Here is a 144,179-nt window from a genome sequence, read left to right on the forward strand (position 1 = left end):
TGCAGAAAAGGGCCTTGAAGATGAAGTATCGGAAGGTATTATTAAACTGTCCCCACAAAACAGCAAAGATCAAGTAATATTGGAATTGTTTTCTTTTGTTTTGAAATTTGGTGTATTAAAGCTATTGTTTAATGATGGTGAGAATATGGTTTCCAGTTGCAACAAGAGTAAAATTTATAGCACTTGCCCACAGGGCCGGATTAAAGGAAAGGAGGCCCCTGGGCTAAGGGGCCCTCCATTCCCCCGTGAGGCCCCCAATGTGAGCCGCCCTCCGCCCCCCGTGAGCCCCCCCCACAAGCACTTACCTGTCAGTACAGTCCTTCTTCCGCAGCGCGCTGTAAGCTTCTTACTGAGGAGATCTCGCGAGAGTTCACAAACTCTCGCGAGATCTCCTCAGTAAGCAGATTACTGAGCGGCGCCGGGGACGGATGACTGCCCTCACAGTGCTCAGCAGCATTGATCGGGCCGGGGGCGCCCCCGCCCCCGGTCCGATCAATAATGCTGCTGAGGACTTTGAAGGGCCCACTGGATGCCCGAGGCCCCTGGGCTATAGCCCAGTTAGACCTCGGGTTAATCCGGCCCTGCTTGCCCATCGTGTGTACTTAAAATTTTGGCACCCAACAGACTTCATGACAAGGCATAAGACAACCTTTATGAACTTTATAAAGTCATCTGTACACTATCAGTTACTAAAGTCCAATGTGAGAGGACATTTTCAAAGCTAAAGATCATAAAGACAAGACTAAGAAATTCACTATCTGAGGAGAACTTGGAAAAATACATGTTGCTATCCACTGAAATGGATTTGTTAGATGAATTGGATTCAGAAGCAATTATTGACAGATTTGCATAATCATCTAGTGAATTCAAACAATTGCTCTTAATATAGTGGATTGCAAACTGCATAGTAAATTGCAGCTTACCTCGTTCCCCTCCCCTTTCACCCCGTTGTGGCATCACCCAGACTTCCCGGCTGGGAATCTCAAGGCATACGCACGTCCTTGGCAGGAAGCGGGTATTACCCAGTTTACTCATATACTAGGATAATATGCTCCCCGGACTTTCCCAGACTTGAAGGAGAAGGCGGGTCTCCCTTCGTCCTTGCACTTTGCGTATTTACAAATAAGAGGTTTCATACAATCACTTTGTAGGACAGCCAAGTTACGTTCGCCCACGCCATTTGAGAGGAGTTGTATGTACCATGTTGGAGCCCCCGGACTGATATCTTTGATTTACCATGTCTTCCTGAACCCAGGATCTGATCTCAACGAACCGTTTGAGACTGCCTGGGATCGGGACACTGGCAAAACCTTGGGACAGGAGGGATGGTCCAAGCTCAGACTCAGGATTTCCAAGATCCCTATCAACACCTCAATAAGAGAAAACACATTCAAAGTGTATACAAGATGGTACCTCGTTCCTAAGAGACTACACATAATTTATCCAGGCTCTACAGATCTCGGTTGGAGAGGATGCGGGGAGGTGTGGTCATTCTACCACATTTGGTGGGCGTGCCCTAGTATCTCTAATTTGTGGTCCTAGGTTGCTGACCTTATCACAAAAATTCTAGAGATTGAGGTGTTGCCGGACTCTCTGGTTATGTTATTGTGTTCTCGGGTCAGATCCCTTAACAAACATGCAGATAAACTTGTGCAACATATCTGTGCCGCAACTCGTCTGCAGATAGCGAGGGATTGGAAGTCCTCCTCCGCTCCAAGTCTTCACAGTATAGTCTCTCGGGTCTGGTACATGGCCTCGATGGAATACATTACTAGTCTGCTTCACGACAAAATACCACACTTTCATAAGATGTGGGACTTCTGGTATTCTTTCCATGAAGCATCAATGCCCGCCACTCAGTAAACTGGATTTCTTATACATCTTTCAGTAAGGGCTCTGTACCCTCCCTGGGGGCTCGACGTGCCTGTTTCATCCCCCCCGAAAGGCTTATGCCGAGGCCCCCCCCCCTCTTCTCCTCTTACCTCTTAATGCTTCCCTCTCTTTTATTTTCTTCCCCTCTATCACCCCCCCTTCTCCCTTTTCCTTTCAACAAAAACTTGGAAAAACACAACAACATGGGTTCTCCCAATAAGGGGATTCTCGAAGGCATAAAGTTGGACTACACTAGTTATACTTATTTAGTTATTTTTTGGGTCTATTGTAAGTGAATATTAAAACAAACCGTAATATTATTAAGGAGAGTTCCCTTCCATTCCCCCCCCCCCCCCCCCCAAAAAAAAGCGTGGGGGTCGACTCTCGAACCTATTACATTCTCATGGGGAAGGCTTATCGGTTTGTGGTGTTAGTCTACTAATTGTGTTTTTTCTATGTGTATCTTTATTGAGCTGTCTTCTTAAATGTACCCCATTACTGTCGTTACAAATTGTATGTAACTCATGTTGTTGCTGAAAATAAAGAGTTTAAAAGAAAAATATATAGTGGATTGCATGAAATATGATTTTGAACTATCTGTTAAAGTGTAAAATGTTCAGTACAATCAAACTATTAAAAAATATCCATTTATTTAAAATAAAAAATAAAAAAAAAATTATTATAACAATCTGTATTTACATTTAGGGGTATATTTACTAAACTGCGGGTTTGAAAAAGTGGAGATGTTGCCTATAGCAACCAATCAGGTTCTAGCTGTCATTTAGTAGAATGTACTGTCTGCTATAGGCAACATCTCCACTTTTTCAAACCTGCAGGGATTAGATATTTTCTGTAAAATGCTGTGTAATATTGGTGCTATGTAAATAACTATTAATAATAAATAGTTTGGGTCTTACATTCTTAAAATTACCAGTGCACCACATGCATTACACACAATACAGAAGCATCATCATCATCATCATCATCATTTATTTATATAGCGCTACTAATTCCACAGCGCTGTACAGAGAACTCACTCATATCAGTCCCTGCCCTATTGTGGCTTACAGTCTAAGTTGCCTAACACACACACACACACACACACACACACACAGACAGACACACAGACTAGGGTCAATTTGTTAGCAGCCAATTAACTTACCAGTGTGGGAGGAAACCGTAGCACCTGGAGGAAACCCGCGCAAACACAGGGAGAACATACAAACTCCTCACAGATAAGGCCATGGTCAGGAATTGAACTCATGACCTCAGTGCTGTGAGGCAGAAGTGCTAACCACTTAGCCACCATGCTGCCCAATATGCAATTAACTATTGCTTAGTGCAGAACAGAAGACCAAGTCCAGTTCAGCTTCTCAGCCTCTTCCTGCTCTGTGTTTCTGGTAAGCTACATATGTTCCACCTGAGCACAGCGCATTGTATTGAAACGAGTAGTCCTAGCTTGGATTTTATTCTGACACACCACAGCTGAAGTACCTTAACAAATACACTACAGCTTTCCAAAACGAAAGCAGCTCCGACCATAAAGACTAGCACTAAGACAGTAGGGAGCAAGATGCTAATGTGAAACAAGCATACAATTTAATGACCAACAAAATATGACTAGTAGGGAACAATAAGGCAGAAAACAAAGCAAACAGAGAAATGGTAAATAACAGGTAGGACTGAAGATTCTGGGTGGACACTGCAACAAGCAGGTTGACAGGATCTTCAAAAGAATGGAAATAACAGAACCTGGAATTGGAGCAGGCACAGTTCAGAGAGAATCCCAGTGATGAAGATACAATAGAATTACAGGCATACAAAAGAGAAAAAGACAAGCTAGAAATACAGCACAGACCAAGGATTGTCTGAACTGAATAAAAACAAAATCTAGGCAAGGCATGTCAGAAAAACAGGTAATAAATAAGAAGAAAAAATAGAAACTGGTGCAAATGAAGACCAGGTGACTGAGTAATCAGCCTGCCTTCCTGATAAATGCCACTTTCTGCAAAGAGTACAAAATCCTGATCCAAACAACTGCCCCACCTCCTGGAGAGATGGAAAACTGCAGGATTTCTGTCTAGCTACTGCCTTATGCTACGAGGTGTCATAGTTACAAAAGAGAGATTTTATTTCAAGACTCCTGAAATTTTAAAAGCGCTGGTTACTGCATGGAGACAAAATGGTTGCTAGGCAATTTGAGCTAATGTGTTACATGTGACAAAGTGTTTCTCCATTTTGTTCCTTTGTTTACATGTGTAAAGATTAAGTAATGCTGTAAATGTTAATAAGGTGTAAACTGACCACAGATGTGTTTTTCTTACCCAAGTTTGTCTATCTGTCCCCATTAACAAAGAACCTGAACTTACAGATCAGCATTCTAAGATGTTATAGGCCCAATTCACTGCATTATTGTAATCAGACACTACATTTTTAGAGAGACAGAAATAAATTGTTCACATGGTAAAAGGGCTGTCAGTTTTGAGTTTAAAGTCTGCACAGTAAAACTGAGCAAGGGAAATTACCAGCTATGAAAGCTCAAAGTGGAAATGCTTCTGTGTAAAGATGAAGCAGGGGAAGTACTCAGCACATAGACTAAGGGCTAGATTTACTAAGCTGCGGGTTTGAAAAAGTGGAGATGTTGCCTATAGCAACCAATCAGATTCTAGCTGTCATTTTGTAGATGGTACTAAATAAATTAAAGCTAGAATCTGATTGGTTGCTATAGGCAACATCCCCACTTTTTCAAACCCGCAGCTTAGTAAATCTAGCCCTAAGAGTGGAATAACACAAAGACTAAAGCACTAAATAGTTTGTTATTGGAAGATGGTGAACTAATTTACACCAAGAAATAAACCGCAGTGAGAGATATGTGAAAGCACTACCGATACCACATGACAAATCACATTTAAAAAAATATATAGTAAAAATGTAACCACCGATGCTATTGGTATAGAAATCAGCTAATTACGTGTAAGCTGCTGCTAATCATGGAGATTGTGTGACCTCTATCAGTAAAAAAATAGACTGTAACACCAAATATATTATCCATTTACTTCAATGCCCTTATGGCCATCAATATATAAGGCAAACAGCTCGAACATTAAAAATTTGTTTCTTGGAACATCGTCAAAATATTATTAGCAATAGGAGAAATCATGGTGTCCCAAATCCCAAGAATCCCTCAGAGAATTACACACATACGTATAGAAGGTATATTACAGACAGCAAAAGGAGGAGATAGATTCAACAGACTCCTCCTTCGAGAATCCTATTAGATACACTGCAAAAGAACATTGCATCATGAATCTCATTGTGTCAGTTAACTACTTTCACAATATATTAACATTTTCTCTATGACTTCCCTTAGGTCAAATTTGACATACTAAATCTACATACTTTAGTGAAAATATCAATCAATGAAATATGAAAAATAAAATATAACAGTTGAAAATTAATTAAAATTAAGAGATTCATTATGCCCTTTCCTCTGTATAGTAATTACTGATATTGAATAATCCTGTTAAAATTATCAATTACAGTTATATATTAGGCTGTTTGCTTTATTTTTTCTGTTTCTGTCTGTTTCTGTTTCTGTATATATATATATATATATATATATATATATATATATATATATTAAACATATTAGGGAATTTTTCAAAGTTTTAATAGTATACAGGCTAGGTTGCAAAGCACATTTTGTCAATAAAAAATTATTGAGAGCATCGTTATGATAAAAAAAGCAATGAAGATATAGGTAAAGAGAAGAACCGGACAAGAAAGGGAGAAGGAGGAATCTTAATATGATAAGAGAGGAAGGGGAAAGGTGCAGGGGGAAGGAGAAAAGAAGAGGGTGTTAGCGAGGAAAGAAGAGGATGGGGAAGGGTGAATGATATGTAGTTTGCAATTGATTCAGTAGCGTCAATTTCAGCATTGAGAGTATTAAAGTTATTTTATCGTTTTCCAATAATCATTGTCTATGTGATTTGTGTGGTTCCAAAGCACAAGCAATTTATTTAGCAAAAGCAAAAGAATAACAGCTCAATAAATAAGTAAAGCTGGTACATACACTGCGCTGAGCTGCACACTGCTGGATCCAGCTATGCAGTCATTCAGCACTGAAGTCTGTGGTCAAAGTGACTGAATGCTGGTCCCAGAGCCCCAACTTATGTACAGTCAGTGACACAGTGAAAACAATACAGATGATTTGGCATGTTTCCATAGGTCAAATGTTTCCATAGGCTTCAGGAAGGTCCAGTGTAATGCAGGTCATTGGCCAATTCAAACGATGCCATCCAAGGGTGGGGGGTTAGCTCTCCAGAAGATGCATACTTAATCTTCCCGCCAAGAACTAGTTCAAACTGGTCTATTAGCATTACACAGACAATACCATTCTAATCATTTATTCCCTATGATCCATAACTAGCATACGCAAGGTGCGATCCCTTCGGCGATTGAACTGGACGTCTGCGGATAAATAGGGGATTAGAATGATACCAGATAAGTTATGTTTCCTGTGACCTGAACCTTAGATCTCACTAACTTGTACATATAACCTTATAGTGTGTAACTATAAACTAAATAACATCTGTCCATATACGACTGTGGATTGGAACTACTATAAAAATGAACTATATACAAGTGAATGTGTAAGTGTATGTGTGCGTTATTTATCGTGCAATTGCACCATGACACGTGGCATACTGATCGCAATCGCACAGTAAAACAATATTAATCAATAGACTTTCATCCAATTATTCGAATTTGACAAGAGGGTCCTGGTCGGTCTGCTCCATAAGAGGTAAGTCAGGGGTGCCAGATGTTTAGAAATTTGTTGAAGCGGTCGTTAATGATGCTTATGATATGTTCACAGCGTTAGAATTTGTCAGACCTATTAATCACTTCAGGCAACGCAAGGGGTTTGGGTTGTTTCCAGTTCACTGCTATTGCACATTTGCCGGCATTAAGTATATGGCCTTCAAGCGCTATTGTATATTTATCAATATCAGGTACAGGTCTGTATAGGAGAGAATAGGAAGGACAGGGGGGAAGTTGTAGTGAGGTAGCTCTATAATTTAGATTGTGAACCCTCTGCCATAATCTCACAATCTTGGGGCAGGACCACCAAATATGATGAAATGAGCCCTCATGCCCACAGGACCTCCAACATAGACTAGAGGAATCTGGATATATAGCCGTCACGTCTTTCACTAGAAATATCACTGACTGGTATTGGCGCTACTAAGCTGGGAGGCGCTGAGTTTGACGCACCACCGGTGTTCACCAGGGGCCCCCGCAAGGAGGTATGGGTTTTGCTGCGTGTGATGCGCAGGTCGCGGTTCTCCCAGATAGTCACAAGTGCAATGAATGGAGCGTAGTCAGACAGGCCGAGTTGAAACCAGAGAAGCGCAGTACCACGGAGAGAAGACAAAGAGTAATCAGGAACGGTCCAAGGGTCAGTATCAGTACAGGCAGCAATGTACAAAGGAAGATCTGGAAGAGTAGTCAGACAAGGTAATCAGAACACAGGAGACAATCAGGAACAAGGATATGCTGGACCAGGGTAGAACCAATACTCTGGCACCCTAATAGGGTGGAGGAAGATTTCCGGCGATCAGACTCAGACTGGGTAGTGTTTCCGTTGCCCAGTAACAAGGTGGCGCATCGCGCATATGCCGCAATCACGTGACCGTGTCCCATTGCTAGCAACGGGACGTGAGCTGCGGGCAGAGGGCGTCCGTCCCTGGCACCCATAGGTGTGGAGACGGCGCCTGACAATAGCTTTTAGGTGGGTAAGGACCAAATACCATCTATATAGCAGTTTATTTGAGTTCTCCTTAGGTCTTACACAGATAGAGCTCTTGGCAACCCATGTCTTGATCTTGGACCACTCATCCACTTCTAGTACCCCACCGAGGTCTTCTTCCCACTTTAGTTTATGACAGTCTTAAATGCCACCAAAAGATTGTAAAAGATGGAGATTAAGCCAGTGGCGAGGGATTTACTTCTACAAAAGGATTCTAAAGGAGTAAAGTTGATAAGTAATCTTAAATGCTGGGATTGAGTGATAAAGGTGTCTTAGTTAGTGGTATTGGTAGAAGCGGTCACAATAAATGTCATAGCATGGTTGGACCTCCGCAAATTTGAGGAATATACGCATAGGTGCTATGTCCATCAGAAATCTGTACCCTCGTTGGGACCAGTGTTGGAAGGAGGATTGTTGCTGTCCAGGGGGAAAAGCTGGGTTGTTCCACAGTGGGAGCATGATTTCAGGATTTTTCAGTAAATGGAATGTGCGGGTACTGTAGTCCCATATCTGGAGAGAAAAGCGAGTGGTGCGTGGGAGTAGGGAGAGTGGCGGGCGGTGCTTGATTGATATCCACAATAGGGTGTAGGGTGAGAATAGTTGTAAGAGATTCCCTCAATATCGACCCATAACCTCGCAGAGGATTGGGAGTGAAATAGGACTAGTTGGGTCAGGTGTGTGGCAATGTAGTATTTAGAGATATTTGAAAGACCTAATCCTCCCTCTGAGGTTTGTCGATGAAGCCTACAAGCTTGTACTCGGGGTCGTCTGCCTGCCCAAACCGGGCGTTTTTTGTTTCTGAAGGGTCTGAAGTGCGAGTGAGGGTACACGAATAGGTAGTGTCTGAAACAAATAGAGAATCAGTGGTAACAGATTAATTTTTATTGCTGTTATGCAGCCAAGCCAGGAGATGTACAGTCTATCCCACTTCTCCAGGTCGCGCTTAAGTGACTCCAAGAGTCAGGGAAAGTTAGCAGTATATAGTTGGTTATAGTGACCTGTTAAGTAGATCCCCAGGTATTTGAACTTACAATAGGAACTTTGATTGACATCTCAGGGTGTCCAGGAGGTGGGCAGGTAAATTGAGAGGGAGGATTTCAGATTTGTCCACATTCATTTTAAGATTAGATACTGCACCATATTCACTAAGTTCACTCTATAGGGAAGGGAGGGAGTTGGTAATTGTGAGTAAAATATCATCCGCATACAGAGATCTTATAGTCAGTCATGCCCCCTAGGAGCCCTGTGATCGTCAAGTTGTTTTGAACACGAGATGCCAGTGGCTCCATCGTTAAGAGCGAATAGCAAAGGGGAGAGTGGGCAGCCTTGTCGGGTTCTGTTATATATTATTTGTAGTTTATTTGGAGTACTACTGATTAAATTTACATAACTATAAATATGCAGTGATATGCAGCAAGAGTCTATATATTGCTAGTTATATCATTACATAATAAAAGATACATAAAATAGCAGCTTTTTTTTTTTTTTTTTAAATTCTTTATTTTGGTTGGTCAGTCAATAAAGGGTTTACACAGTATGAAGACAAACGTTTAGAGAGTATACATAGGACATTAACATTGTAATAGAGTCCAGCGAAGGTGCCCTTTGACAACTTGAAACATAAATTTACCATATTTTTATTTTTTGCTTTTGTTTAGGTATATGAGCCATTAATACAAAAGGTAGAATGGGGGGGGGGGGAAAGGGTGAAGGAGAATTAGAAGGGGAGGAAAGGGGGGACCACAAAGGCTGATGCAGGAGTGTGGTCGAAAAGAAGGTAAAATGTAAATCTTAGAGATTCAGAAAATGGCAGAACAGGAGCAGAGTCCTGATCGCCACACATGGGTCATGACGAGATCGTTAAGGGTCAGAGGGGAACGAACGTTCTGGGAACTGCCAAGGAGCCCACACTTGGTTGAAAGTGTAACCTCTATCTTGTAAGTAGTAAGTAATCTCTTCCATAGCCGCCACTTGCCATACTTGCTTTTTAAGAGTAGATAGAGATGGAGGGGAGCTACGTTTCCAATTATAAGGGATTTGGCGGCTGTAAGGATGTGCGCAGTCAATTTTCTAGAAAATTTATCAAGTTCTGGGGGAGGATAACAAAGGAGAAAAATCCAAGGGTCCTTTGCCACGGGAGCCTCACATAGAGTGTTGATAAAGCCATGGATCACGTCCCAGAAGGGAGTAATAACTGGACAAGTCCACCGAATGTGTAGCATTGATCCCCTGTGGCCACAACCCCGCCAACAGTCAGACGACGAGGAAGGGAACATTGTATGAAGTCGGGTGGGGGTATAGTACGAACGATAATACATTTTATAGGATGTTTCTTTTAGTTTGGTCGATATGGAGCTTTTGGATATCCCCAGTCTCATGTCCTCCCAGGCCTCCTCATCTGGGAGGGGGGGCAAGATCCCTCTCCCAGTCATCTTCATGTGGTAGTTGCGGGTGGATAAATAACAGCTTTTTAATTGGACTTAATTGCACTTAATTGCAGGTGAAAGCTAATTTGTAACCATTTTTGGTTGACATGCCTATCTACACCAGCTGGTTATTGTGGTTACATACATGTTGATTTTTATTTATGTTTTATAATAAATGTTTTTAATTTTCCAATTCCGTGATAAGAATTGTTTTTACCTTTAAGTGTAAAGCAGTCAGATCTGCTTTGTCTAAATAATATATTGTACCGGTTACACAAATTATACAGTATGAAATGGCAAAAGCAGCAGGAAATGCTTTAACATGTAAATGCAGTTCTAAACATTGCACAGCAGTTGTAAGGAAGGTATCAGAGATGAAATTACAGATAGCCATACAGCCATCCAAAATCATATGTAGTATTTAATGAATGCCATTTAATCTAGACCAGTATCGAAAATCACTTTGGAATTTGTCAAAGGCAAATTAATTGATGAATACAACTGCAGGAAGAAACTCCGAGAAGGAAGAGAGGCTGTGAGAGCAGAAACAGCTCTTAAAGCAACACAGAATAATGGCAGTCACAGCAAAACAGTCTGCAAATGCTGCTGGCATTAAAACACCAAGCAGCATAGAAATTGGAAGGTGTTTTAAACTTACTCAAAAGAGTGATTCATAAAACTAGCATTTCAACTTGGAATGACATATCACATGACAAGTGACAATTTTAGAGGTAGGATTCCAATAAAGTGTTGGGATTCAGACAAAACGTGAATTGTAAATGAGTAGGCCTGTTGTGTGTGTTGGTAGCATCCACAACCCTGCAATATCTGGTGGTGTCAATATTTAAATTATTATTATTGCCAACATATTACATAGCACGGTACATTGAGGGGGCACAGTGGTTAGCATTGTTGTTCACAGCGCTGGCTTCATGTGTTTTTGATTATGACCAGGGCCCTATCTGTGTGGAGTTTGCATTTTTTTCACACGTTTGTGAATAATTTCAATTCTATCATTGTAAAACAATGATTCAGGTCCACCTTTGAGACGCAATACTTTACCATGAAGTGTTCTGTGCATTGTCAGATTCTAAGTGACGATCGATCCATCATAGAATTTTAAGTGCAATTCTAAATTTTACCTCATTGTCCAATAAACGGGTTCATCTATTTTCGGTTTTCTATCATTTACAGAGCTAGCCAGATTTACTTTCAATTGCTCACAATGATATTAAACAGAAGTTAAAAATTGCCATTCCAAAATGAGTTTACAATCTAAAAGGCAGAAGAATAACAATTGTAGCCGCTTCTGGGTAAAGTGTGTGCAGTTAAGTAGAATAGAAAATCAAACCCAGTATTATATAGACCAGTAAGACGAACTTCAATTGTGGGGAAAATATTTTGAAATTCTAAGAGAATATTCAAAATCATAGCAAATCAATGGAGATTCAGCAAAGCTTTATTAAGGACCAGACTTGCCTATCAAATCATTTGGCTCATTGTAATACAGTTAATGTGGATTTTATTGTTTTTGCAAATGTTTTTAGGACTGTTCAACAAAATAATTAAATCTATGAATAACCATAACTTTAATCACTAGGGATTATTGTCCTCCGACACTAAACTCTGAACAATTACTAACACAAACTAGTACATCACCATGGACTCACTAAGTTGGGCAAAACAAATTCAGATGTGTTTCCAGATAGAATGTAAAGTAAAGCATATAAGCGGTGTGAGTTTTATATATAGAGGTGTATCTAAACTTCTAAATTAAATGGTAACAACCTCACTGGTGGGGAATTTGCACTGGTTGAACACACCTAGAATTTAAAAAAAAAAAAAAAGTTCAACTTGATGGTCATTTTTTAAAACTTGTAAACTATATAAATATTTTAACCCCTAGATCTATTACAGCAACCAGTGGATGCTCCTTCAGCAGCAATGACTCAAACCAAATATTAGCTGTACTTGTTAAACAATGCAGCACATGGACTTCGAACGGTTTGAAATCGTTGATATTTTTTTTGAAGTGCCTTGCATGAATAGTAGAACATTATACAATATCTTCATTGTGTTAAGGTCAGAAACCTAACACATTTGTCTGCTTCAGTCCTTCTGTTTCAGATATACCTGTCCATTTATTTTGACTCACATTCTGTTAAATTGCAGCTCACAGAAAGATACCCCGAGTTTTTCCAGTAGAATTTGATGATATATCCAGAAATCATTATTTTCAATGATTATAATCTTTTCCGGTTTTGCGCCCGAGGACTTCCACACCATCTAATGCCTCATGGTTCAGTTTCAATAGTCTTCTTGATAATATAGGAGGTTCAGAGGGTAAGCAGCAATTATCTCATTAGAGTTAAGCGATTTCCACCATGCCATGCAAATAATTTGTGGTCACATTTTTTTTTAAAGGTGAAGTCATGAAATTTTACATTAGACTTAAGAGGCTTGCAGACTTCCCATGGGTTCTTTGTAACAACCTTGAATACTGTTGGATAATTAATACTGTAAATTTCAACAATGGCACTTAATGTGTCCACTCCCTGAATATAAAGCTCTATTGAAGAGCTATGGACAGCTAGCTGGGTGTGCTCATTTTCACAACCAGTGACTAGCACAAAGTCAGCTCTCCAAATCAGGTAACAGGGAGTTTGGTGCCCTCCTCCCCAATTGCTATATGTACAGGGCAGGATTCATTAAGAAGGGGGTTGTACACTTATGACAAACATCAGGGCAACACTTCAAAATCCAATAAATAAAATGGAAGACAGTTAAGTACACCACTTACACTTTCCATCCAAATATAGTATCAAACTTTGAATTATTCTGGACACAGTGTTTTAGCAAGTATCCTATCTAAGTTCATATTGTGTTTTCTAGACCAGTGGTTTTTAACTTATACATTAATGGCCAATGGGTAAAAGTATCTAAACTTTATATACCCACTCCATTAACCAGTTTCCCATTTTTTAAAAGTAGATTTGTTTGTCTTTATCCATGTTGGCTTTTAATGATGGCATTTTCTATAACATATTCTTAAATGTGGTGTTTTACAAGACCTCAAACATTTTCCCCACTATATATATTAAACTTACTAGTTTATATTACGAAACAGAGACCATAAGCCCTTAAATTTGAAATCATCATCATTTAGGTTGTAAATCGTATTAAAGGGCTGATTTAGAGTTGGGTGCAAATTTTGCCAGGTTCAGAAGTTGCTGAAAGGGAATCAATATAACTATCTACCATCTCATTTAACCAAATGACCAATGGCACTTAAGTGTCTTTTTTAACCCCTTATTTGACAAGCATTGAAAGTGTCAAGGAAAACATTTATCCAGCCCTGAATATATCATATACCATATAGGGACCAATAATGGAACTTCTGAAACAACTGACTACTGCAAAATTACATTCAGATGTTGCTTGAGAGCACTTCTGCCAAGAAAAGGATAAAAATGTAAACGTAATTACATAAAAGCAATGCACAAATCATGTTGCTTGAAAGCAACTTGCAAAATAAATGGGTAAAAACAGTGAATGTGCGTTCCCACCATCACTGGACTTTACAGGCTAATGAATGCTTTAGCATCCACTCAGGAGGCCAGGAACCAACTATTTAGATACCTGAACCCATTCACTGGGACAAAGTGTTGGGAGTAAATGTTGGGTCAAGTAAATAGGAGAATGTAGGGGGAGATACATGCTGACCACTAGCAAGGTGAAGTGAGAAGTAAACTGTGGCTTTAGTGAGCATCATCAGTAATTAGATAATCTGGATCTTATATCTGCTGATACCAGTTACTGATAGATCCAGATTGCAGTGGATCTAATAGAGCCAATGTGTCTTGGAGATCCATATCAATCCTATGGGTCTATTTTAAAATACAAATATTATTGCAACCTATATTAGACTATCAGGAACAATCTATTAACAAGTTTCCCAATTTTGTGCATTACAAAAAAATGAAACTGAAATAATCCTTCAATGAATTACTTTATTTACCCAAACATATAAATAACACACAAAGCATTAGTTTGTTCAGTGCACTTTTGCTCAATTCCAAAATGTATACATTTAAAAATATAATTTAAAAGTAATATTGTAGCATTCAAGCTGGTAAAGATTGCTTATTTGTGGACAAATGATAAATACAACACCTATGCATGTGTATATATAAATCTCCAAGTTATAAACACAAAGGGTGTGAGAGAGATACTATGAGAGTGTGTGTGTGTGTGTGTGTGTGTGTGTGTGTGTGTGTGTGAAAGAGCGTGTGTGTGTGTGTGTGTGTGTGTGAAAGAGCGTGTGTGTGTGAAAGAGCGTGTGTGTGTGTGTGTGAAAGAGCGTGTGTGTGTGAATTGTGAAAGAGCGTGTGTGTGTGAATTGTGAAAGAGCGTGTGTGTGTGAATTGTGAAAGAGCGTGTGTGTGTGAATTGTGAAAGAGCGTGTGTGTGTGAGTGAAAGAGCGTGTGTGTGTGTGTGTGAAAGAGCGTGTGTGTGTGAAAGAGCGTGTGTGTGTGTGTGTGTGTGAAAGAGCGTGTGTGTGTGTGTGTGTGAAATAGCGTGTGTGTGTGTGTGAAATAGCGTGTGTGTGTGTGAAAGAGCGTGTGTGTGCGTGAAAGAGCGTGTGTGTGAAAGAGCGTTTGTGTGTGAAAGAGTGATAGACATAATATATCCATGATTTAAATATAGAAGTTAAAAAAAATTCAACCAGATTGCAAGAATATAGGCCATAAAATATAAGTGAAAGGAAATAAAAACAAGAAAGAGAGTGGTGCAGAATGTAGTCAGAGCAACCTCACGTGTCTATAGCACATGCTAGACCATACCAACAGTAAAAAATATTACAATGACTTATGAACAATGAATATATTTTTTTTTACTGCCGACTCATTAGATAAGCTGTCCACTAAAGTAACTAAAGCAATATATATTCAAGAGCATATACTACTGTATTCCTATTTCCACAAATTTTATTATATATAATGTAAGCGGCCATATAAAATTGTGAAAATCTTTTACTTATTGTTTGCAGAAAAAAAAGCAGCTGTTGGTCATATGTAATAATTTAATGTAATATAACTTCTAATCATAACACCTGACAAAATAACATACCAGACCTCTAGGTCCACCACCAGATATGTTTGGGCTCCCTGTTGTACGACTGTCAAATTAATGTGTTGTACAGGAATTTCTCTTTCCCATGTGTGGTTTCAAAACACAGGCATAGAGAGTGAGATATGGTATCAGTTGCAATAGTCATGATAAACGACAGATGTTGTAGTGTGCAGTTCTCTCAGAGGTATTCAAATAAGTTGTCAGTGCATAGCTAAAATATAGATTTATACATGTATCCATCTGTAAAATGTGCAAAGTGCCAATTTGATTTAAAACACAGCACCTTGCACTCCCCACTTAATGCCTTCTCTTTGCACCAGACCAAAAATTATGTAGTAAAGTAAAGTTAGTAAATAAAAAAAAAAAAAGAAGAAAAACCCACTTGGCATTTCAGAAATCAGGAAATAAGTCAATGCTCACTTTGGATACAGTGTGCATTTGTTTATTTTATAAGTGAGCTTTGTACCAATGGACATACTAACTATACCAGCAATAACAAAACAACAAATCTAGTAAAAATAAATCACCTACAATAAATTCTCACTGTACTATTAATGACTTACTTCAGTTTAATTGAACTTACAATTAAGACATGTGCAGATTTAGTTGATCTTTTCTGACCAAGTTGTTAGACCTATTACCTATGTAACCCAATTGTGCCTGATCAAAAATCAATCTAGTAAAATTGGATTTGATGTGCAAAAAAGGCAACAACAGAATGGACAAATATTTCCATCTGTATATATGTAAGGCCATCAGCAATCCCAGAAGTGTAGGGGACTGCAGTGTAGACAGATGCACATTTTGATCTAGTGGCTTCATTTGGCACATGAATGGGAGTTCTGTACAGTGGGGTCAGGGTGACCAGTTGTACTGTTAGTTTTATCTGCAATTTAATCATAGGTGACATAATATTACTTCGATACACACTATTGTTAGGCACCAAAATATAATTAGAATAAAGGAATGTTTCTTGTTCAGGGAAACTGGATACACAATATAGCAAGGCATGATTCACATTAAAAACAAAAGGACAACAGTTTTAGTGTTTACATAGGCAGCATTTTTATCTAGGAAAAACTGTACTATATGTCATACAGTGCAACCAGTAGTCAATCAAATAGAAGCAGATATTGGCACTAATCTTACTGAAAGTTTAGTGCTGTGTTCATACATACTGAAAATAAACAAAGATGTCTACCCAAATTGGATTTAACATTCACAAGTCATTTGTAATGTACTGTATTTATTTTTCTTTACACATTTGTCTCTCATTCCAACCTGCTAAACATTAACAAAATTAGCCTAAGTAGTTCTATTATAGTAATTCAAGCCAATAATAGGGAAATATTTTCAATATATTATAAATCATTGTTATTTATTAAAAATGTTATATTTAATTTGGGTAGCTTTCATCACTTTAAGGTCCCCAAAAATGGAAGGAAAAAAAACATGGTTTTGAGTAAATATGCAGTGAAATCTGGATTACAGGGGCACCAATTTATAAAGTCATAAAAAAACACAGCATTTAAATATTTATTAGCTAAAATAGTTAAAACAATTTTTTTTCTTGAAAAGCAGAATAATTTCTTTTAATTTCCTTGCACAATATCCATGTCTGCAGAAGGCCAAGGCACATGGATGTCAAGATAAGCGACTGAAGGTGCCCGTTACATGGGCCGATCCTGTCACTTGGTATGAGAGGACAGCAAGATGGCCATAGCTCAGTGTGCCCCCCTTTAGTCCCACAAAGTAAAATATATGTCAGTAAGTGCATTACTAAGATCCCACAGGAACACTGTCAATAATGAAGACACATTTTTTCAGGTGAATGAACCAACTTTCAAAACTTTGCAATATACTCATTCATTCATTGATCCCTTATTGGAATATCACTGGTCCTTATTACTCAGATGTATTTATTAAAGTATCACTTTCTGCCCCAAATGTCAGAATCATCTCCTCAATGACAGAAGTACTTTCTTTATCCTGTTCCAAACGAGAAAAAAAGTTTATGGGAAATTAGTAAAGTTATCATAATGTAATGGAAAAGTTAAAGAATGTAAGAAGAATCCCTTACACATTGGCGGACTGTTTGTAAAATAGTTAATTGCAAGTGAGAATTAAATCTGTAGCTCCAAGTCCCAATATTCCAATGCTGTGGCATTCTTCATCTCCTATTGGTAGTGCTGATTTGTAGAAAACTATGTTCAAATCTATGTGCTTCAGCATGTATTGTATTGTAATATAATAGAAAATAAAACATGTGATACGTACATCCTTTGTGAGTTCAGGAAGCTCAGCAGCCAATTTCAACCAGTGGACAGCAGTGCTAAAGTTCCCCAGGTCCCTGTAACACTAAAATTGAACAGGTTAAGTTTACATTTCATTTAACATAAGATTAAAACCATTTAACTTGCCTATATTTTAAAACTGCGCTTATATTTCAATTTATTTCCAAACTGTACACTGTTTCATCAAGTTGTTTTTACTATGTGCACACCTTGGAATCAACAACCATACCATTTTGACTCTCAGCCAGTTTTCCCACTAAGGACTAATTTTCTCATTGGGGGTGGAAAACCACTAAAGTAAGATAATGAGGAAAGGAATACATTTCAACAAATTAATATAATTTGTGTCAATCCCATTAATTCATGTGTGCTATCTGCTTACTATTGTCTTATTAGCTGTTTATGCATTGAGGGGACAAGGTTTTACAAATTATCAGATAGTAATGTTTTAGATATGTAATCTTCACACAGAATATGAGCTCATAAATAATATACATGAGGGACCCATCCTAAAAAGTAGTGTAACATTATAAATAACAACAAAGCATTACCTGCATATATGTCCTGTATCCAGTTTCACAGTTGTATTTTATGTCACTTCAACAATTTAATAAAATGTATATTGGTCTCTGTGTCAGGCTGATATAGCAGTATTTGGATACTATGATATAGCACTTGTTAACAGAATCACCCTCAATGCACCTTTCACTGGTGCTCATCCAATTTCTCAATTACTTCCCTTTATGATATACACAAACTTGGTAACAGCACTCAGGAAGAGTCTTCAACCAGTTAAAAGCAGTAATACATTTCAGCTGCAAGCATGCTACTCTAAATGAAAAGACACTAGAGCAAATATTTCATCTGTAATTGCATAGCAATGTTGCCAAATGAACATGTTTAAGCAGAAAGCATTTATAAGGCAACATAAACTTCTACTCTAATAGATAAGCATACAACAAATCACCAGGAGGTCTCTGATCATATTAAAGCACAAAGCTCCTAGTCACTCAAAAAGTCAAAACCAAAAGCTGCTGATACAGTAGTTAGTGCGGCATATAATTACATTTGGTGGTAAATACCTGCCTGGGAAGAAGGCAGTCCAATTTTCCCACCTAGATACAATAATAAGGACCCCACACCAACGGGATGGCTCCACGACATTAACTAAGTTACAAAACTTAACTTGATTCAATTCCATTTAAAAATGAAACAATGACCTTACATATGAAATAAAGCTGTAACACACTAAGAATATATATTAAAAAGCCTCTTCCATTCTGTCAATCACCTGATCACTAGTAGTGAAAAGGGAAACACAAAAAACAATTTATGACAGTGGTAGCATAAAAAATCTTTACTGTTTCAATCAAAACATAGTTACAGCAAAATACAGCATAAATAGAAATTAGTTACAACAGGAGCGTATGGTTGTATTATTCAAAAAAAAAATGTACCCCCAACCGTATTTAAACCAATTGGTTTCTAAATCCCTAATTCAAAAAATATCACAGCTAAAATCAGATAAGATCATGGAAAGATTGTGAGAGCATAAGCTTACCTATTCCTTGAAAAGAAAAGCTTGTAACACTAGCAGCATGTTGCCCAATAAAATGTTAAGATGCATTAGATAGTTCAATCATACTAGATTTAACTGCATGTGGATGGTCAACAATCATTACACACAACCACCAACCAGTACAAAAACATATTGGAATGGAAGCTAGTGCAGGTAATCACACAGACCATATTATAAATATCGCAATGTATTTATACCTTAATAGGAATATCCTTCTCCAGTGCACAGAGAATAATTTGATCTGTGAATCTATGATAATGACAACACTTAAAAACACTTTTGACCTGCACTTAAAGGACCACTAAATAATGAGATTTTATACTTCCGTTAAATCCTTTTCTCTTAGTCCATGGGGGACACTGGACCATGGGGTATAGAGCCTCCTTCAGGATATGGGCACTTTAAATAATTTTAACAATTAAATGATATCCCCTCCCCATCCTGCAGGGAAGTCAGTTATTTTACTAACCAAGCCCCACAGGACAGAACCAGAAGCAAACATTAAGAGAGAGAAACAACTTCATCCCTGAAAAAGAAACATTTAACTTTGGTAAACTTCTTCCCAGGATAACTAGAGCGTAATTGGGTGGGCGCTCAGTGTCCCCCATGAACTAAGAGAAAATAATTTAACCCAAGTATAAAATCTAAATTTTCTCTATCATCCATCGAGGGACAATGGACCATGGTCCCGTAGCAAAGCTAATCCCTTCGGGTGGACACGCTTACAAAGTTGTAGTGCGCAGCACCCTATATCCAAACCTAACATTCCTAGACTTGTAAAGGTATGTACAGAGCCCAACGTGGCTGCCTGACCAAACTGCTCGGCCGAAGCCCCATGCTGCACCATCCACAAGATGGTCGCCCATTAGCTGTGGGCTGTGCTAGTCTCTGCCATGACTGGCTTCGCCAGTCTGGTACCACAACTGCACCTGGACTCCTTCCTGTTTTACCCTTTTAGGGTGCAGGAAGCATTGCCATTAGAGGGAACCAGTAATAATTCTAGAAGCCTATAACAATAGAGTAATTTGTATATCCCTGATGATTATATATGCCACTGCAGTGGCATTGTCTTATTGAATCTGTATGGGATATCCCCATGACAAAAGGTAACCCTGAGCTAGAGCCTTTAGCATTGCTCTTAATTCTAGAATACTTATCGGAAGCTTTGCAAGAACAGACAGTGAAAGAAGACAGTACTAGGGGCAAGCATCTGTTGCCCCAACTGTCCAATCTTATATAGCCAGGGGACAGGCCCTGTTAATACTGCCATATCAACCTCCCGAGGAGCAGCGTCCGTCTGAGAGCCAATAGACACCCTATTAATCGGAGTATGTCCACCTGAATATGAGTGCTGAGTGTCCATAGGATCATTCTGCCAAACTAATCCGTCTGATACCTTAACACAAACAGCTTTTGGGACAATAAACCCTCCCACTGTGTTATACTAACACCGGAAGAAAATCACACCTGCTGTAAGTAATGTGGGATTGGCTAACTGTATGGCAATTATGGATGGTCCTCAAGGAGACAGGTAGTGAGAAGGTAGGAAATCAATTTATCCCCTCACACAGGAATCTGAAGTAAACCTGGACCACTGACCTCTATAAATCAGCAGACAGACACACACAACTGCCTCTGCAGGTGGGCAGAATGTACATCCAGCAGCCTGTTATTTCTAAGACCTGGCTGATGGCATCTTAGTGTAACACACCTGCTGTTCTACACGAGGATCCGGGAACTGCCTAAGCAATTTCTGAACCCTGTACCATTACCACTACGCTAAAAGGCCCGAACCCAAGAGTCCTGCACTCTTGGCAGATATACCAGTAGGAACTCTTTCAACTGTCGTTGTCACGGGCACTAGGAGTCTTTACCCAGGGATCACCAGGTGATAGGCTTACCAGAGCAGTATAGATGGTAATATGGTACTCTGGTAGCAGGGTGATCACGGAACAGGAAATAGCAGATGATGGAGATGCTCAGGAAAGTCTATGACTAGCAGCACTGGTAATATGGATGTAGAAATACACGAGGAACTGTATGGACAAAGGACACGTGAAGGTAGTCAGTGGTCTGCGGTAGCAAGTTGTACCACTGCTATAGTGAGGAGGAATGTCCAACAGAAACGAGGAGGTGATGAGAGTCAGCGGTCTGCGGATAGCAAGTTGTACCGCTGTCTGAGTGAAGGAATGGAATCCACGTGGAGGTATCCGGGAGTCAGTGGTCTGCGTTAGCAAGTTGTACCACTGCTATGTGAGAGGATACTGGAACAGGTGACACAGGAAACAGGGATCAGTGGTCTGCCTCTAGCAAGTTGTACCACTGAATATATATGTGAGGAGGAGCACGGGGAGAGACTGCAATACAGGGGATACACGGGCACCTTAAACTTGATCCACAATAACATGCACAATATATTAATGACTGAACAGCACTGCAATAATAGAAAGTCACTTGAGGTAATCCGGCACAAGATAACACAGTCAATGATGGCAATAGTCTCAGCGGATAGTAAACTCCAGAGGAGAACAAACTCAGTCCAGCAAGATATGCAATACACCAGCACAGTCAATGAGAAGTATGCATACCGTGGTTCAGAAGCAGGCTGTCAGACAGGAGTGCAGAGATACCTGAACGGCTGGAGGCCGGCAGGATGCGAAGTCCCTGGAGGGGTGAAGCGGTAATCAAGTAGGTGCAGCGCACAGGTAGGTAGACCAGCAGGGGAACAAATACTCAGGAAGCAGTAGTATGTAGGACTGGACTCCTGGAGAACCCTGAAGAGTAGCGATGATCTAGATGAGATGAAAACAGTGAGGCGCAGATCCGATGCAGACTGGCGAGTAGAGACCAGCGGGAACACGGAGAAGCACGGAGAGCGGGTCAGCTGTTGTAGGACGAGTAGAACTGAGAAGTAGCAGCAGCAGGACTCTGCAGATACACGGAGGTAGCGGATGGCAACCAGCAGGTGCAGCAACGATGAAACACGGGAGAGCAGAGCTGAGCTGGAACTGTTGAGCACGGAGAGTAGCGGATAGGAATCAGCCAAACAGTCACGATGAAACACAGGCGAGTTGAAGTAGATTGAAGACTGTAGTGCACGGAGGCAGCGGATAGGAATCAGCTAACAGTCATGATGGCACACAGGTGAGTTGAAGTAGATTGAAGACTGTAGTGCACGGAGGCAGCGGATAGGAATCAGCTAACAGTCACGATGATACATAGCAGAGTTGAAGTGGCTAGAAGACTGTAGTGCACGGAGGCAGCGGATAGGAATCAGCTAACAGTCACGATGATACACAGGAGGGTTGAAGTGGCTTGAAGACTGTAGTGCACGGAGGCAGCGGATAGGAATCAGCTAACAGTCACGATGATACACAGGAGGGTTGAAGTGGTTAGGAAACCACAGGAGTAGAAGTGGTCTGGAAACCACAGGGGTAGAAGTGGTTTGGAAACCACAGGAATCAGCAGCGCTGAATACACGAGGAAACACCTTCAGAGGCTCATGGGAATGAGACTCCAAGATCAGGCCACGTGGTATTGACCACAGGTGCTTAATATAGGGAGTGTTGCCTGATCTGCCAATTAAGTTAAAGGAACAGGTACTGAAGGGTTTGAAAGGGCTGCGCATGCGCAGACCCTCAGGATGGAGGACGGCCACGGTTCCTAAATATACGGGAAGAAGCACTCACAGTCCGGTGAGTGACAGTCGTCTGGCTAATAGTCTTATCCAAGTCAACCCCGAATAGACATCACCGTAAAAAACAAGGACTCCAGAGTCTTTTTGACTCTGCATCAGCCTCCCAAGCACTGAGCCAACTGGCTCGACAGGCTGAGACCATCGAGAAAATTCTGGTCCCCGGTTTGACCAGCATCCAGAGCTGTTTTCCCAGATATAGATATTCCTTCCAGATGTGTACAGACAAGGTCGCCATTACAGACCTATGCCACCCAGACTGCAAGTCTGCAAAGAGTTCCTCTGGGCACTTTTCCGTTGTCTAGTTGACCCAATCTGAAGCTAAAAGTTTGTCTTAGTAGAGCACCAGCCACTAACTGGTTTAAGAATGGTCTCAACTATCTGACTGTATCATACTTATGTGCAGTGATATCAGTTGATAAGAATAGACGTGGCATTAGACAATCACGCTATAGAGGCAAACCCCTAGGTGGAATTTCCTTGTAACCTACTCTGGTAAGTTATAAAGGGTCCGATATCTGCATATAACCTAAACCTATGCACAGGTTAGGTCTGCGACATGTACAGCAATTTTTTCGCAGAGAATAAGGATGGAAAGCACCTGCTTTTTCTTTCTTTTAAACAGTGTCCTTCAGACTCTGCGGACTACCCGTTGTCCTAGATGTATAGTACCTGGGAACTGTCCACACTAAATCATCCACACCATGCCGTCTTTTAGAGTCCTTGTCAAAAACAAGGAATTCTCTTTGTTGGATTGCTCTGCTACCTCACCCTCTTCTTGGGAAGGGCACTCAGAAACTAACACTCACCAGGACCGGACTAAGACAGGACTGGCTTTTCTGCAACTTAGTCAGTGAAGAGTTCTCTAGAATTTTCTCTAAGGAGAACGAAATGCTTACAAGACCCTGTACAGTTTTAATAAGGCATATCACCCAAACAGGCTCATCTTTTGACATTGCTAAGAGAAGGGTGGGGTAATCGGCTGAATATTCAGTGAAATCGTTGGAAGGACAGGTCCTTTCTCCTGCAACCAGTGGATATGAAGCAGATATAGAACACACAATCCCCAAAGCAAACCCGCCCCCAGGTATTAGTAAATACCTGCTGCTGGCGAGACAGAGGAGAGTTGAACTGCAGTGTCTGATCTAGACTGATATTCAGTACACACCTGAAAGTAGTCAGGGGGGGGGGGGGAGGGGGTGTGAAAATTATGCTATCTGTACCTTCACCTCCCCAAGGGTCATGTACTCAGAAACCTCTCTTTATCCAACCTGATGAGAAAAAGAGCAGGAAAGGGCAGCATATACAGTGTACATAATATGATCTGATCTTGACTGATATTCTGTACATACCTGAAATCAGTCAGTGGGGAGTGCAAATTATGTTGCCTGGATCTATACCTCACCCCAGGACTTAGTAGTCATATATCTCTCTTTATCCACCTTGAAAGGAAAAAGAGCTGGAAAAAAGGTTGATGCAAAGAACACAATTTTGAAAAGTGAACTAGGTATTAATAGACAATAAAACTCAGCAGAATCTAAGTAGAAATAGATTACATATTTCCAATGCAATCCCACTCTAGCTAGAAGTATTTACCTGCTGATGTAGAGACAGAAGAGAGTAAATCACTCAGGGGGAGTGTATAGCTCATGGCAGTGCCTGATCTTCAGTACACACATGAAATCAGTCAGGGAGGGGAGAGCATTGATACTTCTTGGGCCTGCACCTCCCCCTCCCCCAGGACTCAGTCATATACATCTCTTTATCCCCATGATCAGGAAAAGAGCAGGTAAAGAGGAAGCAGGGTTTCTGGCAAAGTGAGTGGTTTAGACTGAACTTCAGAACACAGCTCAGGGAGAACACAGTCAGGGAGAAGGCGAATGATATGGTGCAGGGGTCTTTTTTTTACACCTCCCCTAAGGGCCCAGCACGTCAGTAGCCGGAGTCTTAGAGGACAGCTCCCCTGTGCTGCATCTTTGCCTAGTGCGGGCCTACCTTTGATGAGGTGGCCCCACCTGACCCTGCTTCCCAAGTGGAGCCGTGGCTCTGCAGCGGCCTTGCTTAGCAGGCTCCAGGTCCCACCAGACAGAAGCTGAACGTCTTTTTAACATCTCCTTCCCGATCTCGGGAAGGAGGACTTACCTTTCCACTGATGCGGTCTGGTGTTGCTCTACCTACCCGATGGCGCCATGGCAGCATCGAGCCCACAGATACAACATGCGGCACAAGAGGTGCAAGGCCTCGGGAGACATCCCACGTCAGGGAGTAGGGTTGCAGAAGACTGTACCTACACAACACTTTTTCCCTGCTCCCGTTTGCAGACAGCCCCGTAGCACTCCCCTGTGCTTTTGGGATGTCCCCCATAATTGTGCATACATATTTCTGGCTGTCAAAGACTTCTTATTTCAAGACTGTCTGCACTTAAAAATTCAAGTAAAAATAAATAAAATTATTTAAAGTGACCATGTCCTGAAGGAGGCTCTATACCCCATGGTCCAGTGTCCCCTAGTGGATGATAGAGAAATGGTAATACTCTACTACGGACAGTTGACGATCCTCCCACATATTTTAGATAGTAACTTTATGGAATCTCAGCAGGTCAAAATTCTGATTCTGTAGGCATTTGCGCCATTGTGATATTGCTGGTCATGCCCCTTTAAACATATCAACTGAACCACACAGTGGATTTCTGCAAAGTCAATCTGTTTATTTAGAGAAGGACTTGTCTCCGAACATGGCAGGAGTGTGAATATATATATATATATATATATATATATATATATATATATATATATATATATATATAATTAGCTCAGTAATACACAGCCCTTGCTCAATATTAATGTCACATAATATCCTTAATTGCACTTCAAATGTTCAAATGACCCATTATAGTTTCATCACGTCACGCCCCTTCTAGTATATTAATAAAGTTCAATACTTTTCCTCTTGCAGAGGCTTACTCATAATCATGACTGTTAATCAGGTGGCTAAAAAAATCTAATGTAAGATTTAAGAGTTACCTTTGCAATGTTAACTCTTGCGGCTTTGGAAAATCCTGGTGACAGTTCCTCAGCCTGTATCAAGACACAAGTAGTACATGATGCAAAATGTACTCAAACTGCGGAAGTACCAAAAGAAGAAATGCATATGCATTTACCTTCAGAAACTTTTCCAAAGCCTCATGCACAGTAGCACTAGGTGGGGTTTCATACAAGGCAGAAGCTGTTTTTTTCTCCAGCCATCCAAGATTAGACACCTATACAAACAGAGATTTCTGATCAGATCAGCAATTTCAATATGTTTTCTATCTGAGATAAAGGGGGGAGGAGGCAAAGTAATAGATAGAGTAGCTTACATTTAGGAAAGACCGTGTCTAGATATGCTTAGTTACATAATAATAATCCAAACATATGTTTCAGTTGACTTAGCAGAAGCATTTTGTTTGTGGTTGCTTATACAGGTTTGTAAATATGTGCAATGTAGACCTCTGCCGTTAATATTTTCCGAACTGTAGGTTTTACATGTTAAATTTGTAACCGTCTGATGAAAGCAGCAGAAACCTATTACTTTTGCCATTTTATTACATAGTCCCACCACTGAGCTGCACCATTTTCTGATTATGAATGAACTTTTTTACTTTTTTGTGCTCCAAGTTTCCCATAACTAGTCAAACAGTATCCCATAAGTAGTCAAATATTAATGTTTACAAATCTCTAACAAAAACTGCAATACCAAACAGAAGAGAGACCTACTTCATGGCATTATGATTAAACCCAAACTCAATAATAAAAAGACACTGGTGTAGCTGAAGCTGGTTCATAGTTGGTGGTGCTACTACCATAGGCTCTCTAGAGCCTCACAAGATACCACAGGCCCCTTGGACCCAGCTTTCTGGCCAGTATCTAAAAGTTAGAGATTCGGAGCTGTATCTATAATCCTTTAGCAGCAAAGTTAGATTTACATTTTCAACGTGCTACAAAGTGAAATCACTACACAGCACTCTGGCAAGAATTTGCAATATAAAAGCCTTTAATAACAAATACCTGGGGCTATATGTTGGTATTTTATCATGTGCCATTTTCTTTCGTATTTAGCAGCTAACAACCTTCTTTGTGGTTGTGACAATTATTTATTATTGTTATTTTTCCAAAATATTCATGTGTGACAATGAGTATATTGTATTTAACGGCTCAAAGTGTGCTTTGCTGACTGACCTAAGTGACCTATGCAATTGACAAAGAGTCTTTTGAAATTAGCCAGGCCCAGGGACAGATAAGCATCTCTGAGAAGTTTTTTGTATACAGAGGATGTGGACCTAACCAGCCGGGCAGAAGAAGCAGAGGTGAAAATCATGGCCTCCGAGATGCCAGACATTTATCTCAGGGATAGATAACTCACTTGTAAAGCCCTGTGTCATTCTGGGAATCAATCTGTCCTGACTGAAAGCTAACCTCCAAAGGTGGGGGGTGACACCTAGGTGAGAAAGGTTTAAATCAGCTGCCTTACCTAGTAAAATTATGCATTTCTAAAGAGGAGACCTACAGTATCTAGGTTGAAGTGTGCCATCCTTCTCAAAGTGTACTCCTTTCACGCCAAGTTTTAGACTAGTAAGTAAGACTCTGGTTTTATTTCCTATTTTATTTCTGAAACTTATTTATGCAACTTATTTTGTATGTCTTGTTATTAAGAGTTTTGTAATTAAGCCTTGAAAACATTTTTCAGATTAAATACATTTAATCTAGCATATTCTCAATGATTCTTTGTGAACTTACAAAGCAAAGTGAGGCTCATGCTACATGTATATGTGACTTAAGTGTGTAATATTAATAAGTGGTTTAGTGAACTTAAGGACTCCTTAGTAAATCCTTTTGGTGGCAGAAAAGGTGTATTCATTGGTAAGTGACCAAGGTAACTCCAGTCACATTTAGCTGTTTCAGATTGCTGTATCTGTGACAGGCTGGGTGTTTGTGACAATGGTATTCTGAATTAGTGCGTAATGTACTGGGGTGCAAAGTGACGATGTGGTAATGTGGTGTTGTGGGTAAGAGTTATTGGGCAGTATCCACTCCAAGAGAGGTGGTCGTCAGGAGATGTTCTTCTCGTTTGGTATGATGTTCTTTGTTCTGTGAATTCCTCCTGGATTTGCTTTGTGCCATGGAAGAAGCAGATGGGAGAAGAGTACCAGAATGTGGATAATATTTTGGATCCCAAGTGAGATGATGATGATGGTGAAAATGTGATGATGTTGCATTTCTTTTTTTGGTTCTGGCTTTTAGCATTTATAACTCTTCTGCGTCTTACAGCTCTTGGAGCGGACACTGTGTAAGTAACTATTAACCACAGCATCACACACCTCACGTGGCCACAGCCGATTGCTTCCCATTACCTCACTCGCTTCCATCTCAGGGCTGGGACTTCTCTGTAAGGCAGTAACTGAACACACAACCTATCTAGCACTTTCACATCACAGACAGTTCAAATCCAGTATCTCTATTCTGAATTAGTACTCTCCCTTAACGGCCCACAATTATTTGACCTTTTTGCTTGTACGGACTAATTTTTAAGTTTTGATCACCGATTTAAAACTATGTAAGACAAGTGTTTGTGTTGTACCAAAACTTAGCAATGGCTGCATCCAGTATTTAATGAATCAATAAATTTCTTTTCTTCCAATATGGTTGTTTATCTGTTACATTGAGTGAAAAATAGCTATTAAGTTTAACCTTTTATTCTACACATTACCTAATTTTTAATATAAATATGTGTAATATATTCAATACAAATATATTCTTACTACACAAAATGCTCAAAAGTCAAATTAAAAAAACCAAGGCTATGAGGGAGATTTACTAATGGGCAGTTCTGTGTGCGGTTTTCAGATCGCTACACATCAGATGCATTTTCCAGATCCATACAGCAGGATTTACTATCCTGAGGTTTGGACGGTGAAAACTCACAAGACGTGTTGTTGTTTGCAAATCCCTAAAACGCATACAGTTCAGGACAAACTGTATGGAGGTAAAACAGCTGATTTTACCCCCTTCTAATTTCTAAAACCCCAGTGCCACATAGTATTGGCCCAATGCTGAGAAGCAATAGGCCACTCCAGGTATCCCTGGCAGGTGGGTACCAGGATAATACGCTGAACATAGAGTGCACTCTCTTGTGGCACTACTTGCATACGTACACTTGCAGTGCCACAAGTGAATGCACTACGTCCCGCTAATAAATAAAAAATAACTGCGCCAATATAAGTTAAATAGCACTGCCCCCAATTCTATGCAATGTCACCAATTCTATATAATTAATTAATGCCCGACTGTCATTTAATAAATAATGCCCCTGAATGTTTTATTACTTAATGCCCCGATTGTTTTATTAATGTCACCAGTTGACTTTTAATTAATGATGCCACCACAAGTATGAATATTTTTTTTGCAACCACTTTGTGTTGCAGTTTTACTGCATTGATTCTCGCAACATGTTCAAATTTGACAAGATTGTGCAGTGCTGCTAAATATGTTGATGCCATATACAAAATATTAGCAAAACTTGGGTTAATAAAAAAAAAAAGTAGACAGTTTAGACACACATACCTCATAGCACCACCTGCCAAGCAGATAGTAGCATTTGGAGTCATGGGGCTGTAAAGAAATTGCCATTTCGATATGTTCCTAAAAATGACAAACATTACTTGTTTATAATAACATAAAAAGGAAAAAAAAACTGTGTCATTGGGCCATTCAAAGATGGTAAAAGCAGTTTCAAGTGACAACTCCTAAAATATGAATCAACATAGAGAGAGAGAAAAAAAATAAGCAGTAGTGCTAAAGTTTTACAAGAAAAAAAAGTGACATAATATAAACAAAAATCTAAACACTTTAACAAATGAACAAGTGTTTATTAGCACAATCTCTATTAATAAACTAGATATTTTATAAATAATAATCAAAAGTATTTGAATTTCACCCATCAAAGTTTTTGGATATCACTCTCTCTTTATAGAAATATATAGAAATATTATATTATATATATTTATTTTTTCTCAAATAACTATATTAAATAGAGGAGTCAACATTATAAGTCCTAGATAAAAAATATAAGGGATGGTTAAGAGGAATTGTTCCTTAGATGTTATGTTTTTAAAACAAGCTTCTGATATGTTGACAGCTTTTCAAAACAGAGGATATCCACAGTGGATGCTAAAATCTGTTCTTGAAAATGTTCCAACTAGGAAAAATATTCTCTTTTAGAGGAAAATACACAAGACAACTCAGGATATATCTGTTGCTTTCAATTCTAAATGTAATCAATTTGACCTTGGTATATAAAATAAAAAAAAAAAAACCAAACATTTAGGAAGCATTTCCTTATTATTAAAAAGGATTCCATCTAAAAATTAGCAATTCCCCAATCAATCTATAGTCATTTTTAAAAGGCCAAACATTTTAGAAATGTATTGGCCCCCAGCTCTTTAGGGGTGTTAAGAGGTCTACAAATAGATTTCAAGTTAAAAGTAGCACGGTGGGGCATGGTGGCTCAGTGGTTAGCACTTCTGCCTCACAGCACTGGGGTCATGAGTTCAATTCCCAACCATGGCCTTATCTGTGAGGAGTTTGTATGTTCTCCCCATGTTTGCGTGGGTTTCCTCCAGGTGCTCCGGTTTCCTCCCACACTCCAAAAACATACTGGTAGGTTAATTGGCTGCTATCAAAATTGACCCTAGTGTGTGTGTGTGTGTGTGTGTGTGTGTGTCTATATTAGGGAATTTAGACTGTAAGCTCCATTGGGGCAGGGACTGATGTGAATGAGTTCTCTGTACAGCGCTGTGGAATCAGTGGCGCTATATAAATAAATGGTGATGATGATGAAAAGTAATCTTAATTGGTTACGCTCTAAACCTTTAGACTGTTATAAATAATAAAAATGTGTGTTTGACATTTAACCATAGTACAGATAAAACAATATCATTCTATTCAAATGTCACCAATATGAAATGCAGAATTAACATCTTTATTACCTGTGACTATGTTATTTATGTCCTTGATGACAAGTGTCTTATATTTTCTTATTTGGTTTATAAGTTTCTATATATTAATTCCTTTATAATTGATTTAAATTTTATATATATATATATATATATATATATATATATATATATATATATATATATATATGTGTGTGTACTTGCTTTTTATATAAACAGCTGTTAACTAATTGAAACTGTTTAGGGATTGTTTTGCTGAGCTTTAAATACCACATGGAGTCAACATTATTCCTCTAAAAAAAAATCAAAAAAAAAAAATCACAGTCCGTAAAGAAAAGTTCCAGGTGTACTTACTAAAGTAATTTTACTATTGGTATTTTATTAGTGGACTTTGGTAACTACCACCAGTCTTCAACATTGATATACCTAGATTTTATTTTGCCAGTTCATTAATATCTTATATAAAGATAATATGGGAAATAGGCACAATAGGGAAGGATAGGGGACAGGGGCAGGTGAAGGGAGTATCTGTAAAAGAATAAATAAATAAATTTGCTTGAATAAGTGAGGTTGCACACTAAAAATAAGGACAATACGATCAGTGTTGTCACTATCTTAGAGAAAAGCTTGCTTCTCTAATGAATGAATTGAGAGCCTAAGTATTAAAACAGTTCCGTGTATTCAAAATAAAATAAAACATACACTTAAAAAGCTGTCAAAATCAAGTCCCAATTCCCAGTGCAGAGTAAGAACACAGTCATTATTTTGTAATGTCACTGAAGAAAATAGTGTCCACATATCCACTTAAATACAATAATTGTAATGTTCAATCAGTCCTATTAGTGGTGTGTGCAGCTTCAGACCATAGAAAAATAAGATACTCTTATTCAGAAGAAGCTTTACCTAGGGCACCTACAGACCTTGCACCGGCCCTATGCCCAGCTCATTCCTGCATATATGGTGAAAATGTCCTAGGTTACAGGCGTTTTGGTCTGAAATTAGGGACCTTGTCTGATGCTTGTGCAAGAAGATATTCCTTTTATTACCTTGTTGCTTTCTCCAATTGGCGCGGCTTCACTTCATCAAAATAAATTAATAAGACATAATGCTTCCATTGCCACCTAGTGGCCAACTGGAAACACGCTATACCCCCCATCCTGTCAAGTGGTTGTGAGCAGACTGTGGCACATATATATCAGATTGAATATATTACATGTATTATTGAAAACATGGGAGGCCTATACTTCTTGCCACAACTTGAGATTACCTTTTAATGGAGGGGAAAGATATAGAAATAAACTGACCCATAGTTTACGCTTTCGCCAGCTCTTTTCCCGAGGATCGACCACTCCTGGATTAAATCATCCCCCCACCACCGATGCAGGTAGACTTTAGTGTCACCCAACTCTATCCCCTTTGTCCTCCCTACCCCTCTGTCAGAGAAGCAATACAAGTTGTGAAGAGCACCAGCTCTAGCTCTACTGTTCAGTGATAGTTAATTATATTGCAATTACTGTGGTTAGCTGTAACATCATGTAAAGTTGTTGTATCTATATAAGTTTTATTCAATATTACTGTAATGCTCTGTTGATCCTCCAATAACCTCTTTATTGAAGAAAAATAACAACATTTAAGAACTACTTCAAACAAAATTCAGCAGCCACCATTTCCTTAAAAGTAAACATAAATAGTGAATACATTCTGACAATAATATGCAATTCACATGTGATACATCATGCTTCTTGTACATTTTCATGGAATCTTTTACGTAGCTTGTAGGTCAAAGATTCAGGCCATTCAACCTATAGTAAATGCAGTCTTTGTAGGGGTAAAAAACCATTCCAAAGGGTGCTTAACGGTGACTTTTATTAAGAAAAAAATATTTTTAATCCTTTAATCTCTTAATAAATATTGTTTCATTTGAATTTACTCTATTTGTGATATTATTGGGGCACATTACCATCGAAGTATCTGAAAAAAGAGGACATACTTTTCACTTAAACCATTTTCTTTTACCTTAAAAAGGTATCCAATCTGAATGCGCTTCTGAATGCCTTCATGCTCTGCAAGTTGGCCGCAAAGGATGGCAAACCTACAAATAGAGCAAAGTAGGTATAATGGATGCAGATGTGCAGCACAAGTGTTGTACTGTCAATGTCCTCACAGGTTTGTGATTTGTGCATGGAAATTCAGATTCCAAACTTCACCAACAGGGAAACATATAGTTAATCAATTAATGTTATCTTGCTACTGCTCATTACTGAGAATCTGACACACCATTTTTAAATAGTAAAGCTAAAGGAGTTGCTATTCAAAAAAAAAATACGGTATAAAATAAGGGAAAATACACTCCCTACTGTAAACTAAATGGATATGAATAGTCCCAGAGGAGTTCGGTCACCATATAAAAGCATGAGGCTGTTGCTTGAGTAATTTTATACAGGTCACAGAAATCCAAGGTAGCTTTTAATGTTTGCAATGTTTTTCAGTAGGGGGTCATTACTCCTTACAATAGTTTATACTTCTAATAACACCACTCCCACAAATTGGTATGTAAATGTCAGTGTAATACAAATATAAGATGATTAATCTATCCTATGTGGAAATTATTACAATATTTGAGCTTGCAGAGTTGTCATTTCTCATTTACACTTTTTAAATGCACAAAACAGTTATCTGGTGAATGAACAAGAGACTTGTATTAAAGATTTGACAGTTTTGTTCAATTTCGTCCTGCCTCTGGTGAGATGCTAATATTACATATGGTAAGCTATAAAGAATGGTTTTGGCAAGAGATTGTTTTGAGGAGTCCCTAGGGAACACTATAAATTATGCAGACACCTACTAATTCCAAGAGTGTATCCCTAAATTCCCCTTATTTTTGCTTAACCTCGTTTAACACACAACTACGAAGAGGGGAATTCAATTGGTCGCGTTACTGTAAAAAGTAACGCGGCCTGTGCACTATTACCGTTATTACGGTAATACCATTATTATGATCATTTCAACGCCGGCTCTTTGCTCGCAGCTCCCTGAGCTGCAAGCAGAAAGCCGGGTTGAATTTACTGTAATAATGGTAATAGGGGGGAATTGATTAGCGCCGCAATAACTCTTAGGGGCATATTCAATTCCGATCCGTGTTACCGCGGAAAATGCGCAGTACTGCCGGTAATACGGTACCGCAATAACGCAGATTTTCGTACGCAGCCCCATGGCGCCGTTCCGGCGCGATCCCGCGGATCGGAATTGAATATGCCCCTAAGAGTGCTAAATCACATTCTATAGTTTGCTCTACCGGAAATCAGGTTGCTTCTATGTAATTGGTTCTATGTTACTGTTCTGCTAGGGACACTGTACTTCTGTTTAGTTACAAGGTTAAATAAATGAAAGTAGCACATGTGGCTTTGATAATGACAATATACCGTTAGTGCCACTGGCAATAACATCTCTGTTAGGAAAAGAAAGATGGCAGGCCACAGACCTGCACATTTCCTGAGAAAAGTATCACTCAAAGACCGGAAATAAATGGGAGACCTCATAGGAGACTTATGAAATAATATATTTAACAGGGAGAGAACCTAACAAACACAAGAAAAAGTCCAAATTCACCTGCGCACTACACACTATCATCATCAGCTATTTATATAGCGCCACTAATTCCACAGCGCTATACAGAGAACTCGCTCACATCAGTCCCTGTCCCACTGGAGCTTAGAGTCTAAATTCCTTAACATACACACAGAGACTAAGGTCAATTTGATAGCAGCCAATTAACCTACTAATATGTTTTTGAAGTGTGGGAGGAAACTGGAGCACCCAGAGGAAACCCACACAAACACAGGGAGAACATACAAACTCCACACAGATAAGGCCATAGTCACATAGTCACAATCATGAGCTAAATACTGTGAGGCAGAAGTGCTAACCACTAAGCCACAACGCTGCCCTATATAAATGTCATTCTGTAACATTAAAGGGAAAGTTAAAAAAACAAAACAAAAAAAAACCATAGTGCAAATCTGTGCTGAAGTTAAACATAAAATCTTAGACTATCAATTGAAAAATAAGATTGTATGTTGAACACCAGCACAGATTAGCACTATTGTTTTGCTTTTTGTTTAATAGGGAGATAATGCCTATGTCTCCTTTAGTAAACCAAAAGTGATACACTAATTGAATGATTAACAAACATCAGTCTAAGGATTAATAGTATATTGACCAGATTTAGTAGTAATAAGAATATACTATAAACATTCATCATAACAATCTACTATATAAATGCCTAGTGGCGTGTGTGGGAAAAAAAACCCACCAAGCTGCAGCGCCACCTGCTGGGCAGAGTTATACACTGACCTATATATTTCTTGAAGGAGAAGTGACAGTTGGGAGTGGTTGGTGGTTGCCGGGGGTGACAGTGGGGAGTTTTTAACACCTTAAGTAGCTTGATGAAGGATGTGGCGATGAAGATGAAGGATGAGGTGATGGAGAAAAATGATGAGGTGGTGACATGTGGACAAAACCACGCTAAAAAAGGGCGCTTGCGTCGGTAAGTAATGCTCTTCCCCTGAGGAGGCCTGGGCTAGGCCCAAATGCATGACAAGAACCTTTTTAACACCTTAAGTAGCTTGATTTGACTAGAATGCATGAGTATCATGCACGGGTTAACTTGTGAGAATATATCCAGTAAATAGACAATAGTGACTGATAAATATTATCCCCTTATGATTAAAAGCATACTTATCTGATAATCATATACTTCGGAAGTAGGGGGAAGATATATGGTTGACAAATTACAATATATTAGGTGAATGTCATAAAAGTGTCTCCTGGGAATTGTGTAGGGGGTAATATCTAAAACCTGTACTAATTGAGCTACACAGCATGAAAATAAATAAAAGAATAAATATTGAATTCCTCTTTATTAAGAATAAGAACTACAGAAGGTGCAGACAAATATATACGTTATGTAAATGAGAATGAGAATGACATCAAGTGAAAGAAGCATGATTATGAACAATACAAATTGAGAATACAAGAGATTTATAGGAATAAGCCTGGGTACACACTACAGAAAATTTCTCCAGATGCAACTTCTTTAACAATTTTACTAACGACTGGGAAATAAAAAGTCCCGATCAGCATGCCGATTACACACTATTAAAGTTTTACACGATTTACCGTCAGATCTGTGCTCTTTATCAGTCATAACCATCGGCTGAAAAGATTGTGACTCTGCCCACTCCATAGAGATCTATGGACACTGCCGGTCGTGAGTACGTACGCACTGCAGAATTGGAACGTCATTATTATTCCATTGTTGAACGAGATTTTTAGTGTGGTTTAAAAATCAAATAAAAAGATACAATGTGCTTTGGAACGATAATAGTTCATCGTTGGAGGGCACACACTAATGCAATATCGGGCCGAATGGTCGTTTATTGTTTGACTGGCCCAATAATCGGCTGAAAACCCTGTAGTGTGTACCCAGGCTAAACATATAACACCCACAACTGAATTGGTGAGGAGGATTGGTAATATTTCTCACTTTTCCCTTTTAAAGAATAACATATTTTGAAAATATAAGTTAAATATAAGATCAATATATTTATTGCTAATTGGGATATATCCTCCCACAAGAACATTAATAAGATTCATGAAATAGAGGTGGTATTTAATCCTTTTCTCTTTCCACTAGTCCAGTTTCTACATAAGGGTTTATTTATTTTAGATGACCCCAATATTTTTCTTTATTTCTCACTTTAGATTTTTTTCTTATTTTTAATACTTCGCCATAAATATACCTGGAGTAAGCAAATAATTTTTAATAACGATGAATTAAACAATACATTTTTAAGTATAAAGAATATGAATTCGTGGACTGACGTGCCTTTTCCTTTTCTTAGTCCAACTTCAGTCTTTGAATAAAGTTAGTTGTATTTGTTGGAAGAGCACCCACCTCAAGAGAAAAAATAGAAATATACCCGAAATAAAAAGAACAATTTCTTTCCTTGGGCGAATTCAATCCCTTTCCATATGTAAATGTAGCACTCCTCAAGGTGTACAAAAGGTATTAGGGCAGTGAGAAACATCTGAGGTGAGAGAACATACATGCACCCCCAACATAGATCAGGGTGGAAGAAAAGACAAAGGAGCCATACAATCATCATCCAAGAGAGGTGTGCGGGGGGTTGGTGCAGTCTAAACTTGGGGTTGTATTACAGTAATGTATCTCATTTGAGAAAAAGACTCCAGACAATCTTTGCTTTTTGGGTATAAGCTGTATGTTTATTTGCTTTACAAAACGAAGTTCTGGCTTTCAGCAAAGCACAATTCTATAGCACCACTTGTTAAATCAAAATGATACAACAAACTGTAATCATAACTAAAACACCTGACCCCTGCTCAGTTCCTGGCAATTAGTTATTCAATAAATTATTTCTCTGAGATCATAGTGAGAATCAGGATACAGAAAACTGAACGCCTGAGAACAAACAAAGAAATGTTTGACGCATTCCATGTTTATTGGATCAAAATGTTTTGCATTCCTATAGCACCAACTGAAAGCCTTTCACTGTATATACTTTCCGAGTAGGCCCAACACGTTTTACTATCCTGGACATAATCGTCAGCTGTTTATATAGCGCCACTAATTCCGCAGCGCACAGAAAACTCACTCACATCAGTCCCAGTCGAGCTTACAGTTGAGAGAGAGGGACACACACACACACTATGGTCTATTTGACAGCAGCCAGTTAACCTACTAGTATGTTTTTGGATTGTGGGAGAAAACCGGAGTTCCCTGAGGAAACCCATGCAAACACGGTGAGAACATACAAACTCCACACAGATAAGCTGTCCCCATATTTTAAATTTACCTCCCCTCCAATGCAACATGGTTTTGCCAAGGTGCAAAGTTACTCCTTTTTTATTTGCTTTACTTTTCTTAATGAATCAGGCCCATAAAATCTAATATAGAAGCAAGACTTGCCTTAAGATGGCAACATTACAAGCTTAAATACATGGGAACCTCTGTTGCCACCAGATACGTTCCCTCTACTCCCACTTTAGAGTGATCTGGATCCCTAGTATGTTTTTTGAGTGTGGGAGTAAACCATAGCACCCAGAGGACACCCATGCAAACACGGAGAGAACATACAAACTCCACACATGGTAGGCAATCGAACATATGACCCCAGTGCTACGAGGCAGAAGTGCTAACCACTACGCCACTGTGCTGTCCAATATAAATGTCGCCCTATAACATTAAAGGGAAAGTTAAACAAAAAACAAAACAATACTGCAAATCTGCGCTGGTGTCAAGCATATAATCTTAGACTATCAATTGAAATAGTCAACATTTAATGATAGAAAAAGAGCCTTTCCAATATATATAGAGAATATCTTCCAGTTAAAAGCATGTGGGGTTTTTTCTTCTTTGTTGTTCCGGTTCAACATGTGAAAGAAAACAAAACACAAAACATCGTGTGACCCTTACCAAAAATACACACTTTTCAAAAATAACTGTTCCTACTATTAATAAATCCAAAAAGATGTATGTGAATCTGTTGTTTACCTAAACATGTAAGGATTGTGGTCTTGTACTTATATTGCATAAAATATTGCTGTTTGACTTATATAAACAATGCCTAAGATGTTTCTATATTTTAACCACCCAAAAGTGTACTATATTAGCTTTCTTGAAATGCCATCAGTTAGAACATTCCACACCTTTTTGAGTGATATAAATGTCCAATACAATTTATTATAAAAATATATTCTTTATTACCAGACTTCTGCTGTAATTTCAGCATTTCAAAGTTAAAACATAGCATTTGAATCTCTCTGTGTGATATGAGATACCAATAGCGTTGTGCGCTTACCCCATACAAGTGAAAATCAAGCATGTAGAAACTAGAAAGTCTCCGCAGAGAAAGATGTTAAGTAGCTGGCAAAACAGTCTCTTCAATACTTGGATTGAATAGCGCACCTGGTCACAGATCCCCATTACCACCAATACGCTTCAAACTAACTCTTTATCAAGGTTTGGGGGGTTTCAATGTCGGTTCCGGTTTTAAATAGCCTGGGACCAATCCTATCCATTCAATCACATTATAGAATGACAACAAAAGTACAATATAAAAGTCTTACAATTATACATAAAACATCCATTTTCTAAATTCAAAAACACACTATAGACATCTTAATTGTAATATAAAACCGATCTAGATCACCAGTGTCACAGCTAGGATTGATCTATGAATCGGCATTTTCGTTTGCTGATACAAAGATTGCATATGATCACATGAATAAACTATAAGCATGTCCAGCCAAGATACATATATTAAAGATATTATAATAGTATAAAAAAGGGAAATGTTAATCATTTTAATAAATGAAAAACAAATACAAAATTGTAAAAGCTAAAAATTAATCTTCTTTATTCCGGATTTGAACCCTGGCCTTCTCCTACCATAGCCAATTACTAACCTGTTGAGCCACAGGCTCTATCTTATCCTATGTGTGTTGACTGGACATACTAGCACAATATAAAACTCTAAGAATTATACATAATTGCTGTGAGGCAGAAGTGCTAACCACTAAGCCACTGTGCTGCCTCCAGTCCATCATTATGCATATGTACCATTATGCAAATTTGTTTTAATAAAAACATTTAATCCACAAGTGTAAATATCCTGAGATCTTATTTGTCACCTTTAAATAAAATGTTTGTGTGCTTTAACTGCATCAGCCTTAAAACATTATTTATTGGTAAAATTATTAGATGCAGCAATAGTTTCCCTCTAGTGAAGTCTGAGCGAATATGCCAAGATCTGCAGATGTGTGTACTCTACACAGCCCACTTGGGATTACCAAACACTCAGAATGTGAAGAAATAGGAGGCTGAAGAAAGGGAAATATAATGCAACCACTCATTTAGCGGAATAAAGATGTATTCTTCTTATCAACCCCAGACTCCAGCACAGCTCAAAATATTTATCTTGCCTTTTATTGACACTGAAAACCTGTTGTGTGGGGATGGCTGCTCCTCTGCTCTATACAGAATGTGGTTCTTCTGCAGACACTGGAAGGATGCACAAGAACCACAAGCAAAGATAATATGGATATTTCCCACGGCCTCAGGCAGCTGAACAAATAAGTTATATCCTTACCATGTGGGGACTAAAGAACTTCAGAAACAGATAACCTAGCATATTTATTTCCCTTCTCTATGGGGTATGAGGATAAACTAGCAAAGGCAGATCTGTGTAACAGAAATGACTTCCTCAACTCCCAGAAATGCAAGATTTACAGAAATAAGCATAAGTCATCCGGATCAATACAAATACATAGCCTGAGAAACAAAGCTAATTGCAGTTATATTTATTCTCACAACAGAAAGTCAGACATTTAATATTGCTGTACCTTACATGACAGACAACAGAAGGTTATAATGTAATCAGCCACATGCTACAGTGCGTAAAGCATAGAAATTAAATTTATAAAATGTTTGTTGTGAAAGACATTTCAGTATGTCCAAATAAAATTAAACAAACACTACTGGATTAGGCTAATTTACCAAGGGCAGCAGAGGGCAAAAAAAGCAGAACTGTATACTACACAGCAGCAGCTTTAACCTTGTGCACTCACCTACAACACACATTGTGACTGCATGTGGGCCCAGAGGAAACTATCAGCCCTTGATGACAATTCACTCTGAGCTTTGACCAAGCATATTTATCCACTACATTACACTTAGTAGCCTAGCCCTTATATTCAATTACTACTACCCTAGTACAAAGTTACCCAGCTCATTTCACCCGTTGTTAAATATTAAAAATTTGTGGAAACAAGGGAATAAGGCTTTATTTCAAGAGTTGTTAATAAACAGACAAGTATTTTGATGTGGTTAATGAGCAACAGTAAATCAATTTTAAGGCCTATTCAACAAACTGCGGTAGTTCAAAAGTCCAGAGAAACCGCTTGTGTAGGAGGGGGTACGTTGCTGGGGCTCCCTGAGTAGCCCTGGCATAGTAAATAGCAGCGACACATAATGAGTGGCACCGCTGCACAATAATAAATAGACCCTTTTTTCATAGAACACATATTACTGACATCTCCAAGCATGTTGGAAAAAGCATGTGAAAGTTCTGCAGCATACAAAGACAAACACAACTTTGCCCTTTTATTTCATTTGAAGGGGATAGCTACCTAAGGACAAATAATAGTAATAAAGTATTAGCCATCTCAGCAAACTTTTGAAAGGTTGGCATCTCTCTCATTGCATTTCTGCTGCCCTTTCACTGCATTTTGCTGTGCACAATTAGGCCATGTCACCTGAACTTACAAGTTGAACCAGTTTTGAAGAATGAATACAAATAGAGAGATTGTTTCAGGCTGTTTTCAGGTTTTCTACGACTCCATGTATGCTCTCACCATGTTTGCGTGGCTTACACCCCACACTCCAAAGACTACTGACATAACTAATCAGCTCTGTGCTTGGCTGGTGGAAAACTCCAATAGGACTGCCTCATGCCTCCCAACATTTGGGTATAGGACAGGAGGTGTGGCCACACAATGATGGGGGCATGGCCAAATACCCAGGGGCGTGCCTAGTGCTTTTGAAGTGCATTTAAAATTAATAAGTACTATACATTTTGCATGAATCAACTTAGAAAAGATGGTAAACACCTGACAAAGTAGACTTTATGATTATATGAAACACATGGTGGACTCCTGATCACTTTTTACTTTTCCAACGGTTTCTATGCTATCTTCAATAACACATTATCGTTACAAATCAGGGATTTGGGCTATATTAATAGAGGAAAAGGAAGAGGAATGATGTCATAGCTAGGAGCAGTGAGAGTAAAGGGAGCAAATGCACAAGTGCTATGAACCTCTGCGCTACTTCATGACAGCTAGCTATAACTTCTCTGCCCTGACCGTTGCTAGGCAGCTAAGATGCTTTCCTTTCTATATGGCCGTATGCCATGCTTCTTCCGTCCTGGCTGGTTGCCTAACGACTGGGACACGGTGTTCGGCTTGTCGGTCTCATGACCATGTTTACCCTGTCAATGCGGAGCGGGAAGCTTGTTCCTGATGGAGTAATCTAATTGGCCCTCACTAATTTAAATGGCAGGGAGGGTTTAGCCTCCCTGTCAGTTATAACATTTATGTCCTGCATTTTTTGTGAAGCCTGCTGTGTTATTGAAATCTGATATTCTGTTTAATTACCTGACCCAGTTTGTTCCTGGAAATTCCTTGTCTGCTGCCTGTCAAGAACCTTGGCTTTGTTAATGGACCTACCTTGCTCCCTGCCAGCTCTGACCTTTTGGCTTGACCTTGGTTTTACTGTTTGCTGCCTGACCTCGACCATTTGTATCGGTACTGGATATCTTCTGTATACCGCCTGGTGTATTATTCTCCCAGTCTCTTTACCTCATCGCTACCTGGTACCGGAGAAAAATTTTGACTACTCTGCGTTTAAGTCCTGGGAGCATCCGAGTACCTGTGAGAATATGGTTCTCTACGAGAAAGGCGGTTTGCTGTAGGTGAAGACCTCTCTTACATCCTGTTCTGAAAGTCTATCTAGGTTTTCAGTGGGAGCAGCTACAACAAGAGAACATATGTAGCCTTTGCCTTCCTGTGGTTGCAACTGTCACTTAGTTAGGTGCTACAAGCTGGCCCTGAGGGATCAGATAACATTGTTTATGTCAGCATTAACAGTCATAAGACTTTACCAATAAAACCTTGGCAGATGCAGACCCTTGAGGAGCATGTCCAAATCTAGTACGGTTCTCCCCTAGTATTTTCCAATCTAGTAAAGATCTCAATTTAATCCAAGTGATAATGGTAAGTAAATAAAAGAGCAATAAAATATCTGTATGCTCCCATCAAGTACATGTAAAAAGATTTGCAAAGTATAGCACAGCTGATCAGTATGCATTAATGTCAAATTATAGGCAATAGAGGGGGTGACTGATGGTCTTTACAGTAGAAAGGATGAAATCTACTATCTGAGCAGAAGAGAATATTGAATGAAATAGCTCGGAATGTCCCCCATACACGTATAGGGTAGGAAATACTTTGATTCATGTCATTTTAGTTTTTTTTAGGTACAGACACATTTATTTCTATTTATTCAAATACTTTAAAGTGAACAAAAATATGTGCATAAAATGTTCTGCTGTATAACAGCTTGGTTGGTAGGTAAAAACAGGATGCGACAGCTAAGTGACTTTTAAAGTTAAATGACCTCAGAGGCTTCGACACAGAACCTTATTAAGATGGTTTAATACAAGCGCTTAGCTCTGTCATTTAGAATGAGCAAATACTATAATCTAACATTTACACAAATAATTCTATAAATGAAGATTTTACAAAGTTTTTGTTATTACAGACTGTACCAGAGGTTTTAAGTTATGGCAGTCGGGAAGAAAATACTGGGTTTCTAAAAACGCAAGGAAGGCAAAATATCAGTGGCTAAGAACAATAGCTTTATGCACAAGAATGGTACTAAACTTACTAAAAATGGTGGTGCACAGAACATTGAGGAACTATATACCATATCATATATCTATCTCATGAAGAAGACCAAGCAGAACTCCGGGTTTAATTTTACCTTTGTCCAGCCTGTTTCATTGAACTTATATTTACTTCCCAGAAGTTCAGATGACAACTTTAAGTTTGTCCCAATTACTGTTTAATTGTTGTGTGGATTTTAATTGAGCTTTCACAGTGGTACAGATGAATCAAGGTCACTGGATCTTGAATCATGACATTTACCCTTATCTAAGCATACATGTATAGTAACTGGAAACATAATAATAATAATTATTTTGATCTATATTGTGCCTTTCTCCCATTAGGACGCAAAGCACTTTACATTGTTGCATTGTTATGTATTTACTTTATAAGTAGTTTGCTCTTTATTCCTGTACTACAAGAAAGTTCAATATCCTGACGTACTTTTTGTACTATTACTTGCAAAAAATTCTATTTGAATTAGCTAAAGTATAAATAATGTTTGTAAAAGCACTACCAACATTATAGTCTGATATACCTTAATCTCAATGTAAAAACAATTCAAGACATTCTTAAATATGACTACATTATTAATTATAGTTAAATTATTATTTGTTTTATTATATGCAAATAATAATTCCCTTAAAGCACTAGTGGTGATGGTGTCACATTCACTCCAAAAATAATCCCCTAGAAAGCAGAACAAAGATAGGAAGTAATTTAAGTAGCAACCTGACAGAGCATTTATTCTTCTCATAACCTACACGGAATTCCTGAGGGAGGATCCAGTCTCGTGCTGACATGCAACTATATACTGTTCACAAAACACTCACGCTATGAAAGTCTCAGCAGGGAGCAAATATTTACAATTGTGCAGAATCAGTTCAAAATTAAGGCAGGAAATTTTACTCCTCAAAATTTAATTGTACACGGGGGCCTGCTCAGGAAATGGAACTTGAGCAGTCACAAAATTGGTTGCATAAAATAAATAAAAATCTATGAAGGATAAGGAGAAAACCTTACAACCAGTTCTATGGGATTAGAGACTCATCAATGTACATGGAAGCCAGCTGCAGACTTGATATTTTAACAGCACAATCAGGGCCTGATCAACCAATATAGCAAGAATATATAATAAAAATTCCCAGGCGCAGAAGCAGAATATGTCAACGTGAATGAGCAGAGAAAATGTACTAACATTTATTCAAATACTGCCATATAGGACTTATTAAAAAAATATCACATGGTCCAGACCTGTAAGCAGGGCTGCCGAGAGTGGGAGGGGGGGGAGGGGGTACATTTTACCCGGGCCCGGCCATGCCAGGGGTCCCGGGCCTGAATTCCTCTTGGCAGCCCTGCCTGTAAGCATATATAAAGAAACTTCAAAACCACACATCAGCCACTGAAATATTACCGTAGCCTATGACTACAAAATCACATGAATGAAATAAACAATCTTGCATATCTCTCAAGCAAGATATCTCGGGCCAAGCCCATCATAATATCAACAGGGAATATTATGATGGGCTTGGCCCAACATTAAACCAAGAATCGCCAGTTCCAAAGGCAGTGCCTGATGGTAAACAATAGTCCACGATCCAGTCATAAAGAGGAGGTACCAGGTAAAATGTCGGAATAGTACCGCACATAAAGTGCCAAATTACTGCCTTGGAATGATGTTGCACTCACAGTTAGTAGATACATTTTGGCATCGCTGTGGGGTCCTCCATCAATCTTAGCGAGTGTGTCAAAATAATCCTAATTTCTACTGGAACGTGTGGGGGGGGGGGGGTGGGGGGCTGTTCAGATTAGAGGCTGTGTAATTCCAGTTCCCCCGTGCCCCATACGATGTCCGCGCATGCTCAGTAAGTTTCAAGGACTCTGACAGCTGTTTTGGCTGTTCTGTTAACCCGACAAGTGGGCACACTCGTGGAGAGTGTAGAAAATAGTTCCTGCTCAAGAGAGCTGTGAACCCTACGCATTTCACCCAACAGGGCGTCTTCGGGGATAATCAAATAATGCAGTAAGAGTGAATCAGAAGACCATCGTGAAGTTTATTATAAAGGGGATGTATTCCCATGAATGGTTCCATTAGAAGACTACCCTCAATCCAATTAGTAAACCCAGCACAATAAGTAGAGGGAGGGTCCATAATAAAGTTATGTCCTTCATCATTGGTAGCCATAATTCCGTAGCCAACACACTGGTTAGATAATAGAATTCACATTTTCATAGGTAGATATACCGCATTATATAGATGTCTGTAATTTATGCATAAACATAGAATGAACATATAGAGTAAGTAAAAAGTGTATCTAAAATAATAAAAGTCACACAACTGATATAGTGTAAAGGGATAAACTGAAATGTATTAAAGAAAAGTTTTGAGATCTAAATCAATATTAAGGCCTTTAGGCGAAAGGGTCTTCAGGTTAAAAATCCATTTAGTTTCTTCTTGTTATATTTTCTTTATAAAATCTTCCCCCCGCCAAGACTTGTTCACTTTACAGATCCCCGTGAACTTCAACTTAGACGGATCATGATTGTGAAATTCAAGGAAATGTTCGGAGACACTGAATTTCTAATTGGTTACTGATGTTCCTTGATGTTTTGCTACTCTCACACCAAGTTTTCTAATTGTCCTACCTACATATTGTTTTCCACAGGGGCACTCAAAAAGATAAATGACCCCTGTGGTATTACAAGTGATTTTATCCTTAATAACGTAGGTGGCATCGGTAGTATTAGATTTAAATTGTTTTGTAGGTTTACTATCCTTGCATCTACTGGTCTTACAGGCAATGCATATATTGCAATAATAAAAGCCTTCTTCATTCTCCTTTAACCAGGTAGTTATCCTCATTGTTTCATGTGGGGGTATTGTACTTTTGACTAGTTGTTTTTTATTTTCTTGCTAAATACTTTACTGGAGGAAGGGGACCCGCCTCTATTTTAACTTTGTAAATTCGCAACTAGGCTGCACTTACACATCTACACACTTAAGGAAGCGCTGTAATCTCATTTCTTTCCCTAATCAAAAAATAGGCTGATTAGGCTGCAGCCTAGGGCGCTGGAGGCTGGGGGGCGCAGTGTCGCCGGATTTTCCTTCCCCCCCCCTTTGTTTTCTATCTTCTAATTATAGCAGCGGGGCTGGTCTCGTCTGGATCGCCCTAGGGCTAAAGGGGGGCGGCCCAACTGTTGCTGTTACATGAGAGGCAGTCTGGCTGCGATTGCTGCTAGCTGCCTGTCAGTGTGGCTGCGGGCGCTTCTTACTCTGGTCATGTGACCAGAGTAAGAAGCGCCCGCAGCCACACTGCCAGGCAGCTAGCAGCAACCGCTGAGAACGCTGAAGGGGACATGTGGTAACGCTAAGGAGGCAGGTTAAAACGCTAAGGGGGCAGGTTAAAACGCTAAGGGGGCAGGTTAAAACGCTAAGGGGAGCAAAAGAAGGGGGCTGACGAAACTGCTGAGGGGGTTGGCTGATGGTGGCAGCTGAAATGACTAAAGGGATTGGATGAAATGGCTGAGGGGGGTATTTAAAAAATAAAGAGCAACTTTGGGAGGGCATGACCTTTTTATTGTGTGGCGATTATGAGGATGCTCTCTGTGGTCTCTAGGGTCACTACAATGTTAAATATTAGTTAGGTGGTGCTGATAGAGGTATGTATTGGATTATAGCTCTTTGACAACAATTTTCATATATTTTATTGCCTACATATGCCTGTGCTATGGGGTAGTTTTATCTGGCCATAATTGACTATTATGTTTGGACTAAAGAGCCAAATCATTCAGGGTTTCTTAAAATTTTGCATTATAATACAATTGCTGCATATTTTCAAAACAGAATCCCAACTTTCCACAAGCCAGCTAGACAACAACAAAGCTGCAAGAACTGGTAAATCTGTCTAAATTTGAATGCTGGAGAATACTCCTGAACATTCATATTCAGGAACAAAATGACGCGATCTTTGGAGCTCCGCTCCCCGCACGCCCACCTCCCCCCGGCAGCTCCCGGACGGCAACTAGAAGAAGTTGACAAGTATGAATTTCCTGTGTTTCATTGTGTGTTATGGAGCCAGATACATGAGAGTCACTGTAGGAGGCAGATTCAAGAAGTGGTCCACCTGTCCAAACAAGTAACAACCCTTAAAGTACTTGGATACATAAGAAGGGAGGGTTGTTGGTTGATTTACTGCTCACAACAAAAGACTACAGTGTCCTTAGTTGCCAAATTATCAGAACAAAAAAGTGCTTTAATGTGACACTACCATAAAATTGTGCATAATTTATAAATAAGTTGCAGCTAGTCTATGCACAGTGGAGGCAGATATTTTGTTAGCTGAACCCATATACATAAACATGCAGCCAATCAATTCACTAGAAAACCGTCTGCATCCACTGTGTGCAGATGATGGGTAACCTATAAATGGTATCTCACACAACTTTAATTTCCCAACACCATAATTCATGAGCTGAATAAATAGTGATGGCGTGCACACAAAAATGTGCTGTGGCCATGCTGTGTTAGGAATTTGTTACCTTTCCTGGGGGAGTATTTAGCGCTTCAAAATTGCTAGGTCGCCCACTACCCCCTCCCCTCAAATCCACCTTGAATTGCTGTTTGCACTTGTGGCAGATGCGCATATCATACACTAACCATGGTGGGCGAGGCCACACCTACCCCAACTTCCCAGGATTGCCGCTTTAAATACAGAAAACTGCAAGTCGCTTTGGTAAGTGATGTAAATACAAACTGACGGCATTGCCAGCCTTCGGTATATAGCGGAAGCATGTTGGTGATGTACACTGTCATTATTATGGTAAGTCTGCATTTTGTTTTTATAGGCATTCTTCAAATCTGATTTTTTTTATAGTCGTTGTCATCAGAGTCATAAATTGGTACCCAACCCTGTTTTATTACTGTTTGTTCCAAATTGTAAAGCGCTACAGAAATTTCCAGCGCTATATAAATAGATGTTGATGACGATGAGTAAGAAAAATCATGAAGATCAAACTGCTGTGCTCTACTCAATAATAAAAGTGGGAAAATCATTAACTTGATTTATTTCTTGAAACATAGGTAGTAGGACATCAAAATATGGATGTTTGATAAAATAAAATTAAATATTATATATAGATATATATTCAGGTTATATATTTTAAATGCATACATGGTAATAAGATTAATCATTACTATGTGATGTGTACGCTGTGCTTTACACTACTCCATACGCCAAAATCCTAGGTGGCAGAGGAAAGCTCTGCAATGTCTCTTAGTAGAGCTGTCTTGTATGTTACAACTAAATTTCACATACGGAGCTACTCTGCTCCAAAAACAGAATGCTCTGACTCCTTGTACATCAACAACACCAAACCCAAATGTTTTACAATAAATGTGTTGGCCCAATATTCTTCTAATGTTATAAATGAAGAGATCATACTAAACGTGGTAGTTTTATTTAATTGAATATTCATTATAACTATTGTCTTAATCCGCTTTTTTCCACATCTTCTGCAGGGCACTAGCTGATTCTACCCTAATGATTATTTTTCTTTTTTATTGTATGAGCAAATCATGTTATTTTTGGAATTTCATCTATTTTTAAATGCCTAAATTATATTGCAACTAGAGATGAGCGCACTCGGATTTATGAAATCCGAGCCCACCCGAACGTTGCCGATCCGAGTCGGATCCGAGACAGATCCGGGTATTGGCGCCAAATTCAAATCTGAAACTGGGGCTCTGACTCATAATCCCGTTGTCGGATCTCGCGATACTCTGATCCTATAAATTCCCCGCTAATCGCCGCCATCTTCACTCGGGCATTGATCAGGGTAGAGGTAGGGTGTGTTAGGTGGTCCTCTGTCCTGCTATATCTCGTGCTGTTCAGTTCAGTTCAGTGCTGTGCTGTGCTGTGCTCAGTCCAGTGGTGCTGTGTCCTGTGCTCTGTCCTTCTGAGGTCAGTGGTGCTGCTGGGTCCTGTGCTGTGTCCTGTTCAGTCCAGTGGTGCTGTGTCCTGTGCTTCTAAGGGCATAGTTATTTCCCCAATATTCCCCTGTGTTTAAAAAAATAAAAAAAAGTTATTTAAAAAAATACCAAAAACTAATTTAATTTTTTTTTAATTACCACAAAATTTGCACAACCAATCCTGCAGTATAAGCCCATTGGTACTGCAATATTACCAAGTTCACACATTCAGCAGTAAAAGTCCAGTGGTACTGCAATATTACAAAGTTCACACATTCTGCAGTATCAGTCCAGTGGTGCTGTGTCCTGTGCTCTGTCCTGCTGAGTTCCGTAGTGCTGCTGGGTCCTGTGCTGTGTCCTGTTCAGTCCAGTGGTGCTGTGTCCTGTGCTCTGTGCTTCTAAGGGCATAGTTATTTCCCCATTATTCCCAAGTTTTTAAAAAATAAAAAAAAAGTAAAAAAAAAAATAAAAATAAAAAATGTAAAAAAAAAATATAATTATAACCAAATTTGCAAAACCAATCCAGCAGTATAAGCCCATTGGTACTGCAATATTACCAAGTTCACACATTCAGCAGTAAAAGTCCAGTGGTACTGCAATATTACAAAGTTCACACATTCTGCAGTATCAGTCCAGTGGTGCTGTGTCCTGTGCTCTGTCCTGCTGAGTTCCGTAGTGCTGCTGGGTCCTGTGCTGTGTCCTGTGCACTGTGCTTCTAAGGGCATAGTTATTTCCCCATTATTCCCAAGTTTTTAAAAAATAAAAAAAAAGTTATAAAAAAAATTAAAATAAAAAATAAAATAAAAAAGTAATTATAACCAAATTTGCAAAACCAATCCAGCAGTATAAGTCCATTGGTACTGCAATATTAACAAGTTCACACATTCTGCAGTATCTTGTGCTACATATAATGGAGACCAAAAATTTGGAGGATAAAGTAGGGAAAGATCAAGACCCACTTCCTCCTAATGCTGAAGCTGCTGCCACTAGTCATGACATAGATGATGAAATGCCATCAACGTCGTCTTCCAAGCCTGATGCCCAATCTCGTAGTACCGGGCATGTAAAATCTAAAAAGCCCAAGTTAAGAAAAAGTAGCAAAAAGAGAAACTTAAAATCATCTGAGGAGAAACGTAAAGTTGCCAATATGCCATTTACGACACGGAGTGGCAAGGAACGGCTTAGGCCCTGGCCCGTGTTCATGACTAGTGGTTCAGCTTCACCCACGGATCTTATCCCTCCTCCTCCTCCCTCCCCTCCCAAAAATTGAAGAGAGTTATGCTGTCAGCAACAAAACAGCAAACAACTCTGCCTTCTAAAGAGAAATTATCACAAATCCTCAAGGCGAGTCCAAGGGTGTTGGTGGTTGTCAAGCCTGACCTTCCCATCACTGTACGGGAAGAGGTGGCTCGGGAGGAGCCTATTGATGATGTAGCTGGCGCTGTGGAGGAACTTGATGATGAGGATGGTGATGTGGTTATTGTAAATGAGGCACCAGGGGGGGAAACAGCTGATGTCCATGGGATGAAAAAGCCCATCGTCATGCCTGGTCAGAAGACCAAAAAATGCACCTCTTCGGTCTGGAGTTATTTTTATCCAAATCCAGACAACCAATGTATGGCCATATGTAGCTTATGTAAAGCTCAAATAAGCAAGGGTAAGGATCTTGCCCACCTAGGAACATCCTCCCTTATACGTCACCTGAATAACCTTCATAGTTCAGTGGTTAGTTCAGGAACTGGGGCTAGGACCCTCATCGGTACAGGGACACCTAAATCCCGTAGTCCAGTTGGATACACACCAGCAACACCCTCCTCGTCAACTTCCTCCACAATCTCCATCAGATTCAGTCCTGCAGCCCAAGTCAGCAGCCAGACTGAGTCCTCCTCAATACGGGATTCATCAGAGGAATCCTGCAGCGGTACGCCTACTACTGCCACTGCTGCTGTTAGTCGGTCATCTTCCCAGAGGGGAAGTCGTAAGACCGCTAAGTCTTTCACAAAACAATTGGACGTCCAACAGTCGTTTGCCATGACCACAAAATACGATAGTAGTCACCCTATTGCAAAGCGTATAACTGCGGCTGTAACTGCAATGTTGGTGTTAGACGTGCGCCCGGTGTCCGCCATCAGTGGAGTGGGATTTAGAGGGTTGATGGAGGTATTGTGTCCCCGGTACCAAATCCCGTCGAGATTCCACTTCACTAGGCAGGCGATACCACAAATGTACAAAGAAGTACAATCAAGTGTCCTCAGTGCTCTAAAAAATGCGGTTGTACCCACTGTCCACTTAACCACGGACATGTGGACAAGTGGTTCTGGGCAAACGAAGGACTATATGACTGTGACAGCCCACTGGGTAGATGCATCCCCTTCCGCAGCAACAGCAACAGCTGCATCAGTAGCAGCATCTACAAAATGGCTGCTCGTGCAAAGGCAGGCAACATTGTGTATTACAGGCTTTAATAAGAGGCACAACGCTGACAACATATTAGAGAAACTGAGGGAAATTATCTCCCAGTGGCTTACCCCACTTAGACTCTCATGGGGATTTGTGGTGTCAGACAATGCCAGTAACATTGTGCGGGCATTAAATATGGGCAATTTCCAGCACGTCCCATGTTTTGCCCACACCATTAATTTGGTGGTGCAGCATTACCTCAAGAGTGATAGGGGTGTGCAGGAGATGCTTGCGGTGGCGCGCAAAATTGCTGGACACTTTCGGCATTCAGCCAGTGCCTACCGCAGACTAGAGGCACATCAAAAAAGCATGAACCTGCCCTGCCATCACCTCAAACAAGAGGTTGTGACGCGCTGGAACTCCACCCTCTATATGCTGCAGAGGATGGAGGAACAGCAAAAGGCCATTCAGGCCTACACAGCCACCTACGACATAGGCAAAGGAGTGGGGATGCGCCTCAGTCAAGCGCAGTGGAGACTGATTTCCGTGTTGTGCAAGGTTCTGCAGCCATTTGAACTTGCCACACGAGAAGTCAGTTCCGACACTGCCAGCTTGAGTCAGGTAATTCCCCTGATCAGGCTGTTGCAGAAGCAGCTGGAGAAAGTGAGGGAGGAGCTGTTAAGCCATTGCGATTACACCAAGCATGTAGCTCTTGTGGATGTAGCCCTTCATACGCTTTGCCAGGATCAGAGGGTGGTCACTCTTTTAAAGTCAGAGGAATACATTCTGGCCACCGTGCTCGATCCTCGGTTTAAAGCGTATGTTGTGTCTCTGTTTCCGGCGGACACAAGTCTACAGCGGTGCAAAGACCTGCTGGTCAGGAGATTGTCCTCTGAAGAGGACCGTGACATGCCAACAGCTCCACCCTCATTTTCTTCCACATCTATGGCTGCGAGGAAAAAGCTCAGTTTTCCCAAAAGAGGCGCTGGCGGGGATGCTGATAACATCTGGTCCGGACTGAAGGACCAGCCAACCATTGCAGACATGTCTACTCTCGCTGCATTGGATGCTGTCACAATAGAAAAAATTGTGGATGATTACTTTGCTGACACCATCCAAGTAGACATGTCAGTCAGTCCATATTGTTACTGGCAGGAAAAAAAGGCAGTTTGGAAGCCCCTGTACAAACTGGCTCTATTTTACCTGAGTTGTCCCCCCTCCAGTGTGTACTCCGAAAGAGTTTTTAGTGCAGCAGGGAACCTGGTCAGTGAGCGGCGAAGGAGGTTGCTTCCTCATAACGTTGAAAAAATGATGTTTATAAAAATGAATAATCAATTCCTCAATGAAGTACAGCACTGCCCTCCAGATAGTACAGAGGGACCTGTGGTTGTGGAGTCCAGCGGGGACGAATTGATAATGTGTGATGAGGAGGAAGTACACACTGTAGGGGGAGAGGAATCAGAGGTTGAGGACGACATCTTGCCTCAGTAGAGCCTGTTTAGTCTGTACAAGGAGAGATGAATAGCTTTTTTGGTGTGGGGGCCCAAACAAACCAATCATTTCAGCCGAAGTTGTTTGGTAGGCCCTGTCGCTGAAATGATTGGTTTGTTAAAGTGTGCATGTCCTATTTCAACAACATAAGGGTGGGTGTGAGGGCCCAAGGACAATTCCATCTTGGAACTTTTTTTTTTGCATTATATGACCAATCAACAGTCGTTTGCCATGTTCAAAAAGTAAAACCAAATTTAAACAAATTCAAGAAATTAAACCAAAAGTAAAATGCCCTGTCATAATTTAAAACGAGGTATTGACGTGCTCTAAAACTACTGTATTGTTGTTTATATTTTATAAACACTACACTTGAAAGCTTGAGTCTTGCAATGAAAAAGTAACTGTCCATTACACGAATATTTGCAACAGGGACAATTTTAGGGTTAAGAAAGTCAACTAATAACACTTCGACGCTGTCTGTCTTTATAAACACTACACTTGGAAGTTGGAGGAGGTATTGTGGCCCCGGCACCAAATTTACTACCGGGGCCACTCCACTGTGCAGTCCATATTTAGGTGTATCAGATATTAAACAACGGTGACAGTTGATGCCCAATTTTTTAATTATATTGTTGGCGCTGTAAAAAATTGTGTTCCGGGCACACCACACTACGCAGTCCATACCCATTTTTGGTGGAATTCTGACCCGTGGAGGGTTTTTTAATTATATTGTGGCCTCGGTACCAAATTGTGTACCGGGGCCACCACACTACGCAGTCAAGATAGATAGATGCGTATCATAGATAAAGTACATTCAGTGGTGTGGGGCAAATTGAAAAATATTCAAAATGCACTGACATTATCAAAAACAAGAGGTTTTCACATGCTGAAACTCCAACATGTATATGATGGAGAGGATGGAGGAGCAGCCGTATGTGCAGTGTAATGCAGACCTGTTGAAGGTTTTTTTATATATTTTATTGTGGTGCCCAGTGCCCACTACTCTACGCAGTCCAGATACTATTTTTGGGTGTAATTCTGACCTGTTGAAGGTTTTCTATATATTATATTGTGGTGGCCAGTGGCCAGTCCTCTATGCAGTCCAGATACTATTTTTGGGTTTAATTCAGACCTATGGAAGGTTTTCTATATATTTTTTTATTGTGGTGCCCAGTGCCCACTACTCTACGCAGTCCAGATATTATTTTTGGGTGTAATTCTGACCTGTTGAAGGTTTTCTATATATTATATTGTGGTGGCCAGTGGCCAGTCCTCTATGCAGTCCAGATACTTGTTTGGTGGAATTCAGACCAGTTGAGGGTGTATTTATTTTATTGTGGCCCCGGTATCAAATTGGGTACCGGGGCCACCCCACTACGCAGTCCAGATACTTGTTTGGTGGAATTCAGACCAGTTGAGGGTTTTATTATTATATTGTGGGGACCACTCTATACCACTCTATTTAATACTTTAATTCTATTTAATACTTTAATTCTATTACAAATTCCCATAAAGAGGAACTGCCGCTTCTATTTAATACTTTAATTCTATTTAATACTTTAATTCTATTACTAATTCCCATAAAGAGGAACTGCCGCTTCTATTTAATACTTTAATTCTATTAGTAGTTACCATAAAGAGGAACAAAATAAACCAATTTTACCAAAAGTATAATATGACTTACAAACACTACACTTGAAAGATGGTGCCTTTAAATGAAAAAGTCAGTCTTCATTGCACGACTATGTGCAACAGGGACAGTTTTTTGGTTTACAAAGTCAACCAATAACACTTCGACCCTGTCTGTCTTTAACATACTTGATGGGATCTCAATGACGAATGGTCTGTACCATGTTTGGAGGAGGTATTGTGGCCCCGGTACCAAATTCTCCACTATGCAGTCCAGATAGAGGTGTATCAGATATTAAGATATCAGATATTAAACAACGTTGACTGTTGCTGCAAAAAATTTAAATAATATTCTGGGGAACACTACACTACGCAGTCCATAAACTTTTTGGGTGGAATTCAGACCTGTGTAGGGTTTTTTAATGATATTGTGGTGACCCACTCCTCTACGCAGTCCAGGTACATTATTGGTGCTAATCATACAAGTTCAGGGTTTTTAATTTATATTGTGGTGACCCACTCCTCTACGCAGTCCAGGTACATTATTGGTGCGAATCATACAAGTTCAGGGTTTTTAATTTATATTGTGGTGACCCACTCCTCTACGCAGTCCAGGTACATTATTGGAGCGAATCATACAAGTTCAGGGTTTTTAATTTATATTGTGGTGACCCACTCCTCTACGCAGTCCAGGTACATTATTGGTGCGAATCATACAAGTTCAGGGTTTTTAATTTATATTGTGGTGACCCACTCCTCAACGCAGTCCAGGTACATTATTGGAGCGAATCATACAAGTTCAGGGTTTTTAATTTATATTGTGGTGACCCACTCCTCTACGCAGTCCAGGTACATTATTCGGTGCGATTCATACCAGTTGATGGTTTTCTTATTATATATATTGTGGTGACCCACTCCTCTACGCAGTCCAGGTACATTATTGGTGCGAATCATACAAGTTCAGGGTTTTTAATTTATATTGTGGTGACCCACTCCTCTACGCAGTCCAGGTACATTATTCGGTGCGATTCATACCAGTTGATGGTTTTCTTATTATATATATTGTGGTGACCCACTCCTCTACGCAGTCCAGGTACATTATTGGTGCGAATCATACAAGTTCAGGGTTTTTAATTTATATTGTGGTGACCCACTCCTCTACGCAGTCCAGGTACATTATTGGTGCGAATCATACAAGTTCAGAGTTTTTAATTTATATTGTGGTGACCCACTCCTCTACGCAGTCCAGGTACATTATTGGTGCGAATCATACAAGTTCAGGGTTTTTAATTTATATTGTGGTGACCCACTCCTCTACGCAGTCCAGGTACATTATTGGAGCGAATCATACAAGTTCAGAGTTTTTAATTTATATTGTGGTGACCCACTCCTCTACGCAGTCCAGGTACATTATTGGTGCGAATCATACAAGTTCAGGGTTTTTAATTTATATTGTGGTGACCCACTCCTCTACGCAGTCCAGGTACATTATTCGGTGCGATTCATACCAGTTGATGGTTTTCTTATTATATATATTGTGGTGACCCACTCCTCTACGCAGTCCAGGTACATTATTGGTGCGAATCATACAAGTTCAGGGTTTTAAATTTATATCGTGGTGACCCACTCCTCTACGCAGTCCAGGTACATGTTTTGGTGCGATTAAGACCAGTTGATGGTTTTCTTATTATATTGTGGGGACCACTCCACTACGCAGTCCAGAAAGATAGCTCGTTGCAACGTTTTGGACTAAGAACTATATTGTGAGGTGTTCAGAATACATGGTAAATTAGTGGAAATGCTTGTTATTGAATGTTATTGAGGTCAATAATAGCGTAGGGGTGAAAATAAGCCCAAAAAATTGATTTTTTTAACTTTTTATGCTTTTTTCAAAAAAAATCCGAATCCAAAACCTTAAATCCGAACCAAAACCTTTCGGCAGGTGTTTTGCGAAACAAATCCGAACCCAAAACATCGAGAAAATCCGGATCCAAAACACAAAACACGAGACCTCAAAAGTCGCCCGTGCACATCCCTAATTGCAACACCCAATAAAACAGATGAATAATGGTATAAAACAGCTAGTTAAAATGAAAAAACAAAACAAAAAAAAAAACCACTCTGTAGTGTATATGATTGGAGGGTTACTAAAACATAACTTTCAGCTACTATGTGGAAACATTAAGTTGAGTACACACTACAGGTTTTTCACCCGATTATCGTGCCGATAGACGACCAATAGGTCCAAAATTGCATTAGTGTGTACACTCCCATGATCATGTTTTATCCGACCAAAGCACATCACATTGTTTCATTTGAAGAGCACAGATCTGAAGTTAAATATTGTAAAACGTGTATAGTGTGTACACATGAATCGGCATGCTGATCAGAACTTTCAGTCGTTGGTAAAATCGTTAATGATATCGCATGGAGAGAAATTTTCTGTAGTGTGTACCCAGCCTTACTGTAAGTTTTACACAATACATTTTGCATCACTTTATATTAATACATGATGCAGACCTTGAGGGATTCGGACTATGAAATACTGCTGAGAGACTAGCAATAAAGTGTGTTGTTACCAAACTCCTGGGGAGGTAGGAGTAACTGAATTATTTGGGATTCCAAAAATACTCAAAACAACATCTGTTTGGAAGTGAAATACGATAAATGGCTGACGTTTTAACTAGGACACGGGAGGATTTTGTTTAACCTGTTACAGTTTAAAGGCAGCGGGGCTTATTTTTAGTATGCTTGTTCTCTTCAGACAATGAAACTTCAGTCCAAGGATTAATCCTCACAACATGGAAGCTGCCTCTATCGATCACAATATGACTATCAATATGTCAATATTCCCTTTGCAAGCTATTATGGGAAATGGTTAAATTGTACTGCTTGTATAGTAGTAAATAGCCATTTTCTGCTCACTTCACTGCTTGATTTCCAAACTCCATTCAAGAAACATACCAGAGATTTCTAAATCAGACTGAAATTAGACAGACTGAGAAGCCTAATATTACAATGTCTTGTACTTCTCTGTTAAATAGTTCATATAAAGACAAGTACGTGGAGAACCAACGCATGTGTAATACATTGTGACGCAGGAAAACAGATACAAATATAGAAATTTACATCAATATGCAAACAACTGAAATTAAAGTAGTTAGCTATTAAAAGCTTCATTACCACCTATGAAAATATTTTCTTAATATGGCCCCTCCCCCTAGCCAGAGCCCCAAGGACTGTTGATTTAGCAATGCAGGCAAATTAAAATGTTTAGCTAATATTAAATGACCACAGAGGGGGAAGTGTGAGCAGGAGGAGCAATTATAAGCTGCAATCTCTTGACTGGTCCTCTCGTTCACAAATCCCCTTCCCGGTATTTGGCTGAGGCTGAGAGAGTAATGGAGGGGCCACCTTAGAAAAATATTTTCCTAGGTGCTAATGCAGTTTTAAGCAGGCATAAAATCCTGTTTGATTTGAACACACTTCACCCTGTGTATTGACAGTACATTATTTATAAGCTGCAAGTGCAACTAATATATAAAACATATATGTCAGGCAGGTTTCACTAAAAGTAAACAAAAGAACTGCGATTTATAGGTGTGCAGAGAAAGCTTTAAGGCAGAACATGTTTTTCTTATTATGTGGTAGCAGTCACTGAAAGTACAGCTGTAGAACTAACATAATAAGCAATGGACAGAAGTTATTAAATACTTGGCAGTAAAAAAGGGAGGATTGTGTTTTAAATTTCATATATTTCAGTCATCAGCACCACTCAAATAATGATCATGTTTTTTATATACTGTATGCAATTGTTTGATTCCAAATAAAAATGAAGCAAAATTCAAATACCTACCAGGTAGGTAGTTCTACAAGTTCATTGGTAAGTGACATCTAACTTATGTACAGTATAAGGTGCTGTAAACCGAAGAACCAGCCATTTGCTTTAAGTTTCTAACCTGAATTAGCAAATGACAGACCGATTGCTTTTTATGCGTTGTAGCACCCTTTTCCTTCGCACTGGTTTTCAGAACTGTAACTAATAATATATTAGGAAAAAAGTGAGAAAACACATATGTGTGATGACACACCGCATTCAAAACACCAAAACCAATCTCCATTCATAAATGTTTCTGGTGTCCTGAAAGTGATTTGCCACAAACACAACAAACTGTCCAGCTTTTTTCAAATTTTATTTAAAAAACGACCAGTGCTGGTTCTCCTTTTCTTAAATATACATATTAGGGGACGTTTATGAAATTACACCACAAAGAAAGGGTCTGCAAGTGACGTTATAAAACTGTATTAGACGGCTGGGCACCAATTTTTATGTAACCAAGGATGTATTTGTACAGTACAATAAGCAAGAGAGTGAGCATCTATGCACTTACTGACAGACAGATGGGGGGAGGAGCAGAGGGGTTTAATCACTGCTAGGGCGCAATGATGTTCCCCATCTGCAAACACTAGATATTCAAGTGATCAAGGGGTGGATATTGGACATATTTGTTTTGTCTTGCTGCTGTTAATAGTTATATGATTCCTCTATGAGATTTTTTTTTTTTCTGAAATGAAGTATATTGGGAGCAATACTGAAAAGTATAAAATAACAGAATGGAAAAACTGTTGCAGATGTTCTCACACTGAATATTAAACAATGAAACTAATTCCCAGAAGGAAAGGAACATATTATTATTTTATTTATTAATCTTTAATAAAATTACAACGTGTAATGAAAAGTCTGCAAATTATGATGAAGGACTAAAATAAAGGGATTTCGATCAGCCCTAAAATCCTTTATATGTATAAATGAACAAATCAATCCATCCAATATACACTTAGTGGTCACTTTACTAGGTACAGCTTTATAGTACTGGGTAGGACCAGCACATCCTGAATTCTTTATGGCATGGATTCAACAAGGTGCTGGAAACATTCCCTATGGATTCTGCTCCATATTGATATGATAACATTACGCAGTTGCTGTAGATTGGTTGGCTGCAAATTCAAGCTGTTCCACCACATCTCAAAGTTGCGCTTATGGATTGAGATGTGGTGGAGGCAATGGTAGTACACTGAACTCATTGTCATGCTCATGGAATCAGCTCGAGATCACGTGTGCTTTGTGGCATGGCCATGTAGACTATGGACATACTGGGATCCACAGGGTCAGCAACAATAAATCAGTTAGGCAGTGGCATTTAAACATGCTCAATTGGTATTAAGTGGCCAAGTATACATTACCCACACCATTGAACCACCACCACCAGCCTGCACCATTGATACAAGGCAGGATAGATCCATGGATTCATGTTGCTTACCCAAATTTGCATCAGAAGTCAAGATTCGACAGACCAGACAACGTTTTTCCAATCTTCAACTGTCCAGTTTTGTCAAATTGCTCAGATCCTTACGCTTGTCCATTTTTCCTGCTTTCAATACATCTTCAAGAAATGACTGTTCACTTGCTGCCCAATATATCCCACCCCTTGACAGGTGCCATTGTAACAATATAATCAGTGTTATTCAAAAACTTGTACAAGTTTATGCTCTAATGAGACCATAACAGGTCATCAAAATCACTGAAGCAATTTCAGCAGCAGTTTTGACACATCACATGGCTCTTTTGGGTGGTAAATTGTGTAATCTACATATTTTAGTGATTCCCAACACTTGAGGTGTCGTGACAAATCTGTCACAATTTTTTTGTGAATAATGTAATAAAACATGACTCCTGATTAAATATCTGTATGTTGGGAAATCACAGCTGTATTACAGCTAATTTATGTAATTTCATGCGACATATTCCAGCCTACCATTGCAGTTGAGAATCATTGCCATATGCAGAACAAAAGCTTTAATAAACTTTATTAAACTAAAAGCAAAGCGAAAATTGTACAGAAAGCTCATAGATGTAGAGAAATGCACAAATATATCATTATTTGAGAAAACAATCTCTGGATCCAGATACTTAATATTTATTATGAGCAAGAAAAATTTCCCAGGGTGCACAGTGCATGTGTTGCGGATAATGATGGTGTCTAGGGGTGTTAATGACTTGAGTGATTGTGTGGTTGATGTGTGTTGTCAAGAGAGACTCCACATAGTGAACTAGAAATTTTTTTGCAAGTACTTTATTTATAATCACTATGCTAGGCTATGCTCATTTTCAAGTTAATTTTGTTCACTGCAATATCATTGTTCACTAGAACACCTAAGAAGTTGTAAGTGTTCACACTTACATCTCTATGCATTGTGAATACTCTTTTGACGGACACCCATGGATACTAAACACTCAAATCAGCCCAATTATGTTCATAACTGTGGCATATTTAATTGTTCTAAGCTTGTGATACACTATAGATAAATTTATGCCTTTAATTAAGCGGAATAAAATTTAATTGATGTACTTTGCTGTTTAAATTATTCACCGCATGAATAGAACTCAACGCCTTATCTCCTCGAATCAACATCCGTGGATTGATTATCCCCATCAACCTAACTACAAACCACTCTGGTGTGCCCGCTAACGATAAATAGATGCGAAACGCATTGATCATTTACTTCCAATTTCTACAATATCCTCTATCCAAGCTCCAATACAGACACTGCTTTCTCGCCTCCTCCCCCTTCTTCGAGACATTAACACCCCTAGACACCATCTTTATTCACACAACACGCACTGTATGCCTTGGGATTTTTTTCTTGCTCATTCTCACTCCCACCTTCACTCCTTAATTTACTGGCAGCCAATCATACATACAGGATCTAACATCCAGGAAGTGCAGAATACCCACCTCTCCTAGTAACTTAATGTTTATTACACTGGTGAGGACACAGCCTTTGTTCTGTAAACCTCAATGATTTTGGCACCATATACGTACACTAGATTACTTACTTTTAGCCATATGGTTTTATGTAAAAGCTTTAGTTTGTCAGGATATGTTTATATTACGTATTCTGCTGCCAACTTTCATATGACTAGCATTATATACATATACAGTTGCTTCATACTGTGCATTCACAGTTTCTCTTACAATTGTAATGTCTTTTGTCTATATTTATACAGTTACTACAAAAGAAAACCTTTGCAGCGAGATTTGCTGGTACGAAAACATAAGCAGATTTGCTGATTTAGGGATAACTCACAGCTGCAATGTTTTCATTCTTGTAAAAGACCCACAAAACAGGAGAATACTAATATAAGACAGATGTGCGCTCCCAACTACTGCATACAGAATGGGCCATCATCCGATCAGTGCCAAATGTGTATAATGCAATGCAGAAGTAGTGTTATTTTGGCTAGTAGATGTGATACTATGGAATTGAAAGGAACTTATATTAAGTATCTCATAATATGTTATTTAAAAAAAGCTGCTTTACAAGTGTTGGTCAAGACATCGGCAGGAAAACACATCAGATAAAATACTATATATATATATATATATATATATATATATATATATATATACATACACACACACACACACTAAAGTAACTGTGTCAAACTAACTTTTTTGCTTTTAATTACAAAGTGAGTGATCTAAGCTTGAACATAAAAGGCACCTATGTATGTATATATGTATGCGGAAATATGCATCTACACACTTCTGTTTCCACTTTTGTATTTTAAGTTACACACATCTGAAGACACATGCAACCTTAGATCTAGCATATATATGTGTACAGAGCATCTATACAGCAAGAATCAAAGCAGAAACTGCAATAGCCTTTCAAAGATGGGTACCCCAAAATAAGTCATATCTCAAAGGGGGTTGGGTACGATTTTCCGACGGTGAACATGTCGACACTTGTGTACTATCCACATCAAAATGGTGACAGTTTAAATGTTGACATAATTATTCTGTCCACATGTGTAAAAGTGACACTGTGACTGTAGAGAGTAGTAATGTTGAAAGTCACAAAGTCGACGTTAAAAGAGCAATACTGACGGACCTGGTGGCCAGCACAAACCAGTTATAAAAAACAAATGCAAACACTAATAAAATTTGCTCCAAATGACCGGAGTTTGTTCTGGAACCTCGATGTACAAAATTTCCTTGCATGCAGATAATGTTCTTTTGTTGAATAGAAAACAACAATATGGACATCTGGTGCTTACACTTAAGACAGTATACAAACAGAAAATCTCCCAAATGACAATTTTTTTTTCTAAATAGATAATCCATAGGTTCCAAATATCATTTCTGTTTGTATAGAGGTGGAATCTTTCTTAACAAGCTCAGCAGATAGAAAAAAAAAGAAGAGAAAAACAGATAATACAAATATAGTGTAGTATGTATACAACATTATGAAAGGTCCTTCACCAGGAAATGGAAAATGGCACTGGATGATACTAAAATCGTATACAGTAAGTAGATCTCTTAATAGCTGTGATGATACCAGGCTTAGTGTATCGCTCTGTGCCGCAGAGCTAGCCTACCACCCGGTACCTATCAAAGGTTCAAAATCACCCAGGCAAATATTTAAAATAAAATAAATAGGTTTATTTAATAAAATGGCAGCACCAAACAGCAATAAACATATTTAATACCATGCAACAAATAACACTTCAGTCTGGCACAGACAACATACAGGGTATAATGAAAACACCTCACCAGTATCCTAGTCACTCTCAGGTACTGCTGTCTATCCACCTAAGCTTCTCCCCCTCTCTCCTTTGAGGCTACCAGCAAGGCAGTGGTCCTGAGTCACTGTCACTCCGCTTTTGGTGGACACACAGCTCCCCAAGACCTAGAGAGGTAGATCAGGATAAAAGCAGTACACTCCAGGGACTGTTTGTCCCTTTCATGTCAGGGGCAGAGACCTAGATCTCAACGCCAGCCTGACACCAGCTATCACTGGGTAGTAAATGCCTTCTTGCTGCTCTCTAGAGCTCTCTTTTAAAGCCATAAATGACCTTCTCAGGAGTTCAGGACCTGCCTAATTGGTCCTTTTTTGTGTTTACCTGTGTACAGGTAAACATGCAGACAAAGGGATAGCAGCCACTCTTGATATAATTAGGGACAGGTATTGTTTTGTGGCTATACAGCAGAAGTTGTTTTAACAAGTAAGGTTACAATCCAGAGACATTCCATTTAAATACACAATTAGTACTCTGTAATTAAACAAAGAGCTCTATCTGTGGACCTTTTCCCTATCTTAACACACGAGACTCCTTGGTGTGATTAACATTCATACAGGAATAGTGGACAATAATCCTTTTGCTTAGACCGGCGGTTCGCAAACTGTGCGCCGCGGCTCCCAGGGGTGCCGCGGCGCTGTCACTGGGGTCCCGCGGGCCAGACCTATAAAGAAGAAAGAAAACAGGAACTTACCAATCCGCCGGGCGCCGGGACCCAGCAACCTCCTCTCTCCCACAGCTGTCACTGAATATCAACGTCAGTGACAGCTGCGGGAGAGAGGAGGCTGCTGGGTCCCGGCGCCCGGCGGATTGGTAAGTTCCTGCTTTCTTTCTCCTTTCTGTGGCTGGCGCCTGGCGCGGGGAAGGGCAGAGGAGGGGGACAGAATGATGGCAGAGGAGGAGGACAGAATGATGGCAGAGGAGGGGGACAGAATGATGGCAGAGGAGGAGGGGGACAGAATGATGGCAGAGGAGGGGGACAGAATGATGGCAGAGGAGGGGGACAGAATGATGGCAGAGGAGGGGGACAGAATGATGGCAGAGGAGGGGGACAGAATGATGGCAGAGGAGGGGGACAGAATGATGGCAGAGGAGGAGGGGGACAGAATGATGGCAGAGGAGGAGGGGGACAGAATGATGGCAGAGGAGGGGGACAGAATGATGGCAGAGGAGGGGGACAGAATGATGGCAGAGGAGGGGGACAGATGGCAGAGGAGGAGGGGGACAGAATGATGGCAGAGGAGGAGGGGGACAGAATGATGGCAGAGGAGGAGGGGGACAGAATGATGGCAGAGGAGGAGGGGGACAGAATGATGGCAGAGGAGGAGGGGGACAGAATGATGGCAGAGGAGGAGGGGGACAGAATGATGGCAGAGGAGGAGGGGGACAGAATGATGGCAGAGGAGGAGGGGGACAGAATGATGGCAGAGGAGGAGGGGGACAGAATGATGGCAGAGGAGGAGGGGGACAGAATGATGGCAGAGGAGGAGGGGGACAGAATGATGGCAGAGGAGGAGGGGGACAGAATGATGGCAGAGGAGGAGGGGGACAGAATGATGGCAGAGGAGGAGGGGGACAGAATGATGGCAGAGGAGGAGGGGGACAGAATGATGGCAGAGGAGGAGGGGGACAGAATGATGGCAGAGGAGGAGGGGGACAGAATGATGGCAGAAGAGGGGGACAGAATGATGGCAGAGGAGGGGGACAGAATGATGGCAGAGGAGGGGGACAGAATGATGGCAGATGAGGGGGACAGAATGATGGCAGATGAGGGGGACAGAATGATGGCAGAGGAGGGGGACAGAATGATGGCAGAGGAGGAGGGGGACAGAATGATGGCAGAGGAGGAGGGGGACAGAATGATGGCAGAGGAGGAGGGGGACAGAATGATGGCAGAGGAGGAGGGGGACAGAATGATGGCAGAGGAGGAGGGGGACAGAATGATGGCAGAGGAGGAGGGGGACAGAATGATGGCAGAGGAGGAGGGGGACAGAATGATGGCAGAGTAGGGTGACAGAATTATGGCAGAGGAGGAGGGGGACAGAATGATGGCAGAGGAGGAGGGGGACAGATGGCAGAGGAGGGGGACAGAATGATGGCAGAGGAGGGGGACAGAATGATGGCAGAGGAGGAGGACAGAATGATGGCAGAGGAGGAGGGGGACAGAATGATGGCAGAGGAGGAGGGGGACAGAATGATGGCAGAGGAGGGGGACAGAATGATGGCAGAGGAGGGGGACAATATGATGGCAGAGGAGGGGGACAGAATGATGGCAGAGAAGGGGGACAGAATGATGGCAGAAGAGGGTGACAGAATGATGGCAGAGGAGGGGGACAGAATGATGGCAGAGGAGGAGGGGGACAGAATGATGGCAGAGGAGGAGGGGGACAGAATGATGGCAGAGGAGGAGGGGGACAGAATGATGGCAGAGGAGGAGGGGGACAGAATGATGGCAGAGGAGGAGGGGGACAGAATGATGGCAGAGAAGGAGGGGGACAGATGGCAGAGCTGGGGGACAGAATGATGGCAGAGCAGGGGGACAGAATGATGGCAGAGCAGGGGAACAGAATGATGGCAGAGCAGGGGGACAGAATGATGGCAGAGCAGGGGGACAGAATGATGGCAGAGCAGGGGGACAGAATGATGGCAGAGCAGGGGGACAGAATGATGGCAGAGCAGGGGGACAGAATGATGGCAGAGGAGGGGGGCAGAGAGCAGAGGAGGGGGACAGAGAGCAGAGGAGGGGGACAGAGAGCAGAGGAGGGGGACAGAGAGCAGAGGAGGGGGGCAGAGGGCAGAGGAGGGGGACAGCGTGAGAGAGGGCAGAGGAGGGGGACAGCGTGAGAGAGGGCAGAGGAGGGGGACAGCGTGAGAGAGGGCAGAGGAGGGGGACAGCGTGAGAGAGGGCAGAGGAGGGGGACAGCGTGAGAGAGGGCAGAGGAGGGGGACAGCGTGAGAGAGGGCAGAGGAGGGGGACAGCGTGAGAGAGGGCAGAGGAGGGGGACAGCGTGAGAGAGGGCAGAGGAGGGGGACAGCGTGAGAGAGGGCAGAGGAGGGGGACAGCGTGAGAGAGGGCAGAGGAGGGGCCAGCGTGACAGAGGGCAGAGGAGGGGCCAGCGTGACAGAGGGCAGAGGAGGGGGCCAGCGTGACAGAGGACAGAGGAGGGGACAGCGTGACAGAGGACAGAGGAGGGGACAGCGTGACAGAGGGCAGTGGGGGCAACGAGAGAGAGGGCAGTGTACCTGGATGCAGAGGGGGCAGTGTGCCTGGATGCAGAGGGGGCAGTGTGCCTGGATGCAGAGGGGGCAGAGTGTCTGCATGCAGAGGGGACATTTTTGCATATAACTAAATAAGTATTTCTGTCGTGACCTAAATACTTATTACATTTTTTTGACCCAACTACTTCTAAAACAGGACTGCTCAGTAATTATTTTGGAGGGGTGCCTTGAAAAAATTTGGAGACTCTAAGGGTGCCGCGAACTGAAAAAATTTGGGAACCACTGGCTTAGACTGAAACAATGGACTAGTCTGCAGTTATACAAAAGATAGGAAAGCCATGCTGCCAGACATATTACCACTTAAAAATACAATATATATAATTGACAAATATGGGGAACCCAGAGGGCTAGAAAAAGTATATATTTTTGAAGTCCACAGGTGATAATAATATAATAATAAATAATAAATAGTTTCATCACAATAACTAAAACCAGTTAATAAGGGTACAGATAACAGTCCAAACAAGATGACCCACACGATAGGGAAAAAAAACAATTTTGTTGATCACTGAGTTGCAAACGTCCCTCTCAAACCTATTGCAAAAAATAGATGCTTGCGGCTAACTCTCAGGGTACAAAATTAATATTGAAATGGCAGAAATCCTAGATTTTTACATCCCTGCCCACATATGGCCTGATTCATTAAGGAAAGTAAGGAAAAAAAAAGGAGTAAATTTGATCCTAGACAAATCATGTTACAATGCAAGGGGTGCAAATTAGTTTATTATTTTATTTGTAAGGAAAACACTGGCTGTTTTTTCATGTAGCACACAAATACTTTATAGCTTTATTTTTAAATTGAAATTCAAAGTTGATCTAGGATATGCCCTACCCCAACTAAAAATCATCCTCATTTATATAGCGTCGCAGCACTCATATCGGTCCTTGCCCCAAGTAGAGCTTACAGTCTAAATTCCCAAACACACACAGACAGACAGACTAGGGCAGGCTTGGCTAACCTGTGGCACTCCAGGTGTTGTGAAACTACAAGTCCCAGCATACCCTTCAAGTAATAAGCTGCTATATATTGGCAAAGCATGCTGGGGCTTGTAGTTTCACAATACCTGGAGTGCCACAGGTTAGCCAAGCCTGGAGTAGGGTCAACTTGATAGCAGCCAATTAACTTACAAGTATGTTTTTGGATTGTGGGAGGAAACCCATGCAAACACGAGGAGAACATACAAACTCCATTCAGATAAGGTGTCCCACATTTTAAATTTACCTCTCCCTCCAATGCAACATAGTTTTACCAAGGTGCATAGTTACTCCTTTTTTTTTGCTTTAGCTTCCTTAATGAATCAGGCCCATAAAATCTAACATGGAAGCAAGACTTGCCTTAAGATGGCAACATTGCAAGCCTAAATACCTGTATATCTCCATTGCAACCAGATATGTTCCCTCTAGTCCCACTTTAGAGTGATCTGGATCCCCCCCACCACTGGATGCAAATTCCTTTGTTATCTGGCTGGCACATAGTATCGGACTTCTAAATGACTTTGGACCCTTATCTACTTTCCCTCCCTTCTCAGAGATGTAGGAAAAGATTGTTGTTTCAATACCTTCAGATTAGACACTTCCAACAATGTTATACAGGGAATTAACTGTGCTGAGCTCTGAAGCAAGGGACCCTACGAGCGAAAATGGGAGGCAGATCTGGCAGAGACCTTGGATGATGAAGCGTTGGCGCACATAATGGACAATACAGCCAGAAGTTTAATATGTGTCACAATAAAATATAACGCATTCAAACTTATATACGGATGGTGCAATGTTCTCACTTGGTTATACGAGCTTTATGAGAATGCTTCAGACCTATTTTGGAGTGGATATGAGAAGGCCCAACTCCTTCATCTACATATGTTGAAAATGTCCAAAATTGCTGGCATTCCGTTCTGCAGTTAGAGACCTTATTCATTCACTCACACAAATTGACGTTCCCTTTCCTCTGAAATACTTTCTATTGGTGGCCTATTGCCACCAACATAAGCTAATTCGGCATATTGCCCAAGCTGTCACCTGCTAGTTGACAGCTGACTGTAAACACTCTGCGCCACCATTCTTCCAAGCAGTTCTGAAAAGCCTCTGGCACATATAAAAGATGGAACAGATGACAAGCATTATTACAAATAATTTCGGAAAGTTTCTGAGCCATGGGCGCCTTCTTTTGAGAAGTTTTCACTCCTAGAACATACCCCCGCCTTGTAAATTACTGTCACTTTTGTATAAATTAAAAGGACTGCAAAATGAAAATTAAATACAGGGGTAAAGTCCCTAGTCATAAGTCTCCTGAAGGATGGTTAAGTAATATGTGGAAGATTCCAATTTAAATCCAACATTTGTGTGCCTCCAGTCAGCACAGGGTTATTACCCAGCATCTGAACAGGCACCAGGGCTGTAGGAGAATTTATTCTAACACTTTCTCACAACTCAACTAGCTTGGCAAACAAGAAAACTGTTTTCTGGTCATTATATTGACACACTTGAAAAAACGAGAGACTCAGATGGGGGGAGTTTTGTTTCCTCACAGAACAACTCCCCCCTGTGTTCCCATCTTTGCTTTTCTCATAGATCTTATCCCTCTTAATCTACACTCTACTTCTGTGAGTCTAGTCCATCTTGTGTGTGAAATTGGTTCCTTCTCTAGTATTGTTTTAATATTGTCAATGAAAGTCTTCTAAAAATTTACTTGGCAGGTTCACAATGCGGTCTTGCATAACTCATGCATAGGTTAGTCCTATTATCAAGGAGTACAAAATACAATCCTATTTTTACAACGCCTTGTTCTTTATTTGTTTCTAGTCATCTTGTTCTAACTGGACACTATCTTACAAGTATCCTTAATAAAAAGACACTTCTGAAACTTTGCAGGTTATAAATTCCAGAGAGCCCAGATCCAAATAGGAGACATCTGGATCAGAAAAATATACATAATTATAGGTGGCATATAGCATATTTAAGTGTATGTCTTTTCATACATTTAATTATTGTCACAGATTTAGGGTATTTGCGTACTGATTTTTGCACTACTCACCCAAGAGGTGCGGAGTCTAACGTGTTCCTGGTTTTCACCAGGGACCCCCGCAAGGAAGTGTGGTCTTAGCTGCGGGAACACGCAGGTCGCGGTCCTCTAAGGGAGTAATCAGTGAAGCAGTAGATGAAAGCGGTGTCGTACAGGCCCAGTCCAAACCGTGAATTCAGGAGATGTCCAAAGGATAGTTCAAAGCCGTAGTCAGGGAAGCCGGGTCGAGGTCAGAAGCACAGGAGGAAGAGTCAAATATCAAGCCGAGGTCAAGTTCACAGGGAGCACAGAACAGGGGTAGTCAGTAACAAGCCGGGTAATACTCAGGAAGCGCTGGAAACGGTACACAGGAACGCTGGAGCTAGGATGAGACCTAATACTCTGGCACTCTCCATGTGCCAGAGTGAGGCTTTTATACAGGTGCAGACCAATCACTGGCGGTGGTGACGCTAAACACCACCGCCGGAGTTACTAGGAAGCGTTCCGTTGCCTAGCAACGGAACGCGCGACCGCTGACCCGGAAGTACGCTCGGTTGCCTGGCAACCGAGCGCTCAGTCACAGAAGCAGACGTCCGTCTCTGTGCGGCAGGCATAGCACGGAGACGGCGTCTGACAGTACCTCCTCCCCTACTTTGTTGGATAGATCTTTGTTTGAAGAACTGTTTCAACAACCGTGGGGCATGGAGATCTTCTTTTTGTACCCAGGATCTCTCTTCTAGCCCAAAGCCTTTCCAATGTACTAAGAATTGGTGTCGTCCATGAAGGATACGGAAATCCAGGATACGGCTAACTTCAAATTCTTCACCTTCCGTAGTACGTACAGGAGCTGGACGATGAGGTGACTGATGAAATTTATTGAGTACAAGGGGTTTGAGAAGAGAGATATGAAAGACATTGTGGATCTTCAGAGAAGAGGGTAACCGGAGTCTGTAGGTTACAGCATTGATCACATGTGTTATGGAAAAGGGACCAATATAACGGGGAGCCAATTTTTGAGAAGGTACTCTTAACTTAAGGTTACGTGTGGATAACCATACTTTGTCGTGAACCTGTAAAAGAGGAACCAGTCTCCGATGGCGGTCTGCTGCTTGCTTATAGCGTAGGGAAGTCTCTTGGAGTCTAGCTTTTGTGTTAGACCAAATCTGAGAAAGGTTCCGCATGACATCCTCCACTGCGGGGACTGACAAGGAACTTTGGCTGGAAAAATCTGGGAGGGTGGGTTGGGAACCATAAACAATAAAAAATGGAGAGGCACCAGTAGACTCGTGATGATGGATATTGTGAGAAAACTCCGCCCAGGGTAAGAGATTAGCCCATTCTGCTTGATTATCTGAAGAAAAACATCGTAAGAAGACTTCGAGATCTTGGTTAACCCGCTCAGTTTGACCATTGGTTTGTGGATGATAACCTGATGAAAACTTGAGGTCAGACCCAAGTATTTTACAAAAGGCCCTCCAGAATTTGGAAACGAATTGCACTCCACGGTCAGAGATGATCTCACGAGGACATCCATGAAGTCTAAATATTTCTTTAATGAAGATAGAAGCTAACTGAGAAGCAGATGGTAGAGCAGACAAAGGTACAAAGTGGGCCATTTTAGAAAATCTGTCCACAACAACCCAAATAGTGGTGTATCCATTGCTGGGGGGAAGGTCTGTGATGAAATCCATGGATATGCTTTGCCAAGGGGAATCTGGAATGGGAAGTGGTTGAAGGAGTCCCGAAGGGGCCATTCTGGGGTTCTTACAACGGGCACATGTATCACAAGAAGCCACAAAACTTCGTACATCTGAATGTAGTGTCGGCCACCAATATCTCTGACGAAGAAATTCAAGAGTTTTCTTAACACCAGCGTGCCCTGCCAATTTAGAGGAATGCGCCCAGCGGAGGGCTTTAATTCGCAAATTAGGCTCTAAGAAGGAACAACCCCTTGTGGGTGTCTTGGCCGTGGTTTTGGTAAGGGCGATAACCCTGGTAGGATTTAGAATGGGTAGAGGTTCCGAGGAAGTACAGAGATCCGTGTTGTCAAAAGATCGAGATAGAGCATCAGCTCGGATATTCTTGGATCCTGGGTGGTAGGTCAGGATGATATCAAAACGTGCGAAGAACGATGCCCATCGAGCTTGGCGTGGATTAAGGCATCGAGCCTCGCTAACATAAAGCAGGTTTTTATGATCGGTAAGAACCGTTACTGGATGACGTGAACCTTCAAGTAAGTGTCGCCACTCCTCTAGGGCAGCTTTGATAGCTAGTAACTCTTTGTCACCAATTCCATAATTCTTCTCGTGGGATAAAAAAATTTTGGAAAAGAACCCGCAAGGTAAATGAGAACCGTTTTTGGATTTTTGGAAGAGTACTGCCCCCACACCTATAGCAGAGGCGTCCACCTCTAGAAAAAAGGGTTCAGATTGATCCGGTTGAGACAGGGCTGGAGCGGATGAAAAGGCCTGTTTCAGGAGATTAAATGCCTTTAGGGCTTCTGGAGACCAATTCCTGGGGTTGGCTGATTTTCGTGTCAGCGCTGTTATAGGTGCAATAATGGAGGAGAACCCTTTAACAAATTGTCTGTAATAATTGGCGAATCCAATAAACCTTTGGATGGCCTTGGTGCCCTGGGGAAGAGGCCAGTTGGTAATGGCAGACACCTTTAGTGGGTCCATGCTTAATCCTGCTCCGGAAACAATGTACCCAAGGAAAGAGATTTGTTCCACTTCAAAGATACATTTTTCTAATTTGCAGAAGAGTTGATTAGCTCGTAATCGGAGTAAGACTTCCTTCACATGGTGTCGATGGGAGGCAATGTCTTGGGAAAAGATTAGAATGTCGTCCAAATAGACAACGACGAAGTGATATAAACAATCTTGGAAGATTTCATTAACGAAGGATTGAAATACTGCGGGGGCGTTACTAAGCCCGAATGGCATGACTAGATATTCGAAATGTCCGTCCCGCGTGTTAAACGCTGTCTTCCACTCGTCTCCTTGACGTATCCGTACTAAATTGTATGCCCCTCTGAGATCTAGTTTGGTAAAGATGCGGGCTCCACTAATCTTGTCGAAAAGGTCCATAATAAGGGGTAATGGATAACGGTTCTTGATAGTAATTTTATTTAGATGCCGATAATCAATACACGGGCGTAAGGATCCGTCTTTCTTCTTAACAAAGAAAAATCCTGCTCCGGCTGGAGAAGATGATTTTCTAATGAACCCTCGGGCTAGGTTTTCAGATATGTATTGTGACATAGCTTGGGTCTCCGGTAAGGACAGGAGATACGTCCTACCGCGAGGAATTTGTTTTCCCGGGATTAATTCAATCGGACAGTCCCACGGGCGATGGGGTGGAAGAATCTCTGATCTTTGTTTGGAGAAGACGTCCTTAAAGGCTAAATAGACCGAAGGTAATGTACAGGTTTTAGAATTCGTCTGAGTATGACAGACTTGAAAGCGGTGTGAGGGAATACATTGCTTATGACACTGCGGGCCCCAGGAAATTACCTCCGCACGAATCCAGTCAAATTGAGGAGAATGGTTCCGGAGCCAAGGAAGGCCTAGTATCAGTGGATTAATAGACTGTGGTAATACTAGGAATTGGATCCACTCTTGATGTAAGGCTCCTACCAACAATTGAACCGCACTCGTAATGCTGGAGATGACACCGTTGCTGACACGGTTACCATCCACGGCAGTGAGGGTAAGCGGTTGGGGCAGATCTTGAATGGTTAACTGGAGCTCTGAAGCAAGAGAGGCCGAAATAAAATTTCCTGCGGCACCGGAGTCCACGAAGGCAGAGATTAGTTGGGGTCCTTTAGTAGTCAAGAGCTGGACAGGCATGAGAAACTCGAGATTGGAGGTGGAGTAGGGAGTGGAAACGGTGACTCCTAAGGCGGCCTCCCTCTTACCGTCTAGGAGGAGGCATTTCCCGGTCTCTTGGGACAGAGACTTAGAACATGACCAGACTCCCCACAATATAGACATAATCTCTGCTTGAACCGTCTCTCGCGTTCTTCAGACGTTAGTTTAGAGCGGCCAAGCTGCATAGGTTCTTCAGTGGAAGATATTGGGTTTTGAAATTGGGGAGCCAAACGGGGAGTCCGTCTTGTAGAGGACCTTTCTGAACTTCTCTCTCTGAAACGCAGATCGATCCTGATACATAATGAAACGAGGGCGTCCAACTCCGAGGGGAGTTCTCTGGTAGCCAATTCGTCCTTAATTCGATCGGTAAGACCCTGCCAGAAGGAAGCAATGAGGGCTTCATTGTTCCATCGAAGCTCAGAGGAGAGAGTCCGAAATTGTACGGCATACTGCCCGACAGACATAGAACCTTGTCGCAGGTTCAATAGGCTAGATGCGGCAGAAGAGACTCTGCCCGGTTCGTCGAAGACCTTCCTGAACATGTCAATAAAGGCTGCGGAGTTCTCCAGCAAAGGGTCATTGTGCTCCCATAACGGGGATGCCCAGGCCAGGGCTTGCCCACTAAGTAGCGAAATTATGAAGGCTACCTTGGTACGTTCCGAGGAGAATGCTGTAGAGTTACACTCGAAGTGAATGGCACACTGGTTAAGGAACCCTCTACATCTTTTTGGATCCCCGTCAAACTTATCGGGGGAAGGTATTCTTAGTCCAGTAGTGGCGGCTGGAGGGGCAGCAGGAGCCGCAGGGGACACTGCAGAGCGAGAAGGAGCCGCAGATGGTTCCGTAGGAGGGGTTTGTCCTGTCCGTAGAGAGTCCAGGCGAGATAGGATTCCCTGCACACACTGGAGTAAACGAGCCTGGTCCGCCTCCTGTTGTTCCACTCGGCGGCCCAGGTGGATAATGAGGTCCCGAGTTGTAGGTTCACCTTTTCCATCTGACGTCATGGCCAGAGTATACTGTCACAGATTTAGGGTATTTGCTTACTGATTTTTGCACTACTCACCCAAGAGGTGCGGAGTCTAACGTGTTCCTGGTTTTCACCAGGGACCCCCGCAAGGAAGTGTGGTCTTAGCTGCGGGAACACGCAGGTCGCGGTCCTCTAAGGGAGTAATCAGTGAAGCAGTAGATGAAAGCGGTGTCGTACAGGCCCAGTCCAAACCGTGAATTCAGGAGATGTCCAAAGGATAGTTCAAAGCCGTAGTCAGGGAAGCCGGGTCGAGGTCAGAAGCACAGGAGGAAGAGTCAAATATCAAGCCGAGGTCAAGTTCACAGGGAGCACAGAACAGGGGTAGTCAGTAACAAGCCGGGTAATACTCAGGAAGCGCTGGAAACGGTACACAGGAACGCTGGAGCTAGGATGAGACCTAATACTCTGGCACTCTCCATGTGCCAGAGTGAGGCTTTTATACAGGTGCAGACCAATCACTGGCGGTGGTGACGCTAAACACCACCGCCGGAGTTACTAGGAAGCGTTCCGTTGCCTAGCAACGGAACGCGCGACCGCTGACCCGGAAGTACGCTCGGTTGCCTGGCAACCGAGCGCTCAGTCACAGAAGCAGACGTCCGTCTCTGTGCGGCAGGCATAGCACGGAGACGGCGTCTGACAATTATAAGCACTGCACCCTTCAACTAAAGGGATTTTTCAGCTTTAGATTATATATTTACTGTACATTTTCTCCTACAACTTTTACTAATAGATTGATTTTACTTTCTAGCCTCCTTCTGAAGTCTGAAGATATATGAGAGAAGACAGAGTTGATTATTCCTGTTGACACAGGATATAATAAACAGCTACTATCTGCATACAACTGTATACAGCAACTGATTTCAGGTGTCTTACACTAGAGAAACACAAATAAACAACTTTACCATATGATATAAATATATGGCTGATAAGTACAAAAGGAAGCAAGAAAGATGAACTAAAGTATATGCTAAAAGTTTAAGGAGAGCATTTACAAACCAATCACTTAGAAGACAAGTCCGCTTTTGGAAAACACCCCCTATTATGTCACAGATGGGGGAGTGTCAGTTACCAGAAGCCGATGAACACAAGAGCCAATCATGCGAGTTTGCAGAATTCCATCTATGCCCGTCTCATAAATCTTAACAGAAGCACTGTAATGAGCACCCAGGGAGAGGCATCCTCCAGCACAGAGAGCCCACACTGCAATTGGCTCTTCACTTTAGTTGTAGGGGGTGGATTCAGGGGGAAACACACCCGCACTCACTATATGTTTGTAACATAGCTGGTTGTTGCTGAAAGTGGACTTGCCCTATAGGCCTTGTTTACACCTATCAGTTGTTAATGTGCTTTTACCTGCTAACTAATTCCTGAAAACTGCATTAAAAATAGGATAAATGTTTTCTTATGGCCTCAATCAAATTTTAACGCCACATTTCAATGTTCAGAATGCAGCACAATCTATTTGTCAAGTGCGCTACCAACACAGTTAATTGAAAGCGTACGAAAAGCACACGGGAAACCTCTTTAAAATCCATGACTAATGTCTAAAGCACGCATTCATTTTCATGCATTTTATCCTTTTCCCAGCATTAAAAAACATATAATGACCTATTACAATCTCAGCATGTTCAATAGTTTGCTTTTTAAGACCTGAATATGTAATAAATAATGAAAAAAATACAAACAAAACATACATATAGAGAGAATACTGTGTTTTTGTCTTGGGCGCACAGCCTACATTTCAAGAATATATAATTATTTGGCCCACTGAAGTAAATAACACTTATCTGGATGAGCGGTCTGCTAAATAGCTAGTAAAGCCTAGCAAAACAAAACAATTAAATCATTTGAGAAAAGATTGAACAGTTCAACTTTAACATTAGTGTGGGCAGAACATGGCAAGTAGAGTGTGCTGTGTTATGTCTGGGGTGAGCTGGAGGTTGGATGTGACCATGAATCAATCCTCTCCCACAGTAAAGATACATACCATTTGTGGCACTCCGCACATTGACCTCCTTTTTGAAGAGCAAATTCAGCTTGTTCCTTCCCTAAAGACAGACAGATAATTTCTCATCAGATACTGACACATGACATATGCAGACACATTTTATCTAGTTAGTTATACTCCCACACTCAAAGGAATTGTTAAAAGAAATTGGTTACCAAAACACATTTTGGAGTGTAAACATAGTCATTCATGTGGGCTGCAATGAATACTGCAATTCTTGGGCATCTACTTGCAGTAGTGCAATAAATAACCTATAAGTTGATGAGGAACCAGCTAATCAAAAAAAAAGGGGGAAAAAATTAATTAAAGTTGCACTTTAACTAGAAAAATACACTAGCCGGGACCCAGTGACTAATGAATTCAAACCAATAAAGCTTCTCTACTTAAAGTGTTGGTGGTAGTGGTCCCCCCATTCACAACCCATGATCAATCCCTATGCAGTGGTTTTCGTCCAGGAGAATTGAGAGAAACGGGAGCAACAGCAGCTCTGGCTTGGTGGCAGTGCAGCTTTAATAGGTATGTCCAGTCAAGCGCTTAACATTCAATTGACAAGGTAATTTGCAAACATTTTTATTTACTTTCTATCCCTTAAGGCTGGACGCAAGATTTAAATGGCCAGTGCCTTGCAACACTAAGGATCAAGGCTAGTGTGACACCTATGTTTTAGAGAGCAAATAGAAATTTGCAATATTATTTAAAGTGGAATGATTTTGAAAATAAATATACTTTTTGTTAATGTAAATGGGTACAAATTAAATACTATGCAAGGTGGGCTGGCCTGACTTTCCACGCCTTTGGCACTGAGATTCAATAAAACCAAATAATATTTTTATAACAATAAAGTACACAATACAATTACTAACTGACAATACAAAACGATAAAACGATACTAAGCTTTGGAACGCACCATCGATGGCATACGATTTCTTCTCCAGAATGTCTTCAGTAATCTCATACATATCACTGTAGGACCTTGCTATTCTCCACAGAAAGTCTTGATGGTCCCCATACTAATAAAAGAAAAACATATGCTTTCTATTAGAGGTCTCAAATGATTTGACAAGTTTGCAAAATATAATTTACAAGTATTCAAAGCAAGGCTTCTGACAAAAGTGTAGTTTCAGTGAACTAAAACTTGCTGCACACACCACTGATTGATACCAATAGGTTACCTGTTGTGCAAAGGATCTGTTTTGTGCTTCTAAGCATTACCACCTCTGACACCATAAAGCACTTGTGCATTATGGATTATTGTTTTGTAAAACAAGTTGCAGCAGCTCTGGCAAAATGCACAACAATTCACTGACTAGGGGATCTCTGCAACCATTTAAAGTTTATCTATAGGGAACACAATAAGATGTGATCAAGAAGCATTGAAATGTGTTTCCACGTGTGTTTGGAATCAAAAAGTTTCTGTTTTGTTACAGGTTTAAAAACACAGATTGAACAAACTTGTAAATGAACTTTAGATCATACTTAAATGCAATGTAATTTATATGCATTTTTTACTTCCGTTTTAACAAATGTTAATACATTGCAAATGCTAGTTTGTAAATATTCTAAATATGTATTAAGAAAATAATTGACAAATATACCAATGTAACAAAATAGTGACTAAAGGTTAAGATGTAAATAATCTTGCATTTGGGAAAACATGGGCTGAAAAATGAGAAAAAAAAGTGTCTCAAATAAAGATTATATGAGATAGTGGTTACATTTGGGATATTATACAAAAAAATGTGCAGTATATTCATTTTTCTCAAACGTATTCCGCCAAATGCATATGGATACGGAGCGTCCAGCAGAAACTTATCTGAAACTGTCACTTGGGGAAAATCGCAATGCATGAACTTTTGTCAGAAAAGTGCAATATCATAGGCTATATATAGGGGTCCATTATAGCATATGTCTAAGCGGAAAAGATTAGAAAAGCACATAAAAATATTCTAACATTAGTTCTCACTTTGCTGTTTTTTTGTTTCTATCAGCTTCTGTTTACACCAGTGAATTAATAAATTGCTGTACTTTCCTGTTCATAGTATGCATCTTATAATCACTTAAAGTGAAATGTCACCTACAGATATATGTTCACTCATATCAATAAACACACACAGATTGCACAGTTTATTAGGTACACTTGCCATTCGAATGAAAATGTCTGGTCAATCAGTAATAGCATATATGTGTAGATGATATTATTAAAAGCAGATAAGCAGGTACCAATGGTTCACATGTGTGTGAGAGCAAATAACAGCACAAATGGGTAATATGAAATATTTAAGTGACTTCGAAAGCAGTATGGCACATGTACACAATGCGCTACAAACCGTAACTATGTCCAGGTAATGGCAGTCCTGCCATTAAATTTAGATTTATGGATACTGCCATGACTTGCAAAGTAACAGTTGCGCTAGACAGTCAACTTCCAGCTCTGTACAACGGTGGTGCGAACAGCTCCACCAAGTTCCAATGGCACAGTGAAAGACAAGAAAAACACCAGACAATTGTAAATACTAATACAAGGCTGCACATCTGTGGGATGGAATCATAAATAAGTGGCCGGTTCATGTGTTTGGGGAAAAAAAAAAACCAGAGAGGACCAGTAACCTCTACAAAGATCTGGATCAGTCACTAAATAAATGTAAATGTGCAGATACCCTTTAGCACCAATTAGCTGTGATTAACTTAACGTGTTAGGCTGGGTACACACTACAAAAACTTTCAACCAATTTGTTATCTCTAATGAATTTACGAATGACTGATGTTCCCATCAGTCTGTCGATTCATTTATACACAAATATACATGTTGTAAACGATTACCTTTATTCTGTGCTCTTCAATTGTCGTAACCCTCCTTCTTAAACTGTCACAATACCAGGGTAATCCTCTGCTATTTACCCTTTGCTGACCAGTGAAGAAGGTCTCTGGTAACTATTAGGATATGCTGCAGCCTATTATAACTTCACCTGTTGATCTGCAATTTCTAGTATGCTACGCCTGGCACCATAACTTGCTGGTTAACATGAGAGGCAACCCCCTCTCCTCCATGCAAAACTTTTCCCTATACATCCACATTATCAGTACATCTGTCCAATCATTATGGGTGCACCTTGTGTTATCAGCCCTCGGACCATCCTCCTACATGTTGTGGTGACTTACTGCTCCTCAGCCTCCAGCTCGTCCACTTAATACTGTTCTAACCAGCGGAGCATATTCTCTGAGTATCAGTGCGGCCGTCCATACAAGTCCCCCATGGATGTAATTTCCAGCGTGATTCTGTAACAGTCTCTCTCCCCCAGGGTGCAAGGCATACCCTTTTGAGTAGCTATATCTCCACCTATGAAGGACTCACTCCACTTCTGGCGGGACACTAAGTATCGGGCAACACTTGAGAGTAATCGTGTGTCTACAGCAGTGGCAGGCAGACCAGTGGGTAATCAAAAGGTGTCAGTGACCAGACCAGTTTCCCTCACCCATGCATATATTAGTGACTTACCGGTACAAAAATTGTCTCTCTGCATTCCTGGGTAGACAGAGTTACTATACTTCCAGTCGCAATCTCACAGGGAAAGTGCTGTTCACAAACTAATTTTCCCAAGATTTGCAGGACTCAGACAGGAGAATGGAGCTCAACAAAGAGACCAGGACATTCTGACAGGTACAAACATACCTCTGTTGCTAAATTGTGGCTACAATTCTGCAGAGTGCATACACACTGCAGAATTGGAACGACATTGTTCCATCGGTGAATTAAATTTTCAGTTCCAGTTTGAAAATCTCGATCAACGATTTTGTGTGCTTTGGAACGAGAATTGTTCATCATTCCAGGTCACACACTATTGTGATATCGAGCCAATCAGTGATTTATTGTCTGATTGGCCCGATAATCGTCTGAAAACACAGTAGTGTGTACCCAGCTTTAGACAATGAAAGGAAACTGTGTGACTGGCTGCTATGGGTTACTGCACATTTGCACTTAGATAGGTAATAATCTCCCAGTGACTGACATTTAAATAGTTTGCAAGCTTAGAATTTTTAGTTCTGTTTATGAATGGTAAATATATGCAGATTATAACAAAACCAAATAAACGGTTTTTAAGGTCTGGAAATACTCCCAAATGACAAATGTAGGAAGTAAAAATTTTATATTAGTGTAAATGAGTCCATCTCTGCTTTACTAGGTTTTTGTGAATATGACGAAACAATATGTACCAGTAATTTATCACTGCACAATAGTTGAAATCCTTCTCTTTTCTGCTCAGCATCACCGTTGTGCAACTGGTCAGACTTCTGCAACAAAAGAGTCAACTCCTCCTCTGAAGAGTCAGTGGCCAACATTGTCGCTTCATCATCTGTGACCAGATCCACTGAGTCCCTCCGCATCGTTCTCACAGTTTCACAGCTTACTTCATCCTCCTCCTCTTCCTCACTCCCTTTGCTACTTGCACGGTCATAATCAGATTCAGCATTTGCTGTAGTGTAACTAGAGGTCAAAAACATATTTATATATAATCAGTTTGGACAATGTGTTCTGAAAATATCTAGCATGTATGACAAGATGCAGACTACAGTGATTACAACATTTGATAAAAGAAACAAACAGGAATCATTCATAGGTTAGAATAAATCACAATTGTACATAAAAGGACATATCATCTGCCAAGAATGAGAGCGTTTAAACAAATATTCAATATTGCAGCACAGCAACTAATTGCATTATGGCATCAGAGTTGCTGTTGACATGGTACATTTGAACACTGAATATAAAAACAACTGATACAAAAGACTATGCTAGGGCAAGGTATGTGGATGTATGCTGTGTAATTTACAAGGTACCCAAATGTATTTAATGCCTTTACGCACTTGCCTATTTTGTATATATGTCTATGAGCGGTGGTCAAAGTGGGGGTGTATAGGGTGGTATGTCATAACACTACTTCGCCTACTGTTTTGATTGCAAATATATCATATCTATTACATTCTCCATACTGCCACTTCTAAATTTGCACTTTAACTACTGTCTATATAAGAGTTTGTATAGAAGAGAATCATTTCTCGCTATTACAGTGCCAAGTTGCTATATATTTCCACACACATCTTCACCCCACTGCCTTCCTGCCAAACAAGCAATAACCAAATAAAAATTACCATAAGCGGATTGCTACTTTTCAATTCTAACACCTTTTTATATTTTTTTGCTAATAAGAACTGATCACAAGGGTCATATGCAAAAAAATTAGAATCAACAGAGAAAACGCTATTTTGTAACATCATTTAAATATTTTTGCAGACCGATTTTATGTGTAAGTATGACTGAAGCTGGGTATACACTACAGGTTTTTCAACCAATTATCGCATTAGTGTGCACACTGCCACGCTCATGTTTTATTGTACCAAAGCACATTGTATCGTTTGATTTGATTTTATATAACCGGACTAAAAATCTCTAAAACGATGTCGTGCCAATTATGCAGTGTGTATGTACTCACGACCATCTGTGACAATTCTGCCCATATTTCCTCCAACAGCGACACCTTTCTAGGCATGCATATTTAAATTTATGATGCTGTCTCTTATGTCTCCCAAGTGTGGTGTTGTCTAAATATGAAGTACTTTGAAATAGTGTTCTTTTCATAGCGAAGCAATAAAAAACATTTAACATGCTCTATATATCTGTGTGTTCCTGTATGCAAGTTGTGACAGGGTGAACCTTCTATAAACACCCTGTCTATGTGCTGGGGCCAGGCTGGACTTGCCTCGCCACCGCTCCCTTTCTTTATCCCAATTGTGCCCCTTTAAATGCAGTGGGAGGGGCCTCTGCTGCCACCACTAGGCTTCTTCAACGGCTCCTAGAACCGCTTCCTTCTGAGTAACTCTCGCTGCTAGTATACCCCCTTACTGGGCACCTGGGCTGCAACATCGGACCACTTCCTATAGATCAGGGTTGCTGTGGATGGTTCCCCCTGGCCTATCACACTAGCCAGAGCTGCAGGGTAGCAAGCAGAGCGCTGGTACTAGATGCTGGGCCCCAAACTTAGAACAGCTGGATAATGGAATAGATTGGTCTAATCTGTAAATCACAGGAAGTACAGCAGGTAAAAAGGCATCAAAACAGGGTCTTGAAACAGTGATGATTTATTAGCTCAAGTGGTCCTTACAAAGACAGTTACGCACTAGTTTGAGGTACTAGTGACCTCCAGAAGTTACAGATGGAATAATACATTTCATGGTAAAAGAGGGCTTTTTTTTTTTTATAGTTTTAGACACGTAGCGCCCATAACTCCCCCCCCCCCCCCCGCCCCCATTCCACGAGCTGCCAGGAAAAGAAGGGCTCAGCCTCCTCCTCTCCTCTGGTGCCAGAATGTCAGGAGATTTAAATTTTAAATCTCCTGCCTACAATACTTTCCTGAACTCTGCCCCGGTGTCTGTCTCTCCACCCTGGCCGAAAACAGTACCTGAGGGAGAGGGACCAGATCCCTGGTCTGCCGCTCCTGGAGCTCTCTGAGCACCAGAGGGAGTTCAGCCTCCTGGATTACTTTGAATCCAGGAGGCTGATGTACAAGTCCCTCCAGCAACCACTACAAGCTGGCTGCCAGGGGGTGAAGGCTCCAGGACCACCAGGGACAGCAAGTTCTTTTTAGAGTTTGGAGTTAACCCTATCAGCGCTGCGCGCTAGTTGGCTAGTAGTGCCACAGCACTCATCCACATTTCATTTAAATTACGTAAATATACATTAACACTCGATTAACCCATTCAATGCTGCGGTGCTGGGTATTACTTCCCCAATACACACCAAAAACACATTTTATTTCATTAAATATACTTTAAATAACCACTTAAATCACTGGCGCTAAGCGCTGCATAAATAAACTCCTCCAGAGCCAGGTATTAACCCTCCCGGCTTCAGAGCTTTATTTAAAGATGACCACGTCGCACAAGTGTATACAACATGAATTGTAAACACATGTGAACATACATCTTCTCAATAATGTCTAATTTACTGATGTGACGTGTCCATTTCTTCAATTATGTATTATCTACCTGTAATTTTGCCTGCTATTATACTGTAACATTATATATATATATATATATATATATATATATATATATATATATATATATATATATTTCTATCTGCACAGTATAGATTTTGAAGCTAAATTTTATGACATATCATGGCCTTTGGCCAACATATGGACAAGTCCATAGGTTCAGTACACCCTTCATGTACCACAGCACGTGAAGTGGAAAAAAGTGTATTATTTATTCATCATGAAATGTAAGTACAAGTATAAAATATCTATAAAGTCTCATTTATTTGCTGGTGTTATGTGCACATTCATTTTATGTTGTTTCATATACCTCTATTTATGTGAATTTAATATTTATGTGCTATAGATATATATATATATATATATATATATATATATATATATATATATTTTATTCTTGCACCTATTATGACCATTATCAAATATATGGAAAAGTCCATATTTCAGTTCACCAAAGAAACCAGAATGTTGTTTACAAAATCCTTTATTTTCAAAACATCATAGAGATTTCTAACAAGTGGGTGTGAGACAAGATATCCTCACACTACAGAATTGTGGAATTTCTTCTTCAAATTATTTATATTTGCCCTCAATCCGTTAAAATAATCTTTCAGCTTTGCCAGCTTCTCGGCCACACCTGTTGCATCACCGGAAGCCAAAGAACTATTGATGCTCGGTTCCTTCTTCTCTCCTTTCGAATTTTCATCTGAAATGGTGATGGTATCTTAATGAAGAACGGAAACCGTAATTTCCTTTCTTGTTTTAAAAGACGACATGGGACACACATCGTTTTTTAACACTCTCCTGGACAACTAGCATTTGCTGACCTTGGACACTGCTTGAAATCACTTTGTGCTGATGTCCCTCTTGCGTTTGTCCAGGCATGCTACCCTGATGGTCCATACCAACTGAAATCTAGATGGTCCATACCAACTGAAATATAGATGCCAATTTTCAATATATAGACACAGGGTACACCTAGTAACATAGTAACATAGTTGAGGAGGTTAAAAAAAAGACACCAGTCCATCAAGTTCAACCTATTTTGGATCTCCTGCAATCCTGCACTTATATTTGAAATTAATCCAGAGTAAGCAACCGCCAATCTGTTTCAATTGTGAAAATCCCCCCAGACTCAATATTGCAGTCCTATTTTTACCCTATATCCACTACTATCCTTCATTTTAAATTAACGGTCGTATCCCTGGATACACCTTTCCGCTAAAAATTTGTCTAACCCTTTCTTGAACATATCTATTGAATCTGCCATCACAACCTTCCCTGGCAATGAATTCCATATCTTGACTGCCCTTACTGTAAAGAACCCCTTCCTTTGCTGGTTGTGAAATTTCCTCTCCTCTAACCTTAGGGGATGACCACGTGTCCTGTGTATGGTCCTTGTGGTAAAAAGTTCCCATGAAAGCTCTCTGTATTGACCCCTAATGTATTTGTACATAGTAATCATATCTCCCCTTAGATGCCTCTTTTCTAAAGTAAACATGCCTAAACTGGCTAACCTTTCCTCATAACTTAATGACTCCATACCCTTTATCAATTTTGTCGCCCTTCTCTGAACCCTTTCTAGTTCCAAATTATCTTTTTTATAGAGTGGTGCTCATAACTGTACTGCATATTCAAGATGAGGTCTTACCAACGATTTATACAGTGGCAAAATTACACTGTCTTCCCTTGCATGTATGCCCCTTTTTATGCATGCCAATACTTTGTTTGCCCTTGCAGCTGCTGTTTGACATTGAGCACTATTGCTAAGTCTACTGTCTACGAGCACTCCCAAATCCTTTTCCAATATAGATTCTCTTAAATTAATTCCATTTAATTTATAGATTGCGTTCTTGTTTTTGATCCCTGAATGCATAACCTTACATTTATCTGTGTTAAACCTCATATTCCATTTGGCCGCCCAATCCTCCAGTTTATTTAAGTCCCTCTGTAGAAAAGCTACATCTTGCTCTGATTTTATTACCTTACAGAGTTTAGTGTCATCTGCAAAAATAGAAACTTTACTCTCTAAACCATCACCAAGGTCATTAATAAATATATTAAAAAGGAGTGGTCCCAGAACGGAACCTTGAGGTACTCCCCTTAAGACTTTTGACCAATTAGAAAATGTTCCATTTATCACAACTCTCTGTTCCCTATTCTCTAACCAGTTTTCGATCAAAGTACAAATTTTGATTCCTAGACCCAGTTCCCTTATTTTGTAAACCAACCTCTTGTGTGGTACTGTATCAAAGGCCTTTGCAAAATCTAAGTAGACCACATCTACTGTCCTGCCCTGGTCTAAGTTCCCACTAACTTTCTCGTAGAAACGAATTAGATTAGTTTGACATGACCTATCCCTCACAAATCCATGTTGATTCCCACTAATAATTTTATTGCGTACCAAGTAATCCTGAATACTGTCCCTAAAATAACTTCCAGTAGTTTCCCCACTATTGATGTCAGGCTTACAGGTCTATAATTCTCTGGTTGTGATCTTGTCCCCTTTTTAAACAGCGGCACCACACCTTCTATTCGCCAATCCCTTGGTACTGAGCCTGATGAGATTGAATCTCTGAAAATTAAGAATAGCGGTCTAGCTATTTACGAGTTTAACTCCATAAGGACCCTTGGGTGTATGCCATCTGGACCTGGAGCTTTATTTATCTTAATATTCTTCAGTCGCCTTTGGACTTCTTCCTCTGACAACCAAGTATTAACTAATGGCATGGTTTCATTTCCATTTTTATGTATTACTCCTGCCATTTGTTCCTCTCTGGTAAATACTGAAGAAAAGAACGTGTTTAATATCTCTGCTTTTTCCTTAGTATCATTTATCAATTCACCCATCTCACTTCTTAGGGGTCCTATATTATCTTTTTTAATCCTTTTGCCATTTATATACTTAAAAAACTTTTTGGGGTTTGTCTTACTTTCTTTTGCAACGTGCCTTTCATTTTCTAATTTAGCCAATCTAATTTCCTTTTTGCATGTTTTATTACATTCCTTGTACCTACAGAAGGACTCCTCTAACCCTTCAGACTTAAACAATTTAAATGCACGCTTCTTCCTTTGCATTTATTCCCTTACCTTTTTATTTAGCCACATTGGTTCCGACTTAATTCTTTTACATTTATTTCCCATAGGAATGAACTTATACGTGTATGTATCCAACAACATTTTAGACAGCCCACATTTCTTCCTCACGCTTTTTAACTTTTTAATGATTTTTAATTACCTTCTTTCAGTTTCGCTTTTATTTCCCAATTTCTATGTCTGTGTTTTCTTTTTTATGTCCACATTGGCTAAGGCCCCCCCTCTTTACTTTTATGCTGTGCACACTTCATCACGTATTTTTCTTTCTGTAAATAGATATAACTGTTTTACTAATCATATGAATTGTTATTGTTAATTACTAACACCATTTACTAACAAGTTTACCAAAGTTTTAATAATCACATTTAATGCTCACTTTTTCAAAATGTTTATTCGTAATCTCTTCAACTTTCGTTGCTCCTTGTTGTTCAAATCTGACTACCGATTCTGTATCTGGAACTTGCTTCTTTTTCCCCCCAAGTTTGTCATATTAATCAGCTCCAGCATTATTATTTTCTTTCTGTAATTAACTTTTCAGTATTTTTTTGTGACAATTGCAGTCACGTTGGTCCAGCACCATGACCATCATCTGTATCTCCCTGGGACTCATTGGTTTGGTCCTTTTAACCTCTTCCAATGGCATCTCTTCTTCTGCTTCCCCCTCCACTCCTCCCCCTCTTTTATCTTTCCCTTGCTCATCTGCCATGTTCTCACATACCGCTGGCGACTGCACAAAGCAGCGCTTCCACTGTATGTATGTGTATTTTATATATATATATATATATATATATATATATATATATATATATATATATATACATATACACACACACACACACACACACACACACACACACACACACACACACATATACACACACATATACACACGTGTTCGAATTAGTTTCATCTTTTAAATTGTGAATATATATATATTTTTTTTTTTTTTTCTTGTGTCTTTAAATACGTTAAAATGTTCAGTTTCTATTTTAATTAAAAAAAATTGTTTCAAAGTCAGGCTATTTTTTTCACTTGCCTTCATATATTGTCCCTGGAGAACCTGTATGGTCGCCTCACAGCTCTCAGGTGTGATTAAACCCAGAGCTGTGCTGTACTTGAGATCAGCCAGTGTCCTCCCTGTGGCCAAAAATCGTAGAGTAGCAACTAGTCTCTGTTCTGCAGATATGGGTCTCCTTAAATGGGTGGGGGGAAGGTGACGAGCTGCAGCAGCTCCTGGAATGTATGATTATTCATCCGCAGAGAATTCCTGAAGTCATCAGGATTGTTGTCTCGTGTCTCCTGTAGCAGTGGCATATGTGAAAAGGAGTCTGTCCTCTGGAACAACTCCTTGGTCCAACAAGTCCGATTCTTTCTTCTTCTTTCCCTACGGTTGAGTGCTTGCAGCGTTCGTGCAAGGCGAGAAGCAACAAGACACGAGTGCTTCATTTATTTGAAGGGGTGATCATTATATTTCAATAAATCATAACAAGTGTACAGTTGTGAACGGAGTTGTCGAATGTACACTATACACAAAACTTAACAATGGAATGAATGGCCATAATAGTACATCCTGTTTCTGTGTGTATTTTTGTGGGTGTTGTGTGCGCCGAGTTCTAGCTCTTTATTTAAATTAATGTAGCATATTGCTGTTAGGATGGTATATAACTGTACAGTGTGTACAGAGTCACAATTTTTGAGCTGATGGTTATAACAGACGAAGATCACAAGTCTGGCGGTGAATTGTGTGAAACGTGTATATTGTGTACGTATGAATCGGCACACTACACACTGTAAAATCATTAACAATATCATCGGGAGAAATGTTTTGAAATGTGTACCAAGCTTTAGCTTGACATGATGATAGCAGCTGCAGGGAGCAAAGTTATGTTCTTCTGATGGCAAAAGCCGAGTTGCTGAATGCAATCTAAGCACATCAAGCATCTTTGCACATACATACAAAAATATTCCAGGCTTGGAGGGTGACCACAGAGACTCTTTCTTCCCAGAAGAAAAACAATCAGATATTTACACGTGTTCAGAGATGGCAGAGATCGAGCGTGCGCTTATTATTCAATGGGAAACCTTTGTGCCAACTAGGTGCATCTTATACGAGGATGGTCATTTCTATGCACCAAATACCAATGCAATAAAAACATTACATTCTACAACTGTGACAAATGTAATAAAGACAGCATGATGTCCCTCTATTCCTATGACTAAGGCATAAATGTCATAAAACCAGTATTTTAGGGCAAAAAGTAAAAAATGTAAATGTAAAGGAATCATCCTAAAGTGATATTAGGCAAAACTTTAAAGTGAAGCATCTACTTTTTTCCTCTATTGGACCACAATCTTCCAAATGGTCATGCAGAGCATTTGCACAGTGAGTCATCCCAAACTAGGAAGTTGGCGGTCGCCTATGCATGTGCCAGGCCAAGTATGCATATTTGAACATAATTAAATGCACTTTGTGTAATATTCTGAAATTAGTGAGTGACCCATAACATATTCAAATGATGGTGTGTAAACCATACTTACTTAAGGAAACTATCCTGAAGTTATTTTATTTATTTTCAAAAGTAGATTGGTGGTGTACAAAAATTTACCTCTACAAGGTACTTACTTTACACCATGCTGGAAAAAGAGGATTTATACTTACGATAAATCGGTTTCTCTGATTCCATCTGGGGGACACTGCTAACCATGGGGGTAGAGTAGGGTAGGGAGGAGTCTGGCACCCAAATAGTTAATCTTTTGCTGCCGACAGGCATATCCCCCCGCCCCTTTCCCACAGAACTCAGTTTGATTAACAAAGCCCTAGGAAGATAGGCCAATCAACCAACACAAAACAAAGAAAAGAGGGGGGGGGGAACGTAGTGTCCCCCAGATGGAATCAGAGAAACCGATTTATCCTAAGTATAAATCCTCTTTTCTCTTTCATCCATCTGGGGGACACTGCTAACCATGGGGACTTACTAAAGCAGTCCCTCTGATGGGTGGGACCGCTCTGATCACCCCGCACGTAGAGCACTACGGCCAAATAAGGCGTCCTCAGACGCAAAAACATTAAATTGGTAGAATTTTGTGAAAGTATGGACCGAGGACCAGGTAGCTGCCCTGCATAGCTGGTCCGCTGAGGCCCCGTTTCGCGCTGCCCAAGACGCCCCAACCGAACGGGTAGAATGGGCAACAATACGCTTTGGCACAGGATGTTAGTACGGACATAAGCCTCCCTAATTGTTAGGGTAAGCCACCCAGCAATTGATTGCTTAGACGCAGGCCATCCTTGCCTAGCGAAATCAAAGAACACAAATAGAGAATCTGTCTTACGTATCTTTGCAGTTCTCTTAACATATATCCGCAACGCCCTAACGACATCTAAATATTTACTTCCTTTTGTTCCAGTAACCTGAGGATCCTCTCTGAATACCGGAACTACTATTTCCTGATTAATATGGAAACCAGACACCACCTTAGGGAGGAAGGATGGAATAGTCCTTAAAACTGCCCTATCCTCATGAAAGTTCAAATAAGGTTCTTTATAAGATAAGGCCCCCAGCTCGGAGACCCTCCCTAGCTGAGGCAATAGCCAGCAGGAAAACTGCCTTCCAAGTCAAGAACCGCAATTCCGCTGAGCGAAGTGGTTCGAATGGAGGCTCCTGCAACATGTCCAGGACCAAATTAAGATCCCAAGGATCCATAGGATGCACGTAGGGTGGCTGGATGTGAAGAACTCTCTGCAAGAAAGTTCTAACATCCGGAATCTCCGCCAGCCGTCTGTGAAAATACACTGACAATGCTGACACCTGAACCTTTAAGGTTCCCAACCGGAGACCCGCATTCAAGCCACCCTGCAAAAAAGCTAGAAATCTAGCCAGACAAAAGGATTTTGAATTGTAAGATTTCATTTTACACCACGTTATATACACATGCCAGATGCGGTGATAAATCCTAGCCGAAACTGGCTTCCTGGCTCTTAGGAGAGTGTCTACTACACTCACAGAGAACCCTCTGGCTCTCCACAGACTGGATTCAAAAGCCATGCCATTAAATTCAGCCGGTCTAGACCCTGATGTAAGAACGGTCCCTGGGTCAGCAGATCTCTTCGAAGTGGCAACCGAACCCCTTGACCTACTGCTACCAGAAAAATCTCTGGGAACCATACCCTTCGTGGCCAGGCTGGAGCTACCAGAATGACTGGTCGATCTTCCTGCCTGACCCTTCGGAGGACCCTGGGAATCATTGATATGGGGGACGACGACGACAGGTATCCTAACCTGAAGTCCCAAGGCATTGTTAGGACATCCACTGCCACAGCCAGTGGGTCCCTTGTTCTTGCGCAAAACCCTGGGACTTTCCTGTTGACTCTTGACGCCATCAGGTCTCGATCCGGAAGTCCCCATTTGTCCACCAGCAACTGGAAAATTTCCGGATGCAGAGCCCACTCCCCTGGTAGAATTTCGTGCCGACTTAGATAGTCTGCTTGTACGTTCTGTTTCCCTGGGATAAACACCGCTCATAGCGCAGGCACGTTTCTTTCTGCCCAGGCAAAAATCTGAAACGTGACCCTCATCGCTCTTGCACTCCTGGTGCCCCCTTGTCTGTTTATGTATGACACTGCCGTGGCATTGTCGGACTGGATGCGAACCGCCCTTCCCTGTAACACACCCTGAGCCCTCTGCAGTGCTTTCAGGATGGCCATAAGTTCCAGCACATTTATGGGAAGAACCGACTGTCTCTCTGACCACAGACCCTGCATCCTTAGGTGAAGGACCACTGCCCCCCAACCACTCAGACTGGCGTCTGTGGATACTAAGATCCAGGCCCACGGGGCAAAGGATCTGCCCTTTATTAGGTTGTCCTTTAACAACCACCAGCTGAGGGATTTTCTCTTCTCTAGAGATAACCTCATCCACTGGTGATCCAAACAGAGGAAGGACCCCGACCACTTCCTCAGAATGTCCCATTAAAGACATCTGGAGTGGATCCTTCCGTATGGCAGCGTCTCGAAAGATGCCACCATCTTTCCTAGCAGCTTCATACACAGGAGTACTGACAGCCTCCTGTGTGACAGAACCCTGACTGTCCACTCCATCAAGGACCTTATCTTGTCCTATGGAACAAAAGCTCTGCTGTCTGCAGTGTCCATTATTAGTCCCAAAAATGTCATTCTCTGACAAGGGATCATTTGTGACTTTGTTACATTCAGGAGCCAACCGTGCTGTTCCAGCACCCTCACTGTAAGGCGAAGATGTTGTTCCAACAATTGAACCGTTGACGCCTTGATTAGAAGATCGTCCAAATAAGGTACAATCTGCACCCCTTTGGAGTGAAGGAGTGCTGCCATAATCACCATCATCTTTGTGAATACTCTTGGGGCTGTGGCAAGCCCGAACAGAAGAGCTCTGAACTGATAGTGAGCTGAGCCTACCGTGAATCTGAGAAGCGGCTGATGCCCCTCCCAGATCGCACATGAAGATAGGCATCCCTGATGTCTATTGATGCCATGAACTGGCCTGCCTCCAGGCCATCTATGACAGATCTTAGGGATTCCATCCTGAAAGAATCTACTCTCAGATGCAGATTTAGCTGCTTGAGGTTCAGCGCTGGTCTGAATGAACCATCCGGTTTCTGTACCAAAAATAGGTTTGAGTAAAACCCCTCCCTTCTTTGGTACTCCAGAACCTGTACAATAACCTTCTTTAAAAGAAGCAAAAATCGACAGAAGAGAGCATTGCCTGTCTTTTTTGAGGACAGCGGGGTAAACTGGTTACAAAAAACCTGTGTGGAGCAGGCTCCACCAACTCTATCAAGTATCCGCTGAACCCACCTGTCCGCTGAGGACTCTGTCAACTGCTGGGCAAACCCCAGCAGCGTCCTCCCACTCCCCCCTCCGTTATCAGAGGAGGGTGGTAGTCATGCAGTCGGTCTATCCGGCAGCTTGGCGGAAGAGGACCTTGCTGCCGTGGAGAAAAAGGATGACCTTCCTCTAAGCGACTGTCTCCTACCTCCAGCAGCCCTTGACCTGACTGACTGGCCTCTGCCAGACGCGCCACCGCGAAAAGGCTACCTAAAAGAACTAAACCTTGGAACTCTGGGTCTAGGAGCGTTCACAGGCAAGGACGTACTCCTACCCACCGCGGCCTGTGAGATCCAGGAGTCCAACTCTGGACCAAATAGCATCCCACTAGTATACGGAATGGATTCTAATGATCTTTTTGACTCCAAATCCGCATCCCAGGCTCTTAACCATAATGTTCTTCTTGCTGCTACTACTGTAGCAGAAATAGAAGATGATATGGAGGCTGAATTCTGAGCCGCCTCATATATATATCCTACCGCCTCCTTAAGGTGCATGGCCAGGGGGAGCAGTTCCGAATACTGTAATGCAGACTAACTGCCCAGCCCAGGCTTCCATAGCCCTTGCTACCCAGGCTGAAGATAATGCCGGTCTGAAGCTTGTACCAGCAGCCGTAAAGACCGATTTCAAAAAAGTTTCCAACTTACGATCGGTCGAATCCTGTAGGGCTGCCGTTCCTGGTACGGGTAGCATGGTCTGGTGAACCAGTCTCGCCACAGGCGCATCTACTCTCGCCACCTGTTCCCATCTGGTCATGTCCTCCTCTTGTAATGGATATAATGAACCAAATTTTCTAGGCACAGTGAACCTCTTGTCCGGATGCTTCCAAGAGGCCTCTGCAATCTCTCTCAGCTCTGCTGAGGTCGGGAACCTGACCACCTGTTTAGAAGCCTTCTTAAAGAGAGACCGGTCCAAGGACCTCGTCTCCTCTATTTCAATAAACCCCAAGGTCGGACGTACTGCTTTTACCAGATCGTCCATACCCTGGTGCCTGGAGCTTCCTTCTGATTCTATTAATGGAAAGATCAGAATCCTCTAACAATTCACCTTCCTCCACCGAGGATCCCTCTGAATCAGACAGAGACAACAGCTTATTAGCTGATCTGTGTCTATTATAACTACGATATCTACAGTAGAAATAGCAGATCTGTTGCTGGCTATAGCAGTGTGCTGGGGGAATTTGTCTGTGTTTTTTCCTTTTAGGATAACCCCACCCTTTCATGCACCTGTTATAGCCTATAAATTGATTTGAGCAACTTCCAGTTCTTTATAACTACGAATATGTCTGGGATTTTCCAGCAATTGGTTTAGGTCGGTCAAGACCTCTAGCCACTGCCGACCCCACTGTGGGGTGGCTCTTGCAGTGCCGGGGAAGGAAATTGTACAACCTCTGGAGGTAATGAACTACTCATTTCCCCTCCTAACTTCACTGGGGGTTGTATCTCAGAGATAGATGGAAGTCTCATAGCCACCACTGGGATCTCTGCTGGTTTAGATAACAGGTTCACAAGGGTATTAACCCCCTGTGAAGAGGTTGCCATCCACTCTGGAGGCTCTGTCCCCTGAATAGGGCTGTCTTTAGGCTGCAATATTTCAGGTGTCACAGCCCAACCAGCACAAAGCCCCTGATCCAGACGTTCACTGGTTAATTTAACATTACACTTTGAACAGATCATATGTTTGGCACGTGTTGCTTTACTTTTATCAGCCATTATTGGGAGAAAGAACAAATCCACAAACAACCAGACAAGCACAAACAGTTAGTATTTCTGATAACTAATGATTCTTAACACATTACAGCATCTCTGAATCAACACAGGAGAGCCAAATTTTGTTGTTTTATACAGGCTCTACTTTATATATATGCCCATAACAATTATACTTCTCTATCCATGCAATATAGAGAAAATAAATTATACTTAGCAGGGAGATGTTTGCCAGCAGCTGTGCCGCCTCCAAATGGCTGCTGTGTCCTTCCTTCCTTTATAATTTGGCGCCAAAAGGAATCTTCCACCTGCTCACTCAGCGGGGGAGGGGGGAGGTTTTCTAACTTTCCCCTCCCTGGCTCTCTCTGTTTCACCTGTGCAGACTGACAGCACTTTCCACACACTTCCTGTGAGTGGAATCGCTGCTATCCGCTCTTCTGTTCCCCTTTGCAAAGCGCTGAATAGCGCGACCATTAGCTCAAGTTACCCCTCCTCTTTCCTTGAGGAGGGGACTTGGTATATTCCATGGCCCCGGGGACGGCAAGAGCACCGACGCTTACTGCCTGTGGCAGCGCCTCACTCTGCTAGCAGTGTTAGAGTGCATCTCACACTGCGAGAAGTCTCACTGTTTCCAACCTGTCAGCGGGTGCCGCGGCTCCCCCCGCTGTACAGTCCTTCTATGCTCATTAGTGCACTCTGTCTCACAGAGCCACTCGTGCACTATGTCAACAGCTAAAAACAAAAAAAGCCTAAACCCAGTGAACTCAGTTGACTGTGCAGCTCTCCAAACTTCCGCCCATACCCCTAGGGCCCCTACTTCTAACGGAGTTCTGTGGGGAAGGGGCGGGGGGATATGCCTGTCAGCAGCAAAAGATTAACTATTTGGGTGCCATACTCCTCCCTACCCTACTCTACCCCCATGGTTAGCAGTGTCCCCCAGATGGATGAAAGAGAAACAATAAATATCAAATATCTTTGGCGAGTCGTCTAAAAGGGGTGTTCCATTTGGACATCGCCTTTTTAATCAACCCTCCCCCACCCACACAGTTAGCAAATGGGGGGGTCCCATTCTCCTCGAGAATGCACGTTATATGGACTGAGCGGTAGCAAATGCATGATTTCTAGAGGGGGGTTTCCAAATACATGCTTCCAAAGAAAAAACTTAACATGCAACACTAAATATATATTTATATATAAACCCTTTTATGGCCAACCTATTTACTAATCTTTTTACCACACTCTTTGCCCTCTTTTATGCGTATTATTACCAACCTTATTGCCCTGTCATGCCTCTCACTGCCCTGTTTCATAATGGGATTCCCATAGGCTATAAAAAGTAGTGATCTGCTGGGGCATTGAAAGCCTATGGAGACTGAGCAGGGGACTAAAAATTTGCTGAGGTTGGGCTTATATTTTTTTGAATGGTAGAATATTGTATTTTATTGAAGGGATTTTGATTGTTGCTGATCATGCACTACTGTCAGACATCACACACACTAACACCAAAACCATATTCTACTGCCAACTACACTAGAAATACCATCACTATACTATACTATTGCTACACACAGTAACACAACCACACACTAACAATGAAATGCTACTGCTAAATATATTATCTGCACATGCTGCAAACCATCTCCCAACTCATCAAATGCTATCATTGAGAATTCCATGCACTCCACCATACCAGGGGAGGGCTGGAAAATTTTAGCCCAGGGGGCAAAACTTGACTCAGCAGCCTATTTTAAAGGGAAAAAAAATGCAGGTGGCCCAGTGACCCAGCCTAATTTAACACACTATGGGACCAGTCCGGGGGGCAGATGCCTCCCTGCCCCCCAAGTCCAGCCTGCCCCTGCACCATACCCACATGATATTGTCACATACAGCACCACTCAGTGCTTCAAATACACAAAAAAAAATATATACAGTTATTCAACAATGAACCTGTACCCTTCATGTTTTATTCCAAGCTAAAACATACAGCAGAGAAGTATCTTACCTGCAGAGCAGTGTAAGGATGGAATTTGTGGTGTCACAGGACAGCCCATTAGGATGCATACCAACAAATGAGTTTAGGACTTACCGTATTTCCCCATGTATAAGACGCATCCATGTATAAGACGCACCTTAATTTTGGGGCCCAAAATGAAAAAAAAAGATGTATTACATAAAGTGGATGGAGTGATGGTTATGTTAAGGATGTTTAACTACTAATCAGCCCAACTATGGTAACATGCCTAATACTAACAGCCCATCTTGCATAGTGACATATATACGGTACATACCATACTACAAACGTGACTGACAGCTCCGAGACATCAGAGAATGTGGGAGGCGCATGAAGGTCCTTTTACCTGAAACTTGGAAGCACATATCTGTTCAGCGGGGACTCCTCTCTCTTATCCTCACAACAGGAATCATCTTCTTCATTCTTCTTTTTCATTCGGTAAATAGCGCTGGCAGTGTATAAGACGCACCCTTTTTTTAAACCCAAAATTTGGAGGAAAAAGGTGCGTCTTATACATGGGGAAATACGGTAGCTCATTCTTCTAACAGCAGCCCCCAGGGAGCAGGCATGAAACTCAAACGGATTCTACAGGGTGATTCAAAAGTCGCAGTACACCCTTTTATTTCAAAAACTCTACAGGAATTGGGCCGATTGGCCGATTTCAAGATGGCGCCCATGTTTGGTACATACCGTAAAAGATAGACCACGTCACCTATACCTTACTGGAGTATTCAGGTTTCCTAATTTCCTGTAGAGTTTTTGAAATAAAAGGGTGTACTGCGACTTTTGAATCACCCTGTACTTATGGACGAAGTCACAGGCAGTCATTGTTTTTCAAGAGCAGCTCATCCCTATTCCGAACACATACACACTCAGGGCATTGAAAGAAAGTAGCTTCTACAAGAAGCTTGGGAGGTAGGGAAGTTTCTCAGCAACAATAAACCCCCACTAAGTGCATTTGGCGTATTCACTTAAAGACTGTTATGGTTACGATTCATAATACATTTTACTTGTAATACTTTAGTTTCAGCTAAATTAGCAACTCAGAGTAAGATTTTTTTTTCCCATAGGAAAGAATAGCTCCCATTGATCCTCTTAGTTGATTTGATGTTATTTGTGATTATGATTTTATTTCTTTATAGCTGCACCTACTGTCACCATTTTCAATAACTATTTCATTCATTCTATTTGCATACTCGGGGCAGTGCCACTTTTAAGTTACTATAAATTGTTTTTCTCCGCATCATTTTTTCATTATGAAGCGCACACTATTAATGAGTAAGCCCCGATTTATTAAATTCATATTCACCTTTAGTCTTATTAATTTGTAGGTTGTATATTATTTATATTATTATTATTATTTTTTTAAATACTTTCCCTTACTGACTTGTTTGGGAACCTGTAGCTATGTAAACCATTTGGGGAGTGATTACATTAGATGGAGGAGGTGTCATTTTCCACAGCACATGAACTCATTTTATTCTTGTTGCACCATGGAAATATCGGAGTTGTTGAATTTATTGGCTGACTGCATTCCTTAGACTGAAAAAGGAAATATTACATATGTTAACAATAAGTTTTATAGTGTCAATTTATCTTCATTGTTGTTGCACCAATAAATACTATTTTGCATCTTGTTTTGTACTTTCTATTGTTTGCTTGTGGTTATAAATTTGGCTTTGAATCACAGATGCCGTGAGAATGAGAAAATATTGTTGTCCAAGCATACACAGTCATATGTTAAATGTCTAAATCTAATGAGTTTCATTGTACTAAGCAATACCTTTCAAACGTAACATCTGTTAGAAATGGTACGATTCTTGGTTTATTCAGAACACAGTTGCAGAAAACATACTACATACATAAAACAAATAAGACATTTAGAATGAGATGTGCTTTGCCTGATCTATGTTCACACTGCTCATTTCAACATTCATTTTTACAGCTCACTGCAGGGCAAAAAAAAAGTACAATTTGGAATGGCTTAGTTGCTACCCTGTCCATCAGCCAATTTGGCCAGTAGAATGCTGAACAGCAGCATATCTTGTGCTATATTCAAGTTAGATTTGGGAATTGAAAAAAAAGTGTGTGTGCTCTAGGATTTGGCTTTTGTTTAACTTGGAAAAATGAAACCTTCAAAATCGGTCCTCAAGGACCATCCAGTAAAACAGGCAAGGCAAAGAATTAACTTCTCTCCCCTAACATCAGCCAATGCAAACATTCGTGCTAGTTTTCCTTGGGGCCAACATATTTATTTAGAGTACTTTGTGTCAATATATGTAGAGTAGACTTTATTATTAGCTGAACTGTTTTTTTTCTCTTCCTTCACCTTTCTCTTTTGCAAATAATCTTGTACGGGTCAGCAGAAAATCCCTGTGACTGTAAATGAAAAAGCAGGCCTATATATGGTTGACAATATTCCTAAAAATGCTATTTACAAATAAGTTGTAATGCAAATTTTTAATATAAAAACATATTTCAGGATTTGCTCAAGTAACTTTAGTGGAAGATTTGAATTAAAGACTTAATCTTATTTAATGGCGACGTGTCATTGCTAATAGCTTCTTAGTTGATTGCAAAAATCTGTTATCATGCAGGCCTCAAACACCTCAACATTTTGCCAACTTTCCACTTGTGTCTACCACATTATCCCACCTATGGGCATATGCAAGTTTGCATCACACAAATGGGGGGGGAAAAGAATGTATAGACTTGCTTCTGAAACGTAAGACTGCATCATCTCTTGAATAAATATTCTGCATTCATATGGTTATGTGCAATATCTGACATACTTTTTCCCACGGATAATGCACGTAAAATAAATATAAAATTATACCAATATGATATCAAAAGAAAGCCACAAATGTTCAGAAAGGAAGAATATGAAATTCAATTAGGAAAAGAAAAAAATGTACTTTACTAACTTTTCTACAAAAAAAATAGAAGGAACATACATAAATATTGGGATTAAGATCCACCAACCATAATTAGAGCTAGTTTAAATATTAGAAAAAGATAACAAGAAATAACAAGAAAGGACTCCAAGCAGGAAGCCAATTCCACAAGGTTAACCCCAGCGGGACAAACTACATTGCATGGGAGGACATCTAAGGGAGGGATGGTGTGTTCCCCACTTTTAAAATACAGCAATGGAAACAAAATGGTAAAAAAAAAACAAAAAAAAAAAAAACCTACCAGCTTTATCTCCAAATACCACTGCTACTACAAGCAGACCCCCTAAATTAAGGGAAGGGTTTCCTAAGAAGAATATGTACATGTAAAACTTATTTTAACAATTTTCAGCATGAAAACATATAGCACATACATAAGCCAAGAAGATAACATGACATGGGGGACTGCTGCCTAGCTACTATAGATAGCAGGGGATGCTCTACAGTGCACAGCGGCTTTAAATATATTAGCATATAAACAGAGGAGACTGGATAAGCAAAATGAACTAACTCAATCATCAACAGACCAGTCCAGCTAAAAGAAGCAAGCTGGATATAAGCTTGGACATGTAGGAAAAGATACATCAGTGTTCACAATTAATGCCTGAGAACGGACAGGGAAAGTGAGAGACAAAGAGGTGGCTGGGTATAAAGTAGACAAGAGAGTGGTCCCATACTCCTCTCTAACTCACACTCTTCCAAATGAGGTCTTTCTGTTGACAGTTGAAACCCAAAATAGAGCTCTATTTTTTGCAGACCAGCAATTTGTTTATAGGCGACAAAATTAAGCTTTTAAAGGAGAACATTCGACCTACAGTTAAACATGGTGCAGGATCCATAATGTTATGGGACTGCTTTACTGCCTTTGGAAAGGAATCATGAAATCAGATGATAACAAAGGCATTTTGGAGAGAAATGTGCTACCTGGTGTAATAAAACTAGGTTTGGGTTGAAAAACATGGGTTCCCCAGCATGATAAAGACCCAAAGCACAAATCCAAAAACACAAAAGTATAGAGGAAAATGAAAAAAAAATGCACTGTTTTAAACAGGCCAGCAATGACTCCTGATTTCAATCCAATTGAAAATCTTTGCAGACATCTGAAGTCTGCCATTGGGAAAAGGAATCCTGCAAACATTCAACAACTTCAATAAACTGCAATGGAAAAGTGGGTGAAACTACCAGCAGACAGGAGCTAGAAGCTTATAGATGGCTACAAGAAAAGTTTAGAGTCAATCATTGTTGCCAAAGGGTATGCAACCAAATATAAAAGAAGGGTCCCTTTAATCCTGTCCAGGTCATATTTTATATTTTGTTGTTTAATTTACTACATGTAATCTGATAAGGAAAGTTTTTTGGGTTCATAACATTGGACATCCTAATAAAAAATTTCCATTTATTTCTGAAGATATTGTACAGGTTATATAAAAAATTCAAGGGTGCCAATAATGTTGACCAGAGCCGTATCTATATGTATACAGGAAGGATAAGTGTTGACAATAACTGTCTTTTAGCTGACAGACTAACCTTCTGTGTAATGGGGTGATTAAAAAAAAAAAAAAAAGTGCTCTACAGAAGTGATGCCCCCCCCTTTCCCTTACATCAGTTGCAAAGTGATCTACTGTAGGAGAAGTGGTGGAGCAGAAATTTAGCACAGTAAAGGACAGTGCTGGGCAAGAGCCTCCGAGCCTTCGTCTGTGGCCCCAGCACCTTCCTGCTTTATGCTCCAACAGTCCTTTTCTGGTAGTGTCAGCAGCAACACCTTTCCTCTGCGGTAAGCAACTGTGTGACTCCTGCTTACTTCATTAAATCAAGTTAAGGAATATTAGGCACCAAAGTGCTGCTAAGTTGTTGTAATTTTTGGTTCTACTTACACATGTGAACAAACACTCTCTATCATGAGGCACATTAAAAACAACAGGTGCAACCTCTCTAAAGAATTGTGTCCATTCTATCTTTATACTGAACTCCCAGAAATACCAGAAAACAAATCTGCCTGATTTTAAATGCCCTCAATCTGGTGAGCGGGGACTTAATCCCAATTGGTATGTTTGTGTCCACATGGCTGAAGGATAATTAAAGTTTATTATACATGAACATTAAAGTTGTCCATTAAGTTCATGTGATGCAGTATCATTTTGTGCTCAAAACCCTTTCTTGCACTTGTTTGCTAAACACCAACCTCTCACTGTTTTGGTTAAAATAATCTCTGTGGTAGGTGGTGAAGCATCCGGGAGCAGCCTCTAACAGTGTTGATAGAAAAACTACTAATTAAGCGGTCATGTAATCATCTAAGTTGAGAAAACAGAAAAAATCTGGATATGCTCTTTAATATTGAAGCATAACTATGCTACTGTCCAATGAGGCAGGGAACATTAATATATGAGGCTCTTTAGTGTTTACTTTGCCTGATACAGAATATTACGCAAAAAAATTGAGTGGATCGTTTAAACAGAAAATGAGGAACTCCTAATTAGGATAATGTTCCTAATTTTCTCTCCGGACTATTGCAGTTTCTATACAACTTGCCAATGAGAATGTACATTCTGTGGCCACTTGCAATTTACAATCTAGAATCTTCTACTATTGTTGCTATCCTTACGTGGGACTAAATTTGGTTCCTAATTTATCATCAGGATTGCAGCAATCTATAGTCTGCTACTCTGTGTGAATTATACGGCTGCACAAATGACACTACACTCTGTAAGGTAATAAAATCAGAGCAATATGTAGCTTATCTACAGAGGGACTTAAATAAACTGGAGGATTGGGTGGCCAAATGGAATATGAGGTTCAACACAGATAAATGTAAGGTTATGCATTCAGGGATCAAAAACAAGAATGTAATCTATAAATTAAATGGAATTAATTTAGGAGAATCTATAATGGAAAAGGATTTGGGAGTGCTCGTAGACAGTAGACTTAGCAATAGTGCTCAATGTCAAGCAGCAGCTGCAAGGGCAAACAAAGTATTGGCATGCATAAAAAGGGGCATACATGCAAGGGAAGACAGTGTAATTTTGCCACTGTATAAATCGTTGGTAAGACCTCATCTTGAATATGCAGTACAGTTCTGGGCACCACTCTATAAAAAAGATAATTTGGAACTAGAAAGGGCTCAGAGAAGGGCGACAAAATTGATAAAGGGTATGGAGTCATTAAGTTATGAGGAAAGGTTAGCCAGTTTACGCATGTTTACTTTAGAAAAGAGGCGTCTAAGGGGAGATATGATTACTATGTACAAATACATTAGGGGTCAATACAGAGAGCTTTCATGGGAACTTTTTACCCCAAGGACTATACAAAGGATACGTGGTCACCCTCTAAGGTTAGAGGAGAGGAAATTTCACAACCAGCAAAGGAAGGGGTTCTTTACAGTAAGGGCAGTCAAGATATGGAATTCATTGCCAGGGAAGGTTGTGATGCAGATTCAATAGATATGTTTAAGAAAGGGTTAGACAATTTTTTAGCGGAAAGGTGTATCCAGGGATACGACAGTTAATTAAAATGTAGGATAGTCACTATTGAAACAGATTGGCGGTTGCTTACTCTGGATCAATTTCAAATATAAGTGCAGGATCGCAGGAGATCCAAAATAGGTTCAACTTGATGGACTGGTGTCTTTTTTCAACCTCATCAACTATGTAAACTATGTAAATGCTTCTATGAGGTCCCAAAAATAATATCTGGGACTATTGTTCATTATTTCACACAGTAGTCAAAAAGAATAGTATCTTATCATGCTGAATTCTACAACTGCTATTGGTCAATTTTCCTGCATTCAAATGTGTTTTGTATCAATTCTATTTTTTTTTAGTAAGATATTCTTTTATTTGATTCTTCATGAGATATTTTAATAAATATAATTTCTTTCACTATATATTTATTAACTGCATAGATATGCAGTTAATAAATTTTGCGCTCTAATCAGTTTTAGAATAGAGTCAGTGGTTTACCGTATGGAATATATGGCTGCCATAATATATAACTTGGCAAAATCATTGTCAGCCTTGGGAACCCTGGGCGGTCTACAATAATATCCATCTGCCTCTGACACACTAAACCCCGCAGCACAGTTACTATACATTATTTTTAACCTCCCCTCCATCCCAGGCTTTAAAATTCACGTAAAAATCCTTGACAATCCCATCAAACTTAATTTTTTTAGCAACTATTGTCACTCTCTATTTGTTGCTGTCATTATTTCGTATTCATCAGACGTTTTCTTTTGTATTTTAACTGTTGATGATTTCCTGAGCTTGTATAAAATAAGATTTAAAAAAAAAAAAAAAAAAAAGGAAGAAGAATAGAGTCAATGCTTCTGGGTTCCTTGCTTGTTGTACCTTTAGTTTGAGACTTGTTCCTCTTTCCAGGAACATCAACATTTAGTGCTTGTCTTTCTTCTTGTTTGTAGCAATATGTGAACAAAGATGGACCAGTTAAGTGATTTTTGGGTGTTGTACCAATCTCCATACAGGAGAGCACCTTGAAAGAACAGTAGCATCTGTGTTTTCTGCTAAACACATTTAGCAATTGACAAGGGCAAAGCTTTGATACATTTGCAATGTATCTGACAAGTATAAAGAACTCCTGCTCTCAATCCTGCGGAAAACTATGTACCCAATTCTTCTCATTCACTCAATATAGTGGGGACATGAGCTGCTGATTATTGTGTTAAGAGCACATTCCTTAAGTTTTAAGGGCATCTTTACATATTTTTCTCATCAATAGGAAACTCTGACAAGGCTTCTTAGCAATGCTTCTGGGTGGCTTTTTTCTAATGCCCAATACAAAATTTATTCACTCACGCTGAGGCCCCAATAGCATTAAGATGAGGTTAGGAGTATGTTAGCAAAGCACTTAATAGGTTAAATACAAAACACCATCGACAAGCCAGCACTCCAGATGAAGCTTAAGCTCTGGAAGACTAACTAAATACAATTGGAACTGCTATTTTACTTGTTGTATGGGAAAATATACGTAAGTGGCTGAATAGAACAAGTAAGAGTTTACATAAAAATGTGTCTTGTTGAAGTAGTGACACTTTACAGATCATTAATAGAATATGTCCAAAACATTAGAGATGTTGTCTTTTTGCAAATGAAGCCAAAGAAACGACAACCAATAATGTCTATTCAGCTCAGGAGAACTATTGAGAGAAAACAACTGGATGAAGCAGAAATTAGTGATGACGCCAATTTTTCATCAAGGAAAAAAAATATATATTTTTTTTAGACCATCAACATAATAAATCATTGTCTTCTTATGGAGCTTAGAGAATGAAACAAATCTTATGAAATTCTCAGTAGGTGCTTTGCCATTCTTAAGACAGCATCAGGTTCCAAGATACCTCAGGCATCAGAAAACCGCCAAATTTCATAAAGGCATTATATAATTATGATCGCCAGGATACCTTCTCAAACATGGAAACAAAGCTACATATTTTTTGCATGCCTATTGCCAATGGCAGTGGAAAGGTGTTATTGTTTTGACTAGAAAGAAATAAAATAAAAGAACCACCACCACAGGTCAAGATAATTTGTTTATCTTTGCTAGCTTAGGAATCAGATATTGTCAGACAACTGGACTTTAATGACATACTGGATCATTTTGCACAGAAAAAAAGCTTGCAAAGTTGCACTGTAGTATTATATACAAAACTAAACTAAACGGAAACTATACAAGGCTATTAACATATGTTGGGCTTAATTACATTTACATACACTGCTATGCATCTTGATGTTTCTAAATGCCTGCACAATCTGGTGGATTCATATAGAATGGTCTGGCTATTGCAATATAACTGCAAACCAGATCACATCAGTTATCAGACAATTCTGTATGAATCCACCAGCTTGTGCAGGCATTTAGAAACACCACGATGCATAGCAGTACCCAGGCTTAATACAGATAAGCTAAATATGTTTTTACTTGCTACACATACGTACTATTGGTGGGAGTAGTTGTGTGTGATTGTTCACTTGCCATAATGATATCGCACTATCTCTGGTCTCTATATATTTTTGTTATATGTTTCCTGAGTCCTTCAAGATACGTGTTTGGAGATATGGGACATTAATATAGACATGCTTTATTGATTCACATATCTGGTACGCATAATTATCACAACCATTAGTATTAGGCATTGTTTCCTAAATACTAAACTATTAGGCACCCTATTCCTTCTTCTTTTCTACATATATATCTATCTCATGCATCTCACTGACACAACATTATATTGCATAGGGCCTTGTGTGGTCTTAATCTGGCTCTGCCACCATATTACAATGCTGCTTAACATGTGTGAACATATGTAAATATGTAATCATGTTGGTCAGTGGGTGAAACAGAACCAAAATCCAGTCATGGATAGTCTTGTACCTAAACTGCATGAACCATGTCAACACAAAAAAAAAAAAAAGGAGTCCTGTTCAGGAGGGCTGCTACTCATTGCTGATCTAAATACTGAATTTAGCTGTACTTACCCTCCTTCACTTTCCGCATCTGTACATTGTGCCCCAGAACTAGCTGTAAAGTAGATAGAACTGGAACCTGTGGAATCTGTCCTCTCTCTAGGAATCATGAATCTCCGCCGTCGATTGGCCTTGTGGCTCTCCTCCAGGTGGGACCTGTCAATGGAATTAAACTTTTGTTTAAATACCAAAACTCTTCTGCCTCAAAAAGAGCTTCTTTTACAACACATCTAGGAATATATATATATATTATATATACACACACATATTAAAACACTTAAGTTCTGTAATGTTTCATGTAACCAAACACTGAATGTTTCTTAAAGACGGTTGATGTCACATTACAATGTAACAGAGGTTGGCATCTTTTGTATTTAAAGCCATAAAACAACTTATTGAAATAACACGAAATTGTCTAACCAAAAAGTTTCTAAATCTGGTTTGCAAAATATAGCGATCTCTGGCACCACATGGCCACAAAAATTAAAATAAGATAATCAGGTAGAGAAACTCTGTAAATGAAGAGCCAGTGCAGTGAATAGTTTGGAAAGATACCATACTGGTTAACATACACAGTTTTCATCTTTATAGTAATACATCTCCTTCAAATCAACTGTCATTTACCATTGAGGCAATTCACACCAAGCACAACTTGACTATATTGGACATGCTCTGATAAAGTATCAGTAAACCTAAAAGTAAAGTGTTTCAAATACACTCCTTCAAACATCCTTTACTTTAACCCAATGTTTGTTACAAATCAATAAATAAAATGTCTTAGGATTAGGAGTCATTTTTGACACACACCAGTCAGAGTGCCCAAGCTGACCTCTGTTCACTGCCTAAAGCGCCTACAATGGGCACATGAGAGACAGAACTGGGCCATGGAGCAATGGAAGAAGGTGGCCTGGTCTGATGAATCCCCTTTTGTTTTACATCATATTTTCGGCCAGGTGCATATGCATTGTTTACCTGGAGAAGGGATGGCACAAGGACGCACCATGGGTAAAAGGCAAGCTGGTGTGATGCTCTGGGCAATGTTCTGCTTGGTTTCTGGCAGTCATGTGGATGTTACCTTGACATGTACCACCTACCTAAACATTCTTGCAGACCAAGTACACCCCTTCATGGCAACAGTATTCTCTAATGGCAGTGGCCTCTTTCAGCAGATTAATGTGTCCTGCAACACTGCATAAATTGTTCAGCAGTGAGCTCAAGCTGTTAACTTGGCCTCCAGATACCCCAGATCTCAATCCAATGGAGCATCTGTGTGATGTGCTGGAAAAACAAGTCTAAGCCATGGAGGCCCCACCCCGTAACTTACAGGACTCAAAGGATCTGTTGTTAATGTCTTGGTGCCAGACCACAGGACAGCTTCAGTGGTGGTCGATCAATTTTTATATATATATATATATATATATATATATATATATATATACTTTAATAAGACCTTATTGGCGTTATCGTCTTATGGGGTAGACGGTTGCACTTCAGAAAGATCAGCCAGGAATCACACACCGGTCAACCGTTTTGGTTTAACTAGGCGCAGCAGTTTTATTCGCCGTATTCAAAGAAATAAAAACATGAGTAAAAGGCCTAACATCTCAGGCTTCTAACTTAACACACATGAACACCCTCTTTCAAGTGAGGGACCTTGTTTCCCACACACATACAAAATACAGTACTTACTGGTCACCGCTTGCAGTGTCTCTCAGGAGGCACCCAAACTCTTCCCTAGGGCTGAGAGAGTGAGAAAACTGTCTAGCAGCTTTTTATCAGCATCTTGCAGGTGCAACTGATTACCAGCACTTGCTAGCTGGTTGGACAACCAGAAATGAGCCATATAAAATGGCGCCCACCCTTATATCTCCATTTATACCCTAGGGACCCTTACCAGCTTTTCCTAAAACTGAACACACTCTCTGGGAAGTTTTTCCTCAAACACCAACAATCTTCCTGGGGTTTTAAAGGACAAAAGACAGAAAGCCTGGAGACATATATGGTATATCTGTCATTTTCCACTTATCACACTGCTTCTGTCACAATATATATTATTGTAGAAAAGCCATCACCTCATTCCTTTAGTTAGTAAGACCCGCACACTTCACTCAGTCTTCTGTTAACACTTAAAAAAAAACAAAAAAAAAAAAAACATAAGGCGCATATTTTTCCACCACTCTATGTTTGGTTGGGGAAAGGCTATAATAGAGACTCTCTCTTGAGGACACCAAGATGGGGCAAGGAGGAAGGGAGGGTTATATTTTTACTTTGTGTAATTACTAGTGTAATTGGCTGGAGTCTTATGATCTTTTTGCACAGTAAACAGGGACCCCAAAGCAGTAGTATAGTTACCCATGTAGCTTACAATTCATTGTGCTTAGCCTAAATCAATTCCAGGGTGGCAATGTGGCTATGAAGAAATGCTACATATGACATTTTGAACTAGAGCCTCCTGCCTTTAAAAGATGGGTGGTTATTACTTTTAGATTCCACTGCTAAAAGTATCTAGCCCACACAGACTAGGCCTACGTTTGTCTGCTATGATTAAGGGTGGCTCAATATTACACAGAGGCCCTATGGAAATTGTATAATTGCAACCTCTTGGGCCCCCATCAGTTATCATAGCAACCACAGCCCCCCTATAATTTTTGGCGCTTCTGTTCGTTTGACTTCAGTACAGAAGGGAGACATGTTTCTTTCTCAAGAACCCCATGTAATCAAAGTACGCTCAGGACGACCTATTTACTCAAATTATCTATTATTACCTGAATTTTATCATTAACTTTTACTATTAAATCACCAACAATTAAAGGAGAGCTGTACATTGAGGGGAATCATGATGCAAACAAACGACTTTTAATTAAATGAAAAAGAAGGTAAAGTTGTCCCTGTCTAAACAAGTTTACAACCTAAGAGGTGAGGGGACACCTTATACAAAAGGTAGCAGAATAGCAATTGTAGCTGTTGGTGGGGATACATGTCCATGGATATAGGCACTGTGCTAGTTCCTGGCTCCAGGCAGTTGCTGGATACAGGCACTGTGCTAATTCCTAGTTATGGGCAGTTAATGATTACAGGAACAGCTCTAGTTCCTGGCTCCAGGATGTTGTAATTACAGGTACTGTGCTAATTCATCAGGGGTGCACGCAGGGGGGGGGGGGGGGGGGGGGGTTTCTGGGTCTCAAGAAACCCCTCCCCTCCGCTAAAGAAGTGCCCCTACATAGCGGCGCTGTCAAAGAAGCGTCTGCGGTGGTGCTGTATACAGCGCTCTCTTTTTTTTTTTTTTTCGGGTGGGGAGGGGAAATCCCACTTAAAAATCCTGCGAGCGCCCCTGTTTATGGCTGCAGACAGTTGGTAAATACAGGTGCAAGATTTATGGTGATTTAATGCAGTAAGCGTGCATGAAACCATGCTAGATAGCACAGAGTGGCTACCTTTAGTTTACAACATATGATGCATGATCAAACTGCTTCCTATTGTTGTCTAGTGGATGAGAGATTTTAACAATACAACAAGATGTGAAAAGGATTACATTGGCCAGCTTTCTAGTTCTGGGACTGATTATTTATGTTTAGTGTCATGCAAATATGAAAAGTTGGATTGGAAATAATGCTTTCACCTTATTGCTGAACTTTGCATTTAAGAAGAAAGCAGGAAATAATAAAAAAAAAAAAACACACAGTTAAGGCGATGGGTGTTACAAATTAGGATTAATTTTCTATTTATTTTTTTTTTTAAATAAAAGTATCTGGAATTTCTCAAAAAAATCTGAGTAATGCCATATTTCTATAATATATCTATAAAAGGCCATCCTATATCCTTAGTCAGTAAATTAGGTTAATAAATAAACAAACATTTCAGTACTTATGTATGCTACACCTAAATTATTTTGTTTTAAATGGTCTGGATGTATGGGTGCAAAATACATAGGAAAATATGTATACACAAGTTAACCCGTGCATGATACTCATGCATTCTAGTCAAATCAAGCTACTTAAGGTGTTAAAAAGGTTCTTGTCATGCATTTGGGCCATAGCCCAGGCCTCAACCACCAACCACTCCCCACTGTCACCCCCGGCAACCACCAACCACTCCCAACTGTCACTTCTCCTTCAAGAAATATATATATATTTTTTTTTTAAATCTTTATAAACACTTTTAACAATTAACAAATTAAATTAACAAATTAAAAACATCTTAGTATACCAAATTTCAGCCCTTTCTGAATTTTTTTTTCCACACACACTAAGAATTTAGTAGGTCAGTGTATAACTCCGCCCAGCAGGTGGCGCTGCAGCTTGGTTTTATATTTTCCACACAGACAGACTAACACACGCCACTAGACATTTATATTATAGATAATTAAAAAAAACAAAACAACAAATCATATTAAGTGTTTGTCCAAAATCAGTACCCACCGCACTTCTCCAACAATATGCTCAGCTAGGCCATGAAGAATGTTCCGCAGACATTCAACCTCCTGCCTCAACTCTGTAATGCTGCCAAGAACATGGTCCAGACGGTTCAACAACTCCAACTGTTCACCTCGTGACACAGACACAATATCTCCCTTTCCTGATAAAGCTGGAATGAAGCACAGCAAAAAAAATATTAACAGAGTTTGATTTTCTGTGTAGAGAAAAACAACATCTGTTTACTTTTTTTTTATATAGTTGTAGGCATGACAGTTTTAGAAACAGTTTTAGAAACACAATGTTAAGTGTTACAAGAAAATATGACAAGCTAAAAATCACCTTGTGAGTAACTTGAAGTTAAAGGAATGTTGTCATGATCTGCAAGTGTGTGCACGTGATAACCATTTTTCTTTGACGGCTTTTTATTGATCTTCTTGTGTCGTCGCTGGTACAACACGTAAACTACAACTGCTGTAGCCGCTCCAGCTACCAAGCTCAGTCCAATCTGGTATGAAAGGATGTGTTTAGACATGATGTTGTCCTGAAAAGCAAGCACAAAAATTACAGTAATGGATCCTTTTTAATGTTCATTAAATTCTCCATGTATAAATACTTTTCTTGCAGACAAGAAGCATGCTCCCATGTACACAAGATACTTATTTGAAGTAATTGTTAAATAAAGGCCACAACCAAACACTGCAACAATTTTTGATGATTAATCAACTAGAATATGAAGAACCTCAACTCATAAAAGAGGTTTTTCAAATGTGGGGGGAGGGTTTAGACACCTATGCTCCTCTTACACTACACAAGTACATTGGTCTATGACAGCCACAATTTGGTCCAGTGTCTGCAAGATACTTCTCTTAAGTTGTTGTTAGGCAATGGCCCCTGACCCACAACCATTACAGCAGGTTTTTTTATATAGTTAGACCATTGGATCACAAATAACCCCAACTCATTAAGGCATTTGCAACTTTTACTGAGATTAGAAATCCATATACCTCTTACACTACACAAGTACATCAGTCAAGTTCCCTCTAAGACCACCACCAACTGAAACCTCTGCTGGAATGCGGCAGGAAAGCCGAAGAGAATTTCTAGTTGTCCCCTGGATGGCCAACAACACTGGCTGTCCTTTCCGTACGTGTGACTGGTCCTCCCCTCATTGTAAAAGCAGCAGGAACCCATTCACATTAAGTACAGTAACCCCATTGTCCTAAGCAAATGTTAGGGTAAATGACACATTTGTGTAACCCCCCCCCCCCCCCCCCCCCCCCCCTCCACTTTCCAAAAGTAGAAACACAGTTTTATATATCAGTATTATTAAACTTTATATAGAGAGAGCTAAATACCATGCAGGAAAATAAGGCTTTTGCAAAATAAGGCATACCCATGTATACTTCATCTATCCCTGTGTCTGCATATTATTTTCTGTGAATCCCTTTCAGTATATGTATCTATCTGCATTCACATTACTGTTACTATCTGTATGTAGATATATTGTGTTTGTCTATAGATATCATTGTTTCAATTCTTGTGAATACTGCAGTCTGTTATTGTTTATTCATGTTGGTGGCTGTCCTTGGGGAGATTGTTTGCAACCTCTGTATGGAATTGTAAGTGAAAATGTATCTATCTTCCATAAACAAGTGAATGAAAGGAATATCCTTTATTGGCAAACATTGCATCACATTACCAAAAAAAAGGGTTTCATTTTATATTTTCCACTTTTATTATGGGTTTCAATTCACGATTTTATTTTGTTTCACTTTTAAAATAGGTCTCTATTAAAGTGTTTTAATTTTATATTTTTGTTTACTCTTCAAATAAACAATATTTCAATAAATGTGTGCACGGGAATGTTAAGGTAACTTTTTAATGGCAATTATTTTTTAGTTTATTTATGTATGGGGGACAAGCAAAAGCATTGCTAAATATTATGGAACAGCACCACTGTTTTATCAGAGGCCGACACAAAAACTTCCAGAATCATTGTAATCATGGTATAGCGACCTTGATATAACATACGTCAAATATGAAAGATGACCTTACACACAGCCTCAACATGCAAGTCACCACGTGGTTAGATGCCACAACACTGAAGCGCCTTCTAATACTGACACAGGTTTTGAACACGTAAATTCCTCCCAGTTGCATGTTTAAACGATCCCAATGAACTTTATAATTCAGATACAAAGTACAGAACAGTAGGAAGCCTCCATCACTATACACATGCTAGTGATGGCAGTCACGGTGGGCCATTGCACAACACACTCCTAATGGAGAACACGCCCCCTACCACCGGTGAACATGATGTGACTGACAACGAACAGTTATTTTCGCACATAAGGTTTTATGCATCCACTGTAGTTACCCGGTTCCTACTTCAGCTGAGGAAGGAAGCCGGTGTGATGACGATCCGGCCGTAACCCGTCCCCTCTCGATTTAGCGGTGCCACTATAAGGTACCCGCCTCCTCCTTAGACGCTGCGAGCTAATCAGCCTAACTCCGTTCCATCGTTCGCGCTCCTCCTCAAGCTACTGCGCAGGCGCGCTTCACTTTTCCGGAGTACAGTGTACATGACAGGCTTACGTTGTTGGTGGTACTGCAGATCAATTGTACATACATTATAGCTAAGTGTGCCTGATATTTAAGGGAAATTAAGTGCAACGTGTTTTCCTTTTATAATGGATGTTAGTGTTTATCAGTTTTAATGTATGTGTTTGTCGGATACCTCAGCCTGGCCAATTTTATCTGGGAGATATTTGTCTACTTCCAAATGTAGCATTTACTTTTCTGCTAAAGTCAGGAGAATACAAATATCTCCCTAATCAAATGAGTAAAGTTCAATCGTTTCTGTTGTTTAAAATTCAATGATAAGGATTAAAGTTCTCATTATTTAAAATTATAAGAATGATAGTAATGTTACACAACACTTAACTCAACACGGATTAGCAGTGACCATAGCTAAGATCTGATAAACAAAGTTGAAATACAATTTCACACAAATCTAATTTTGCAGTGAAACAGGCTATTTCACAAAGGAAATACATTGCATCAATATAAGTTGTGCTCTTTACCATTCCGTATGGTATTTGCAAGTATTGCTGAATTTATAGTTTGTGAATAGAGCTTGAATTATAATAAAATAATTCATATTGCGTTTGGGTTAGGACTGAGAGTAGGGCTGGCACTACCATTAGGCAAACCTATGGCATAAATAGTTAGGGGGAACCTATAACACTGAATGAGTGACATAATGACACTCATCCAATGTAGTTAATGCTATCATGGAGGAGAAGCATCATGCAAGATCTTACCTTTGAAGCTATTAACTGCTGCTCCTCCATGTCTGTGATGGGCTGGCACTGTGACTATAGCTATGATGTCTCAGCTGTTAAATATGATTTGATGTTAGGGCCTCATAAAGCCTTTGTTCAACCATTTTTGTAACTTGCATAGATATATTATTTGCTAAAAGAGATTATTAATTGTCTGCTAAAATACAGTTTTGCAAGATGTTAAGCTGACATAGATAATTCCTGTGAGAATGTAACAAGATTTGTCTAAAGGAATCATGCACAACAAGTGGGTTCATTATCAACTTGTAGTGTGCAGGGAGCTGTACCCATGACATTGGATATGGCAGACATGAGATAAACCTGTGCCAATTATTCTTGGGAGAAGAATAATTGGCACATCTGGCCTGAGAAGGGGGACAAAGTTAAACACCTCAAGAATACGTGAGATAATTAATCCGCAGCGCAATCCCATAGACTATTGTATGCTTATAACATAGGATTCATATATTCAGAAGGCTATAAAATCTTGTATCTTTGTATCAATAAACAGAGAATATTTCATGCATACAGAACCTTGGTCTGTGTCTATTCTCTCCAGCCGATTGAAGCGCCTACAGATATGACACCACAGGCAAACTGGGAACAGATTATTAGATCTGACACAGCCAATTGACACACTTCCCGCCTGCTAAGGTAAGAAGCGCTGAGGGTGGGGGCACAATGCCCGAGGAGGGGGTTGCCATTTATTAGAGGGGAGTGATACTGCCTATGGTTCCCCCAGCTAGAATTGGCACTAACTGTAAGCAATTAAGGGTGAAATCCTTGGATGAAAGGGCATAATGTTGTTGCAAAACATGGAATGAGGTGAATGATCTGTGGAACAATTTTGACAATTCCATCTATGTCTGTTTCTGATCCAGAGATTTTGACAGTGTATTCTACTTGTCGAATGCACTCAGTGGCGGATCCAGGGGGGGGTGGGGGGGGGGGGGGGGGGGGGGGGGGCAGGGGCTTGCTGCCGACAGCTGCACACTGTGCAGGTCCGTTCAGCAGTGACAGTGTGCTGCCCGGCTGCTCTGATTCACAATCAGAGCAGCCGGGCAGCACACTGTCACTGCCAAGCGGACCTGCTGCAGCCGCCGGCAGCCTTAGAAGTAAGAAAGGGGGTGGGGCCTAAATTCCCACCCCCTAAAATCGCCCCGGGTAGGACAATTGTCTAGATCCGCCCCTGAATGCACTGGAAACTAACATCAAAGTAATTAACACATTATCTGTCACAAGTTCAGCCCCATATTTTGGCAAATGTAATGTAGTGCCGATATATCAGGGTGAGAAGTTCCCATCTTAGGCAACGACACAAAACTCCAAACTAGGTCTGCATATGTCCTGTTTTCTCAGGACAGACTCACTTCTTCCACTAGATATCAGTGAAGGATAATTCTATCTTTAAATAATGCCTATAATAAAGCTAATATTTGCCTAAAATACGTGTCCGTGCCTTTGTTTTATTGTGACCTTCGCAAATACACTTTGTAAGTACTTTTGTGAATCCCATTTGCAGTTGTCTGGCCATGCATCTTCAAAATGCAGTTTTATTGGGAGAAGAGCAACTTGCAGTGATATTGCATACCTACTTTCCAGTCTCTGAAAACTAGAAGTGTGGTGAAGGTTTGCAAGGAGGTGAAAGTATCTCAAGGAGTAGACTTTGCAAAAGTGTAAATGTCACCTTCAGAGTCCAACCTCCTACCACTGTAGAGCTACCTCTTTCAATAAAACAAACCTTTTCGCCTAAAATGCTACTTCAGCCTCATATGATCATAAATGTGAAGGGGTGAAGGGGTATTATATGTCCTTTATTACATGTCACGAACAGCACTCACCTGAGTCTGCGTGATGCTTATGTGACACAGGGTTAACCAAACAACAACCACCTGGTCTGTCTAAAATGATTAAATCCTTCCCTATCTATGCCACACACTAGCTTTGCGATACTAATTACCACCACCAAGGTTTTTCGGACAAGAGCTAACACTCTTTTTTAGGAAGCCTTCGGTTCTCCCTAGCATTAATCTAGCACAATTTACTTTAATCAGAGTTCACATAAACCACAAGGTTTGCACAGTTTCAATTAGGTTGCGTCTGGACCAAACTGTCGCGTGAATTCGTAAGACCACAGAGACTAGAACTTATTAAGTGTAATTTAATATGGAAAATACATCCACAATGCTTAAGATAAAAAGATAATAAAAGACATACAAACATAGTGCAATTGTTTCTTATAAAATAAAAAGGATAAAACACAGAATTGATACCTCACTTAGAATCAAGTTTCTTGTGCTGGGAGAAGCAGAAAAAATGGAACCTCTTCAATCAAATGACTCCCTCAGAGAGAACCCCGAGTTACATTTTCAATACAGTTTTAAAACCAAGCTACAGGGCCAACAGCCCCCCTTCCTGGGAGGTCAGAACCAACAGGACTGTAGAATGCAAATTAGGGTTTTATGATTATGCTGTAGAGACAGGTTTTTGTCACTCTATCCTAACGTCTCACTCATATGACTTACAAACCTGATTTTTCCTCCACACAACAGGTCATAAGTTTCCCTTCATTTGCATACCCCACATGCCTCTGGTATGTATGATATTGGAGAAAATGATATGATATTTTCCTGTGACCTTATTCAGCTTGAATCTGTCATTACCATACAACCCTGTTTCTGCAGTCGGCATGTCTGGGGCCTCCCAAACAGGTGTTAGATTTCATTGTCTTGCAAGAGATATCCTCAAAGACTTTCACATTTGCGTCCTGCCATAAATGGTATAAGGTGCTACCCTTATCTACCAGCCCCCTCTGGGTAGCTTAACATACACAAAACCCGTTGATCTATCAGCTTTGAAGAGAACCATGTCACACTAACTTATCAATGTATTCATTTGATACAACCTATTTACACTGCAGTTATGAATTATCCCTTATAAATAACTGCAAGCTCTCTATGTTCACGATACCCTCCCTTTTTAAGAGATGGCATGGGAATTGACTGACAGGTCATTGCCCAAGCCATCTCCCACAGATCTCACCTGGTTCAAATGGAATAGCTGATAGCTGGGTCTCAATAGGTTCTCTGGGGGGAGGGGTTAAGAAGGGCTTATCTATCTCAGACAGCTGGAACTTTTGGTCCTGCAATAGCTGTGGGCTAACCTCTGTATTCTTACCTACGCTCTCTGCCCCTTTCACTGACTGTGTGTCTTTGTGGGTGCTGCTTGAGAGAACGTCTCCCTCCCACAAGAACTCCTGTAAATGGGAACCCCTCAATCCTGGCACAGCGGAATACCTACGTCCACTCTGCCCTGCTTCCCAGTTACACAATTCCCCGTCTGTGGGATACACTATGTCAGTGGTTCCCAAACTGGGTGCCGCGGTGACCTCCCTGTGGTGCCGTGGCCAGGGCTGGTGGTAAGCAAGGCTGGTGACTTCTTGGTAATTATTTTGGCTTAGGGGTGCCTTGAAAAAAATGATGGAGACCCTAAGGGTGCCTCGAACTAAGAAAGTTTGGAATCCACTGCACTATGTGATTCTGATCTGAGGGTCTAAGGAACAGGACACTCCGCTCCCCCTTAGACTCATCTATCTGTGGGTGTAGCGTAACAGGGAGTTTGGGCCCCTCATCTATCTCCTCTAAGCCGTTAGACGACTGGCTAAGTGAGTGTGGGCTAGCAACTGACTCCCCTGTCTCTATAGACAACTCAGAGAAATGGTCAGAACTCAAATGTAGATCTAAGTGGTGAACATTCGAACTGCAGGTCCCTGCAGCAATGTAAGGATTGCTGTCCCTCGATACTTCCCGTTGGTCAGGACTATGTGTCTCTCCCTCATGCTCAACCGCTCTGTGTGCAGCTGGTCCAGGCACAGAATACACATCTTCACTCTGCCCGGCCTCCCAGTTACCTGGTACAGCATCTTCTGAGCATATTACCTGGGTAGAAACTAGAGATGAGCGCACTCGGATTTCCTGAATCCGAGCCCACCCGAACGTTGCCGATCCGAGTCGGATCCGAGACAGATCCGGGTATTGGCGCCAAATGAAAACTTGAAACCGAGGCTGGGAGTCATAATCCCGCTGTCGGATCTCGCGATAATCGGAACCTATAAATTCCCCGCTAGTCGCCGCCATCTTCACTCGGGCATTGATCAGGGTAGAGGGAGGGTGTGTTAGGTGGTCCTCTGTCCTGGTAGATCTCGTGCTGTGCTGTTTAGTTCTCTGCTGTGCTGTTTAGTTCTGTGCTGTGCTGTGCTGTGCTGTGCTGTGCTGTGTTCTGCAGTATCAGTCCAGTGGTGCTGTGTGATGTGCTCTGTCAATTTTGAGTTCAGTGGTGCAGCTGGGTCCTGTGCTGTGTCCTGTTCAGTCCAGTGGTCCTGTGTCCTGTGCTCTGTGCTTCTAAGGGCATAGTTCTTATTTCCCCATTATTCCCAAGTGTTTAAAAAATTAAAAAAAAGTTATAAAAAAAAATACAAAAAAAAAATTAAATACAACAAAATTTGCAAAACCAATCCTGCAGTATAAGCCCATTGGTACTGCAATATTACCAAGTTCACTGATTCAGCAGTATAAGTCCAGTGGTACTGCTATTACAAAGTTCACTGATTCAGCAGTATAAGTCCAGTAGTACTGATATATTACAAAGTTCACTGATTCAGCAGTATAAGTCCAGTGGTACTGATATATTACAAAGTTCACTGATTCAGCAGTATAAGTCCAGTGGTACTGCTATTACAAAGTTCACTGATTCAGCAGTGTATAAGTCCAGTGGTACTGCTATTACAAAGTTCACTGATTCAGCAGTATAAGTCCAGTGGTACTGATATATTACAAAGTTCACTGATTCAGCAGTATAAGTCCAGTGGTACTGCTATTACAAAGTTCACTGATTCAGCAGTATAAGTCCAGTGGTACTGCTATTACAAAGTTCACTGATTCAGCAGTATAAGTCCAGTGGTACTCTCCTGTGTCGCATATAATTTTTAAAGGCTTTGCCGAGTGTGTGTGGCTTAGGGGTACGCTCTCTTGTGCTACATATAATGGAAAACCAAAATTTGGAGTATAAAGTAGGGAAAGATCAAGACCCACTTCCTCCTAATGCTGAAGCTGCTGCCACTAGTCATGACATAGACGATGAAATGCCATCAACGTCGTCTGGCAAGCCCGATGCCCAATCTCCTAGTACAGGGCATGTAAAATCCAAAAAGCCCAAGTTCTCAAAAAATAGCAAAAAGAGAAACTTAAAATCATCTGAGGAGAAACGTAAAGTTGGCAATATGTCATTTACGACACGTAGTGGCAATGAACGGCTAGGCCCTGGCCCGTGTTCATGACTAGTGGTCCAGCTTCACCCAAGGATCTAAGCCCTCCTCCTCCCCCCCTACAAAAAATTTAAGAGAGTTATACTGTCAGCAACAACAACAAAACAGCAAAGAACTCTGCCTTCTAAACAGATGACATCACAAATCCCCAAGGCGAGTCCAAGGGTGTTGTTGGTTGTGAACCCTGACCTTCCCATCACTGTACGGGAAGAGGTGACTCCATCCAGCATTTGCAGCACGCCCTCTGCATATGCTGGAAGGATCACCCACAGTCCAGTTACAGATTTGGCTAATGAAGGTGTGAATGTTGTACACCGGGAGGAGGATATTGATGTAGCTGGCGCTGAGGAGGATGTTGATGATTATGATGCAGACAGATACCAAATTGCCTTTCTCAATTTCTATTTATATTCTAGATTATATAACGGCTGAATAGTTTTCTATTTTACTCCTAGTGGAGAGGGGATCTGATGCAGACAGATACCAATCTGCCTTTGTCCATTTCTTTGTATATTTGAATTTCTAGTTCTACAGTCTATGCAGGCTGCTTTTTTTATATTCAACTACAAGTGTAGGGCGGGCGGGGATATATAGCCACCAAAGTAACGTGGTCCTTTTAATTTCACTTTCTAGCTCCACAGTCTGTGCAGCCTGCTTTTTTTATCTTCAAAGTATTTACAAGCCTTGCAATCTAAATTAACTAGAGGTAGTGACGTGGTAGAACTCCAAAAGGCAGTTTGGAAGACCACCCCTCTACGCAGTCCAGGTACATTTTTTGGTGCGATTCATACCAGTTGATGGTTTTCTTATTATATATATTGTGGTGACCACTCCTCTACGCAGTCCAGGTACATTATTCGGTGCGATTCAGACCAGTTGATGGTTTTCTTATTATATTGTGGTGACCACTCCTCTACGCAGTCCAGATACATTTATTGGTGCGAATCATACAAGTTCAGGGTTTTTAAATTATATTGTGGTGACCACTCCTCTACACAGTTCAGGAACATTATTCGGTGCGATTCATACCAGTTGATGGTTTTCTTATTATATATATTGTGGTGACCACTCCTCTACGCAGTCCAGGTACATTATTCGGTGCGATTCAGACCAGTTGATGGTTTTCTTATTATATTGTGGTGACCACTCCTCTACGCAGTCCAGATACATTTATTGGTGCGAATCATACAAGTTCAGGGTTTTTAAATTATATTGTGGTGACCACTCCTCTACGCAGTCCAGGAACATTTTTTGGTGCGATTAAGACCAGTTGATGGTTTTCTTATTATATTGTGGTGACCCACTCCTCTACGCAGTCCAGATACATTTATTGGTGCGAATCATACAAGTTCAGGGTTTTTAATTTATATTGTGGTGACCACTCCTCTACGCAGTCCAGGTACATTATTCGGTGCGATTCATACCAGTTGATGGTTTTCTTATTATATATATTGTGGTGACCACTCCTCTACGCAGTCCAGGTACATTACTCAGTGCGATTCAGACCAGTTGATGGTTTTCTTATTATATTGTGGTGACCACTCCTCTACGCAGTCCAGATACATTTATTGGTGCGAATCATACAAGTTCAGAGTTTTTCATTTATATTGTGGTGACCACTCCTCTACGTAGTCCAGGTACATTATTCGGTGCGATTCATACCAGTTGATGGTTTTATTATTATATTGTGGTGACCACTCCTCTATGCAGTCCAGATACATTTATTGGTGCGAATCATACAAGTTCAGGGTTTTTAAATTATATTGTGGTGACCACTCCTCTACGCAGTCCAGGAACATTTTTTGGTGCGATTAAGACCAGTTGATGGTTTTCTTATTATATTGTGGTGACCCACTCCTCTACGCAGTCCAGATACATTTATTGGTGCGAATCATACAAGTTCAGGGTTTTTAATTTATATTGTGGTGACCACTCCTCTACGCAGTCCAGGTACATTATTCGGTGCGATTCATACCAGTTGATGGTTTTCTTATTATATATATTGTGGTGACCACTCCTCTACGCAGTCCAGGTACATTATTCAGTGCGATTCAGACCAGTTGATGGTTTTCTTATTATATTGTGGTGACCACTCCTCTACGCAGTCCAGATACATTTATTGGTGCGAATCATACAAGTTCAGAGTTTTTCATTTATATTGTGGTGACCACTCCTCTACGTAGTCCAGGTACATTATTCGGTGCGATTCATACCAGTTGATGGTTTTATTATTATATTGTGGTGACCACTCCTCTATGCAGTCCAGATACATTTATTGGTGCGAATCATACAAGTTCGGGGTTTTTAAATTATATTGTGGTGACCCACTCCTCTACGCAGTCCAGGTACATTTTTTGGTGCGATTAAGACCATTTGATGGTTTTCTTATTATATTGTGGTGACCACTCCTCTACGCAGTCCAGATACATTTATTGGTGCGAATCATACAAGTTCAGGGTTTTTAATTTATATTGTGGTGACCACTCCTCTACGCAGTCCAGGTATATTATTCGGTGCGATTTATACAAGTTGATGGTTTTCTTATTATATTGTGGTGACCACTCCTCCACGCAGTCCAGATACATTTATTGGTGCCAATCATACAAGTTCAGGGTTTTTAAATTATATTGTGGTGACCCACTCCTCTACGCAGTCCAGGTTCATTTTTTGGTGCGATTAAGACCAGTTGATGGTTTTCTTATTATATTGTGGTGACCCACTCCTCTACGCAGTCCAGATACATTTATTGGTGCGAATCATACAAGTTCAGGGTTTTTAAATTATATTGTGGTGACCCACTCCTCTACGCAGTCCAGGTACATTTTTTGGTGCCAATCATACAAGTTCAGGGTTTTTAAATTATATTGTGGTGACCCACTCCTCTACGCAGTCCAGGTACATTTTTTGGTGCGATTAAGACCAGTTGATGGTTTTCTTATTATATTGTGGTGACCACTCCTCTACGCAGTCCAGATACATTTATTGGTGCCAATCATACAAGTTCAGGGTTTTTAAATTATATTGTGGTGACCCTCTCCTCTACGCAGTCCAGGTACATTTTTTGGTGCGATTAAGACCAGTTGATGGTTTTCTTATTATATTGTGGTGACCCACTCCTCTACGCAGTCCAGATACATTTATTGGTGCGAATCATACAAATTCAGGGTTTTTAATTCATATTGTGGTGACCACTCCTCTACGCAGTCCAGGTACATTATTCGGTGCGATTCATACCAGTTGATGGTTTTCTTTTTATATATATTGTGGTGACCACTCCTCTACGCAGTCCAGGTACATTATTCGTTGTGATTCAGACCAGTTGATGGTTTTCTTATTATATTGTGGTGACCACTCCTCTACGCAGTCCAGATACATTTATTGGTGCGAATCATACAAGTTCAGGGTTTTTAATTTATATTGTGGTGACCACTCCTCTACGCAGTCCAGGTACATTATTCGGGGCGATTTATACCAGTTGATGGTTTTCTTATTATATTGTGGTGACCACTCCTCTACACAGTCCAGATACATTTATTGGTGCCAATCATACAAGTTCAGGGTTTTTAAATTATATTGTGGTGACCCACTCCTCTACGCAGTCCAGGTACATTTTTTGGTGCGATTAAGACCAGTTGATGGTTTTCTTATTATATTGTGGTGACCCACTCCTCTACGCAGTCCAGATACATTTATTGGTGCGAATCATACAAGTTCAGGGTTTTTAATTCATATTGTGGTGACCACTCCTCTATGCAGTCCAGGTACATTATTCGGTGCGATTCATACCAGTTGATGGTTTTCTTATTATATATATATTGTGGTGACCACTCCTCTACGCAGTCCAGGTACATTATTCGGTGCGATTCAGACCAGTTGATGGTTTTCTTATTATATTGTGGTGACCACTCCTCTACGCAGTCCAGATACATTTATTGGTGCGAATCATACAAGTTATGGGTTTTTCATTTATATTGTGGTGACCACTCCTCTACGCAGTCCAGGTACATTATTCAGTGCGATTCATACCAGTTGATGGTTTTATTATTATATTGTGGTGACCACTCCTCTATGCAGTCCAGATACATTTATTGGTGCGAATCATATAAGTTCAGGGTTTTTAAATTATATTGTGGTGACCCACTCCTCTACGCAGTCCAGGTACATTATTCGGTGCGATTTATACCAGTTGATGGTTTTTTTATTATATTGTGGTGACCCACTCCTCTACGCAGTCCAGATACATTTATTGGTGCGAATCATACATGTTCAGGGTTTTTAATTTATATTGTGGTGACCACTCCTCTACGCAGTCCAGGTACATTATTCGGTGCGATTTATACCAGTTGATGGTTTTCTTATTATATTGTGGTGACCACTCCTCTACGCAGTCCAGATACATTTATTGGTGCGAATCATACAAGTTCAGGGTTTTTAAATTATATTGTGGTGACCCACTCCTCTACGCAGTCCAGGTACATTTTTTGGTGCGATTAAGACCAGTTGATGGTTTTCTTATTATATTGTGGTGACCCACTCCTCTACGCAGTCCAGATACATTTATTGGTGCGAATCATACAAGTTCAGGGTTTTTAATTCATATTGTGGTGACCACTCCTCTATGCAGTCCAGATACATTATTCGGTGCGATTCATACCAGTTGATGGTTTTCTTATTATATATATTGTGGTGACCACTCCTCTACGCAGTCCAGGTACATTATTCGGTGCGATTCAGACCAGTTGATGGTTTTCTTATTATATTGTGGTGACCACTCCTCTATGCAGTCCAGATACATTTATTGGTGCGAATCATACAAGTTCAGGGTTTTTCATTTATATTGTGGTGACCACTCCTCTACGCAGTCCAGGTACATTATTCGGTGCGATTCATACCAGTTGATGGTTTTATTATTATATTGTGGTGACCACTCCTCTATGCAGTCCAGATACATTTATTGGTGCGAATCATACAAGTTCAAGGTTTTTAAATTATATTGTGGTGACCCACTCCTCTACGCAGTCCAGGTACATTTTTTGGTGCGATTAAGACCATTTGATGGTTTTCTTATTATATTGTGGTGACCCACTCCTCTACGCAGTCCAGATACATTTATTGGTGCGAATCATACAAGTTCAGGGTTTTTAATTTATATTGTGGTGACCACTCCTCTACGCCGTCCAAGTACATTTTTTGGTGCGATTCAGACCAGTTGATGGTTTTCTTATTATATTGTGGTGACCACTCCTCTACGCAGTCCAGATACATTTATTGGTGCGAATCATACAAGTTCAGGGTTTTTAATTTATATTGTGGTGACCACTCCTCTACGCAGTCCAGGTACATTATTCGGTGTGATTCATACCAGTTGATGGTTTTCTTATTATATTGTGGTGACCACTCCTCTACGCAGTCCAGATACATTTATTGGTGCGAATCATACAAGTTCAGGGTTTTTAATTTATATTGTGGTGACCACTCCTCTACGCAGTCCAGGTACATTATTCGGTGCGATTTATACCAGTTGATGGTTTTCTTATTATATTGTGGTGACCCACTCCTTTACGCAGTCCAGATACATTTATTGGTGCAAATCATACAAGTTCAGGGTTTTTAATTTATATTGTGGTAACCACTCCTCTACGCAGTCCAGGTACATTATTCGGTGCGATTTATACCAGTTGATGGTTTTCTTATTATATTGTGGGGACAACTCCTCTACGCAGTCCAGATACATTTATTGGTGCGAATCATACAAGTTCAGGGTTTTTAAATTATATTGTGGTGACCCACTCCTCTACGCAGTCCAGGTACATTTTTTGGTGCGATTAAGACCAGTTGATGGTTTTCTTATTATATTGTGGTGACCCACTCCTCTACGCAGTCCAGATACATTTATTGGTGCGAATCATACAAGTTCAGGGTTTTTAAATTATATTGTGGTGACCCACTCCTCTACGCAGTCCAGGTACATTTTTTGGTGCGATTAAGACCAGTTGATGGTTTTTTTATTATATTGTGGTGACCCACTCCTCTACGCAGTCCAGGTACATTTTTTGGTGCGATTAAGACCAGTTGATGGTTTTCTTATTATATTGTGGGGACCACTCCACTACGCAGTCCAGAAAGATACCTCGTTGCAACGTTTTGGACTAATAACTATATTGTGAGGTGTTCAGAATACACTGTAAATTAGTGGAATTGCTTGTTATTGAATGTTATTGAGGTTAATAATAGCGTAGGAGTGAAAATAAGCCCAAAAACTTGATTTTTGAACTTTTTATGCTTTATTCAAAAAAAATCCGAATCCAAAACCTTAAATCCGAACAAAAACCTTTCGGCAGGTGTTTTGCGAAACAAATCCGAACCCAAAACATCACGAAAATCCGAATCCAAAACACAAAACACGAGACACCAAAAGTCGCCGGTGCACGTCCCTAGTAGAAACATTGTCTTTCTCTAGCACAACAGAATTAATCACATGGTCTTCTGTCCCATTTCTAGTAAGCATAATATCTACACCAGTATTAATGCCAATATCTGCAATAACAATGTCCGCTGGCCCTATCCCATGACAAGATGTCAGTGTGAAGACAGGTTTGGATTCTAACACAATACTGTTGTTGGCATTATCCTCATTATTCGCATTGGGTACAAGAATACATTCTCTTTCCTTGTCACCTCCTGGTGCCTGGGAAAAAACATGGTTACTCTCAGCAGATTCTGGTACTGTAACATGGGCGGCATTAAAATCATCACACACTTCAGTTATAATATGGCATTTCCGTTCACTGTCACATCCTGCTGCCTGGGAACAAACGTTGGTATTCTCAGCTGATTCTAACACAGTGACATTAGCATCATTACGTACATCAGATATAATAAGACATTCCCTGTCCCTGTCACATCCTGGTTTACACATTTCAGGTGCAATTGAACAGACCTTTTCCTTGTCACCTCCTGCTACCTGGGAACAAACTTTGGTACTTTCAGTTGATTCTGACACAGTAACAGGGGTGCATTGACATCGTCATTACAGACATACTGAGACAACATTCTTCCTAAATCTGTCCCAAGTAACACATTTATAGGCATATGATCCGAGACCCCGACATCCCTTATACCTCTTCCAGCACCCCAATCAAGGTAAACTTTGGCTACAGGTACAGTAAGGTGAATTCCACCCACCCCTTTCACAGAAATACATTTTCCTGGAATGAAGTCCTCTAACCCTACCAGTTCTGAATGTACTAACGTAACATCCGCACCAGTGTCTCTTAACCCCACAGTTACCTTGTCACCCACAGTGACTGTTTGTAAGTTGTCCTTCCGGCCCCCTTCTGGTCCCGCAACACACAGGACAGCTGGTGAAGATTGCAGAGAAGGTACGCTCCCAGAGGAGGGTGAACTGGTCTTCTTCTCTGGACAGGCAGTACTAATGTGCCCCACCTGGTTGCACACAAAACACCTGCGGGTGTCTCCCACAGCAGGCTTTGCCCCAACCCTCCCAAAAGATGAAGAAACAGTGGGTGATGGTGTTGAGGGGGGTGGCGTTGATCCTCCTGGCCGGCCCCCTTTCCAGGCCGACTGCCCTGGCACAAAAGTTCCTCTTTTAGCTGCAGGTGCCTGGGTGACAGTGTACTTGTCATCCAGTCTAGCTGCTTCCGCAGATGATGTAGGGTCACGATCCACTACCCATTCCTTCACATCAGCTGGGCACAAAGTCAGAAACTGCTCCTGGATCATCAAATCTTGCAGAGCATCAAAGGTGGTGATCTGTAGCCCTCCAACCCACTGTTTGAAGGAAGCACACAGCTGGGCCACAAGTCCTGAATATGTGTCAGAGGCACTGCGTTTTAAATCTCTGAATTTCTGCCTATGCGCCTCTGGGGTGATGTTAAAACATTGCAACTGGGCACTTTTGATTGCCTCATAATTTCCGTCCATCTCAGGTGGAGGATCTGCAAAGGCTTCTAATGCTTTACCTCGCAAACCAGGGGTTAAATATTGTGCCCACTGATCTTTGGCCAGTCCATACTGTTGGCAAGTCTTTTCAAATCCTCGCAAAAAAGCATCCAAATCCCTGTCTTTTTCCAATACAGGGAAATTCTCAGGACGGGGTCTGCTAATACCAGCCTCTTTGGCTTCTGGCTGGCGTTTGAGCTTGGCAAGCTCCAGCTCATATCTGCTCTCTGCCTCTCGCTCGGCAGATTCTCTTTCAGCCTGTCGCTCTGCTTGGCGGTTTGCTGCCTCCATAGCAGCACGCCTCTCTGCTGCCTCCATAGCAGCGTGCCTCTCTGCTGCCTCCATAGCAGCGCGCCTCTCTCTCTCCTGACGGTTAGCAGCTTCCTTCTCCTGGAACTGCTGTATGAGTTGCATTTTAGTTGTAATGTCCGCTGGGCCCAAATATTTTAGGGCGGTTTGCATATAAACGTCCATAGCAGTGTCCACACATGAACCATTAGAATCATCCGAAATTAACCGTCCCTGGTTTTGAGGAATATCCACAGTCAGGTCCGCTTCTGAGTCCTGGATATGCTCTTCCTTGGACACCACTGTGAGTTGATGCTGATCCCTCTGTACAAGAGCTTCAATCAATTGCTCCTTACTTTTGCCACTAGTGGGAATTCCTGCATCCTCACAATCTGAAATCAGCGCCACCTTTGTCAAACATTTATATGCAGCAGCCATTTCCTCAGTTTAATGCCAAATAAAAAAAAGAGAAGAAAAAAAAAGAGAAGGGGAGGGAAAGAAACAATTGCTGTATGTCTTATAATGTTTTAAGCATTGAGTTCAGTCTCTGGTGAATTAGTCTGTATTTCCTCTCTCCGGGATCACACCCCTAATTCACTTAAGTTCTTAAAAAATTTAAAATATATCCCACAAGCTTGCCACCAATTTGTCACGAACAGCACTCACCTGAGTCTGCGTGATGCTTATGTGACACAGGGTTAACCAAACAACAACCACCTGGTCTGTCTAAAATGATTAAATCCTTCCCTATCTATGCCACACACTAGCTTTGCGATACTAAGTACCCTTTCATTGTCTTGCAAGAGATATCCTCAAAGGCTTTCACATTTGCGTCCTGCCATAAATGGTATAAGGTGCTACCCTTATCTACCAGCCCCCTCTGGGTAGCTTAACATACACAAAACCCATTGATCTAACAGCTTCGAAGAGAACCATGTCACACTAACTTATCAATGGATTCATTTGATACAACCTATTTACACTGCAGTTATGAATTATCCCTTATAAATATCTGCAAGCTCTCTATGTTCACGACATTACATGTTGCACTTTATATGATTGAAGTCTATTTTTACATGGCCTGAAGTGCAACCAGAAATGCATTTCTCTCCTGGGGGTATATTTACTAAACTGCGGGTTTGTAAAAGGGGAAATGTCGCCTATTGCAACCAATCAGATTCTAGCTATCATTTTGTATGTACTAAATAAATAACTAGAATCTGATTGGTTACTATAGGCTCCACTTTTTCAAAACCCGCAATTTAGTAAATATACCCCATGAAGTGCAACTGGAAGGTGCCAAATGCATCCTATTAAAAGTATAGGGCAATAATTGATCTCCACCCAGCTCTGAACTGAAGCACAAATTAAGTGTTGTGGAGGGAAAATAACTTGCCAATGCAGACTCCTAAAAATTGCACTCTCCACCTCTTTATGGGGTATATTTAAGAAAGCACGGTAGTGCACTATCGTGCACTTACCGTGTAAATTAGGCCACAATGTGCTCTCCGCAAATTTATTAAAGGTGCATCGCAGCAGATATCATTGATATCTGCTGCTTTGCACTCCTGGGGGTAAATGTATCAATATGCAGGTTCTTCAACACCCGCGTGTACAGCCTCTTCCGCGATTAAATTTCAAGCGGCATTGCATTGTAAAGGGAAGTTAACCCTTTGCAATGCAGCACCGCTTGAAATTTAATCGCGGAAGAGGCTGAACACGCGGGTGTTGAAGAACCCGCATATTGATACATTTAGCCCCTGATCGTTTTTGCGAGCAGTCACCATTCAACAGAATGGTGACTGCTCCTGGCCGCAATCTAACAAGTCCAGAAAATTATTTTTTTTCGGGAACTTGTTGTGCTGAGGCTGGCGTACATCATCCGAAATGCTGGTAAAACTTCTGTTCTTCGTTATGTCCAGCTCTGCTCCGGAGAGCAGAGCTGGACAGCGCATGCGCAGGGAGTGATCTTGTGATCCCTCCCTGTCACAGCCTCAAGCTCTCCAGACGGCACATGCTTAGTAGCATGAAGAAGAAAAAGTACACCGAAGAGGAGGAGATCCGGAGACAGCGTGACCGAAGAGGCAGTGGTGAGTATGGGGTTTTTTTTATCACAGAAACAGCAGTTTTTCGGAACTGCTGTTTCTGTGTTCCATTTTTCATAAATTTGAGAAATACATCCATGCGATAAGGATTGATAAGTATTTCTCGTTTTGCCCGATAAATGATAAATGTGCCCCTATGTCATTTCAAGGTGCAAATTGGGATGCGTGACATCACCGAATAAGATTTTGCACTTCATAAATGATTTATCTGTCTCTTCCCTGTGGCATCAAACTACCTGTAGTCTGGTCGCATCAGCTAGTGACTGAATCATGAATAGGGCTAACAGCTGCAGAAAAGGTAACACAAATGTCAGAAAGCCCCAACATTGTGTTACGAGCCGCGGCGGTGCCCAGCCGCCGCGACTCACTCACCTGCGTCCCGGCCGTTGCTATGGCGACCGGGACGTCACTTCCGGCCCTGACCCGGCCGTTGCCGGGGCAACGAGAAGACGCTTCGGCGCTGCGTCCCGGAAATGAGAGGAAGCCGGGCGCAGCGCTCACCATATGTTCTAGCCTGTGGGCTAATTAATGCAGCCTATTAATTATGCTGGGGGCTGTGTCTAATTCAGAGCTAGGCTCTGATTGGTGGCCACTGGTATTTAAGGCAATGAGGTCTGCTGCCTCATTGCCGGTTATAGCTTCTGTGTTCCAGTCTGCTGACCTGCTAGTTCCTGTCCTGTATCCTGATATCTCTATTTGTCTCCCCGTGTATGACCCTTGGCTTTGATTTGGACCTTGCTCGTGTTTCCTGTGACCCTGATCTTTGGCCTGTTTACCCGTTCTGCTATTTGCCTGTGACCCCTGACCTCAGCTTGTTCATCGATACCGTTGTCTGCTGCCGGCCCTTGACCTCTGCGTGGACCTGACTCCTCTTGCCTGGGTTCTCCCCAGCTGGTACGCACTTCACGACCCTCTGTCAGTCTGCGGCCCAGTCTGTTGTCACGCCCCCTGCGGGGAAAGACAGGGACAGACGCAACACAAAAGAACTCACCTTGAAAACGATGGTCACCTCCAGTCCGCTTCCTATTTCCCAGCTGCGATCCAATCCCAGCAGATCCGCAGCCGCAGTCACCTCCAATCACGTCCCTCTAAGATAGAGACAGGGATTACGGCCGTGCCTACCAGGTAAGGGCTGTCCGAGACTACGGCAAAGAACAAGGGCACAGTCAGTCCAAGCTCCTTGCCGCCTCCTCACTTTGTTCTTGCCAAGACGCGGGGGACTACAGGCACTGAAGGCCAAGACTAATCCGAGGACTAATCCCGCCTCAAGTACCTCACACACCTGCCGGTGAGGGCCTAACCGAAAGGGGGAATCGAGCGTGATACTCACCGGGACACTCCCACTTCCGATCCGGTTCTCCTGCACCTTCCCGACTCCTGCGGATGACAAGAACACACAGCCTCCCTCTACGCTCTCCGTGAGACTAAGATGGCACCCACAAAACTGGACTGACTGCAACAGCGACCCGACCCTAACAACGTTCTAATGGTCGGCAACGCAACTAGTCAAAACACTAGGACTAACTAGGTGTGGTGCACTAACGGAACTGCTCACTTACACACTACGGGGAACACCAGCCGGTGTTCACAGCCTAAACCGGAGGGCGGTTCCTAACCCCCTCACCCAGGTCGTACCAAGAAGCTGCCTTCTTGCTAGGGGTCACACCCACGGACCCTAAGGACCGGTTCTTTAAGCCCGGCTGAGGCTCCGTAGAACAGCACACTAACCCGCGGGCCGACTGCCGCACGGAACAGCCGATCGAACTGAACCGCCCGACTGCCTGTACTCGGGTATCTCACGCGTGTCCCTACGTCCGGAACCACAGGTCCACCTGCACGGAACCGGCCTTGAGGACCCTTGATCAGAACCACGGCCGCCCCTGGAACTGCCTCAAGGCGTGCTGCACTGCCACCGACTCACTCAGCCACCCCCTCTGGGTACCAGTGTGACCCCGGGGACCTAAGGGACAGGGAAACTACGTGTGTTCTCCCCTGACTATGTGTATGCTGGTAACTACACTTGTCCCCACAACACGGGTTAGCACAGGAAAACCACAGGAACAAGAGCCTACCTTTAATGGGGGCCTGACGTCTTGCCCCTGGACACAGTTATGTAGCACACCCAAAATACCGTCATGTAAACTATACTCGCCGCACAGACAGAATAAATACAGTATACAGTACTTTGCACGCTACTTACCCGAGCACACCGCTGCTAGCCAACCAGCAGGTTGCTACAGCACCACAGGAGCCTACGCTCTACTGTACCTCCTAACCACGTGTGCTCACCTCACACAGGACCGCGCCTACACTCACGAGGCTCCCACGCCTCTACCACACACCACCAGGGCCTTATGCCCTACACACCATGGGTCTCTGCCCAGCTACACACAGAGCCTGGTGCTCTGATTAACGGGCCTCAGCCCCCTCTCTACCTCAGGGCTCTGAGCCCACTAACTAGGGCCTTGTGCCCTACTACCTAGGGGTCCTAGCCCCTGCCTGAGGCCTGTGGCCTCCCTAACTGACTGAGGGCCTTGTGCCCTTAATAGCCTATGGGCTACTAGCCCCTAACCAGGCCCTCTGGCCTTCCTATGGCCTCTAGGCCACTAACTACCTAAGGGCCTTGTGCCCTTGTACCTGGGCTCTCACGCCCCTGTCTAACTAATAGGGGCTTGTCCCCTTTATCATGTATACTAATGGCCTACTGGCCCACTAACTTCGTTGGGGCCTAGTGCCCAGGTCCCTGGGCCTTGTGCCCCTACTTCACGGTGCCACGGGCCTTGTGCCCGACTGTGCCCACGGGCCTAGTGCCCGAATTAAAGCTGAGTATACTTACCTGCTCTGCGCAGGATACTCAACTTGCCACGCCGTCTTCTGCTTCTTTCTCCGGGTCTTCCAGACCCTCCAGCCGGCGGCGCCTCTTCTCCTCTTCGGCGCTGTTGAGGGGTGCTTGGCGGGGGCGCTCTCAGCCCTTACAATGGCTCCCCGCCGACGATCTCCGCTCCGGCGGCTTGATTGAAGTCTTCTGGCGGCAGGGTAGCTCACGGCCCTTACAAGGGCCCCCTGCCGCCGCTGCTGCTGGCTCTGTTGCTGGACGTCTTGAAGAGACGTCCTCTCTCTTCTCCGCCGACGGACTTCTGGCAAAATGGCGCCACCCGGCGACTTATATAGTCGCCGGCGTGACGTCATCAGCCGGCGCGAGCGCTGATTGGCTCGCGTCGGCGCCAATCTTTTGAATGGCCGGGCGCGAGCCGCGATTGGCTCGTGCATCCGGTCGCTGATTGGCCAGCAGGGAAAGATGAGCCCTGATTGGCTCATCCTTCCCCCGCGCACGGGACCTGCAGGAAGAAAGTCATACTCACCGCCGCTGGATCGATGGACGGGTAAGTACTTCTCCTCTTCTTTCTTCACCCGCTTGCAGGGCTCAGCTACCAGGGGACTCTTCATTCCCTTCCCGGGCGCCAGGCACATCTTCAGCCCCTCCAGGGGCATAGCGATGGCGGGCACCTTCGCCCGCTTCTCGGGCACCATCTCCACATTTCCGCCGCCTTTTTCCATTGTGGTCCCCACAATCGACGTCTTCTCCTCAACGTCCACCTCCAAGGGTCGCTTACCGGCATCCCTGACTTGCGTCCACCAGATCCTCCGCGGTAAGGCCCTTTCGCGCAGGATCCACACCATCCTGGCAACTTCCTCGCCCGAAGTCGGTATCCAGGGAGTCTCTTCCTCGGCACCTGCCGGAACCTCCCATCCGTCCGATACCTCCTTGGTTGTGCGGGAAGCTTCTTCAGAAGGTGAAAACATCCACCACTCTCCAGCTGCGCTCTCTAAAGTACAGTCTTCTTCAGGCAGTACTTCTTCAGCAGCTCTCTCTTCCGGGGTACTGATGGCTTCCATCCTCTCAGGTACCACCGGGCAGACATCTTCACATGTCTCCGGACACAACATTGCCCCGTGGAGGGTCTGCTCAGTTCTCCCTTCGTCTTCAGGGACCAACTCTTCCACAGCCACGGACAAGTCGTCTGACGTATCCGACGTCTCCAATACCCCAGCTCCAGCATCCGGCTGACGCGGGTATTCCTGTCGCGAATCTTGCTTGGACGAGACGATCTCCTGCGATCCAACAGTCAGCAGGCTCTGCCGATCCTTCCCTCCAGACTCCGACTTCTCTTGAGACCATTGATGGAAGGCTTCCTCATCCTTCCACTCGAAGACTTCTACGTCTTCCCATTCATCGGAGACTTCTTCGTCCTCCCATTCACCAAAGAGCTCCTCGGCAACTGGGCAGTGGTATGCGAAGTGTCCAGGCAACCCACACTTCCAGCACAGCATTTCTTCCACCTGTTGCCGTTTAGTACCTCTGTTCTTCTTCTTCCTTGTCTCACAACGTTCCAGGATTTGCTTCGTGAACGCTGCCACTTCGTCACGAGAGATGACACAGCTGTATCCCTCGTACAGCGGAATGATCCCCCGATGAGCCATCGTTGATCCTGCCGACTACGCCAAAATGTCACGCCCCCTGCGGGGAAAGACAGGGACAGACGCAACACAAAAGAACTCACCTTGAAAACGATGGTCACCTCCAGTCCGCTTCCTATTTCCCAGCTGCGATCCAATCCCAGCAGATCCGCAGCCGCAGTCACCTCCAATCACGTCCCTCTAAGATAGAGACAGGGATTACGGCCGTGCCTACCAGGTAAGGGCTGTCCGAGACTACGGCAAAGAACAAGGGCACAGTCAGTCCAAGCTCCTTGCCGCCTCCTCACTTTGTTCTTGCCAAGACGCGGGGGACTACAGGCACTGAAGGCCAAGACTAATCCGAGGACTAATCCCGCCTCAAGTACCTCACACACCTGCCGGTGAGGGCCTAACCGAAAGGGGGAATCGAGCGTGATACTCACCGGGACACTCCCACTTCCGATCCGGTACTCCTGCACCTTCCCGACTCCTGCGGATGACAAGAACACACAGCCTCCCTCTACGCTCTCCGTGAGACTAAGATGGCACCCACAAAACTGGACTGACTGCAACAGCGACCCGACCCTAACAACGTTCTAATGGTCGGCAACGCAACTAGTCAAAACACTAGGACTAACTAGGTGTGGTGCACTAACGGAACTGCTCACTTACACACTACGGGGAACACCAGCCGGTGTTCACAGCCTAAACCGGAGGGCGGTTCCTAACCCCCTCACCCAGGTCGTACCAAGAAGCTGCCTTCTTGCTAGGGGTCACACCCACGGACCCTAAGGACCGGTTCTTTAAGCCCGGCTGAGGCTCCGTAGAACAGCACACTAACCCGCGGGCCGACTGCCGCACGGAACAGCCGATCGAACTGAACCGCCCGACTGCCTGTACTCGGGTATCTCACGCGTGTCCCTACGTCCGGAACCACAGGTCCACCTGCACGGAACCGGCCTTGAGGACCCTTGATCAGAACCACGGCCGCCCCTGGAACTGCCTCAAGGCGTGCTGCACTGCCACCGACTCACTCAGCCACCCCCTCTGGGTACCAGTGTGACCCCGGGGACCTAAGGGACAGGGAAACTACGTGTGTTCTCCCCTGACTATGTGTATGCTGGTAACTACACTTGTCCCCACAACACGGGTTAGCACAGGAAAACCACAGGAACAAGAGCCTACCTTTAATGGGGGCCTGACGTCTTGCCCCTGGACACAGTTATGTAGCACACCCAAAATACCGTCATGTAAACTATACTCGCCGCACAGACAGAATAAATACAGTATACAGTACTTTGCACGCTACTTACCCGAGCACACCGCTGCTAGCCAACCAGCAGGTTGCTACAGCACCACAGGAGCCTACGCTCTACTGTACCTCCTAACCACGTGTGCTCACCTCACACAGGACCGCGCCTACACTCACGAGGCTCCCACGCCTCTACCACACACCACCAGGGCCTTATGCCCTACACACCATGGGTCTCTGCCCAGCTACACACAGAGCCTGGTGCTCTGATTAACGGGCCTCAGCCCCCTCTCTACCTCAGGGCTCTGAGCCCACTAACTAGGGCCTTGTGCCCTACTACCTAGGGGTCCTAGCCCCTGCCTGAGGCCTGTGGCCTCCCTAACTGACTGAGGGCCTTGTGCCCTTAATAGCCTACGGGCTACTAGCCCCTAACCAGGCCCTCTGGCCTTCCTATGGCCTCTAGGCCACTAACTACCTAAGGGCCTTGTGCCCTTGTACCTGGGCTCTCACGCCCCTGTCTAACTAATAGGGGCTTGTCCCCTTTATCATGTATACTAATGGCCTACTGGCCCACTAACTTCGTTGGGGCCTAGTGCCCAGGTCCCTGGGCCTTGTGCCCCTACTTCACGGTGCCACGGGCCTTGTGCCCGACTGTGCCCACGGGCCTAGTGCCCGAATTAAAGCTGAGTATACTTACCTGCTCTGCGCAGGATACTCAACTTGCCACGCCGTCTTCTGCTTCTTTCTCCGGGTCTTCCAGACCCTCCAGCCGGCGGCGCCTCTTCTCCTCTTCGGCGCTGTTGAGGGGTGCTTGGCGGGGGCGCTCTCAGCCCTTACAAGGGCTCCCCGCCGACGATCTCCGCTCCGGCGGCTTGATTGAAGTCTTCTGGCGGCAGGGTAGCTCACGGCCCTTACAAGGGCCCTGTCACTCACCGGACTGTGAGTGCTTCTTCTCAGACATTTAGGAACCGTGGCCGTCCTCCATCCTGAGGGACTGCGCATGCGCAGCCCTTTCTATACCTTCAGTGTATGTTCCTTTAACTTAATTGGCAGATCAGGCAACCTCCCTATATTAAGCACCTGTGGTCAACACCACGTTGCCTGATCTTGGAGTCTCATTCCCCATGAGTCTCTGAAGGTGTTCCTGTGTTTCCTCGTTTATTCAGCCCAGCTGATTCCTGTGGTTTCCAAACCACTTCTACCTCTGTGGTTTCCAAACCACTTCTACTCTGTGGTTCCCATACCACTTCTACCATCTACTGTGTCATCGTGACTGTGAGCTGATTCCTATCCGCTGCCTCCGTGCACTACAGTCTTCATACCACTTCTACCATCTACTGTATCATCGTGACTGTGAGCTGATTCCTATCCGCTGCCTCCGTGCACTACAGTCTTCTAACCACTTCAACTCTACCATGTATCATTGGGACTGTTAGCTGATGCCTATCCGCTGCCTCCGTGCACTACAGTCTTTCATTCACATCCACTCACCTGTTCATGATTGTGACTGCCAGCTGATTCCTATCCGCTGCCTCCGTGCACTACAGGCTTCAACCTGCAACTCGTCTGTGTTTCATCATCGTGACTGTTTGGCTGATTCCTATCCGCTGCCTCCGTGCACTACAGTCTTCAACCTGCAACTCGTCTGTGTTTCATCATCGTGACTGCTAGCTGATTCCTATCCGCTGCCTCCGTGCACTACAGTCTTCAACCTGCAACCCGTCTGTGTTTCATCGTGACTGTTTAGCTGATTCCTATCCGCTGCCTCTGTGCGCTTCAGTCTTCAGTCCTTGTCAACTCTCCCGTGTTTCCTTGAGTCTGCTGCCACTATTGCTACCCGCTACTCTCCGTGATCAACTGTTCCAGTTCAACTCTGCTCCGGTGTCCCATCGTTACTGCACCTGCTGGTTGCTATTGGCTACCTCCGTGTTCCCGCAGAGACCCGCTGCTGTTACTTCTCAGCGCTGCTCATCCATCTACTGCTGATCCGCTCTCCACGCCTTCCTGTGTTCCCTGCTGGTCTACCTACCTGTGCGCTGCACCTGCTAGACCACCGCTTCACCCATCCAGGGACTTTGCATCCTGCCGGCCTCCTGCCGTTCAGGTATCTCTGCACTCCTGTCTGACTGCCTTCTCCTGAACCACGGTATGCATCCTTCCCATTGACTGTGCTGTGTATTGCATACCTTGCTGGACTGTGTTGGTTCTCCTCTGGAGTGTACTATCCTCTGAGTCTATTGCCATCATTGACTGTGTTATCTCATGCTGGATTACTTCAAGAGACTTTCTATATTGGCAGTGTTGTTCAGTCATTTATACATTTATATTGTGCATATTACTGTGGATCAAAGTCAAGGTGCCCGTGTATATATTGTGTTGCAGTCTCTCCCCGTGCACCTCCTCACATATATATTCAGTGGTACAACTTGCTAGTGGCAGACCACTGACCCCTGTTTACAGTTTCACCTGTTCCAGTATCCTCTCACATAGCAGTGGTACAACTTGCTAACGCAGACCACTGACTCCCCGGATACCTCCACTTGGATTCCATTCCTTCACTCAGACAGCGGTACAACTTGCTATCCGCAGACCGCTGACTCTCATCACCTCCTCGTTTCTGTTGGACATTCCTCCTCACTATAGCAGTGGTACAACTTGCTACCGCAGACCACTGACTACCTTCACGTGTCCTTTGTCCATACAGTTCCTCGTGTATTACTACCTCCATATTGCCAGTGCTGCTAGTCATAGACTTTCCTGAGCATCTCATCATCTGCTATTTCCTGTTCCGTGATCACCCTGCTACCAGAGTACCATATTACCACCTATACTGCTCTGGTAAGCCTATCACCTGGTGATCCCTGGGTAAAGACTCCTAGTGCCCGTGACAGTAAGATCAGGCCATGACAGACCCAGATACGGAACCTACCGCTAAAGAGATGCTGCAGCATCTGGTCAGCCGTGTGGAGCAACAGGATGCTCGCCAACAGCTGTTACTTCAATGTTACCAATCATTAACCTCCCAAGGAACATCTGGACAGACTGTTACAGCTAATATTGAAGCTCCTGTGCTTTCCTCCGTTTCCCCAGTGCCATCCCAGGTGTCTACAGTTCCTACGCTTCACCTGCCTACTCCGTCAAAATACGACGGGGATCCCAAAACTTGTAGAGGTTTCCTTAACCAATGTTCAGTCCATTTTGAACTCCAACCTCAAAATTTTTCTACCCATCGTTCCAGAGTGGCCTATCTTATCTCATTGTTTTCTGGACAAGCCCTGGCTTGGGCCTCCCCTCTGTGGGAGAGAAACGATCCAATTCTACAAGATAGTGCCAAATTCATTTCCACGTTCCGAAGTGTGTTCGATGAACCAGGTCGTGTGACCTCCGCTGCTTCCAGCATCCTTCGTTTGCGACAAGGCTCCCATACAGTAGGGCAGTATGTCATTCAATTTAGGATCTTAGCCTCTGAACTTCAGTGGAACACTGAAGCATTAGTTGCCGCCTTCTGGCAGAGGCTCTCCGATAAAATTAAAGATGCACTGACTACCCAAGAGCTTTCTTCGTCACTAGAAGATTTGATCTCTCTTTGCCATCGTGTAGATATGAGATTTCGTGAAAGAGAGTCTGAGAAAACAACGGCTGTCAAAGCACCTCTTCGTTTAAATCCTCAATTTCGTCCAGCTCCATCCTCTGTGATTCCCATGGAGATAGGACGTTCCAAATTATCTTCAGAGGAGAGGAAACGAAGAGTAAAGAATAGACTTTGTATCTATTGTGCTGATTCCACCCATATGCTCAGCTCTTGCCCTAAGAGATCGGGAAATGCCAGGCCCTAACTAGTTCTGGAGAGGTGAAGTTAGGGTCCCTGGAGTCCTCTCCATTGTCTATGAAATCTAAAGTCTGCGCTTTTGATGTTACGATTTCCTTTGCTACCAAATCCTTTGAGTCACAGGCATTGATTGATTCCGGAGCAGCAGGAAATTTCATTTCTAAATCACTAGTGAATCAATGGTCCCTACCAGTGATCACTTTAAAAACACCCATTACTGTGACGGCTATAGATGGATCACGCCTCATCAATGGTCTCATCACCCAGAGTACGTCTCCAGTAACCCTTCAGATTGGTGTACTACACCATGAAGAAATTTCGTTTTTAATTCTTCCAGTTACGACAAGTCCGATTGTCTTAGGCCTTCCATGGCTTCAGTGTCACTCTCCCCAGATTGACTGGCGCATCCCTCAAGTTACGTCTTGGGGGTCTGAATGTCACCATCGTTGTCTCTCTCAAGTTATTCCTCTTAAAGTACAGCAATCTTCCATCTCATCTTCCTCCCCGGGACTCCCTCCTCAGTATGCTTCATTTGCCGATGTGTTTGATAAAGCTCAGTCTGAACGTCTTCCTCCTCATCGTTCTTGGGATTGTCCGATCGACCTTCTACCTGGCAAGACTCCTCCCAGGGGTCGGGTCTATCCTCTCTCGTTACCTGAAACTCAAGCCACATCTGAGTACATACAGGAGAATCTCCAGCGTGGGTTCATTCGACCTTCCACCTCTCCCGCTGGAGCTGGGTTCTTCTTCGTCAAAAAGAAGGATGGATCATTACGCCCTTGTATAGATTTTCGTGGACTCAACGCCATTACTATCAAGAATCGGTATCCCATTCCGCTGATCACTGAGCTATTTGATCGCATCAAGGGAGCTCGGATATTTACTAAGTTGGATCTTCGTGGTGCCTACAATTTAATTAGAATCCGTTCCGGTGACGAATGGAAGACCGCGTTTAACACCAGAGATGGGCATTACGAATATTTAGTAATGCCCTTCGGGCTGTGTAATGCCCCCGCTGTTTTCCAGGGTTTCATCAATGAGATCTTTCGGGACTTATTATATGTATGTGTCGTTGTCTACCTGGACGACATATTGATCTTCTCACAGGACCTGCCTTCTCATCACCAACATGTGGCAGAGGTCCTCTCCAGACTACGGAAAAACTCGTTGTTCTGTAAATTGGAAAAATGTTCATTCGAGTTACCCCAGATTCCATTCTTGGGGTATATAGTTTCCGGAGTTGGCCTGAAGATGGATCCAGACAAAGTAAATGCTGTACTACATTGGCCTCAGCCAACTACTCTTCGTGCCATCCAGCGTTTTTTAGGTTTTGCCAATTACTATAGACGCTTCATTCAAGACTTTTCATCCATTGCATCTCCCATTGTGGCCCTAACTCGGAAAGGGGCTAATACTAAGCAATGGTCATCTGAGGCTCTCCAAGCCTTTCAAATCCTCAAAGAGTCCTTCTCGTCTGCTCCCATTCTGCGACAGCCTGATGTGACACTCCCCTTCTTCCTAGAAGTAGATGCCTCTAATGTGGGCTTAGGAGCTATTCTCTCCCAACGCTCGGAGCAACAAAAATTACATCCTTGTGCCTTCTACTCTCGGGGTCTTCTGCCCGCAGAGAAAAATTATACTATCGGGGACAAGGAGTTGCTGGCCATCAAAGCTGCATTAGAGGAATGGAGATACTTGTTGGAAGGAGCTCGCCATCCGGTGACGATCTTCACGGATCATAAGAACTTGTCATATTTGCAATCTGCTCAATGCTTGAACCCTCGTCAAGCAAGATGGTCTCTTTTCTTTTCCCGTTTTGAATTAATTATAACCTTCAAACCAGCCGCTAAGAACAAGAAAGCTGACGCTCTATCTCGAGCTTTTGTGACGTCCTCTGATGTAGAAGAGGTTCCCAACCATGCTATTCTAGACCCCAAATGTATTTCTCTGGCTGCTTCATCCAACAAAATGCTACCATTTGGGAAGACCCTTGTGCCTCCTACTCTGAGGAGGAAAATCCTTTCGTGGTTCCATGCCTCTCGTTTTTCTGGACACGCCGGTGAACACAAGACCTTTGAGATTCTCTCTCGTAGTTACTGGTGGCCTTCAATGAGGAGAGACGTCAAAGAGTTTATTGCTTCCTGTGATTTATGTTCTCAGTTCAAATCCTCCCGCAGAACTCCAGCAGGGTTGCTGCGACCACTACCCATTCCGTCCAAGCCTTGGACCCATATTAGTATGGATTTCGTTACTGATTTGCCACCAAGTAAGAATCACAATACTATTTGGGTAGTGGTAGACAGATTTTCGAAGATGGCCCATTTCGTCCCTCTGTCCGGTTTACCTTCCTCGTCTACTCTGGCTGAACATTTCATTAAAGAAATCTTCCGCATCCATGGATGTCCGTCTGAGATTGTGTCGGATAGAGGAGTACAATTCGTTTCCAGATTCTGGCAGGCCCTTTGTAAAACCTTGGGCATACGATTAGCACTCTCATCGTCTTACCATCCGCAATCTAACGGACAAACGGAACGAGTCAACCAAGATCTTGAGACTTTTATTAGGATGTTCTCTTCAGCCAACCAAGACAACTGGGTAGAATTGCTCCCTTGGGCTGAATTCGCCCATAACAACATGTACCATGAGTCATCATCCAAAACTCCATTCTTTGTGGTCTACGGTCACCATCCGTCTTTTCCGGAATTTCCTGCCCTCCCGCCCACCCAAGTTCCTGCTGTGGAGACTGCTTGTCAGACCTTCAAAAATATCTGGTCTCAGGTCAAAACCTGTTTAAAGAAGACATCTAACAAATATAAGTCTTTCGCAGATAAGAAGAGGCGGGCTATTCCACCACTAAAAATTGGAGATCGTGTCTGGTTATCTACCAAAAATATTCGTTTGAAGGTTCCATCTATGAAATTCGCCCCTCGTTTTATTGGTCCATATAGGATCATTCAAGTTATCAATCCAGTATGTGTTAAACTTCTTCTTCCTAAGAATCTTCGGATTTCCAATGCCTTCCATGTGTCCTTGCTCAAACCTCTCATCATCAACCGTTTCTCGACTCCTCCCTCAGCACCGCAGCCAGTTCAAGTTCATCAGGAGGAGGATTTCGAGATTACTGAGGTATTGGATGCAAAAATTTCGCGAGGAGTCCTCCGTTTCCTCGTTCATTGGAAGGGCTTTGGTCCTGAAGAGCGTTCATGGATCAAAGCTGAAGATCTTAATGCTCCTGCCCTTCTGAAGAAGTTTTATTCCAAAAATCCGGACAAGCCCGGTTCCAGGCGTTCTGTGCCCACCTTTAAAAGGGGGGGTACTGTCACTCACCGAACTGTGAGTGCTTCTTCTCGGACATTTAGGAACCGTGGCCGTCCTCCATCCTGAGGGACTGCGCATGCGCAGCCCTTTCTATACCTTCAGTGTATGTTCCTTTAACTTAATTGGCAGATCAGGCAACCTCCCTATATTAAGCACCTGTGGTCAACACCACGTTGCCTGATCTTGGAGTCTCATTCCCCATGAGTCTCTGAAGGTGTTCCTGTGTTTCCTCGTTTATTCAGCCCAGCTGATTCCTGTGGTTTCCAAACCACTTCTACCTCTGTGGTTTCCAAACCACTTCTACTCTGTGGTTCCCATACCACTTCTACCATCTACTGTGTCATCGTGACTGTGAGCTGATTCCTATCCGCTGCCTCCGTGCACTACAGTCTTCATACCACTTCTACCATCTACTGTATCATCGTGACTGTGAGCTGATTCCTATCCGCTGCCTCCGTGCACTACAGTCTTCTAACCACTTCAACTCTACCATGTATCATTGGGACTGTTAGCTGATGCCTATCCGCTGCCTCCGTGCACTACAGTCTTTCATTCACATCCACTCACCTGTTCATGATTGTGACTGCCAGCTGATTCCTATCCGCTGCCTCCGTGCACTACAGGCTTCAACCTGCAACTCGTCTGTGTTTCATCATCGTGACTGTTTGGCTGATTCCTATCCGCTGCCTCCGTGCACTACAGTCTTCAACCTGCAACTCGTCTGTGTTTCATCATCGTGACTGCTAGCTGATTCCTATCCGCTGCCTCCGTGCACTACAGTCTTCAACCTGCAACCCGTCTGTGTTTCATCGTGACTGTTTAGCTGATTCCTATCCGCTGCCTCTGTGCGCTTCAGTCTTCAGTCCTTGTCAACTCTCCCGTGTTTCCTTGAGTCTGCTGCCACTATTGCTACCCGCTACTCTCCGTGATCAACTGTTCCAGTTCAACTCTGCTCCGGTGTCCCATCGTTACTGCACCTGCTGGTTGCTATTGGCTACCTCCGTGTTCCCGAAGAGACCCGCTGCTGTTACTTCTCAGCGCTGCTCATCCATCTACTGCTGATCCGCTCTCCACGCCTTCCTGTGTTCCCTGCTGGTCTACCTACCTGTGCGCTGCACCTGCTAGACCACCGCTTTACCCATCCAGGGACTTTGCATCCTGCCGGCCTCCTGCCGTTCAGGTATCTCTGCACTCCTGTCTGACTGCCTTCTCCTGAACCACGGTATGCATCCTTCCCATTGACTGTGCTGTGTATTGCATACCTTGCTGGACTGTGTTGGTTCTCCTCTGGAGTGTACTATCCTCTGAGTCTATTGCCATCATTGACTGTGTTATCTCATGCTGGATTACTTCAAGAGACTTTCTATATTGGCAGTGTTGTTCAGTCATTTATACATTTATATTGTGCATATTACTGTGGATCAAAGTCAAGGTGCCCGTGTATATATTGTGTTGCAGTCTCTCCCCGTGCACCTCCTCACATATATATTCAGTGGTACAACTTGCTAGTGGCAGACCACTGACCCCTGTTTACAGTTTCACCTGTTCCAGTATCCTCTCACATAGCAGTGGTACAACTTGCTAACGCAGACCACTGACTCCCCGGATACCTCCACTTGGATTCCATTCCTTCACTCAGACAGCGGTAAAACTTGCTATCCGCAGACCGCTGACTCTCATCACCTCCTCGTTTCTGTTGGACATTCCTCCTCACTATAGCAGTGGTACAACTTGCTACCGCAGACCACTGACTACCTTCACGTGTCCTTTGTCCATACAGTTCCTCGTGTATTACTACCTCCATATTGCCAGTGCTGCTAGTCATAGACTTTCCTGAGCATCTCATCATCTGCTATTTCCTGTTCCGTGATCACCCTGCTACCAGAGTACCATATTACCACCTATACTGCTCTGGTAAGCCTATCACCTGGTGATCCCTGGGTAAAGACTCCTAGTGCCCGTGACAGGCCCCCTGCCGCCGCTGCTGCTGGCTCTGTTGCTGGACGTCTTGAAGAGACGTCCTCTCTCTTCTCCGCCGACGGACTTCTGGCAAAATGGCGCCACCCGGCGACTTATATAGTCGCCGGCGTGACGTCA

At 41.8% G+C, this 144,179-nt stretch overlaps 1 protein-coding gene across 3 annotated transcripts; it reads right to left on the bottom strand.

Annotated features, from left to right (window-relative positions):
* Window positions 1–16,281: 16,281 nt before the first annotated feature.
* On the bottom strand, window positions 16,282–112,703 carry RMDN3 (regulator of microtubule dynamics 3). 3 transcript variants are annotated; one of them, XM_075192800.1, is made up of 13 exons: window positions 112,581–112,703; window positions 110,543–110,744; window positions 110,207–110,372; window positions 105,801–105,944; window positions 80,852–81,122; window positions 77,547–77,649; window positions 76,619–76,679; window positions 32,815–32,890; window positions 29,408–29,485; window positions 25,969–26,067; window positions 25,832–25,885; window positions 17,519–17,599; window positions 16,282–17,230 (listed from the first exon to the last, which is right to left on the bottom strand). In XM_075192800.1, exons 2-13 carry the CDS (start codon window positions 110,733–110,735, stop codon window positions 17,147–17,149), a joined length of 1,410 nt encoding a protein of 469 aa, XP_075048901.1. In that variant the 5' UTR covers window positions 110,736–110,744; window positions 112,581–112,703; the 3' UTR covers window positions 16,282–17,146. The 3 variants fall into 3 exon arrangements, with proteins under 3 accessions (XP_075048901.1, XP_075048902.1, XP_075048903.1); XM_075192801.1 differs by having other exon boundaries at window positions 112,552–112,703; XM_075192802.1 differs by having other exon boundaries at window positions 112,592–112,697.
* Between the last annotated feature and the right edge of the window lie 31,476 nt (window positions 112,704–144,179).

This window comes from Mixophyes fleayi, chromosome 12 (assembly GCF_038048845.1).
Source record: "Mixophyes fleayi isolate aMixFle1 chromosome 12, aMixFle1.hap1, whole genome shotgun sequence".
NCBI lineage: Eukaryota > Metazoa > Chordata > Amphibia > Anura > Limnodynastidae > Mixophyes > Mixophyes fleayi.

Bases quoted from the DNA above. Each gene is read 5' to 3' on its own strand.
- RMDN3 (XM_075192800.1), bottom strand. From the start codon at position 110,735: ATGTCTAAACACATCCTTTCATACCAGATTGGACTGAGCTTGGTAGCT. The intron at 105,945-110,206 runs GTGGGTACTGAT...TTCCATTGACAG, and splicing joins CATATTGTTGGAGAAGTGCG to GTCCCACCTGGAGGAGAGCC. The intron at 29,486-32,814 runs GTAAAAGAAAAT...TGTCATTTTTAG, and splicing joins AGATTGGATACCTTTTTAAG to GAACATATCGAAATGGCAAT.